This window comes from Pectinophora gossypiella, chromosome 10 (genome assembly GCF_024362695.1).
Source record: "Pectinophora gossypiella chromosome 10, ilPecGoss1.1, whole genome shotgun sequence".
Classification (NCBI taxonomy): domain Eukaryota; kingdom Metazoa; phylum Arthropoda; class Insecta; order Lepidoptera; family Gelechiidae; genus Pectinophora; species Pectinophora gossypiella.
This window is the reverse complement of record NC_065413.1, coordinates 9406473-9513841: the sequence shown is the minus strand read 5'-3', so window position 1 is coordinate 9513841 and position 107369 is coordinate 9406473. Positions and strand designations below refer to the sequence as shown.

At 38.3% G+C, this 107369-nt stretch overlaps 6 protein-coding genes and 1 non-coding gene across 9 annotated transcripts; 3 read left to right on the top strand and 4 right to left on the bottom strand.

Moving 5' to 3' along the window:
• Window positions 1–12680: 12680 nt before the first annotated feature.
• LOC126370035 (uncharacterized) lies at window positions 12681–22158 on the top strand. The gene is made up of 14 exons (XM_050014662.1): window positions 12681–12780; window positions 13176–13368; window positions 14163–14772; window positions 14868–14971; window positions 15359–15515; window positions 15968–16114; window positions 16840–16925; window positions 17190–18462; window positions 18545–18624; window positions 19110–19370; window positions 19556–20097; window positions 20410–20529; window positions 20910–21017; window positions 22016–22158. The coding sequence occupies exons 2-14, from the start codon at window positions 13210–13212 to the stop codon at window positions 22104–22106; spliced, it is 3738 nt and encodes a 1245-aa protein (XP_049870619.1). The 5' UTR covers window positions 12681–12780; window positions 13176–13209; the 3' UTR covers window positions 22107–22158.
• A 9678-nt stretch (window positions 22159–31836) lies between these two features.
• LOC126370151 (E3 ubiquitin-protein ligase RNF181) lies at window positions 31837–35255 on the top strand. Of its 2 annotated transcripts, none has more exons than XM_050014908.1 (4): window positions 31837–32270; window positions 32426–32606; window positions 32902–33076; window positions 33707–35255. In XM_050014908.1, exons 2-4 carry the CDS (start codon window positions 32473–32475, stop codon window positions 33839–33841), a joined length of 444 nt encoding a protein of 147 aa, XP_049870865.1. In that variant the 5' UTR covers window positions 31837–32270; window positions 32426–32472; the 3' UTR covers window positions 33842–35255. The 2 variants fall into 2 exon arrangements, with proteins under 2 accessions (XP_049870865.1, XP_049870864.1); XM_050014907.1 differs by having other exon boundaries at window positions 31838–32252.
• Window positions 35256–35403: 148 nt separating this feature from the next.
• Window positions 35404–57033, top strand: LOC126370394 (uncharacterized). Its single transcript, XM_050015232.1, has 22 exons — window positions 35404–36020; window positions 36316–36424; window positions 41590–41637; window positions 41954–42122; window positions 42596–42696; window positions 42954–43043; window positions 43153–43194; window positions 43268–43306; window positions 43381–43452; window positions 43820–43958; window positions 44293–44431; window positions 44720–44846; window positions 45419–45652; window positions 45725–46649; window positions 46979–47128; window positions 48241–48367; window positions 51125–51261; window positions 51698–51718; window positions 52056–52223; window positions 52833–53282; window positions 54202–54461; window positions 55017–57033. The coding sequence occupies exons 1-22, from the start codon at window positions 35888–35890 to the stop codon at window positions 56824–56826; spliced, it is 5490 nt and encodes a 1829-aa protein (XP_049871189.1). The 5' UTR covers window positions 35404–35887; the 3' UTR covers window positions 56827–57033.
• A 619-nt stretch (window positions 57034–57652) lies between these two features.
• On the bottom strand, window positions 57653–58403 carry LOC126370146 (uncharacterized protein CG16817-like). The gene has a single exon (XM_050014900.1). It carries the CDS (start codon window positions 58256–58258, stop codon window positions 57764–57766), a length of 495 nt encoding a protein of 164 aa, XP_049870857.1. The 5' UTR covers window positions 58259–58403; the 3' UTR covers window positions 57653–57763.
• Window positions 58404–61055: 2652 nt separating this feature from the next.
• On the bottom strand, window positions 61056–69511 carry LOC126370080 (programmed cell death protein 2-like). Its single transcript, XM_050014795.1, has 8 exons — window positions 69177–69511; window positions 68929–69095; window positions 68486–68680; window positions 67819–67931; window positions 67038–67162; window positions 66685–66838; window positions 66283–66430; window positions 61056–63288 (listed from the first exon to the last, which is right to left on the bottom strand). The coding sequence occupies exons 1-8, from the start codon at window positions 69282–69284 to the stop codon at window positions 63000–63002; spliced, it is 1299 nt and encodes a 432-aa protein (XP_049870752.1). The 5' UTR covers window positions 69285–69511; the 3' UTR covers window positions 61056–62999.
• A 237-nt stretch (window positions 69512–69748) lies between these two features.
• Window positions 69749–89965, bottom strand: LOC126370050 (RUN and FYVE domain-containing protein 2). 2 transcript variants are annotated; one of them, XM_050014695.1, is made up of 14 exons: window positions 89719–89965; window positions 86241–86419; window positions 85492–85601; window positions 84598–84805; window positions 83910–84088; window positions 83022–83158; window positions 81065–81123; window positions 80128–80253; window positions 79429–79569; window positions 77140–77237; window positions 73856–73997; window positions 72718–72792; window positions 72073–72306; window positions 69749–71125 (listed from the first exon to the last, which is right to left on the bottom strand). In XM_050014695.1, the coding sequence occupies exons 1-14, from the start codon at window positions 89885–89887 to the stop codon at window positions 71000–71002; spliced, it is 1983 nt and encodes a 660-aa protein (XP_049870652.1). In that variant the 5' UTR covers window positions 89888–89965; the 3' UTR covers window positions 69749–70999. The 2 variants fall into 2 exon arrangements, with proteins under 2 accessions (XP_049870652.1, XP_049870651.1); XM_050014694.1 differs by lacking the exon at window positions 89719–89965 and adding an exon at window positions 86549–87080.
• An 8132-nt stretch (window positions 89966–98097) lies between these two features.
• Window positions 98098–98169, bottom strand: Trnae-cuc (transfer RNA glutamic acid (anticodon CUC)). Its single transcript has one exon. It is a non-coding gene; the product is annotated as a tRNA-Glu (tRNA).
• Window positions 98170–107369: the final 9200 nt, after the last annotated feature.

The following is a 107369-nucleotide window of genomic DNA, read 5'->3' as shown; positions in this document are numbered from 1 at the left end:
CAATAGGCGCCATATTTTTTAATGATGTATGACAATTGTGCTGGCCTATGATTGGTTAGCGGTGACGTCATCTTCCTCCGCCATTTTATCGGTGTCCTATCAAAAATGTGACTGAAACTGTGCGATCGAGTGGAGTGTATTTGTGCTTATTCTGTCCATTTTATCTTGTAATACAAAGCCCAGTGAATCTTTCACATGCCTTTTCTTTCGTATGAAATGTATCACGAGTGCTGTGTTTGCAAAAATTCATGACAGAACGCTGTTTTCTATCATTTTTCATGCACCGAGAAAAAGACAATAAGTGGGTGAAGTGTCTCGAAAACCAAGTTAATTTAAAATGTATACAAAGAAGTGCACTTTCGAAGCTCTTTGTGTGTAAATCCATATTAAAGAGCACGGATTTATCCCGTCTAAATCTAAAGAAGAATTTCCCTCTAATGTTAGAACCATTTCTAGCATCATGAAAAAATATTGTAATTTTTTTAAATAAATTATTTAATAGATAATCTCTCACATTTGTTAACCCTACGAAACAAGCCCTAATTTTAAAAAGAGGTCATTAGGTCTTGTTTCTGGGTTCGGTATTATTTTCTACAGATTTTACGTTTATCTGGTATTTTGAAATAGGTACTTACTTGTTTCAAAGTCGAATTAAAATCTGTAGAATAATACCGATCCCGGTTAAAAGACCTTATCTTTTGAACATCCCGCTCTTGTACTCTAGGCAGCCTAACGCGTAGTCTTTTGCCAAGTAAAATTCGATGATTTAAAAAAATCAACTGTCACGTATGATTAGAACCAATGAAATGAAACAAAAGAAAAAAAAGCGCGGGAAACATCGAATTTGGCGGTCGTGTTTTTTGGCTTTTTGTGTTAATTTTCTAATTTTAGTAGATTTCTGTAAGGTTTGGATCAGTAGGATCAATAAATATTGTGTATAGTGTTCTATAAATTGTTATTTTTGTATATATTTTATTATTTCTTTAGTTTCTGTGTCATATATATACTGGACTCTTGGTAAGTCTTTTACTGTATTTTTCTTATGGATCCCGTGGGGGATCCAGACCCGGGCGGGTCTGGTCACCCACCTTATGTAAGCCACACTGTAACTATATCCCAAAATGACGAGTCTAGCGTGGATACGGGCATGGATACTGATGGCTCCATGACCGTTGACCGCAGTACGTGTAAATCTCGTAAACGTCTTGCTCGTACTTCAGTATGTAGTCACTGCAATAAGCGAAGTCGCAAACATAAACGCAAACACGGAAATACCATGATTAATAGAGATGATGAGTGCCAATGCTCTACTACTTTAGAGTCGACTGAATTTATAGCTCCTCATACAATTCCTCATAGCAGGCCTGTCGTCACCACCACTCAATCTCCTAGTCAACAACCGGAACCATCCCTAAGTAACCCTGAAAAGTCTTTAACAAATCCCATTTCAAGAGGTGAATTTGTACAATCCGATGCAGCTCCTTATATTGTTCACATTCAAAAACAGCAAACTGATCCCAAGGACAGTGTTTCACTGCATCCAGTTACTTTTGGCAAATTCCTTAAGAATCATTCTGTGCCAAGTATCATAAATGGTAGCCTGAAACGCATTGGCCGAAATCGGCTCTCTTTGTCGTTTTCAAAATACATGGATGCCAACCAATTTCTGAATAATCCAGCTTTAGTAGAGCAAAACTACAAAGTTTTCATTCCTTCCTTTTCCGTTACACGGGTTGGTATTGTACGTGGTGTGCCATCGGAGTGGTCAGATGATGAAGTCCAGGCAAACATTAATGTTCCGATTGGTTGCGGCCCAATATTAAAAATTAGAAGAATACGACGCAAAATAATTACTGAAGGTAAAGCTGAATTCAAAGCTACTGAGTCAGTGGTGGTAACTTTTGACGGACAAATTTTGCCCAAGCGCATTTTTATGTGTTATACTTCTTTACCTGTAGAGTTGTACATTTTCCCGACAATACAATGTTTCAATTGTTGCCGCTTTGGTCATGTCAAAGATAACTGTCGTGCACATTCTGGGCCAAGGTGTTACAAATGCGGTCAAGGACATTCAGGAGCAAGTTGTGCAGTGTCAGAAGAACAAGCTTATTGTTGCTTATGTAAAGGTCCTCACTTTGCAAATAGCAAAAAATGTTTAGAATTTGAAAGACAAAGGTCCATAAAAGAATCTATGGCTAAGAACTGCCTGTCGTATCTGGAAGCAGCTAAGCTTCACCCGCCTATATCTCGGTTATCGTATGCGGATGCTTTATTGTCATCTCCGAGCGTGCCACCTTTGGCTTCGGCTTCTCGTAGTACCATAGAAAATGACAGTCAATCTTCCAATACCAGCAATAATCATTTCTCGTACAAGAAAACTGTTTTTACCGAAAGAAAATCTTTACCTAAACCCGGAGTTGGCTACGACAAGGTAGCTCACGCAGCCTTGGTTGCTGATAGGAATATGCCTGCACCCTCCAATGGATGTGCCATCATCCAAAATAATAATACATCTGAAATGTCAATCACAGATTTAATTATGGCTCTTATTAAATTATTGTCCCAATGTAATGTTAATAACAATAATGTACCGTCCAACGCTGCGTCTTTACTTGACACTTTTTCTAAAACACCATCCGTTAATGGACCAGTTGGCCATTGCACTGCAGTGGAATTGTCTAAGCATTAATGCTAGAAAAAATGAACTTGTTCATCTTGTAAATAAATATAAACCTTTTATAATAGGTTTACAGGAAACCTGGCTAAAACCTGAATATACATTTAAGATTTCAGGTTACGCTTGCCTCAGAGAAGATTGTTCGTCATCCTCTTAATTTTTCTCATTTTATTCTTCCTTCTCATAGTACCAATTTGTTTATGATTGCAGCTATTGTAAATAATATTTGTTTTGTATCTATATATATACCTAAACCTTGTTCCGCAGTCTTTCGTGAACTAGATTCTATCATATCTATTTTACCTAAGCCGTTCGTTTTATTAGGCGACTTTAATGCCCAACATCCCTCTTGGGGAAGTACTGCACCAAATGCTTATGGTCTCCATATTTTGGATCTTATAGATTCTCACAATTTATGTATATTAAATAATGGCTCTCAAACCCGTCGAACTTCTCCTGCCCAAGGTTTTAGTGCTCCGGATCTTACTATCTGCTCTCCATCTCTAGCCCCTACAATTAGCTGGAGCCCCTTATCATCTACTTACGGTAGTGATCATTATCCCATATCTCTTACATTTCCATTCCGGTTGACCCCTAGTATTAAGCGTTCTTCCTTTCTAAAACATAATCTCAGTAACGCGGATTGGGTTACTTTTAGTTCTATATTGGAAAGTAGAATTTGCTCTCTTCCCAAAATTGACCAGGACTCTGAAACACAATGTGCTGAAGCACTTGCCAAAGCATTTATTGAAGTCGCCGATGAAATTTTCCCAATAAAAAGCAGACCCTCTGGTTACATCCCATCCCCTCCGTGGTGGGATAGTGATTGCACAGAAGCTATCAGAAGGAGAAAGGAAGCAGAAATAATATACCGTGAATTGTCTACAGATGAAAATTTTAATTCATTATCTATAATTATGAAAGAAACTAGAAAGTTATTTAAGAAAAAGAAGTATGAAAGTTGGAAGGATTTCTGCTTGGCTCTGTCTCCTGATACTCGGCCATCCCTAGTGTGGCAGAGTATCAGAAGATTTAGATCCGCTTTCAGAGATACTAATTCAGGTTTCCTTCCTTCTTCTTTGATTGATCCTTTCTTGGATCGGCTGGCGCCTCCTTTTGTGCCTCAGAACATTATATTACCGGCTATATCTCCGACTACTTTTGGTATCGGCAGTCTTTTTTCTCTTGAAGAGCTCAAGGGTGTTCTATCACAGGTAAAAGATTCTGCCCCGGGCTGCGATGGGATCCCGTATTCCTTCTTGAGTCATTTAAATGATAAGGCCCTTTCATACTTTCTTGAACTCATCAATTCAATTCTAATCACTGGTAATATCCCATCTGCTTGGAAGATCCAAACAATAATCCCCATTCTCAAACCAAATAAAGATCCTTCTGAGGCTACCAATTACCGCCCCATTGCTTTATCTTCAGTTCTGATGAAGATTGCAGAGCATCTGGTTAAGATACGCCTTGAATGGTACATTGAAAATGGGAAGTTGTTGGGTAGCAGTCAGTTTGGTTTTAGAAGGGGTAGAAGCACGATTGACAACATTGCTATATTTGTGACTGACATTAGATTAGCTTTTACGCTTAACCATTCCGTCATAGCGGCTTTCTTAGATGTTAAGTCTGCTTATGATAGTGTTGACTTATCAATCCTTTTGTCTAAACTTAGGACTTTGAATGTCCCAAATATTCTGTCCAATTTTATTTATAATATGTTATCTGAAAGGTGTATTAATTTGCCTCTTGATAACTCTAACTCAGCCACAAGACTAGTATGGAAGGGATTACCACAGGGATCTGTATTGAGTCCTTTATTGTATAACATTTTCACCCACGATTTAGAATCCTCAATCGGGGACAGGGTAAGTATCCTTCAATTCGCTGACGATTTGTTGCTTTATTGCACAGATCGTGATATTCCTGTTGCGTGTTCCTCTTTATCCTCTGCTCTCTCTGGACTTAAAACATGGCTTGATTCAAATGGCCTTGAGATAGCCCCATCTAAGAGTTCCGTTATGGTATTTACCAGAAAGAGAGCTCCTCCTCCTTTCTTTGTCTACTATGATGGCTATTCTATCCCGGTTAGGAATGAAGTTAAGTTTTTAGGTGTTGTTTTGGATACCCACTTAACAGGGAAGGCCCACTGTGATTTCATAGTAGGTAAATGTGAACGTAATCTAAATATTTTAAGATGTTTGTCAGGTGTATGGTGGGGTGCCCATCCATTTACTCTTAAGCTTTTGTATAATGCTATCATTAGAAGTGTAATAGATTATGGCTCTTTTGTACTGGCTCCTGGTAATAGCACTGCATTCGAAAAGCTGGATGCCATTCAGTCTACAGCGTTACGAATAATCTGTGGAGCTATGAAATCTAGCCCCATTAATTGTCTTCAAATTGAATGTAATGATGCTCCTTTATTCTTACGCCGACAGTATCAATCGGATAAATTTATTTTCAGAGCCTTTCAGTTGGTAAATCATCCTCTACGGTCTAAGTTAGAACAACTGTTTGACGATGTCAACTCGACAACATATTGGGCACATAAATCGATCCCTTGTTTAGTCAAAAGTTATCAAAAGTTTATTTACCTTAAAGCACCTACTCATCAAACTGTAGTTTACCCTCTATTTTGTAGCAGCTTTGTTTCCCTAATATTAACCCCTTCCATTCATCTCAATATTGGAATAAGTAAGAATGAACCAGAGGCGAAACATTCTTTCAATTTTGTCAAGGAACGCGATTGGTCTCATTTTCACCACATTTTTACTGATGCCTCGAAACAGTGTCAAAGTGGCTGTGTTGGTGTTGGCGTTTTCCATCAACAATTTAACATAGTCCAAAAGATTAAACTTCCTGCCGAAACTTCAGTATTTACAGGGGAATGTTTTGGTCTGTTTAAAGCCGTGGATTATATTTTGACGGTCAAACTTAAAGAAACGATTATTTTCTCTGATTCACTAAGTGCTCTTCAGGCTTTGGCTAAATTTCCTTTTAAATCAAAAATAGTTTATCCCATCATTATAGAAATCAGAAACCTTCTTCACAGGTGCCATTTATTAGGTTTTTTTAGGTTGAATGTGTTAGACGGAAATTAAACTAATACGATTTTGGAATCACTGTTTACTTTCATGAGGTTCTACATTAGATTTGACAGGATTGGATTAATATTAAAACAACTGAAAACAACCCGGTGAACACAAACACAGATTAACAAGAGAGAAAGAAATATGGCGACACCGGAAAAGGTAGTAGGTAGTGCCAACCAAAAATACATTTAATCATAGAGGCGGGCGGGCGCTCGGATTGGCCGTCCGCTGCGTGTTTGTAAATGTGCGTTATTTAAAAGTAGAGGTGCCACATCCTCCCCCTTCAAGTCTCCAGACCGTCCCGGTCGCGACTTGGGTCTACCCTTCTTACGTGACACCACCGGCGTGGTATCACCCGAGTAAGGAGTGAGAAGACTGGTATGATATTTGCCTCGAAGAGAACCCTCAGCATCCTCCAACTCGTAGGTAGTAGCCGAAACCACTCTACGCACCCGAAAAGGTCCGATACGACGTGGGCTGAACTTCTTCGTGACTCCTTTTGCAGCATCGCTTAGAGCGTGATTAGTGACAAGGACACGATCACCCACCTGGAAACGAATACCCTCTCGACGACTCTGGTCGGCGGTTTCCTTGCGGAGGTCTTGTTGATGCTCTTGCCTAAAACGTACCTCTTTCAAAGTCTCTACAAATCTTCGCAAATATGGAGTGATTTGCGGGACGAAATTTTCCTTCTCCACAATGGAGCGGATATCGTTAATAACATCGTAGGGAGAACGCAGTTCCCTAGCGAAAGTTAAATAAGCGGCCGTATGACCGGTGCATTGATTATATGTAGTGTTAAGTGCGAACCTAACAGCACTTAAATGTTGAGGCCAATCTCGGTGGTCAGAATTCACGATAATCGCCAGCATAGCCTTCAGGTCTCTGTTTTTACGCTCAGCAGGGTTGGCCTGGGGATGGTAAAATGGCGTCAAGTTTTGTGCGATCCCCTAAAGCGAACATGCATTTCTGCATCACGGCGGACACAAATTGAGTCCCGTTATCCGAGATAATACGACGCGGAAGTCCGTATCTTAGGAAAAACTCTTCAATAAGGACGCGTGCACAAGCCTCTGCAGTCGCCTCCTGTAACGCATACAGCTCGACCCAGCGCGTTGATACATCCTCCACCAGAAAGATCCACCTCTCTCCTCGACTTCCCTCCGGAAGTGGACCAAAAAGGTCCATAGCCAATACCTCAAACCGTTGGTGTAACACAGGCGTTTGCAGCAAACCAGCTGGCTTCTGGTTGCTCGGCTTGAATGCCTGGCAAAGGTCACAAGACTTCAAATACTGCATCACATACTGCCGCATCTGGGGAAAGAAATAACGCTCCTTGATCTTTTTAAGAGTCCTATCTACACCCAGATGACCAGCTGTAGGCGCATCGTGGAGTTGCTTCATAAGCTCCTCTCGCATCGACTGCGGAACCACTAACTGCGGCTCCTCTGAGTCACCATCGGGATCCACCCGATATAACACCCCCTGGGAAACATAATAGCCTCTATCAGTCCAGCGCGTAAAACCCTGATCCTCTTCCTCGAAGTCCTTCAAGATTCTCGCGATCTCCGGATCCTCCAACTGAGCAGCACGGATTTCAACAGGCCCGCGGTGAGGTAAGTCTACTGAAACAGGACAAATGGAACAGGTCTCCCGCTCTTCCGAAAACTCTCCGACTGGTCGACTAAGTGTGTCTGCAACGACATTAACACGCCCAGGTGTGTATTCTAGTTTTAAGTTATATGACTGAATTTTCATAGCCCATCGAGCAAGACGTCCACTCGGTGTCTTTATCGACAGAAGCCATTTTAATGGCTGGTGGTCAGTACCAATAATTACAGGCGAACCCTCTACATAACCCCGGAAGCGCTCTAAAGCCCAGATCACGGCTAACGCTTCACGCTCTGTCGTGCTGTAGTTGCGTTCAGCACTTGTGAGTAGCCGACTGGCATATTCTATGGGTCGTTCTGTAGTGGGGCTGTCTCCTTGCATAAGCACTGCTCCGAGTGCATGAGAGCTAGCATCCGTTCGAAGGATAAATGGTTGACTAAAATCAGGTTGTTGAAGAATTGGCGCGGAGGCCAACCGACCTCTGAGTTCCTCAAAAGCTCGAACTTGCGGATCTTCCCATACCCAACACTGATTCTTTCGAGTCAACATCGTCAACGGTTGAGCTATCTTAGAAAACTCTGGAATGAATTTCCGAAACCAAGAGCAACTCTGCAAAAATGTCCTCAACTCCTTGAGATTTCTTGACGGATCCCTACACAACACGGCGGATACCTTGTCGGGGTCAGGTTCAATGCCCTTCGCCGAAACGACATGCCCGAGGTAAATTACCCTCTCTCTCGCAAAGACGCACTTCTCTCTGTTCGCTCGCAAGCCGAACAGGCGAAGTCGATCAAGGACACGTCGAAGATCCTCCAAGTGTGACTGTAGGTCAGATGAGATGACAAGTAAATCGTCCAAATAGGCGAACACGCACACCTGCATACCGGTTCTAAACCTATCAATAAGGCGTTGAAAAGTCGCTGGCGAGTTTTTTAAGCCAAACGGCATCCGACGAAACTGAAACGTTCCAAAGGGAGTCGTAAAAGCCGTTTTATGTCGATCCTCTGCAGCGACAGCCACCTGCCAATAACCTGCACGAAGATCTAGCGTGGACATCACGCAAGCACCTGAAGCAGGCGCTACCACTGACGAAGACAACAACTCGTCAATGAGCGGAAGAGGATATTTATCGGTCCGAGTCACGGCGTTCAACCGGCGATAATCCACGCAGAAACGGATTTCTCCGTTCTTCTTGGGAACCAAGACAACCGGCGAGGCCCACTCTGACTCAGCCTCCTCAATAACTCCTTCTTCCAGCATTTTGTCAAGTTCAGCACGAACGATTTCTTTTTTAGCTGGTGATAGCCTGTACGGCGGCACGGCGACTGGAGCGCTGTCACCCGTATCGATACGGTGTACTGCATACTCAGTAGGCGCTCCCCCTGGAGCGAAGACATCTGCGTACTCATCGAGTACCTTAGAAATCATCTTCCTTTCCGACGTCGTCAACATCGTACCTTCATCCTCACGCAGACTTAAAGATGATACAGCCTCCACGTGGTTAACTTCAAAGCTGAAAGGGAAAGAAACGCCCTTGAGCCTATCCAAAGTATACCTACCATGCTGGAGGTCAAGTATCATACCAGTTCTGTATAGAAAATTGGTCCCTAATAGGGTATCCGTGGCACCAGGCAACACCACAAATTCGGTGGGCACCACTACACCATTTAATTGAACATCAGCTGTAGCAATCTCTACTAACTGGTCAATTATAGCTCCATTAGCTAACTTAATTTCTAAGTTCTTACTACTAAATGTGTGTCCGTTTTCACAAAGAACCTTTTTTAACGATTCACTCGCGACAGATATTTTCGCACCAGTATCGACAAGCACTTTACCAACTGCACCATGCACTTTAATTTCTACCATTGGCCGTGGTTGTGAGTCCAAAGACTTTAAATCCACAGTTTGGAACGATGTTGTCCACGTCGTCGGCGCTGGATGCTGAGCCGTCGCCTTACACGTAGTACAGTTAGCTCTGATGACGCCAGGCGCACCGCACCCAAAGCATACCAAGGCGGGGGATGGTGACTTCACCTCGACGTTGCTCTCGCTGTGCTCTCTAGGAGACCTCTTAGCCAGTTTCGGGCAAGCAGACCGTTCTTGTCCAACTTTCTTACAATATTTACACCGGGGCTGTCCCTTGGCATGACTCATAGAAGTAGATGGAGATGAAGATCCGAAGGTAGATGAGGTAGTTGCACCAGGAGCTGAAGAAGACGCAGTCGGCGCACGTGTATGGGAGCGCACCCGTCCCTCATCAAATAAATCCTCGACAGCGCGAACCTTCTCTAAGAGCTCAGCGAACGAAGAGAACGATGACCTTGGCACTCTTTCCCGTATACGACGACTAAGGATACCGTAGACCATATCAATCTGCACTGGGTTCTCTGGCAGTGTATTCGGAGGCAGCTGTGCTATCAAGGCTCTAGCTTTCGTTATAAAAATATCTGTTGGTTCTTCTCCCTGGACGCGAGCAAAGATTTCTTTATATATCTTATGTGGGGGAAGGCGAACTCCATAAGTTTGTGTCAGTAAGTACAGAGCCTCAGTCCAAGTAGCAACTGAAGATTTCACACCTTTCCACCATGTCGCTGCTAAATCTGTTAAAAGCATTGGTAATCCTCTTAATGCTATGTCGTCGTCCATCAGTACACAGTCTTTGTAAATGCATATAGCATCGATGAATGCACCCACATCAGAATCCCGTTTTCCATCAAATCTGGCGGTACATCCTGCAAAATTACTTGTAGAAGATGGTTTCATCATCGACATCATTCGATTAAACTGTTCATCTGTCATTGCAAACATCGGTTGTGGTACAGGAAACCCTGGAAAACCAGGTATAGGCGGCGACTCCTGTGGAGCAGGCGAAATGTTCTCTGAAGGCGTGGTCACGCCCCCATGCGCATCCTCTGGCTGCTGTGTCACAGTATCAATACGCCCCAAACTATTGGCCCTAGACCGTGTCAACACCATTTTTCTTGTTTATTTTATGAAGTACACAACAACAAAAGTTTATAAACAATCCCGTCTTATCACAAAATACTATACTAGTCTTTATCACTGATAAGATTCCGGATGTAAAAAATATAAAGTTTATAATAATGAGAATCACTCAAATAAAGTTCACAAAATATGGGAATCACCCATCAATTAAAATGTCTCTTCTTATCACAAACCTCTGTTTTCACTGATAAGATTCTATTTGGAAAATAGAACATGTAGAAAGTTATTTAAAATATTCACTAATTAAAGTTTAATATTATTTTTGTTATCACAAAAGTTTGCAACTTTATCACTGATAATTGAGGTTATTTATTTTAAAATGTTCACCAATATTTAATTGTAAATGTTTTAATTGTCCTGATATTATCACAAAAGTATTATCTTTATCACTGATAACAACAGAGCTTTATAATGTTCATTAATAAAAAAGTATTTAAATTGTCCCAATATTATCACAAAAGTATTATCCTTACAACTGATAACAATCTTTATCACTGATAACAACGGAGCGTTATAATGTTCATTAAATAAAAGATTATTTAAATGTCCCAATATTATCACAAAAGTATTATCTTTATCACTGATAACAACGGAGCGTTATAATGTTCATCAATATTATATAGATAATTGAAAATAGTCCTAATATTACCACAAAATATCTAACTTTATCACTGGTAGGTATAGAACTTTATAATGTTCATCAATATTATATTGATTATTGAAAATAGTCCTAATATTACCACAAAATATCTAACTTTATCACTGGTAGGTATAGAACTTTATAATGTTCACCGATGGGTTCAAATGTTCTCAAAATGATTCTACAGTCCAAATTATACAGATATCACTGCAGAACTTTTCCAGAGTTCAGTCTTAGGTAAGATGTCAAATCAATAGTAAAAGTAAGGTCACTTCCCTTGTATGCCGGCTAATGTAAACCACGGGGCGCGCGGCGCTCGGCGCACGCTCAGCCTCGGCCCTTAGCGTTCGCAGGCAAGCGTTACAAATGCTCAGCCTCGGGGAATTCCCGTCAGGCGAACAAATGACAATGACAACCGACGTTCCGCCCGCCAGCCAGCTCTTCAGCCGCGGCGGTCAGGCGAAACCAGGAACGTCTAACACACTCACACACAAAGTACAACGCGGCGGATGCGTGATCAGTTCAGATCACCAGAATCCCAAGCACGTGTTTCACTGTTCAACACTTCATAAAGTTCAACTTTCATTCGAACTCGTTTGTTCGTGCCGAACGTTGGGCAGCCAAATTTAGGTTGAATGTGTTAGACGGAAATTAAACTAATACGATTTTGGAATCACTGTTTACTTTCATGAGGTTCTACATTAGATTTGACAGGATTGGATTAATATTAAAACAACTGAAAACAACCCGGTGAACACAAACACAGATTAACAAGAGAGAAAGAAATATGGCGACACCGGAAAAGGTAGTAGGTAGTGCCAACCAAAAATACATTTAATCATAGAGGCGGGCGGGCGCTCGGATTGGCCGTCCGCTGCGTGTTTGTAAATGTGCGTTATTTAAAAGTAGAGGTGCCACATTTTTCAGTGGTGTTTGCTTGGGTTCCCAGTCACTGTGGCATTGGTGGGAATGATAGAGCTGATCATCTGGCTAAGGATGCAATAGAGTGTGGTGACATGGTGCCCTACAAAAATTATTCCCATGACTTAATGGCACTTCCTGCTTCGTTTCTCCACGATGCCTGGAAAGACGAATGGGAGAAAAGTAGTCAAAGCAAAGGCAAATTTTATGCTTTAATCCAACCTAGCTTACTTTCTAAACCGTGGTTTTTCCGATTTAAATTTAGTAAAAGGGCTACAAGTTGTCTTATCCGTATGCGGTTAGGACACACTAGTAGCCCAGCTCAACTCGCTAAATTTGGTATAATAGACTGTGCTATATGTGACTGCGGGCTGGACGTTGCCGATGTTAACCACATATTTCTTGCTTGTCCTATAAATAACACTAATATTTTATATCGTAATTTACTTTCTATAAATATCCCTTTACCTACTAGTATCCCTATCCTTCTTTCATATAATAACTTTGATATATATAAATTCTTATCCATATTTATCTGTGTTAATGATATAAAATTATAATCCTATCTTATAATATATATCCCCATCCTCTGATCCTTCTTCCTAAATTCCTGTTTCACTAAATTCCTTTTATTTTTATGAAATGTTTCCTCGTTTTGTCGGTGGCAAATACGCAAACCGCGTCATGCCAAAAAAAAAAAAAAAAAATGAAACAAAACGTTAGTATCTTTTATTAGTCTGTGCTTGGTCTGTGCTAGTCTGTGGCATGTAGGAACAAGATTATAGCCGGATTTTTTTCCAAAAATTTGTAAAATACGAATAATAATTGTAAGTACATTAATATTATGTCATATTAGCATATATTTTTTACTTCTTGATCCTAATAACTAAATGTTCTTGATAAATACTCTTTATTATTCCGTTAAGTTGTTACAAACAACAAAATTCTGCTGTTTGATATTATATTGCGTGCAGAACAAAGGGAATTTAATTCACTTAGTCCAGAATGTAGTAAATATATTCTCTTTGGTGTGCAGCATTACCTATACCCCTTCTTATTTCTCGTCTCCTTCGTTCTAAGCTGTATACCGTTACTGCGAAAGCGGTGAAAAAGACATAGCTCTTGTCTCTTTTGCGTTAGGCGATGTATTATATCTCTGTCCTGCTGTCATTCTAATCATGCTAATTTAAAAGGGTATAACATTAGTTATTTTTTTTCTCAGATATACCTTTATGATCTGAACGGTGAACTACACAATGAACGGTGGTCCCAGTGGCGAAGGTGCAAAAATTGAACAAGTTGTGACTTCTGCTGGTAATTCTTGGATAATATGCAGGTCTAAGTCACACTCAGGTCGGATATATTATTTCAACACTTTAACAGGAGAAGCAGCATGGAATTTAAGTGAAGCAGAGGTAAGAATGTTTTTGCTTTTACTTTCACACAGTGTAATTAATTTACTTACATGTTACAACCTTTTTATTGTATTGAACTCTGCTCAAATGGCTGTTGGTTTTGTTACTTCATAACTAATATTTAGTAAATTAATTACATTATATATTTATTTATATCAAGGTATATTTAATTCATCTGAATATTCAGAGCCAGGGGATGTGAGGGTACGAATTGTGGCCATTTTTGGTATTGTATCCAAAGACTGCCAATTTCTGTTACTCCCTCCTGGGAGCATGGCATAAGCAGCAAATTCATTATGATTACTCATCATCACTAATTCAAGAGCCACATTCTTGTTGGTGTAGCATTCTCCATGCTACTTTTCTAGGGAAAATAGCAGTACTCTGTCTGACGCGACTGGGATGGCAGTGCCATCATGCCACCCAGAATAGTCTATTTCTAAGCCTTACTAGGACTCCTGTCCTCCGCCTCTGAATAGTAATACTGCTGCCCTCTGATTTTGATTTTGCTTATGATAACTCATAAGTAACTCAAGCTTCTCGAGTGTTGGGATCAAGTCTGTTCGAGCCTTACATCCCAACAGGGTATAAAAGGATTAGAAGAAAGAGACCCATAAGTAAAATAGTATTATATTATGAATATTAATGATGCAAAGGGAATTTAGTTAGAACAATCCATATTAAAGTTTTAGTATATCTCTAAAAGTAAATAGAATTTTGTTTTTAAAAGATTTTTTTTTATTGTGAATAATTTATAGTGAACAAATAAAGTTTTATTGTTTTGAAAATTTCAGATTGAAAAGGCAAAACACAGGACAAAGGACCTTGCTAGCCATGCAGGTATTGATGGTTGTCCAGAACCTAAAGAACCACCAACAGACAATCCAAATGATCTGCCTGACCTTCACAGGAGACAGATGTCTGAATGTATAAATAATAAGTTCCCTACACAGCAATACCAACAATCTCCTATTATTGTTCCTTCGTATGGTCTTGTTGCAAACCCTATGAATTCATTGCTTCCTTTTGGTATTAATGCACAAAACAATAATTACAACAGCAATGTGTGGGCAGTGCGACCTCAGATTTATATAGCTCCATCCATGTCTTTGTACAATCAACCCGAACCATCATACCATGTAGGCTATAGGAGACAACATATTCCAGCAGCAAGTACCTCTACTTACCATTCAGATCGCTTCCAACACACGAGAAACACAACATTTAAAACACCACATAGACATTTTGAAAGGAACTTTGGACAGAGGAAAGACAATAAGTTTGTACAATGGGACTTGCAGAAGAATTCAAAATCCAACTTGGGCAGTAATGACTTAAGAAAATACTTAAGAGCTAAAAAGCATCAGAAAACCTTAAGCCAATATGAAAATACTGAATTGAAAGGTAACTGTTTGGAGTTTATTTTTTTATTATTTTGAAATACTAATTATGTCGCATAACAAAATCAAATATATCATATGTCAAAAATTATGATGCAGATGGTCACAACAGTCAAAAACCGGAAGCAGTCAGTCAGCGTGACTGTAATGAGAATCAAAATGAGAAGGACGACCATGGCGATGCAGACAATGACTGGTTAGAGGTAAGAAGACAGATGTTTTTTTTCTATTAGGAATAGCTTGTGGCTTTTCTGTTCTGAGCTTGTGGCACACCCCGGACGTTTCATGCAAAACACTTTGCTTTACACAGACACTACACATTGACGTTATTGTACATGCGTATCTGTTTGTGTGATGTCTGACGCCCATACGATTGACAACTAAAGTAAGAGAAAGGGGGTGAGGTAAACCTAGCTCAGCCGCTGGTGGGGAGCGGGGAGTTGCCGTTCTATACATAGTATTGTTCCTTATTCTATGGTTGTGGTGAAAGTGTTTCTTTGGGATGCTTTCACAGATAGCCTGGAGTGCGACAGACGTAAGGTGTGAGCAAAATCTTGCAACATGATTATATATGTATTTGTTTGTTATAGGACAACATTCTCATTGAAGGAGGCCAGTTAAAATTTGATGTGACTAATCTTAAAAAGCTGGCTAAACCAAACACAGATCCCGCCTGTTGGTACATTGCGGCTGATAAGGATATATTACTGAACAACTTAACCTTTCTGAAAATTCTTTGCCAATCAGGTAAACCATCATTCTGCTTAGCTATGTGGAAATTAATTTATAGATTTAGCTTTTCAAAAGGCTTAAATTTAAGCCTTAAAGCATATAGACGGGACGTTTTATTACACTGCAGTAGATATAATGATCAAATTTTAATAGAAGTCAAATATTTAAGTATGTAGGTGAACTTGGGGGGGGGGGGGGGGGGTTTCAAATAGCTTCCGGCCAAGTAATTATTGCCATTGCAACAAAAGCAAAACGCTTAAAAAGGCCACATCGAAACAATTCATTTAAAAAGCAATATTGCTATTTGACATTCGCAAGGGGCACTTATTTTTATATGTGCAAAAATGACAAATTGCAATATTGCTTGTGGCCTTTTAAACCCGCCGTTTTATGTGGAGTTTAAAATTTTGTTTGTTTTTAAAACTCATAAAACTGTACATTTATCTTAAAGTATGCATTTGTTTTAGACGAGGTCTGTCATGTAATGGTGCCTGAAAAGGTTGAGCTGGAGCTTCGTGAAGTCGCACGCGAGGATACTGGCCGGATGGGCAAGCGAGCCCGCCGTGCTTGCGTCTTCCTCTTGCAACACCAGGATGCTGGATTCGCTGTTATAGGTAATTTTATCCGCTGTTTATATAGGCCAGACCATAGACTCACCCCAGACACCCCATGGGGGCGTAGATGACTGTTATAATCATCCTCATAGATTAATCGTCGCCCGCGCTGCTGGGGTGATCTGCATCATATAATGTTTGGTATGAGATAGCTTTAGCTAAGCTAGCATGCTTTCTTCGGTATTGTACCATCGAAACTTTAGTTGGTACTCAAGAAAACACGTGGCATCAGTTGTCGTAATCAAATTATTAAATCAATGTTTTAAAGTTTTTAGAAGTAGTTTTTGAGTCATCTTATAATCTTACATATAAATGGTACTGTGAAAGCAAGATAATAAACATCATCATCATGATTTCCCTAGCTTCCGCCCCGCCTCGGATCCGCTTACCTAACCTGAAGATTTGACAGGTCAGGTTTTTTACAGAAGTGACTGCCTGTCTGACCTTCCAACCCGCGAAGGGAAAACCAGCCCAATACAGGTTAGGTCACATACCTCCGAAAATGCATTTCTCGGGAATGTGGGTTTCCTCACGATGTTTTCCTTCCAAACATGAATTCGAAAACAAATTCGACAATCATTGGTTTAGGCCTGTGCTGGATTCGAACTTGTGACCTCAAAGAGAGAGGCGTTCTACCAACTGGCAATATAATAATAAAGAACGATAAATTATGCTATACACAGCATTACAGGAGTAGTAATAACATTCTAACCATTTGTTTCTAGGCAAAGCAACTTGTGACGCGGACAACACGAGAAGCCAATACCTTATTAACTGCTGCAATAACTTGTCAGAGCAGAATTTCCATGTAGTAAGTTCCCTCTTACATTTATTTATTTCGGCGGAGTATCACGCCATCGTGAAATCGGTGGTGTATTTTTTTTTATAAAATAATATTGACTGGAAATGTAGTGGAGAATAAATCGTTAATAGAATAAATTGTAGAAGACCTTTACGGCCTTTCTTACGCCTATAATTTAAGAATATTCAAGTAATTATTACTAAGTATTTTATATAATCAAAAATAAAATCAGTGCCTATCAAGTATTCCGATTAAAACACATTTTTTTTCTAGATACTACTCTCTAATGAAAATGAACTTAAAAATCTGAAAAATACCTCAAAGGTACCTATTTTTACGATTACTGAAATAAAGGAATTCATGGCGAAGCCTTTCATAGATAACAATGTAACTAAAGTTAAACCACCTGAGAAATTTGCACAGGCACCTATAAGAATAACAATATCTAATGATTTAAACGAAACTGGTACTAAAGACACTAGTTTTACTGACAAAGCAAATCGGAAAACTGAAGCTAAGACTGAAGTTCCTTTGGTAGACACATGCAATAATACTAAAATAGCAGAGCCCGAAAGTGTTAGCAATGTGTCTGATTCTGGATCATCATTGAAATGTATTGCTGAAATAGGAATTCAGACAGACATACCTTTCTCAGCTGCGGAGCTTCCGAAGACGACTGATATTGTGGTGAACTTTTCGAAACCTGATGAGTCTAGACATGTTCCAACAGTTTCTGATCCAAAACAGGCTAATGGCATAAGCACTAAAACTAGACGGCCAATACGACTAAATAGAAGCGTATCTAATAAAAGTTCAGCTGGCAGTGAAGATAATACCGAACAAAATAAACAATTCAAGTGGCGAAAAAGAAGAAATGTGCTAAGCACTCCAACAGATGATTCGAATTTGTCTTCGGTCAAAAGTTGTACCGTTACACAGAGCAGCAAAGAACCTGCGAAAATTAATGATAATACCGATACTGAAAATAAAAATTCAAACCTTGAAACGGTACAACAGTTACCGCACGACAGGTCCAATGACTCTAGCAGTAAACGCACTAACGATGACAACGCAGACGGCAGTGAAACCAGTAGTATAGTAAACAGAAACACGACAAACGATAGAATTATCATCGAAGAAACATCCACATCTGGAGTTATATCAAATACAGTTAGTACTGTCGATTCAGAGAGTGAAAGCGAGAGGAGATGTGTATTAGATCACAGTTGTAATGAAATAAATGAAACAGACACCTACAAAAGTGTGATGTTTGAGGTAAAGGATAAGAAAATGGAGGATTATTTGAAAATCAAGTATGATGAATGGATTTCGCGCTTTATTCAAATAATGGAAGAAGTTCTAACGCAAGTGTTGCGGCAAAATAAGAGTTTTCTTTGTAAAGTTGTATACAAGTTGTACGGCGGCGGGCCGTGGACGGTTCGTGATGCTGCAGCGTGTATTAAAATCAGGTTCCGTTGCGACAGTAACGTCGTGGAAGCTGCCAATAAATTAATAAACATTTTTGTAACAATAAGTGACGATACAGGTACGTTCGGTATTATCTTTGAAAGTTGTATGTTTACGAAACTGGTGGTTAATTTATTTAAACATGCAATTCATAATTTCAGGCAGAATTACTACGAATTTATGCCCCTCGAAGTATATGCAGATGTACAGTTATGGTGTGAATATAGTCAACGCACTGCAGGTTCGTTAGAACATTTTTTTATTATGGAATTTACAACAACACGTGTTTGTACTGAATTTACACAGAACCGTAAAGGAACAGAGATGTACAGGAATCAACTAGTCAAAAGGAGAGAAAGGGAGAAAGTGTCTTGCCTCTCCCTTTCTCTTCGAGAAAATTCTTTTGTTCGCTGTGATTAGTCAATTCCACACGTCTTCGATCCAGAAGTGGGAGCGCACCTTAAGCACCATTATGTCGATGGCAGACCGCGAACCAAGTTTTGCTTAGCGCGCATAGCCGACGCAGTTTTCCATGATGTTTGCTTAGCTAACAGTCTGTACACAGCTATGGAATGTAAAGAGAGTCTCGATGTTAATGAAACGTGCTAGGAGCGTCAGCTATACGAGCCAAGCTTAAACTAACTTATGGTTTTGGGTTAGAATATTAAGATACTTAGATCTTATTTATTATATTTAGATTGAAAGAACTTTTTGTTTTCTTTTTAGTCGGTGATGTATGATTGTGAAGATTTAGAAATTGCATCTCAGTCGTTGGCGAAGCTATTGAATGATATTCAGAATCCTCATTTGGATTCCAGTCATAATGACACATTTGCTGACAACATCCATGAATCCACTGGCGAAGTTGATGAAGTACCTCGCTTGACAGAAAATGTTATACATGATAACTTTGAGCCTGATTGTGTAGAAAAGTCGCCTGAAGGTCCCAAGAAATACAATTTAAGGTCGAAGAGTAGGCTATCGCAGGTAACAACATACATTTCAAGTTTCTTTTTCATTAAGCATATAGTAGAAAATGAAGCTTTATCCGTAATGTTAGGAATACCGTCGACGTCGCGTGGATTATGTAGTTAATTTTTTTTGTAGTTTTTATTTTAATATATTTTTTTAAATTATTCTCTGAACTGTTCAAGCATTTATTACACCCACAGAGTCAAGATAACTCACCTGTTAAATTACTCCAGACCGCAGATAAACAAGACTCATTTTTCATGAGTCTGAATCTTAAAAAGAAATCAGACGAAATTAATAATCCTAATGTAGACAAAGGGTTATCGCTGAATTCTGAAAATGTAACTGATCATACTGAAGAATCTGTTAAAGAACTTGAAAAGTGTAGAGATAAATCCACAGCTAGCTCCAGTTACGTAAATAATAAGAATAATGCTGTAAGAGAACCGTTAGATTTGGACGAGTTGGATTATTCGGCGTATTATGAGAAGGTTGATAATTCTGATAAATTAAGCGAGGTTTCTGACGAATACTACAAAAAAGAATACACTGAAACACTACAAGGAACTGTAGGAAATGAAAATAATTCTCGAGATGACCGGGAATGTGATATCGGTGGTAGAACCGATGTAAAGGATGATATGAAACCAAGTGAGGATGACACAAATAAAGCTTTAAAAGTCCTTTTTAGTAAGATAATAAGAGAGGTTAAGCAAGCTTTGGTAACCGTACACACATTCTGGTACGTATTATTCCCTTTATCGTATTTTTAAACATGTTTTTCTGTTTCTTATCACTAATTTAAAACACATGACTTCCCACATGGAATCCGTCTCATGTTATTATTTATTATTTATTAAAAATAAGTACAGTACTTAATACATTTTTTTACAATTGACGGTGCAACAAAAACCAACTTTGGTTTATCCGTACACCGACATTCACCATCGTCGCTTCCAATTTGCAATATAATATCATGCTCGAACAAATAGTACAATAAATAAAGAACATGTAGTCCTTAGAATTGGTTTTTACAATATTTTTTTCATTTTAGTGTAAATACTCATAAAGAACTGCGTGACACTGAAATTGTAAACGGAAGAAAAATTGAGATGCTTAAGGAGACTGAGGAAGCACAAATGGTTATCGATAAACTATGCAGGTCACTTACCAGGTAACACAGATGTTTATTTACTGTCATTGTCTTTCACGTATCGTAAGTTTGAACGGCATTAGTTTTAGAACTGACTAAAGTAAGATTTAAGTTTTATGTCTAATAGAATGGGCACCAGTTCCACATACCGTTTACAGACACTACACATTGACGTTATCATAGTGACGTCTGACGCCATACGATTGAAGACTAAAGTAAGACCGAGGGGGTATGGGGGGGGGGGGGGTATGAGGTAAACCTAGCTTAGCCGCTGGTGGGGAGCGGAGAGTTGCCGTTGTATACGTAGTATTCCTTATTCTATGCTTATAATCCAGTTGATTTGTCAACATTATACATGATAATATTTATGTTTGTTACATCTATAAATCTCGCTGTTTCAGCGTGTTCCACCGAGAAAACTACACGCCTGAAAATAACATACGGTCTATTCTGAAACGAGCAGGGATTATCGATTCCGGCATCGACTGCGCTCAGTTGTGTGAATACAGGTATGTACGTGATGTAATGTACCTGTCTGTCTGTGTCTGTGGTGTCCGGGAGTAATAAATGTTTCTTTCTTTCTTTCGATACTAAACTCACGCCTATTTTCCACCGGGGTAAGCAGAGACTATTGAAATCCATGTGCTTCGATCCTGACGCACTTCTCTTGCTTCCTCCACATTCATCAACCGTTTCATACACGCACGCCGGTTCAGAGTATATCGTACTAACCTTTTCTAAGGACATATCCAATTTGGTCAATAATAATACTCTTGTTTAATATAATCTATTTCATAATTTACACAAACCACCGACCAATTACGAACAATTCGGCCCAAAAGGGGCGGGGCTTACGTCGTGACATAATGGTCTACTATGTACTCACGTCTTTTCCGCACCCTTCCGCCCCTTTCCTTTAGCGAAATAAACTATTGCTAACTCTTTCTTATTGCTTTAATTCTTTTTTATTTAGAATATTATTTTTTATTCATAGTATTTTTTGAGTCGTGGTCGCCCAGTTGGTAGAACGCTTGGCTCTGACTTTGAGGTCACAGGTTCGAATCCAGCACAGGCCGAACCAATGATTGTCGAATTTGTTTTCGAATTCATGTTTGAATCATAAATTACTCTCATGTGCTCAACGGTGAAGGAAAACATCGTGAGGAAACCCACATTCCCGAGAAATGCATTTTCGGTAGTATGTAACCTAACCTGTATTGGGCTGGTTTTCCCTTCACGGGTGGTAAGGTCAGACAGGCAGTCGCTTCTGTAGAAAACCGGACCTGTCAAATCTTCAGATTAGGTAAGCGGGTCCTGCGTATGTGTAATAACGGGATAATGCTAGGGAGATGAGTATTTTTTGTACATATCAACTCAAGCCTATTTCCCATCGGGGTAAGCAGAGATTATAAATGGAGTTGAGTTGATTTCTGTCAGAATTGGGACCAACACAACAGTTTTTGTATTTTGTCAGAAAACAGATATAATCCTAATTCTCTTTTTTCAGGGATGCTATAGGTAAATGTTTAGATCAGGCTAAACTGCTTCAAACGTCTGTGAGCCTTATACAAACTGCTATCAAGAATGTACCCATGTAATAGAACAGCAATAAATACTGCGATAGATAAATTAAGATAATAAAAAAGTAATGCCCGTAATTTTAAATTATGAAAGTAAGAACATCAGTATGGCTACCTGTATGTACTTGTACGGGGTGTTAGTGACATCGTAACGAATACTGAGGGGGATGATTCAGACCATGATTCTGAGTTAATATCAAGTGGAATTTTCCGCCGCAAAATTCATGATTTTTTAGTTTTATTTTCAATTCTATACTTTTGCGATCGAAAATTCTACTTGATATTAACTTAGAATAATGAGCTGAATCAGCCCCCTCAGTATTCGTTACGATGTCACTTACACCCCGTACAAGCACATACAGGTAGCCATACAATTAGGTATGGGTGTTAGTGACACCGTAACGAATACTGAGGGGGATGATTCAGACCATGATTCTGAGTTGATATCAAGTGGATTGCTTTTTATTTATTTTCCGTTCCATACTTTTGCGACGGAAAATTCCACTTGATATAAACTCAGAATCATGGCCTGAACCATCCCTCAAAGTTTTCGTTACGATGTCACGAGTTGATATCAAGTGGAATTGTCTGTCGCAAAAGTATGGAGAAAGTAATTAAAAGAAACACTAAAATTTTAATGATTTTTCTGACAGGAAATTCAGCGTAATATCTACTCAGAATCATTGTCTGAATCATCCCCGTCAGTATTTGCTACGGTGTCACTAACACCCTGTACTTTCTAGAGTTTAATTTTAAACACCTGAAAGATATGAAATTTAGAATCGATGTTTTTTTTTTCAGTTAAATATAAGTAGTAATCGCAATTCTAACGCAAACTTCTAAGATGTTCTTATAAAGGTTGTTTGAATGATAGATGCATGAAAAAACTATGTACATTACTTTCATTTACTATTACAGCATTGTGCAGCATTCTGGTTGTACAAGTATTTTAATATTGTTTTATGTTATATTTTAAGATTTTAACACTGTATGAACTGTATGTAAAATAAATGAGTGGTTGAATTACTTATATATTTAACACGTTCACTGTGTAACTGAAAATTAGATATAAACCCCACACAGGCCATGTATTTTTTTGACAAACACATTCATGTACGTAGACACTATGCAAGAAAAGATGTGCCCCACATGTGGGCCATGCACGTATGATATTTCAAATTTATTGCATCACAGGTGGTTCATACGCAGTGAATGTGTTAAGAAATACAGTATTTTATATAATTGCTTAGTAGGTATCTACTAGATATCCTCGGTTTATAGTGAAAACGGCGTAAGCGCCTTTTTAGAAAACGCAATAGGCTAGTTTCAATTTAAATAAATAATTGTAGTCTCAATGGAATTAATTGGAAGAAATCACAGTTTTGATGAAAATTACATTAAAATGTGAATTTTAAAAAAGGCGCTTGCGTGGTTTTCACAATAAGCCAACGATATTGTGGCTTCGAATCGTCTGGAAAATTAAAGTACTCTGCTTTATGGAATAATCGTTTTATTTAAATGTTAATTATATCCGTATTGATTGTACAAAATAAATAGTTTATATCTTTAATCAACATTCAATACATAAAAAGGCATTCATACAATTAAATTACAAATGCTCCCGTTTATGAATATGACATACGTGGCACATATTTGCAATGCAGTGTTATACTTGACTAGACACACTAATTAAATCCCTTCCCCTCCACCATTGCCTGTGCGCAGTATCTGGGGAACTGTATAACTGACAGCAGGAAGTCCGTTAGACCCTGAAATGTAAACAAGTATCTATTAGAAACACGGCTTTTAATTTATATTTAGTTAGGATTTACGCTGAAAAAGGTATAAAAAGAAAGGGTATCGCTTAGTGTTTTAATCCTATATTTTGATTATTAAAGAAGTAAGCAAACAACAGCGAATATTTATACCACCTGTATATTATATTATGAACAAAAAAGGACAAAAGCCGGTCTCCCTCGTGGTCCCACTAATAGGATAAATAAGTAGGACCATGAAAAAACGAGGGTTTTACCAGGAAATGACTGGTTGTTTAGCGCCTATGCGCTTCATAGAGCACGAAAAATTACGGTTCCGGTTACGGCTTTGCGTTAGCCGTCAGTGCTAATTACAAAACGTATGCATCATTTAATTATGGTAGCTATGCGACTTATTCTTTCCATGGTTATTTATAAATCATAATACAGGTAGGTATTAAGCTCTACGGCATCCCACCTCTCTACATTATTCTCGTCTTAGTGAAATCCCGGAAAACGCCTTTATAAAATATCACAGCGATTTTTACTAACGAAACCTCGCAACAGACAATGTTTAATTTAAATTCAAGTAAACATTTTTGGCCTCATTTTTTACATTAATTCGACATTAAAATTAATAATTGAAATAAATCGAGTTTTGTCGAAGTAAATACGTGGTTTTCACTATAAGACAAATCACGTGATAATTTTAATCCTAGTTTATAACGTTCAACTAGCGTTAAGTTTTTACGAGTATGGTAGGTACCTAGTAGGATCTATTCATAAACCGGGTATAAACTCTGCCCTTTTGCATGTCTCACGTTCAGATGACGTAAGTATTAGCATTATATAAGGTGATAAGTAGGTACTTACTTCTAATAATTTGAATACTTAGAGTTAACTATGTCATTTTGAAATACAATTCTGGCCTTCAAGTGTCCATTTCTTGCCAAGAGAATAAGCTAGCTTTAAGAACTAGATTTACAACGCCCTTAGGTAGTAGGCGAAGTTATACTATTGCAAAAAAACACGAGAGAAGTTAATTATGACAGTTACGAGTATTAGAATTGTCTTGTGCAAGTTATACTAACCGTTAACGGTTCTATGCAGACTGTGAAGGGAATTAGGAGAATGTAGAATCCGGCCGCAAATGTTGCCACCCAGAATCCCACGAATATCAGAATGATCAGCCATACTATGGAAAACACTATGTTGCCCATCTTCTGAAAACAATAAAACACGTGAGGCATGAATAAGTGTACATTGTATCTTTTTAACGTTTCGCTGTCCTAAAACGGAACTTGCATAAATATCTACGTACTTACCTATTACATAAACAGTCTATATATCCATGATCCGCTGCTGGACACAGGCCTCCCCTCATTCAACCGAAGGGGATATAGAGCATACTCCACCACGTTGGTTCACCTATTGAACCACCTGATTCAATAGGTGAAGCAGCGTGGTGACTTATTGATACATGAAAGTCAAGCCTCTATCTTTATTCGGGTGGGTAGAGCCACAAGTCATCAATAAGACAACGCGCAGTGACTCCTGATAATAACTTATTGCCAGAGAAGGGACTGCCAACGGACAAATCACCATGCAATATACGTAAACTAACGGCAAGACGGTCTCACAGTGTCCCAGGATCACGAACTAGGACCTCTAGATCGAAAGCCGATTGCATAGCTCGATACACCATGGAGATCGTTGGATTTGAATACGTACAAAACTAAGCAGGTCAATGGTCAAATCTTCATAGTGCTACTATAGGCTAAGTAATCAACCATGTTATCAGAATCTGGGATACCCGAAAACCTCCGATATTTGTCAATGATAAAGGTGCTCGAAATGAAAACATTCTACACAATATATGATATACATCGGTCGAGATTGTCTAGCCTAGCTATTGATCGGTTGCAAGCAATTAGTTCAGGATATGAAATTCTTATTTAAAGCATGCTGGATTCCGATTCGGTTACAAATTTTATTTCCTTTTGTAAATAACTAGGTTGTTATCGGCCAAAATTATCTTATCGCGTTTCACAGTACCTAACTTGCCCGGTGTAATGGTGCTCAAATATGTTAAACCACAAAACACCGATAGATTACAAATAAATTATCATTTTACTTTATAATACTTAGAAAAGTACTAATCGGTTTTTATTATGAAATATACCTATCAAAGAGTACAATTAGGCGAAGAATCTAAGCACGTTGTTTGTATCTTGTCGAACACGTCTCATTTACAGTAGGTAGGTCTTTTTAAATAATAATAATAAGTAAAACATGAAAGTTTAAATATAGATAATAATGTAAGCATCAAATTGTGCCACGCTTGTTTTGAAATACGATAAACGAGTTGTCAGTGAAAGTTTATCTATTTAAGTACTCATAGGATCTGGGGTCAACGAATCTCTGATTTAAGTTCGGTTCCTTTGCAGCGGATGTAACTGTTTGGATGCTCCCACTGAGAATGTAAATAAGCGTAGGTACCAGATACCGTTCAGCGTGGGCTCTGTTATTCCGATAGTTACGTGTAGGTCGTCGTAACTTTACGTCTATTTCGGATACTTATCGAAGAAATGTGCAGTATGATTGATGATCGTTAACAGTCTCAAACTATTCACGTGCTAATCCACTTTATCGGGTTACTGACTGAAATAGAACCTTGTTGGAAAGTTTTTAAAACAATTATAAAGGCCTGACGCATATTTTATAGCATGATATCATCATAGTAAGTAGTGTAAATGAGTAAACGCCACAATACAAATCACGGGTGTAAAGTACTTGTGACGGTCGCTCTAAACAAGCGTTTTAGATGCATGTTTCTCTTATTAAATTTAAAAATAGAAGGTGTAAACAAAGCGTACCGGTTTCCGTTGGTCCTTGCGTACGCGCACAACACAAACACTGATACGGCCAACCTGTTCTAAAGCTACTACGGGACTGCGACGCGTCGCATCGTAGTGGAACTACTTCTTACCTCATACATACCCTTATCTGGGTGACGGAATGTTGACGGTTCCGCCGCCGCGCCGTGTGCCTTATACGTAGGTACCTCCTACTCTACTACAAACACTCAATACAGAGCGGACGAGTTTCAATTTGACTAATTAAGACAATTTGAAAATTGCACTTTTCATGGCTCGCACATTAGTATTTAGGCATACTTATTTTACGTCTTTACACAAGTTTAAACTAGTACGTAATAGGTAGGCAAGGACTAACATTCTTTATCATTTCGAATAGTGCGCAAATGTAAATGATACCAAACCAAAGTATTATACCTAACTTACCTATCTCAGAGCAGGTTGTTGTAGGTAGCATTGGCGTAGGATAGGTAGGTACCTAACCCAGTGCAGGATATAAGAGGTAGGTAGGTAGAGATATATGTAAAACTATCGTCAAAAATAGATTAATAGAGATTAACGATTTTTCGCCATTCGAATTCAATGAAAAATATACCTATAACAGAATTCCGCAGATAGATATACCATACCGCACATAATATAAGCTCACGACTATTTCCCAATGAGGGACTTTCCAGGCCACGTTCCTCAAAAACAATATAGATGGCGCTGTTCGGTTTTTCTTTCGTGTTTAACCTTTTAATTTCATATTTAGATATAAGTAAGTAAGCATCTTTCATCTTTGTTTTTGGGTATACGTATAAATAATGACCCTTTTTATTACACCCAGGCACAATGACATCTTCCAGCCATTATTATTCCGATCTAAATAAAGAAAAACAATATAGGTAGCCATGTCAGGGGCTTTTGGCGGCTCAATAATAACCCTGACACTAGGGTTGATGAGGTTGGTAATTCACCTCACAGCCCACACGATATATTTTTTTTTTGACGTGACTTATTGTAGATTTGCCGCAGATGGCATTAACTACTTGGCCGGACAAATGGGGAGCGCTGAAGGCTCTCACCCGGTACAACGTTTAAGACAACAGGCCTGAGGGTGCCCAGTTGGGCGCGAACCTCGGCTCAGGGTGTCGTCTGAGAGGAAAAATATTTGAAAGAATTAATCGACCCTAGTGGGTCGATAGCGATAAGCGCTGAATGAGGGAAATCGTCGACCACGCCGGCGGGGTCGGTATCGGGGACCCACACGATAGAAGAAGAGAAGAATATAGGTAGTAACATATCATATATATATATGTAGTATCAATCACATGATGGACTAAGTAACCCCACCTCACCGAGCTTTCTGTTAGCCAGACGTGTGGGTGGTATACCATCATCTTCCTAGCATTATCCCGTGTTTCACAGGGTCCGCTTACCTAACCTGGAGATTTGACAGATCCGGTTTTTTACAGAAGTGAGGCAGTCGCTTCTGACCTTCCAACTTTCAACCCGCGAAGGGAAAACCAGGGTGTGGTGTGGGTGGGTGGTATACCGCTGTATTCTATTAAGTAGGTCTACTTGTAAACTGTTAATCTAAACTGCCGGCTGCCCAGGCGCCACTCAATCTATTTGCGTAGCACGTAGGTATAATACTAGATACCTATCTAGATATACCGTCGTAAACCTAGAAGTTAACCGCATCATGTATGTATGATTGTACCGTTAACTCGGAAAGTTGTTTTTTTTGACGTGACTTATTGTAGATTTGCCGCAGATGGCATTAGCCACTTGGCCGGACAAATGAGGAGCGCTGAAGGCTCTTACCCGGTACAACGTTTAAGACAACAGGCCTGAGGGTGCCCAGGTGGGAGCGAACCTCGGCTCAGGACGTCGTCAGAGAGTAAGAGGAAAAATATTTGAAAGAATTAATCGACCCTAGTGGGTCGATAGCGATAAGCGCTGATTGAGGGCAATAGTCGACCTAGCCGGAGGGGTCGGTATAGGGGTCCTGTAGTGTTTGGTGTCGCGAGCTGATTGGCTGCCTCTATGGCTAGTAATCGGGTCGTCGGGATCACGGAAAGTTGTACATACGAGTATCTATTTGATAAAGAGCGTCTTTTGTTTTTTTATTTCCGATCCACTATCACAGGGGTTGTGAAATTTTTATGATATATATCGGAACACACAACAAATATATTTTCGGTCAGAACTCTCGCTAGCTATCTACGTACCTACTTACATAACTGTATCACATAGTTTCCGCTATTTCGAAATAATATTTGTTCCTAACTGTAAGCAGTATTATAGGTATGTCAATCATCGCTGCATTTTTTATGTTTTGAGAATAGACTGCCGTAATGGGTTATATAGGTATATAGATTCACGTTTGTAATCCTTATCGGTTTAGCCACAACTACTCAGTAATTAAGTAGTAGCACTTACGGTAAACCGCAACCGTAAGTGTAAGGTTTGGTAAACTAAAGTTTTGTATCTAAAATCTTATCATAAAGAGAATAGTAAAATAAAAAAAATAATAATAATAAATAACAAAATAATAAATAAAAATAAATAAAATAAAATAGTCGTGTTGTTGTTATCATAGATATCATGTGCATTATTCACTTAGTTTGAGATTTAACTTTTCCCATCGCTTGTACTGAGAGCCGGTTCCGTAAGAAGTCATTCATTGCGCTCATTCAGCGCACGCGTCGGGCGGGCCAGTTGCAGCAAGATAAGCTAGGTCAACATTATTATATTAATCAAATCATCGTATTGTATCATTGCTACCTATTAGAGTCGCTAGTGTGAACGCGGTCTACGGAAGAATTTTACAAGGGTAAAAGATAATTTTCAAAGTAGGTAATTCAGGCCTGCCTGCCTTCAACCAACGGGAGGCGTATGGAGCATTCTTCATCACGCTCTATTAACCAAAAATCCAATGAAGATTTTTAATGTACTTATATTTTTTTTTAATCCATGACCATGACCAAGTTTTCATAATACATACGTGTACGCGTGTACCTAAACTCATTCTGAAAACTAGAACATTTTTAAAAGTAAGTAAGTACCTACCTACATTATGATTAGTTGAAAGCGAAAACGAATTCAGTGGTAAGTAAGACACGTCGAGATTAGATCCTACGGCTATCGGACGGAATAGATGTGGCCGCTGGTGGTTGTCGTACACAGGAAGGGTGTCGTCAACGAGGAATAACCACTACGCCATAGAATAAGGAATAATACTAACTACGTTTAGGTGTTGTCGTAGCTAGGTAGGCACAGACCAAGTAGAGATCTAGATAGGTACTTAACCAAAATAAAGTTGGAACTTGGAACCTTGTCGCCGCGATAGTGTCGCCCCTTAAAACTCACTTATATCTCTGAATCTGTCAACTGGTAACACTGAAAAATTAACAATAATATTTTTTTCGAGTATTTTCGAGCGATGCAAGGATGCAATCTTTAATGATCTGACGATGACAGTTTACAAGTTATTAGAACCCACGAGACACCACGAGACGTAAATACAAAGGCTCGGCCAAGGGTCTACCACTACATCTAGATGTTCACATTTATTATTGATTCCCTATATACTAGGTATATAGATAATATGAGGAGCTCGGTGGCGCAGCGGTAAACGCGCTCGGTCTGCGATTGTTGAAGTTAAGCAACTTTCGCAAAGGCCGGTCATAGGATGGGTGACCACAAAAAAAAAAAGTTTTCATCTCGAGCTCCTCCGTGCTTCGGAAGGCACGTTAAGCCGTTGGTCCCGGCTGCATTAGCAGTCGTTAATAACCATCAATCCGCACTGGGCCCGCGTGATGGTTTAAGGTCCGATCTCCCTATCCATCCATAGGGAAGGCCCGTGCCCCAGCAGTGGGGACGTTATGGGCTGATGATGATAATGATATATAGATAAATATTTTATAATACTTACTCTATACACGAATCTTGTCAATTTGAAGAGTAATAATTAAGTAGTATCTCGACAGTTTATTCACATAGTTTCGTCATAGCCATCGTGACTAAACATATTATACAATATATTATGATGATATCATCAATTCAACCTGTGTGTGTCTGTTATACACACATGGCTGTATAACTAATTTTCTTTGCTGTTAATTTTTGCGTAATGTTTTAAAATGAAAATATTTTCATAAATTGTGTTGCCAATTTGTAGGAAATTCCCCGAAGTACGGAGAATCTTAAGTGTATTGAGGGAAAATGCGAAAATTTTGTCATTTCACCTTTAAGGACGTTTATGCAGTAATCACGAATTAAATGATATTTATAAGATTTCCTCTTATTGACAATTTGTAATTTTTTAACTATTTAAATAAGTTATTTTTGACATGGCTTTGGTTGGACTGGACCTAGAATCTGAAGTCTTGAGTTTGTTTCCCGATGGGGACATTATCAAAATCACTTTGTGAATCTGGCCTTTGTTTGTAGAGCAAATCGTCTAATTGACCGAAAAAGGAGATTCCGTGCTTTTGGAAAGGACATTGAGCCGTTGGTTCCGGCCAAGCCGTAAAACACGTTCACCAACCTGTGGAGCAGCGTGGTGGAGTTATACTTCATACACCCTACGGTTGATTGAAGGGGCGCATATAGTTTGTTTATGTATTAATTATAAAATAAGCAATATTTATTATTTGAAAAGTTGCAATGAAACTTGTTTCATTTCTATAATTTTTTAGGATTTTTTGATTATTATTTGAGGGGAATATGGACATAGATTATTGGGGATTATGATAAATTGCTATTGGCAACCCTGTGAATGACAGTCAAGTTTTTTATTTTTCTTACAAGTAAATTGAGTAAAATAAAAAGTGGCTCTAACTCTATAGTCCGTTCAAGAATGATCTTCATAAAAGGTAAACAAATATGGCTGCCGATATTTTTTATCTGTGTCAAACTGCATACTAGTGAAGTGCTGAATTGATTTTAGCTCAAGTTATTTTATCAAAATGAACTGACTCTCTTGGGCTGTTTGAATATTTTGTATGATAATATTAAAATATATATTGTATGTTTCTTTGTGGTTACACTAACTCACTTTGAAAGTCATTTTTTCTGCGCATTTCGGCTTATTAACTCACTTAAGTTATTCACGGAACTGACTCGTTTTCCTGACCTGAATGAAATGTCTCATCACTAATAGTCAAATTGACAGCTAGCCACAGATTAACAAGAATTTATGATGTCAACTTTTTTGTGTGAGGTTTTGTTTGATTTTTGTTTTTACATGAAAAAATGTGTTTTTAATCATTATTTTACGTTAATTTCACATTGAGCTAAGAAATCATACATCTATTGAGTGCTACGGATGTTATTAGAAGAATACTTTGCGTAGTTTAGGTGAAATTCGAACATTCTTTGTAGTAACAGGTTTGTTTACCTTTTATGAAGATCATTTTTGAACGGACTATAAAATAATGAATCAAATACATTACATTTACAAGTTTTTACAGTGAACGTCTTAATCTCTAAACTTGTACAGTATAAATAAAATTAAATTTATAAGACCATAAAAATTGTTTTAGGTGAGTCTAGAACTCAACGTAAGGATAACTTTTTTATTTATATTTTGCTAGTTAATATAATCTTAGATAAGCTGTAGTTTAAGAATGTATTGAGTTACTTACTCAACAACATAGTCTACATATGTGCGGTAAAGTAATTAATAAAATAAATAAAATATTATTGCGCTTTTCAGATTGAGGAAAACTTTTTATCATCTGAAAAAAGTAGAAAATTCTAATAATGGCTGGTTATTTCGAAGAAATGGGTTGGCGAGAGCTAGAAGACGGAGAGCAGCCTAACCACCTCCTCCATATGGCAAGGTTCCTCCTAGATTTCGGCATGTATGATGACAACTTTAGTGGAGAATGGCCAAGGTACAATATACAATTTACCTACTGAATTTTTACTTTAACAACAGAGATGTGTGTCACCAATCTTCGGACACCAGCTATTTTAACCCTTTTTTTTAAATAAAATATATTACCTTTATTATATCAAAAGAGACAAAAGAGTTCAAGATTCATCCTAAATCACTCTTTAAAGGTTTACTAGAAAATAATATCTGTAAAAAAGTTACTTGTACAAAGGTTTGTTAGCTCCCTTTTCACAAATTCCAACAAACACAATGCACTTTTATGATTAAACAATCTTTGTCTATTTTATTTGCAGGTTACCACCTCCAGCGTCTAAAGAAGCAGTCAGTGCTTTACCAGATGTTGAGATGGACACTGATAAAAAGAGCTGTCCTATATGCCTGAAGAACTTCAAAGTAGGAGAGAAGGCCAAGCAGATGCCGTGCAACCATGCTTTCCATGCTACTTGCATCCTCACTTGGCTAGACAGGGTAATACATTTAGTTACCTTAGTAGTTGTTGGAGAAGAATTTGAAAATATATATATATCGTCCACCTTGTCGTGTCCGACAACGGCGACCTCAGTCTCTTCTCTTGTGTACTCAAATGTGACTGGTAAAGCCTAACTTTGTTTTGAACACCTGCTCACATTGCAGGCAGAATAGCTGTACATCCGAGTTGAAAATGTAGCAATATATGGGCTTGAAAATATGTAACAGTATCAAACAGTATGTAATTTAAAACATGTCAAAAACATGCTATTTGCTGGATCCTGTTCCTTTTTTTTATTTTATGTTTATCATCAATTTAATGTGATGGAGGAGATGCATTGTGAAATAACAACAACCAACCAACCAAGTGGCACATTCTTGTTTATTATATAAATTTATTTTCTATTTTTAATTTTCATGTCTAATTTTTAATTTTAATAAAAAAGTTTAATAATATTGTAATACAAGTAATCTTCTTCTTCTTATCGTGTGGGTTGTGAGGTGGAATACCAGCCTCATCAACCCTGGTGTACATGTAATAAATATATTGTATTGTATTGCTTTTTTAGATGAATTGTTTCTATGTGGCCTTTTTAACCACCTGATGTATGTATTGTAATTCATTTACAGACAAACAGTTGCCCATTCTGTCGACATGAGCTGCCTACTGATGACGAAAATTACGAAGCTTTCAAGAAGGAGAAGAAACGTGCTGTGCAGAGAAAAGATGACATTGAAACCCTGCATAATTCCATGTTCAGTTGATTACGTTATCTGTTGTAATAATATTTTTCTTGCGTGATATAGACTGCATTTTTGCTGGTTGTTTCAGGCATGTAGTGAAATCTGTAAACATATTTCAGGCAATTGGGTTTGACATTTGTGATAAAAATGCACTACAAATTTGTACTTTGAAGACTTGAGGCATTGCCTATTCCGGTATTTGTTTAGGTTATTGTACACATATTATATTAGTGTTTGTGGTGTATGGGAATTAATTTAATAATGAATTTCAAAAATAGGTAATATTACCAGTTGATATTTGTATATAACTAATAGTGTATGTACAGCACAGTTGGATTTTTTTATCTTTATATCTATACCTTAAAGTTACCTGTATTAGGCTGGTTTTCTCTTCGCGGAATGGAAGGTCAGACAGGTAGTCGCTTCTGTAAAAAACCGGACCTGTCAAATGTTCAGGTTAGGTAAGCGGGTCCTGCGAAAAACAAGGGAGATGAGGATGATGATATCTATACCTTAAAATATATATCATCATATTTATCGGGTAGTTTCGTCGCAATTCCAATTCTGTTACCTATTATTATTTATTATTTATTAAAAATAAGCACAGTACTTAATACATTTTTTTACAATTGACGGTGCAACAAAAACCACCTGTTGCATGTTAGTATGCAACAAGATATTTATTTCTAAATGTTTTTCTTTTTAAATTATTTTTTAATGGGGAATGTTCTAGGCTACCTTTTAACCTTCTAATTTCATGGATAACAGACATCCATCTTTTATCTTTGTTGGGATCCTTGTTATTATACCGAGGCACAACACATCTTCCACCCATTATTATCAAAATAAAGAGAAGCAATATAGGTAATTAGGTAGCAACTAGCAACGTAATTCTATACCTTATCTGATCCAAATATCAAGTATCAAATATTCATAATATTTTGAAATGATTATGTACCTTAAAAGAAAGGGTAATTATAACGTTAAATCAACAACTCCATCTATATTTTTTTGGGGAAGGTAGCCTGGAAAGTCCTTCATTGTAGGTGTTTATGAAACTATTATACCACTTATAATGTAGCATGATTAAAATAACAGTAGGACAGAGATAGTATCGCCTAGTGCGAAAGTGACGAGAGATGTCTCTTTCGCACTAACGGTATACAGCTTAGTATAAATAGACGTGAGATGTTACTAGTCATGCTGCTTTATAAGGGGTACCATAGCCTCTTCCATTATGAAAGGGTATTTGGTTAGTGCAGGCGGTCTTCTAGGGAGACCTAATTATTTTGCGTTTACATTTCGATTGATGTGCGATCGAAGCCGTTTTTGTGGTTGCATTGCTTATGAATTTATTAGCATTCCACCCTATGTTTGTTTTTATTTACAATAAAATGATAAGTAAAAAATATATTTTATTTAAATTGTGAAATGATTTGTTAGTTTTGTATTCTGTCAGTTAAGGTGTGCTTATTATACACATACCGTTTAGCGCGCGTGTGGTCTGCTTCATTAGGAAAATAGTTGCCAATACTTGTTGACATTGATCTACAATATATTGCTCAATAACAACCTAAACCAACATGTCTCAAAATTGGCAAATACTTGAAAAAAAAATTGAGGCGATATTAGCTGAGAAGATGAAAATGAACCTAAAAACTATGTGAGTTAGGAAGATGTTAGGTATACTCAAACGTATACTAATACTTCCATGGTCGACACCAATGTATTCTTTGCTATCGAATGTAGTACCTTTACATCAATAGACCTCATTGATTTATAGACAACTTAAATTTAGAATATTATTGGCATTCCTGCCATCAATATGCCAAATTATTGTCAAAATATGATCTAAACTATAATGTCATATTTTATTTGTTTGGTATAAATTATTCTTAATTAAATGAAAAAAATATCGTTAAATTCTTAGTATAATTGAAAGTTTACATCCACCATGCCTCCGAAACGGCCGTAAGTACTTGTTTCAAGGTTCAGTTTACTATGAAATGGTGAAGTGTACTAAATTATAAATTGTATAAAATAAGTGTATAAAGCTTGCAATCATTTATGAATAATGTTGATTTCAGAATTTGCAAATGTCCAGCGGACTTGCAGAAAATATGCAAAAATATCAGGTTCAACAAAAACAGCAACAAAGATGTTGATGACATCATAGCTGCTCTGACATTCGAGGCAGAAAGTGAGTATAATTTCTTATGACCGATAAGGAAGCTGATAAGCATATTTCAGTACATACAAGCATATGTACGTACACACTAGCGTTTCTTATTATAGCTACATTAGATAATCTATGAAGTTCCATATCACCTAAAGGCTATTCTAGATAGTAATATAAAAATGGATACCTACTTAGAAAAGATATTGGACAAGATTAATTTCTACCCTAAATCAACTAGATGGGATATGGAGCATAGTTGTCGCCGGATTGGTGCAAATGAGGATGAGGATTATATTCATTTCTTTTTAAATTTCAGTGAAAAAAAGAATGAATAAATCCAAGGCTCCTAAGTTGAAGATAAAGAAGTATAAGCCGCCTCATTTTAAGGACACCTGTGTGCCTATGGTCCCTTCCATGCATATGAGGTAAATCAACTTTAACTTTTCATGTTGGATATTTTGTGTATGTGATTGAGGGTAAACGGTAATCTTTTAATAAAACTCAGTGTGACTGTAACCGTGGTATCATTCGCATATGACCCGCTCCTTGTCTATTTAAGTCTTATTTAAATACATAATAACTGGCGACGATTGAGCCTAACGCGTGTAAATAATGTCTACAGGAGTGTCGTTTGGAATTTTATCAAATTTCGACCATTTAGTGCATCATTGGCATAGCTACAAAGCTCGGTTATCACAATGGTTCATCGCAAACGACGTCACCGATACAACGGACAAAGCCAAGGTCAAACGGAGGGCAATACTGTTGAGTGCGCTTGCGGAAACCACATACCAGCTAGCAAACGACCTAGCATTGCCAAGAAATGTCGAAGAGTTGGACTATGACAAAATAGTGCAGTTGTTGGATGAACACTTCACGCCGAAACGAATCGGATTTGCAGAGAAATCGCGTTTTTATTCAGCAATGCAGCAACCCGGTGAAGGTCACACTCAATGGGCGGCTAGACTTCGAGGATTATCTGCCCACTGCGAGTTCAAGTGCTTGGAGGAAGCCTTATTAGATAGATTTCTAATGGGCATGGCTGCGGGCCCTGAGCGCGATAAACTGTTCGCGCAGGATCAGCGCGAGTTAACTTTATCAAAGGCGGTAGACATGGCGGAGAGCGTACGGTGCGCGCGCCGCGCTGCCACGGCGGGCCCGGCCGGCGCCGGCGCCCCCGCGGCCGCTGCTCCTACTCTGGATCCTGTGTTCGCGATCAATAACAAAGAAAAATGCAGTGTGTGCGGTTATTCAAACCACAAGTCAAATCAGTGCCGTTTCAAAAATTACACATGTAAAAAATGTAACCGGAAAGGTCATTTGCGTAAAATGTGCTCGCGTAATGAAAAGGAGGTGAAGTGTATTGAGGAAGATCAGAAGGATGTGGGGGATGATGGTGAGTGCATATTAAATATTCGCTGTATGAAGGGTAGGCCGATGACGGAGCAGGTCACTGTCGGTGGACTGTGTTTAGAATTCCAAATAGATAGTGGGTCGGCAGTCAGCTTAATTCCAGAGAAATTGTACAAATGTCACTTTTCAAAATTACTTTTAACAAACGCAAGGAAAAAGTTAGTGAGTTTTACAGGTGAAAGCATAAAAACAAGCGGAGTACTACATGTACCGATATCTTATAAAAATACCACTAAAGAAATGGATTTGTACGTAGTACGCGACAACTGTGTTTCGCTTTTAGGCCGCGATTTTATTCATCTTTTCGATTTGGAATTGGTGTCAGTCAAAAATGTCACAGTACGCTCACCGGTAAATACACTTCATGAACTAATTAAGAAATACCCCAAGGTTTTTTCGGGCAGTCTAGGGGAATTTAATAAATATGAAATAGAATTGCAATTAAAACCGGATTCAAAACCAGTTTTTTTTAAAGCTCGACCAGTAGCATTTGCGCTAAAAGAAAAAATTGACAAGGAGTTAGATAGATTAGTCAGGTTAGGCATATTGAAACCGGTTCAACATTCCGAATATGCATCCCCGGTTGTGCCGGCCTTAAAGAAAAATGGCGATATCCGGTTATGCGCAGATTATTCAGTCACCATAAATAAACAATTAAAAGTAGAAAAATATCCACTTCCGACTGTGAATGAATTATTTTCTAAGTTGAATGGCGGAATACAGTTCAGTAAAATTGATTTATCAATGGCCTATAATCAGTTTAGGCTTTCAAAAGCGTCACAACACCTTACAGTCATAAATACACATCGAGGCCTCTTTAAATATACCCGTTTAGTATTTGGGTTATCCTCGGCGCCGGCTATTTTCCAGCGCGCCATGGAATGTGTACTAGGCGGTTTAGAAGGGGTAGTATTATTTTTAGACGATGTTTTGGTGACTGGTAGGGACAATGACGAACATAAACAGCGGTTACATTCCGTTTTGCAACGTTTAGAAGACGCAGGGCTAACTGTACAAGAAAGTAAATGCGAATTTTATAAAAACGAAATCTCATATTTAGGACACGTAATAAATCGAAACGGCATACAGAAATCAGCTGATAAGGTAAAAGCGATTGTAAGCGCGGCGAGACCACAAAGCGTTTCACAATTGCAATCGTTTTTGGGATTAGTTAATTACTATCGAAATTTTGTACAAAATGCATCATCTGTCTTAAGCCCATTGTACAACCTGTTGCATAAAAAAGCAAAATGGGAGTGGACGACACAGCACGAGCAAAGTTTTAATCAGATAAAGAACCTGTTAGCATCGGATACTGTATTAGCACATTTTGACCCGGACGCAACATTAATTTTAACCGTGGACGCGTCACCCACGGGGTTAGGAGCAATATTATCGCAAATCGATAGTGACAACCTTGAAAGGCCAATTGCATATGCATCCCGAACGTTATCGGCAGCAGAAAAAAATTATGCACAAATCCAAAGGGAGGCGACTGCCATCATATTTGGGGTGCGACGGTTCCACCAATACTTATACGGCCGATCAGTACCCTTCGTGCTACGCACTGATCATAAACCGTTACTGACGATTTTAGGGCCCCATCGCGGCATTCCCGAAGTCACCGCAAATAGGCTCCAACGATATGCAATATTTCTGTCAGCTTATAATTATACGATCGAATACATAAGCAGTAAAAACAACAGCGCAGATTTCTTATCGCGATCGTCCTTATCAGTAGTCAGCTGTGACTCGTCGCAGGAGCGCGCGATGGCAGCGGCGGGAGGTGCGGGCGCGGAGGCTCAGTTACATCAGTGCGGTTTAGATGAGAGCGCGGCTTACGTTAATTTTGTTATCGAAGGTGATTGGCCCGTAACACAAGTCGACCTGCGTCGTGAAACGGCGGCAGACCCAGTGCTCAGTAAAGTTATGCATTACGTAATTAATGGTTGGCCGAAGAAAACGACCGATTTGGAATTAATTCCTTATCATAGATGTCGATCTCAATTGGCAATAGAGAACGGGTTCCTAATGCGCGGGCATAAGGTCGTAATTCCAACTTCACTACGAGCTCCTATTTGCAAGGAGTTACACAGTTCGCATTTCGGTGTAATTAAAATGAAAGCGGACGCGCGTAAGAGATTGTGGTTCCCCGGTATTGACGCCACCCTGGAAAACATCGCGGGCGCGTGCGGCGTGTGTAGTAGCCTGCGCCCTGCCCCGCCGCGCGTCCCGCTGGCGCCGTGGCCGCATCCACCTAACCCGTTCCATCGCATACACGTAGATTTTCTAGGCCCATTCAACAATCAAATGTTTTTTATTATTGTTGACGCTTATAGCAAATGGGTGGAATGTTATATAATGGCTACTACGTACAACTCAAAAGCAGTGATTAATAAACTGTGCGATTTTATGTCAAGGGTAGGGATACCAAACACGCTAGTTAGTGATAACGGTACATCTTTTACTTCACTGGAATTTGAAAATTTCTGTAGATTAAACGGAATAAAGCACATACTGACCCCTACCTATCATGCGGCTAGTAACGGCCAAGCGGAAATTATGGTAAAGATGGTTAAAAAAGGGTTAAAATCGATTATACAAAGTAATATAAATAAAAAAAACATACATGAGCAATTAGCAAAATTTTTATTCGATTACAGGAATTCTAAAAACAGTACCACGGGTATGTCGCCCGCCGAGTTAGTGTTCGGTAGACCATTACGCACGAGACTAGACCTGTTACATCCTACAGCAACATCCCGTCAACCTTCTGATCTTTCTCAATCCGTCGAACGTAACCAGTGCTCACAGGCTAGATATTACAAAGGCAAACCCAGGCCAGGCTTCGCGGTAGACGAAACAGTATGGATAACGAGACACAAAGGAAACAAAAAATATCAGTGGCAGGAAGGAGTAATAATTAAGAGAATAGGTACAGTACTCTACACAGTGTACGTGCCAAGTATGAACTGTGAAGTAACCAGACACATAGACCAGATCCGAAGAAGAAAAACAACAACAACAGAAGGGAACTCTTATCACAGTAATTGGAGTCCAGACGTCATACCAGATATAGAACCCGCTGACAGCGACACGGCAGTGAGTCGTGACGCAACACCCTGTCCGTCACCGTCGCTTGCGGGTGAATCACAGCAAGAGGAAGAGGGAGAGCCGGAGAGAGAAACTTCTTGTTGTCCAGAGTCGCCACCCCCGGCTGCCGTCAACCCCCGACGGCGAGAACTAACGCCAATAGTCAATTCGCCGCCTGCCGCTGACACTTCCAGTCCGAGCCCTGAGCCTAGCCTAGATCCGTCTGTAGGAACTTCACGTTCGTTTTTCAATTTCAGTGATCTTTTTAGTTAAACAAACAATAATTTTGTAATTAATTGTAAACTATGTGGGGGAGGGATTGTTGGATATTTTGTGTATGTGATTGAGGGTAAACGGTAATCTTTTAATAAAACTCAGTGTGACTGTAACCGTGGTATCATTCGCATATGACCCGCTCCTTGTCTATTTAAGTCTTATTTAAATACATAATAGTGCACCACACCCAAAGTTACAAGAGAATGTGTTGCAGCTATATTGTCTATCGACAACAATAGTTACTCTGTCATTTTGTCCTACTACTTCGATACCAACAGCGTCCGTATACCTATATACTCCTTAAAACGTAGTATGTTTCTCGTAGCATATCTCTCGTCTCTTTCGTACTAATTTGTATGCCGATAATGCGAAAGAGACATTTTTGTCCACCTAATTGTCCGAAAATAAGATTGTGCTTCGGATAGTCAGTACCAGTTATTATTTAAATAATAAGTTTTAATAACACGAGTCTGGTGCCTCTGGCATTTCAATAATAACCTTAATAACAGGGTAGGTGTGGTCAATCGACCATATCCGAAAAGTTGCAATGTTTTATGATTAGATTGTATTATTGGGGAAAGGGACGTTTAGGAACACAGGAAAATGATTAGAATCCCATACAAACAATGTATTGGTACAGGGTGCCTTCTTAGCCCCGTCCGCCCGACGCTCAATTGGCGAATGAGGCCCTACCCTAGTTTTGGATTAGGATATTACGTAATGTAATGAAGGGTCCACCGAAAAAGTGTAGTGGTGTCCACACCACTACACTTTTTCGATGCACACTTGAACGTGTTTTTTTTTCCAGGTTACGATACATCGGGCACTGCGATCCGACGCCGGCTAAACCAACCAGGTTTGTGCTTTTATATTACTTGTCTAATCTTACCCAAACGTATTGATTACAGAGATTAGTTATTCATTGATCGGATCCGAAAACATCGGTAATTGGGACGATAACAGAAGGACGAAAGCAGTTATAAAATGGTGGCTTAGAGCTGGTTTTACCACTAAGGGGCCGACCACCACATTGTGAAGTATGCTGGAAAATAATGGGTGAAACTTGCACAGGCCCAGAAAGAGCGTGAATGCAAGAAGGCCATATGCCTAGGAGGCCTAATTGAGAGTTGCAATGTTTTGAAAGTTCAATTTATATTCTCTTTAATGCGCAGAATGTCACGTCGTGCGATGCGGGACCTGGACTTCAGTTCAGATATCACGAAGAAAACGGACAGGCAGAGGTCCACGATAAGGTTCCGGGACCAACAGCCGAATAAAATAACGATGACAACACCAATGCCTTTCGTCAAGCACACTGATTCGGACAAATCCATTTTTAATGTGAGTTTTGCATTGGTTTTGCATAGACATAACATATCCGAAGAAAGCTGTCAAACTTGCGTTCGAGAATAGTACCTACTGCTGGGTACCTACCTACTGGGAAGGGTATATCATATATGATACCGCAAAAAAGTCTTATGACTGGACTAACGTATACTGGAACCACAGATCGCGGCGAAAAAGTCGCTGTCCTTTCTCATTTTGCAGATGTCCTGTTAGAACTTACATTAATTGGTAAAATATCATCATCATGTTATAAGTCTAACCGGATTTTTGCAATAAGATAAAACATTCTTCAATATTCTTGTGGTGGCACGAATGATATTGACATCCGTGGTTCTAAAATGCACTCTGTTGTAGTAAATCCCGGGCAAAATAACGTAAATGTTTCTTAAGGGACTTATGTCTTATGTTTCATCAGAATATGACTGGCTAGAGTTATAAAGAGTTACAACGTCGATATTGCTGTTCAGGTGCCGAGTCCTAAGCTAAGTGGTGAGAATATAATGGCGCAACGAGCGAGTGTTAAGGCTGCCGAGTTAAACCCGCCGCTACCCGCCAAATCTGGCCATGAGTGAGTCATTATACTATTTTAATCATTATTATCATCTCGTATTAGTAGATTATCGACTGTCGCCGTAGTCCGGTTTAACGTGCCTTTTGAATCTCTGAATCGTCTTAGTTTTCAGGTCGATTGTGTTAATCCAGCCTGTATTGTCCTGTATCCCCTTCTGGAAACGACTCAGGATCTCCAGGTCTTGAGCCGAACGCTCTACCAAGACCAATAATAACGGAATACATTTTTCTAATCTGTTGTTATCATTGTTTCAGTTTATTCCAGCCACACAGCGGAATTATACTGAACCCAGATGGCGAGTTCGTGCCAGATGTGGCTATCGTTCCTGGACCCTACACCGCACCGTAATTTTAGCAAATTTAATCTTCATTATTTTTTACATACATATGCTAAATGCCAGGCGAAAATGCGTTTTGTAAAGTATCTGTATAAATGAATAAATCTTATTTGCAGGAAACCTAAAAAGAAGAAACTTAGTCGATGTGCCAAAGGAGGGTAAGATTCTTTTAAATCGCCTTTTACTATTTTGTAGAAGCCTAATTAGAACTAACTGTGACTTTGTTTGCAGAGTTTGCATGGACAAGAAGTGCAAGAGGAAGAAGTGTCGGTGGGTACAATATGTTTGATCATGTTCGTTTCTCTTCTTATAATAGATTAAGAGCTAGTTACTGTTGTTTCCAGGAAATATGCAGCGATGAGACGGAGGCAGCAAGCTATAGCTGCTCGAGCAGCTCGAAGCAAACGTGGTTCTAAGCAAGTACTCTTATGTCATCCTACTACTGCGCAAACGTCTCCCTTTGAGCTTTAGTAGCTTTCACTTCTCCTCTGCGCTTCAGAGTGTATATAAAATCGACGTTCTTGGGTATTTGAATGTGTTAGTCATCCAGACGTCAAGTCGGAGGCACCCGGGTCTCATCTTGAACTCTCTGGCGAATGGATTGGCTACTAGCCCATCAATCCTCTGTCGAGCAGCTTGATCGAGTAGAATCCATATTCCCTCCATTTGATTAAGGGGAAGTCTGTGCCTAGTTACGAGAAATACATTACAGGATGTTTGTTTATTTTGCTGGGGATTTTAGCTAGCCTGTCACAAAATTAACATCACTATTATGTTTTCCAGGGGTGAACCTTGCTGGAGTCTGTCGACGGGTCGTTCAGCGGGCGCGAGAGACGGCAAGCCGCGGACGAGGAAGCAGAAGAGTTTTATACCGGATGACGAGGCTGTCTGCGGCCTCGACGACTACCAGAGGCCGGAACATGTGAGGGAGGATGATATATTACATAATACATAACATAAGCTCACGACAATACCCTAATTGGGGTCGTCAGAGGCACATCCATCGCAAGATGATCTGCCCACACCTCACCGAGCTTTCTGTTAGACCAACGTGACAGGTGTTGAGCCGTATCGCCATCTGTAATGGTCGACCAAACTAGGGCTCTCAAAGTATAGTAGTATTTGTGATATGTCCCCACCGGGTTTCGAACTCGGGACCTCCGGATCGTGAGCCCAAAGCTGAACCACTGGACCATGGAATCCGTTGTTTCGGTAATCGACTTTACAACTCACACAAAATGACGATGATATTTCAGCCACATATACCGCCGGGGATGAAGAAGGGATCGTTCAAGACACATTCGTTGACTGTGCTACCGTGTACCAAGGAGAAGAGACCAGATGTCCACTATGGAATACTGATGGGATCCTTCAATATGTATAATGAAAAATTCGGTGAGTCTACTTACTTTGTTCTGTGTGTAAATTCACACCTATAATCCCTATTGCTCTTGACTGAGCTCCAAGTTGAAAATGTACTTTAGTGACCCTGAAATAGTTAGCCACGCAGACATTGGTCTGTTTCAGATTCCATAATGTTTGCCTAAAGTGTGTTGAGGGATTGTCCTTATGAATCAAAAGGGGTTTCTATCTGATGTTTATTCTTTTTTCGCCTCCTCTTTAACTTATCCCACACCTCCTAGCCTCCGTTCCATTTTCTAGTAATAATATTATAATTGGTAGGTGGAAGATCTAAAGGCAGGCAAGCATTGACGATGAGTGTGATGGCGTACTGCTTAGCTTTTCATTACCACCCCAAGCAGTGGACGATGAAGCTTGTCGACAACCTGCTGGATGCCGGCGATCAATGGTAACTTTTATTTCAAAGGTTTTTGGATTGGACGCAAGTCCTTTGAGCCAAATCATTCAAGAAATTCCCTTTAATATTGTTACCAGTTTTAACTACTAAAACATACAATAATCTACAACCAAGATTATTTAAAGTTATCAGAATTATCGCGTCATAGTAAATAGCGCCATCCTTTATATCTGTCTATTCTGTCTAGCTGCCTATGTTTTGCTGCTTAACTGATATTGCATTATGTCATCACTAATTTAAGATCCAGGCTCTCGTGGGTGTAGTATTCTCCATGCTACTTTTTTTAGGAAAAATAGGGCAGTGGTTTCCCTCTTGCCTTCCGCCCCCAAACATTAAACATTGCATTATGTGAGCAAACATAAATCGTGCTTGTTAGAGTAGTCTGTGTAATCTTGTTGCGATTCGTTAGTTTATATTACCACTTTCTTCATTCGATTTTTGTTTATTGTTATCTGAACATATTTATATGTGTTCCTATTTATTTCTGTAACTGTATTCTTAATGGGGTTAGTACATAGGTACGGCCTCGAAACTTTACTTGATTTTTATGTGTTTGTTCATAGGTACCAACAGTGCGCAGACAAAGTTCACGATCACGCCCCCTTCCAGGGGATGTGTGAGGTGCTGCCATTTGGTAAAAAGCAGGTGTTACTCCTTAATGGAAAGAAAATGCAAGTGCTCCTATGTGAGCCCGACATAGTCGGCTACACAATGTCCTTGGACCCCACAGTTTATAATCTGTGCAGGGGGTTGAAGGCGTTCTTCCTCGACAACCGAGCTGGGATTTTACTGACAAGGTGAGTTTACTGCTTAAAGCTCTCGAACAAAACTATATATCGAAAATTCACCGAAACTGCCTTGTTTTTCAGGATTTTAAAAGTTGTAATTTGGAAGGACAAGATTTGTTACTACATATTCGACCCCGCCGGTAGAAACGCAAAGGCTTTCTCAAATTACGCAAACGGTACTGCTGCGTTAATAAATGTTAAAGATTTAGACTCAGTCGCAGAGATTCTCTTAAGTCGCAGCGTTCTGGAGGACCAGAAATTTGTTCTAGCACCCGTGAAGGTTCTTAAAATGGTCGACGAGAAATGTGATGAAGACTTGGAATCCGAAAGAGAACCAACTCAAACGGAGAAAGCTAGTATGAGCTACAGAATAATGTCGGAGAAATGCGCTATAGTCAATGCAAATATGCATTTAGGTGATAAATGTTTCGAAGAAGCAAAGTTCCGGCAAGCGTTGACTATTGCTATAGCAGCGATGACATACGCTAAAATATCCCCGCCCAATACGTGGTACTCGAAGACTTTGGACAAGATACTGCGGTTTGGTAATAAACTGTACGTAGAGTGTGCCCATCCGAAAGTCTTAGTCGATCTGACGGTCGACAACATTCCGAACCAAATAGTAATTGGCCCTTACGTTTGCGAGATAATCATCTATAGAGAGCGAGTGAGAGGTCAACTGTTTACCACTAAAGAATGTATATTGAATATCAGAACTGGTTTAGAAGAATTCTTTAATCGTGAATATAACAGTGGTATTATAGACTTTAATAACTATAAGCTGGCCGTGTGGCGTCAAAAGGATATGTATTACTTATTTGACCCCTACCCTCGAACTATGGATGGCTCGCGTTCTATGAAGACTGGCAAGTCTTGTTGTCTGATGCTGCTAAATACGGACACTATTGCTAATGCTTTTACGAAAAATTGGGACTTTTTGCCCGTTACAACACAGTTTTACATACACGCCTTCAAAGTCCTAAAGTTGAAGAAAAAGAAGCCAAAGGTACGTCTTCTTTGCAATCAAAAATTTGGTGTAATGGGAGAGTTTCCAGTTCAATCGACCCAGTAGAATTTCATTCACCATACTAATTTAACACCGGTCGCGTCAGTTAATAGGGAAAAAAGAAATCCCATTGGACCGACTGACCGGTAGATCAATCGAACGAACGGGAAATTCTCATCGTTGCGTTTGGTGTTGTACCTGAACTATAATAACTAGTCAATTCGTTTGGTGCTGTACATACTAAGGCCCTACACAGAGGAGACAGGAGAACCTGTAATCTATAATGTTTGACCATTTCTGCTAAAATTACTAGTAACCTATAATTTCAGACGCAAATAGTGTGCACGCTAAGCGACGACAAGCTGCCGGGTGCGTTGGTCAAGCGTAAGATATTGAAGGCAGCCACGCCCTCCGCGCAGGGAGACGGCAAGAGCGTCACCAGTGTCATGCCGGTTGAGGTGCTAATGGACAACAAGCAGGTAAGTTAGGTACTTCCTTTGTCAGTTGTCAGTCAAGCAGGAAGCGGGCCATATACGAGGAGTGTACATCTACATGGCACAGGACCGGACACAGTGGAGGAAAATGACGATGATGATGTGAATTGATTTGATTGATTGGCATACAAGGTGTTAGTGACATCGTAACGAATACTAAGGGGGGTTAATATCAAGTGGAATTATTCGTCGCAAAAGTATGGAACTGAAAATAATTAAAAAAAAACACTAAAATTGTCATGAATTTTCCGACAGGAAATTCCACTTGATGTCAACTCAGAATCATGGTCTGAACTATCCCCCTCTGAACGAACATTAGCAGCGAGGAGGAACAATGAAAAAACTTGCTAACCTCAATTATTCTGACTGTGAGTTCTGTACCTTCGGGAAGATACAGACGTAAGAGGGGATGGGAAAGCTGAAACATGCTTACCTACATGCGTACATAAAGTCACTCACGTAGCCCCTAATGTGGTGGGTGGATCCATAAGTAATCAGAAGACAACTTGCAGTTTGATGCGAAGTCCTAAAATGGATATTTTGAACTGTATCCCTATACAGTTCACGCAGTTTAGTTGACTCCGCATGGTCACGTTTTCACGAAATGCTCCAGAAGATAAGCAGGACATGTTGTATGTGTTTATTCGCTCTCAGTCCAGCATAGAAATGTCAATTGCTCCCATTGACGCGGTTTTTAGGCTTAAGATATTGCACGGGACAGTTTTCCTTCGTGCTATAATATCTGATACATAACATTTTTATATGTAGTTAATTTTTTATATGTAGTTATAGAGGAGCTCGATGGCGCAGCGTTTAACGCGCTTAAGCAACTTTCGCAAAGGCCGGTCATAGGATGGGTGACCACAAAAAGAAGTTTTCATCTCGAGTTCCTCCGTGCTTCGGAAGGCACGTTAAGCCGTTGGTCCCGGCTGCATTAGCAGTCGTTAATAACCGTCAATCCGCACTGGGCCCGCGTGGTGGTTTAAGGCCCGATCTCCTTATCCATCCAAAGGGAAGGCCCGTGCCCCAGCAGTGGGGACGTTAATGAGCTGATGATGATGATTATGATGATATAGTTAAATAGGTATTTGGTTTAGCAGCCGTTTGACGAGGAGCACATGGGGGAGATCATATCGCTGGTGGACAGCATACAGGAGGAGTATCTGCCGCCCATACCGCTCAAGTACAAGAACATGCCGCCCGAGCCCGTGGAGCCGAGAGTCGGTGAGTCAGGCCTAAGAACGACTTGTCAGGGTATTTGATTGGCTCAAAGATAAATAATAAAATGCTAATCTAGAAATAGCAGCCAGTCTAGTGTTCGTAAAAGAGTAGAGGTTCCGCACTTTTTTCTCATTGCTTGATTACATACTACATCTCTAAGCTGACGGTGGCGCGACCTCTTTTAACATTCATCGTCTCCCTAGCATTATCCCGTTTTCACGGGGTCCGCTTGCCTAACCCGAAAATTTGACAGGTCCGGTTTTTGACAAAAGCGACTGCATGTCTGACCTTGCAGCCCGCCAAGGTAAAACCAATCCAATACAGTTTAATTCACATACCTCCAAAAATGTATTTCTCGGGAATGTGGGTTTCCTCACGATATGTTTCAATTCACCGTTGAGCCCATGATAATCATTCCAAACATGATTTCGAAAACAGATTCTACAACCATTGGTTTAGGCGTGTGCTGGATTCGAATCTGCTACCTCAAAGTGTGAAGCAAGCGTTCTACTAACTGGGCTACCACTATTTTTTTCTTGGTGTACGGTCACGAGTACTAATATGTATACACTTTGAAACCATGTCACTTTTTTGACAAATTAAACCGTAAGTCTCATTAAATGACAAATATGATAGTGCGACTCTAAAGTGAGTACATGATATTGCTCATGACTCTACACGTGAAGGTAGAGATTACGTAGATTTTATTGAGCCGGCCAGGCAGCATCACACGTATTATTATTTGTTATACTTATTGCGTAGATGGCTTTAGCTTGCAATGTCGTAAGCGAACTGGGAACTTACAAAGTGATTTTTGTTTGACATATCCCTACCGGGAAACGAATACAGGCCCTGGTCGTGAGCCCAACCTCTGAGAGCCCAACGCTCCAACTTTTTTCCGTGGTATTACAACCTTACTGACAAAATACTAACTTCTTGCAAAAAATCTGCGACAAATAAGACATCAACATAAGACAACTTAAATGACAACTTCAATCAATTGTTCAGTTTTCAAACCCCACAAACACAAAACATAGTAAATATTAGATATTTGCTTACTTGTTTATAACAAAAACGCATATCTAACTCGAGCATTGCATTTCTTAAATTATTATTAAAAAATAGAATATGGATAAGGAAGCTAAAAAAAACATATAGGCTCAGGAGACCATCCCATCCGTATCGCCAATCTTTCTTTGTGTCCTCGGTTATGCTTTCAAGAACATTCCTATATTATACCTACGTGCAAGTAAATGTTACGCTACAGTAACGGGATTAAGCTTATTTCGCTTTGAGGCTTTACTTACATGTCCTCAAACATAAGTATTTGAGTTCTACTAAGCATGCAGATTCCCTTACGTAGTTTGCCATCACCTGGTAGTATAGTATTCTAGTCGCAATGCTCGAGTTAGTATATCCATGATTTCCCTTACTATAACGTCGCCTCAGAGTGAAAACCACCTAAAGAAACGTCTTTTTCAAAAAATCACATACGAAACATAACCGCGCTTGAAAATTGAAGCTTAGGCTTGTCTACACAAGCCAGTTTCAATCCAGGTAAAAAATTGTCATGGCGTAAAGAGCCTATATAGGTCCCACTGCTTGGCGCACTGGGCCCGCGTGGTGGTTTAAGGCCCGTTCTCCCTATCCATCCATAGGGAAGGCCCGTGCCCCAGCAGTGGGGATGTTAATGGGCTGGTGATGATGATGAATAGAAAACCGGGACCAACGGCTTAACGTGCAGTCCGAGGCAAAATTTGAGGCCTTTTTACCGGAGGGTTTGTTTAAGAAAATCACAAAGAATGTGATTATTCAAAAAGGCGCTTACGTAGTTTTCACTATAGGGCGACGATAAGTACCATTCCTTGCCATCACAGATCACATGAAATGCAAAAAAAAAACATGATATAAAACTGAAAAAAAGACATACCAATACCGGAATAAACTAAACAAACAAAGACTACGACAATAAGTAAACTGTAAGAAAATAATAAAATTGTAAAATCAAACATACAAAATGATGCTAACAAGAAATTTCATGCTTACAAAAGGCCCTATGGCCGCTGGTAAGAGTGTCATGCATTTAAATAAGAAATCATCCACAGAACAGAAAGAGCACAGTAAGTTTTCTTATTAATTTACTTTTCTATTTATTTTATTTCATAATATAACATTACGGCTGTATCCCCGACGGAGTAGGCAGTAGTGTATAGTACCTATATACACCTACTCCTCAGCTGTTAAAGCGGTTAGCGGTTACTAACACCTGTTTCATGCACGATGTCACTAGACATCGTAACGAAAACTTAGGGATGATTCAGACCATGACCATGGTGGTCATCTTCGTCCATGGACATTTGCAACACCACAGGCTGTCCAGGTGTATTCAGTATGAGAGCCGTGTCTTTTCGCTTTCAGAAGAATCCCATGTCATAGCTCAGCCACTGGTGGGGAGCGGAGAGTTGCCGTACTATACGTAGTATTATACCTTATTCTATACCTATACCTATGTGCCTATGCACGCGCCATGTACGGTCATAAGAAATATAATGTACCCACTTTAGGACTCTGTCGCACTATTTGACATTTAGTGAGACTTACAGTTCAATTTGTCAAAAAAGTTAATGTGACATGGTACCAAAGTGTATGTATGTATTAATGCTCGTGACTCGTGACCGTACACGTCTAACCACAACCAAAGGCCGACTGTCTACTGTTGAGGATGTACGGTGTATTTCTGAAGCAAGCGTATGTTTGCAGTCAACCTGGACTCGCCGACGGTGTCGGTGACGCAGGTGGTGCCGCCCTGGCCGAAGCCCCGTGACAAGACCAACGAGCCGCCCGAGCCTGACCCCGACCCTGAGCCAACGCCGCCACCCACGCCTCCGCCCCTACCCGTGAGTTAGCTTTGGCTCCTCCACGGTCATGACATAATAGTTTATAATCTTTCATATAAACTCACGCCTATTTCCCACCAGGGTAAGCAGAGACTACGGACTTCCATTTACTTTGATCCTTAGACAGTTCTCTTGCTTACTTCACATTCTTCAATCGTTTCATACACGCATGCCGGCATAAAATATAACATAACTTAAGCACACGACTATATCCAATTGGGGTAGTCAGAGGTACATCCATCGCAAGAGTTCAGAATAAATCGTACTAAACCTTTTCTAAGGACATCTCCAATTTGGTTATAATCTTAAAACGACAAGGTACCGATTTCCTATTGGTCAGTGAAACGGTAGTCTAACCATCACAACTTAAGCTGATAGAAGTACCTAGGGTGACAATCCGAATATATTATAATGTTATTTTTATTTCTTTTTACAGCCACCGGAAGGAGCTGAAGAGGTAAGGTTTTTCCAATCTCGATCAAATAGTGTTAACACTCATCACCATCACTGATTTAAGAGCCACGCTCTTGTCGGTGTAGCATCCTCCATGCTACTTTTTAGGGAAAAATAGAGCAGTGGTTTCCCTCTTGCCTTCTGCCCCGCAGGACTCTGGTCTGACAACACTAACATTTAAAAAAAAGTCTGAATTACTTATTTACATAGTTCTTAACAGAATGTAGGCAAATCATTCCCGACACAAGTCCTTGAAGACTTATTCACAAATTGTCATGTTGATTTGAAAAGTGAACTATTTTTTTAATGTGATGTACAAAATATTCCGTAACAAAATGCAGGAAGAAGAGATGGGCGAGGAGGAGTTGGACGAAGAAGCTCTGAAGAAGAAGAAGGAAGAAGCGAAGCGTAAGAAAGAGGAGGAAGAGGAGGCGCGGCGCAAGGCGGAGGAATTGCCGCCGCCAATGCCGCCGCCGCCGCCCTCACCGCAGGGCGAGCTCGAAGTGCCGGTAACGTCAAATTAAACCAATATTTTTTATTCTTTTTTTTGACGTGACTTATTGTAGATTTGCCGCAGATGGCATTAACTACTTGGCCGGACAAATGAGGAGCGCTGAAGGCTCTCACCCGGTTAAAGCAATATTCCATTACTAATAAGTATGTAGTCGTTACATGAGTCATGAGCCCTCTGGCGGCTCAAAAATAACCCTGAGACTAGGGTTGATGAGGTTGGGAATCCACCTCATAACTCATAACCCACACGATAGAAGAATATTATATTGTTCAGACTTAGTTCAGTGTAGTTTAGTTAAGATTCAGACGCAGACGGCTCGCCGGGAGAAGTTTTAGAGATTGTTTTGGAAGAAATAGAGGATGGCCTTTGCCCAACAGTGTTATTTATTAGTGTAATGCACTAATGGTTAATGTAAAATAAGTTATATGTATTTATGGAGGTCTAAAATAATAAATGGCACCTTTTCGTGTGGGATACTTAAAGCCAGACAAAACAAGTGTTTAAGACTACATATTATACCTACACTGTTTTACAGAGATTGGTTGTCTATTTGTTATACGAGGTCAATGTATATAGGAGTTTAATTTGATACTGTTGCTTTCAGCTGGCGGCCAGGCCGGGCGGCCGTCCAGAGGAGACCGAAGTAGAGACGATAGAGCCGGTACAGGTCGAACGATACGTGTTGCTCACAGAAGACGCGCGCAAACGGTTTAAGTTGCGACAAATACGCAAGAAGATGACCACCCCGCTCACAGAGGCACTGGGCGACACTCCATCAGAAGAGATGTTGAAACCACACAATTTCAAAGAGTTACCCGACACAACACAGATAATTAGAGGAAGTACCTGTATACCTGAATCTGAAGCAATGAATATGCTTCCGTTCGCGGCCATAATGGCTATCGTGACGTCATACAAGTACGCTATCAACACGTGGACACCCGGCATCGTCGACTTCGTTATCGACACGGCGAAGAAACTCTACAATAATAAAAAGGAGAAGTTTCAACTTGCACCCCTGCACATTATACCCAAAATTGGTATTGGACATCAGGTAACTATCAACAGTTTTAGAGTACATACTCGCGCACGTACGCGAAGTAATCATAGACAACATCCAGCCGCTGTTGATACAAAGTCCTGAAATGGATATTTATTTATTTATTTAAATATGATGAAGATTATGATGACAAGGGATCAGTCAAATTGTCCATCATGTTAGACAGGGCACAATCGCTCTGTCGGTTTTTCGACAAGCCCAGGAAGACAAGCAGCAGCTGAACGTGTTCTATGATTTTATCTACTCCCAGTCTAGTATAGACAATATGTATACATATACATACATAAACTCACGCGTATTTTCCGGGGTAAGCAGAGACTAGAATTCTATTTGCTTCCTGACATACTTCTCTTGTTTCCTCCACATTAATTAATCGTTTCATACACGCACGCCGGTTCAGAGTAGAAAAAGAAGAAGACTGAATGTTTTTTAAGGACATCTCCAATGTAGTCTATGTGCGTCCTTCTATGTCTTCGTCTGCCAGCCCTACCATTAAACTTTGCTTTATGTGCTGCGTTCGTAATCCTATTATCCTTCATCCGCTCTATGTGTCCAAACAACCTTAACAGCCGCAGCAGTCTAGCATAGAAGCTCACAAAAACATGCAAATATATAATAACACTAAACCCTAGACTATATCCTAGTTGTCAAATCAAAGTCAAATACACTACATCCCTAATTAAGTACCCACATCTGACCCAGCTTACTGTTAGACCAAGGTGATAGACGGTGAGCCGTATCGCCGTCTATAATGGTCGAGTCAACTTGCGTTTGTAAACACTGCACTTAAGAGAAATTAAAAACTCATTGGTACAAATACCGGGGTTGGAACCGGTGCTCTCCGTTTGAGAAGCAAGCTGGTATTGGTATACCAGCACAATACAGTGACAAATAATCATGTGTACAATTTCAGGCTTACAACGCAAACATAGACGTAGTAGGCGAAGGGGCTACGTGGCAGCTAGAAGAAGTACTGACGAAGAAATTCTTGCCCAAGTTCGACCGTGGGATGATCACCACTACCAACTACAGTTGCGCGTTCTTCCATAGAAACGGCCTGTACTACCTGTTCGATGGAAGCGTTTGCAACCCGATGGGCCTCAGGGATGCCAAGGAGGCTAAAGCTACCGCATGCTTTATGCGGTTTCGCTCGTTGCATGACCTCGTTTGCAGGTAAATCTATGTTATAGGTACAAAAAATAAAAACGAATTTGCACTTTGTGGTCTGATAACGGACGTAACTAAATATCACCATTTGGGACCATCGTCTAAGACCAAATAAAATGAGGCCAAAGAATCTAGGCGAACTAAAGGAGGGAGTATTCCCTTGCATGCCTGTCGAATCATAAACGCACGGAACGAAAGCTACAAGGCGGTCACCTACCTAATGACACTGGTCCGCTTCGCACTCTTAAGTGCTTAGCTCTCGACACACCCCAGACACTTCATACAACCTCGTTTTACACAGACACTACACATTGACATAATCGTACACGCGCATCCGTGTGTGTGACGTTTAACACTATACGATTCAAGTATAAACCACGAGGAGGAGGGGAGCGGGGGGGGGGGGGGGAGACGACGACCTAGCTCAGCCGCTGCCGCGAGGGTTGCCTGTCTGTACGTAGCATTATTTCTTGTAATATGCTCTCGACCTCGACCACCGGTCATAAATTATTTAATTCATAATTATGCACATTAATTAACGATTAATATGTTTCATTCCAGAGTTTTATACAATAAAGACGGCGACACAGAGGACCAGCAGTTCATTTTGAGCAGAATTCTAGTGAGAAGGCTATTGCCTGAAGCTCGGTACAAGTTGCCGGAGGACTACGACTACGCCACAGCCATGCCCACCGGCAAGAAGTCCAAGATGGAGATCGTCAAAGACACCCCCGCCTCCAAGGCCATCGCCACTGCCATCACCAAAATTAAAGAAACCGACGAAGATAGTGTTGGCTACAAAAACATCGACGGTATTTACAGAATAGAGGGCACCACATCTATATCAGACAAAAAAGAAAGCTCAACAGACGTGAAAAGTTGCCACTTCGTCTGCCTAATCGCCATGCTAATGGCTGCGATGCACCCACTCAGAACATGGAACCAGATCATGGTCGACACCTGCATCGAAAAAGGACTAGAGATAGCCGAGAAAGCCACTAATATGGCTACTTGTGAAAAACGAGTCATAAAAAACATAATTTTAGATGGAAAGTTTATTAACATTAATATCAAGAAAATTATAGTGGTCAACGAAAATCCAGAAAAGACTTTAGAACAATATTTGAAAGCCGTATTGAGCAGGCTGCGTTATGTGATTATAAGGTTTCCACAGTGCAGCATGGTTATATGTCAGACAGATGGGTTCTACCATCTCTTTGATCCTTACGCGCCCCCGCCTGAAGATCCTAAGGCGCAAGCGAAATTGGATAAAGCTGCACAAATGACTGATGATGAGTCAAAGAGTCAAAAGAGTGACACTGATTCGAAGGCTGCCAAAGGTAAATCAAAAAAGAAAATTAACATGATCACTCCCGTTGGGCCCGTGGCCGGATGGACGCTGTACCGGTCAGCCGAGTCATTGACTGATCGAATAAAGAGAACTGTCAAGAATGGCGTTAATTCGCCTGAATTTTACACGTTTGAGTTGACTTCGGTTAAAACTGCTCCTCGCTACTCTGCGCTGAACTACAAACTCAGCCCGCTATTCAAACCTGACGAAAATCCAAACCATCCATTCCTGAAACAGAAAAAACCACGCCCTCTTGTAGATGAGAAAATGTATTGGTTAAATATCGATAACATACCGTGGTCTAGAATGAACGCCTTGAATGACCTAGGATTCCCTCGGAACACCCCGAAAACAATGTGGAAGGACTGGCATATCGAATTTCCAGGTGACTTGTACTCTCTGTGGGGCAGTCTACCTCCTACCGCGGAGAGATTCGGCGCAACTCGCGGTAAACAGCACTTAGCCAACTGTATTCTAGCTTTAGTTATGACGAAAGCTTGCGATTTCACTGCGTGGACTGGAACTTTCCTAGACGGAATAGTCATCCAAGGTGATAAATATTTCCAAAAGGTAGCTGCAAAAATTGGAGAGACACCTAACTATGAACTTCAAGTAGAAGATTTTGATGGTGTTTCTGAAGAAATCTATCCGTATAACTTTACTGTTAAGTTTGAAAAAGTCATATTTGGTTTTGTATACAATTTAAGTCCAGATAGATTCAATTTGAGCAAAGCATTATCGTACTTTTTCCAAAAACACACTATTGGAATACTGGCCTGTTTCGAAAAAAATTTAGCTTTTGGGAAGATCGATGCGTCATATTTCATGTTCGATTGCACGACCTTCGGTGCTCCGGTGTGGAATCCAGGACAAGGAGGAGCCTACATGTTGAAATGTGAGAGCTTAAATAGACTCGTATATGTTATGACGATTACGTTGGGTGTGCGTGGCCACAATCAACTTTTCCATTTGTATAGTGCAACAGTGAACTTGGAAGGAAAAGGTGGAAAAGGTAAATAAATGTATGTTGGGATTAAGTATTATTTTTAATGCGAGTAGTAACTGTCCCTGCTGTAAATCTGAACCACTCACTTCCATTCAAAATTGTGCCGAGAGTAGTGTCTGGTGGTTTTATAGAAATGTGAAAATAATTGCAACAAAATCTGTCTTACAATTAGATGATTGTATTGTGAAGCTTAATTTACTAAATAAAAATATGTTCTTAATTATATTTGTTTTAGTAGTGTTTCTTTTCAGATTACAATAATAAAACCAGGAGGGAGATGTGTTTTAAATAACACATAGATCTATGTAAATAATTGTTTTAGTTACTTAACACACATCTCCACTTTGGTGGAGTACAGGACAGTCTGAGAACTCCAACAATGTGTTTTAAATAACAGATGATGAATTTCATATGTTTGCATTGATGGTGTATGGACATCTAATTCTAATGCATCATGTTGTGTAGGATTTATGTTTGATATGGACTTTTTTTATATTTCTTTAAAACTTTTTTTTGCATTATTGATATAAATGTCAAGGTTGTGCATGATAGTACGTCTAGGAGTGAGAGATACAACTCATTAACTGATAACCCGCATGGTGAAAGGTTATTGCCCAAATCTCTCATTTCATGATTTTGGGAAGGACATTTACAGCCATAATGATAAGGTCATCATTTTCTGAACTTGCATAGGCTCTGAAGGGGATACCCCCTCAGCTGGACAGGATATTGCAAAAGATATCCAAACATGAAACCAGGGAGATGGGGTTCTTGTTTATATATTATGATGGCTGTTTCCAAGATCCAACTTGGATTAACTTCTATAAATGAAAAGATTCATAAGTTTGTGAAGTAATTTTATTATAACTGTAAAAACCTTAAAATATACAAGTCATAATGTACTGTTGTCAAGTTAATTAATAAGGTATATTATTGCTATGACTGGGGGTTTCATTCGAGATCTGGTAAGTTTTCATCATCTGAGTCATCTTCCAGATCATCGAAGGAGGGTTTGTCGGCTTTGTCACCGGCGCCGCCACCCATCGTCCGCAGCATCTCTTCGATGTCGTAGTTGTTGCCGCCTCCGTCTTCATCTTCGTCATCCTCATCTTTCCATTTGTTAAAGTCTACCTTTAGGTAGTGTGGTTTTTTCTTGTCTTTAGTGAGTGATGGCCAATAGGGCGCATCTTTTTTCTCTTTACGAAGCACCATTTCTATGCACCTGCCTTTATTTACGAAACCACTATTTTCGGGAACCACTGCATTGTACAAAGGTATAGTTACCTCGTGGGCTCTGTTGTCCTGCGCATTGACGCCTTTAAAATACACTGAGTCTTTTTCTATTTTAATAATGGGATCTTTGGCCTCAACGTTAAACGTAAGAAGAACGTCTTCTTTGCGTTGTGCCCATAAAACTGGCGGAGGAACTGGAGTTTCATTAGACATTATTATGCAGGTGCAAAAGAAACTCGGTTAAGTCTAACGTGTGAAATAATTGATCAAACACAATTCTAATGCGGTATGCAACAAATCAAAACCACGATGATCAAAATTCTATTCACCGACTCGCCGTATCATTTATGGAAAGAAGTGTGGCTAGAATAAAGGAATACAATTTTACTATTATATGTGCGTGGTATTTTTAACTGTTAAATAAATGATTTCCATATCTTAAATTATATAACTATATATAGAACTGATTATTATTCATATTAAAATTATAATTTACCTTAATGTTTGATGCTCCAGAAATTAAATGTCTTCCAAAAAATCTTTATTACTGTTCTACCATATAGTATATTTTACCTTTACTGACAACACTTTAAATGTCACGCATTTTCTCGTTCTTTCCGAAAGCATTTGGATACACGTACAATGATTTTCTTAATTCGGATACACTAGTAATATAGAACTTCTAGATTTTTCTAGAATGGGTTATTTTTAAATGCGAAAATGTGTTTTCTAAAGTGCTGTCTGGAAAATGTAGATTTATATTCACGTGTAAGTACAATCATTGATGTATAATAATTTTATTACATTAACTACACTTCTCATCAAAAAAATCGAAACACCTTGCAAGTTTACGTTTTGTCAGGATTATCAGAAAAATGTGTACATTTAGGAATAAATGTTAAATGTCGTTTAATAGTGAGTAATATGAGCTTATCAAATCTTAATGTTAATGTTCTAAATTTAAATGAATTTTTCATAGGTTTCGTATTTTGTTAAATGAGTCATTTTTATTCCGTATGGAGTATAAAGGAAATGGATAAAACAACACACGTAAATGAAAAAAAAAGCTAAAAAACGTTTATTTATTAACTTGTATTCCCTCCCCGAGCTCTAATTACTGCTTCCATACGGTTCTTCATCGATCGGATGAGAGTCACGATCACATGCTGTGGTATATTGTCCCATTCCTCTTGGATTGCATCTTGCAGCTGGCTAAGTGTTTCTGGGGCAGGATCTCTTGCTCGAATTCGTCTCTTTAATTCATCCCACAGATGTTCAATGGGATTCATGTCCGGGCTTCTTGCTGGCCATTCCATAATAGAGATATCGACTTCGTTAAGATAATCTCGTACGACGCCCGCGGTGTGAGCCCTAGCATTGTCGTGCATGAATATGAAGCCGTTGCCAATAAAATGTGCATAGGGCATCACATGAGGCTCGAGACACTCTTCGACGTACCGATGACAGTTTAGTGCAGGCAGACGTGGCCCAGACACGAAAGCAAGCTCTGTCTTACCGTCGGCGCTGATTCCTCCCCAAACCGTCCACGAACCGCCACCATAGCTGACCTTTTCTTCAATGCAGCATTGTGCATAGCGTTCTCCGTCTCTTCTGTAGACCTTGTTCCTTCCGTCGTTACCATACAGCATAATTTTACACTCATCAGAAAAGAGAACTTTGCTCCACTGTAGGTATGACCAATTTAGGTGCTCACGTGCAAAGTTAAGGCGCGCTCTTCGATGGTCTGCAGTTAATTTCGGCCCATTTGCTGGCTTATGCGGTACCAGTCCACGATCCTTCAACCTTCTTCTAATTGTAGAGTCACTTACAGCCACCCTTCGTACAACACGAAGCCGCTGCTGCAGTTGAAAAGCGTTAAGGCGTCGATTTCTTAAAGAAGATGTTACAATAAATCGATCATCTCGCTCAGAAGTGACCCGATTCCTGCCAGATCCTGAACGGCGCGTGAACAAACCAGTCTCCCGATAACGTTTATAGACTCTATGAACAGATGACAGGCTTAGATGCAGTCTTGCAGCCACAACACGCTGACTAAGGCCAGAATCCAGCAATGCCACAACTTGGGCGGCTTCTGTGGGCGAAGTATCCATACGTTTTAGAAAAAAAACCTTTTTTCAGACGTCCCAAAGTCACAGTATTGAAATAAAAAACAAAAAGTTTAAGGATAGGCGCCAATTTTTAGTTTTTAAACGCTAAATGTACTCCAACCCTAAACACACATTTGTCTCAAAACAGTGATTCATTTCGTTTATAAGATAAACAAATGAAATTCTAATTTTGAATTTAGAATTTTCGCTTATTACTGTAATGGCCAAACTGCCAGCTATACATTTATGTATTTTTTTTCATCGTATGAATTCTTTTTTGTGTTAAATTCGGACAGAAACAATGAAAACGGAAGTGTTTCGATTTTTTTGATGAGAAGTGTATAACCGTAAATATATTGCGTGACTTGGAAATAAAACTAAGGGTCCAGTATTTATTACGCTTTATTGGTGGGTGCTACAGTGGGAGCGATTATACAATCGGAACATTCTCGGGAACGCCACGTTATCTTAAAACTTTATATCAGCAGTGACTGAAAGTTGTCATTGATTACTTATGGCTCTGCCCACCCCATTAGGGATTATGGGCGTGAGTTTGGTTTATTTGTGATTTGTTTAATGAACCTTGATGTCATTTTGAATTTTGTGTGAACTCCAACTCTCATGAGAAGGGGAACTATGATGGCGGTCTCCCCCCCCCCCCCATAACGTAGCATGAGTAGACAGAGGTAAATCCCCTAACGCGAAATAGATGGGTGTGATTTTTTCGCACTACAAGACAGAACTATTTAAAAAAAAATACTTCCAAAAAAACAAATGGTAAATATCTGAGGTAAATATAGAATGGACGGATGAAATAGTTATGTCTTTAAAGAAGAACATCCTCCTAGCTATTCAATAACATACCTAACGCAAGAGGTGGAACGAAAAATAAAGAGAACAAATATTTTTGCTTATCTATTTTAATCAGAAGACGGATAATATATAATAGAACATGATTTGGGGGGGTTAAAAAGGCCACATCAAAGCAATTCATATTGCTATTTGACATTTACTTTTATATGTGCAAATGTCAAATTGCACTATTGCTTTCTTTGGAGTAATAAATATAGGTATGGATCGGCACTAGTATACATTTCAATAATTAAATCACAGTTACTAATTACTTCCTTATATTTGCTATATATCTACAATGTGCTTACACAACAATAAAACAAGTAATTAATGAAAGAAATATTTAAAATGTGCCGAATAAAATTGATTGTAATTATAATGTTCGCAGACAAAGAGAAAATACAAGATTTAATATTTTAAAATATAGTTATATATATTTGGGGCGGAGAGTTCAGTTCAATACATATTTGCATTCTCATATTTGAAGGCATTTATTAAGCACATATCGCCATTAGCCTTTTAAATCTACTTAGATAAAACCGAAAACAAATGGTCGCTACGTAATTAGCTGGCACTGAAGAAATAAGCCTAGTCCGCAATGGTCTACTGACTAGACTAGATATACTGTAAACCAACACACGTCTTATCACGTTAGTATAACAGGAAGCTCGGTAAGGTGTGTACAGTCATAAGCAATATCATGTACCCACTTTAGAACCTTGTCGCACTATCATATTTGACATTTAATGAGACTTACAGTTTAATTTGTCAAAAATGTTAATGTGACATGGTTTCAAAGTGTATACATATTAGTACTCGTGACCGAACCTCTGACTACCCTAATTGCCAACATAGTCGTGAGCTTATGTTACGTGTTATTCCTATACATTAAATTTATTTTCCCCCGTAAAACTTCAAGTCCTTCAAAGTTTTATCTTATTTGGCAGTTCATAAAATGGCGTCTTTGAAAGTCTTAATTCTATACAACAATAATCGAGATCGTCTTCAATTAACAATCTACACTTCTGATTTATGGTAGATTACTACTTGCAAAGCGAACTAGGTGCACTTAATAATAAATAATCTATATAAATTTACCATTACTACTCAAATTTATGGTAATGGAAATTACATCACAGACAATTTATTTTAACTTTCAGTTTTTCTCAATATTACATAAATAAACAGGGGGGTTAAAAAGGCCACATCGAAACAATTCATCTAAAAAAGCAATATTGCTATTTGACATTTGTTTGCATTGCGCACTTACTTTTTATGCGCAAATGTCAAATTGCAATATTGCTTTTCGATGTGGCCTTATTAACCCTCAGAACAAAATTTCAAAAAATAATTTTAATGGAAAATAATTGTTGTACAATTATAACGTCATGAATTCCAAAGGAAACTTTCCATTTGTTGCCATAATAACTTTCGACTACCTAGAGTTCCTTACATACAAAATAGTTAATTAAATAAATAATTACACATAATTGGTTACAGCTAAGAAATGATCGAAAAATACTACATTTTATAGGTATTGGAAAGAGAACAAGTACCTATTTATTTTTATAATGTGAACCGATAAGCTTCAGGTTTTTGAAACATTAGTTTACCCGTGTGGAGGAATTATAGAATTCGTGTAAGAATAGGAAATAGCGCAATTTTGCGACAAATCTGTCTCAGGTTGAAATGAGAAGTATAGATATTTCGATGCTACACTTTATCTCTTAAATCAATAAAAAAAAAATAAAGTGGACTATGGTAAGGGACACATTATTAGCAAAATAGACAATTTCATTTTAAGATTATTGTTAGGATTATTGGTTTTTAGCATTATTGTTATTTGAAGTGACAAACGTGACCTACAATGAACGTAGATTCTCAGCCCCGGGATGGCACCCAGCTGTTACCGCAGCCAATAAACTATACACTAAATCTCTAATTCTTTTAACATCGGTTTCAAAGACAGGGTGTAGAACTTGTCGACAGTGCCTTTAAACAACCTCTTGTTGGAAGACGACGGTTTCTTGGACGAGAGTGTCGTTCGGTTGCCAACAGCTTTGAGAGCAGGTGAATATGAGGACTGAGAGGAAGTGCAGGTGTGAGAGGGCGATGTTAGTCGGGGCTACGCGCAGGGTTTCGGCGAACTCTGGGACCAGTTGCAGCTCGCAGGCGAGGCGGGCGCCGCAGCGGGCGCAGGCCGAGGGCGCGGCCGCGGCGCCGGGGGAGCCCGCCGCCGACGGCAGCGGGGCGCCCAGCAGCGGCGGCTGCTCGCGGCTGTACCTGCAGTTTATGACGATGTTAGTGTTGCCCGATAATCGACTGTATATCGAATAATAATTGATTATTTTCTAAGCCCCTGAATAATATAGATACTATCGATTGAATCGATACTATCGATACTGGAAATTCTACAATTATATCGATTATAATATAACAATTGTTAGATATAATCGATTATTGTGATATAATCGATTATTCGGTAACGCTAAACCTCAGAACAATAACTAAAGCATAGAAGGAAGGCTAAAATAAGAATTCAGAAACTATAAACCGGCTCTCTTCTAGCTTACGACACAAACTATGAGTGAGAAAAGGACAAATGATTCGCTCTTTGCTTCATTTTTTCCGAGGTTGTCACAACATGAAATGTCATTTGGACCTATTGGACTCATTTTAACTCGGCCAAATACATAGTAACATACATAAGAAGATTTTACTTATATTTACCGAACTATTTGACACGGTCGCGTCAACTGTGTTTACGAGTGTCTTGTGTTCAGATTGTTTTAAGTGATAATTTAACAATATTTTTTCCAAATAAATGGAAAGAAACTTTTATTTATATCAAATAATTGAGTGTCTCGACTGTGTGACATTATGTCTTGTGTGGTATGGGGCTGCAGCTCACATTCAGGAAGAAAAGAAAATAGCCAACAACTTCTGTCGTTTCATCGGTAAGTTTTTTGTAATTTTCTAGTGAAATGTGAACTGCTGAACAATTTTAGGAAAGTAATATGTTTTGCTGAATAGATTTGTAGCATAAAATATTTGAGATATCCATTATATTATACGTTTCATCGATGAATACGGAATTGATTTGAGGTTATGTTAATTGTCCATAGTGATGTACTAAAATTATCGATACTTTTAATTTTTAGATTTCCTGTAGACGATAACAAAGAGAAAGAATGGATAATTCGCATTAATAGACGAAATTGGATTCCAAATAAGTACAGCCGTATTTGCTCGAAACATTTTACTGCGGATTCATTTATGTGTGTTCCTAATTCAAAGTGGAGGCGTCTTCGAGACGATGCTATTCCTACATTGAACATTATAGATCAGACAGATGAAATGGTGTTTAAATTTAAATTTCAGCCTAGCCTGCATCATCTCACTGCTGGATAGATAGATAAGATATTTGTATCATGTTATCACAACACGTTTATACTATCTATCATTCAACTACATATTATTATGTACTTAATAAACTTAGTATATACTAAGTCTGTAGTTGTTTTATGCCTAAACAATTATGAGTTGTACACGTTTTATATAAGTAAATTATTATTATCTTTGATTTCAGATATTAAATCCAAAAGTGTCGACTGGATTTACATGAAAAGGTATATCAAATAATTTTCTTTTTTTATATTTTTAACATGATATACATATATAGAGTGTATAATTCAACCAGCTGCACAATGCACTTAAATCAGATATATTTTACTTTTATTTTTATAGATTATTTTGTACATATACTATTTTAACATTATTATTAAACTTTATTTCAGTCAGTTCAAGAAGACGAGATGAAAAATTTAAAAGAAAAGCTGAACAAGTCCCGCCTCAAGATCAAACGACTTAATGAAAAAAAAAAAAACAATGTGACAGGGTGTCACAAAGACAGTTTCTAAGCAAATTGACACTGTTTAGAAATTAATACATTTGTATTTATTGTAAATATAATGTACATAATTAATAACGTGTGAAATAAATACTTGCTAATGAAAATGAACAGATTTACGATCTAATTTATATTTCATTTTACCTCCTGTTCTTATTTACTCCTACTCCAACACTCCAGGTTGATACGAACTGCGCCCAATAAAGAATGTAATGAATGTTATAGATTTGTGTAAGCGACTTAGATAAATCTTGACTAAACCTTCCTTTACAAATACAAATATACTTTATTGCACACAACATACAATACTTACAAGTTTTACACGAAAGATACAGTACACCACCTACCTACCTTTTACTTTCCCTTTCTGTTCTCTTATGAATACTTGTATGCCGTATTTTTTTAAGTATAATGCTATATCTAGTAGGTACGAGTATGGTAATCCTAGTATTGAAACAGCTTGTAGCCCTAGTAAAGACCGCCATTTTATGTTTACAGAGTGGCACGTTTTTTCTGTAGGTATTTCCAGTCCATACTCTTTTCTATGTCTATGGCGTGACCCCATCGGGCCTCTTACCGTCTGTGCGGCTTAGACCCGGCGGCGGCGGTTCCAATTTGCACGGCACGTCGATCGACACCAGTGCACGGCGGATGACATCATAAATAAATTCGAATATTACAAAATACTTACCGATGAAACGATAACAGTTGGCTATTTTCTTTCCTTCCTGAATGTGAGCTGCAGCTCCAAACTAATATAAACCAGACAATATAATCCAAAAATGGTTAGATACTTACCTATCAGAGACAGAGTCTCCTTTCATCAAGAAGAAGATAATTGCATCCTACAAAAAGAAATTTTGTAAAAAAAATTTATCGACATTAATTGTAAGTAAATTTAATTTTATCGACATATTACTAAAGTGAAACCCAACACTAGGCAATGAAAAACTTGTGACAACCTACGAAATTACGAAACAATTTTTGTATATGCGTCTTTGTCTAACATTACGCCGGTTCCGTAAGATAAAGTAGAGCAGAATTATAGAGTTCTGTTGCTATTTTAGCCTTCCTTCTATGCTTTAGTTATTGTTCTGAGCGCTAAACGATGATTAGTCCCGATTTTAGCGGACAAAAATGTACTTTATTTTATTATGACAAAGCGCCCTTATTCATTTATGATAGGCACAAAAGTTCTTTTTAAAAACTCTTTTATTTCTTCAGTGCCAGCTTTGCCTTCGGTTTTATCTAACTAGATAAATCAAGGGCTTCAGTGAATACTAAAATTATAAACTATTTGGGCGATATACTATACCTATTGGGCGTATACGCGTAAATTAGAGAAACAAGTTGTAGGACGAACTAACCTAAGTATCTGCCCAGGGTTATTGCGCAGGCGCGTGAGGAACGCGTGGAACAGCTTGTCCCCGTGCAGCGGCGCCGCGTCCTCGTACGGCTCGTCCTCGGAGCCCCCGCCCCCTGCGCGGTCGCCGCCGCCGCATGCTTCGATCTCCGCTGAAATATCAAATAAGTTACTACACTTATACTAGTACTCAAATTCCGTACAAGCCCCATACAAACTGTCAGTTTATGTGTATTTTGCAACTATAACCAAATCGTATTTTTGATATTTGACAACTACCCATTAGGTCTACACAAACAGTGTGTTCACCCCAGGTGAGAGCCTTAAGCGCTCCCCATTTGTCCGGCCAAGTAGTTAATGACATTTTTGGCAAATTTACAATAAGTCATGTCAAGAAATTAGTCACCATTTTCCCTCTTATATTTATTGAGCAGCTCAGTAACTCGGTCGTCGTTGTTGGAGTGCTTCCTCCATTCCTCTTCCACGTATATGAATTTGGGCAGGAACTGCAGGGGCGCACACATTAGCCGACTTCGCAAGTCCGGTGGTAGCTCTGCCGTCTGAAATTATAAACGTTGATGTTTATAATAATACTTAATGTATAGGGGGGTTCATGACTGTTCGAAAAACCATGACTTTTTTAAAAAAAAAAAACAAATTTTCTATTATCTAAAGCTTTTCGAGAAAATAAAATATTTTAAGAGGTATAAAATAAGCGTTTGTATTTTTTATGTAAAATATCCGAAAACTATCATGTACCTGCTGCAGCAGCGCCTCGACGTCATTGCCGGGCGCGGTGGGCGTGTCCACGGTGACTAACCCAGGCTCGTCGCCGCCCTCCAGCTCCGCGGCGGCTACCGGCGCACCGATAGCGCCTACTGCACCTACATTCGGGAATTAATGTTATAACTATCACTAGCCTATATGAATTCAACTTCAAAACTTTTTATTTAACTAAGCATATAGAACAGATGTACAATGGTAAAATAAATAAATTAAATATCATTCTTAGTATCTTAATGTAAAAACTCTGAATACACACATAAATAACCTATATACGTCCCACTGCAGGGCACAAGCCTCCTCTCAATCAACCGGAGAGGGTATGGAGCATACTCCACCACTCTCTCTGAATATAAAATGATTTCATGCTTAGGAAGGCAAAAATATAGGGCAGTGGTTTCCCTCTTGTCTTCCGCCCTGCAGTACTCTGTCTGACGCGAATAGGATGGCGCCCAGAGTCGTCTATTTCAAAGCTGGACTCCTGTCCTGTCTCCGAACAGAACTGACAGTTAGATATATTTTTGTGCCCAAACATGCGATCGGTTAACTGACCATAACCAGTTATTATGACTTGGTTTTAAGTGGCACGCAGACAGGCCCCCTCATTAGAAAGAGAGAGAGAGAGAGAAAATTAGAGGGCTGCCTTCAACTGACAGTAACTGCTGGCACTGATTACTGACAGTTGTTACTGATTGGATGCTAATAAATAACTAACTACCTATCCTTAATCATAAATGTACCATTAAAATGATGTTACCTTGGACAGGAGACATGTTAGCGTTGTGGGCATCAAACACTTGAAGGTTTCCCAGCGCTTGTTCTACAGTCTCCAGTTCAAATGAATTGCTCTCTTCATCTTCATCTGAATTCCTAATCAACAGTAATATAATTCAATATTATTTTAATTGTATGTCAGTTCTGCTAATCTATCCTACAGGCAAACAACTTAAGGCATTCCTTGTTAGGTTATCCTTTGTCATAAGATAAATTAGTCTTGAACTAACTGAACTAACACAGTGATACAATGAATTACTAACAAAATATGTTTATTCTGAAATATTTATTTTTACCAGGAGCCATTTTACAGTTTACGGTTTAAGAAATTTATTTTTCCAAAAGAATACAATTCATTTAACTAAAGAAATACAAAATACCTTAAATTAAAATTAACTTAGTGAGTGACGGATGGATGCGTAAATGCTATTAGTGGTAAATAATTATTAAGGTTTCAATAACTCAGAAAATCACTATGAGACAAACAAAATCTATCTATGCTACAATAAACCTAGTGTACTAATATTTTATCTTATTATAAAGTTTTTAATTAATTTAATGTTGGTAGTTCCTAAACACTAATCACTATAAATTTTGCTATTTTATATCATTTTAGAGGAGGATTACAGGCTGTCTGAATAATAGCTTACCTCTGCATACCATTTTTAGGGCTGGCATTATCCACATTCATAACATTGCCATTGGCTGTATCTCCATTATCATTTTCATCCCATTCATCTGCTCCATTGCACCACATCATATTACTCTCAGTACTCGGCATCACTACAGTGGTACTAGACTGACTGCTCGAGTTATCTTGGAATTGACTTCGTACACATAACCAGCTGGAAACATTGTTAAAATAACATATTGATAAAACAAATAAGTCTTTAACCTCTGGTATGAAAAATAAACTTGTTAATTGCAAAACATTGGGGATTATTATTCATGAATTGTCAAATTTAAGTTCTATTAGAAGCAATAGACTACATACTTCACCCAAGTACTGTATCAATACCTAATTCATAGCTTTCCTTATCCCAGTATGCATTATATTCATGTACGTATTAGCAATGGTTATTTTCGTATTCACCTTTCTGACTGGATCCAGCAGTTTGGACTTATGCACGCGAAAACATAAAGGGTGCGATGGTAAACAGAATTCTCCAGAGGTGCATAGCATTGCACCACTAACAACCTGTGTAAACCACACAATGGACATTTCGACGAAAGCTGCAAGTTCTCGACAGGCGGCCAATCCTAAAAAATCACGCAAATTAAAACAAAACGTGATAGTAAAACGTGATAACAGCTACAATAAAAAATACAACCAAAACTTACAGGAAAACCACCGATTTTATTCACTGTATAGTTGAGTAGCGTCTGGTTTTTATCCCCAATCACTTCTTCTTCGTATCCCAGATAAACTTTGCCTTGTTGTTTTGCCATTTTAATTCATGAAAACCTATTTTAAAATCTCGCACGATCGATGAAATCCGCGAATCCGTGACCGTGAATGACGTTTGATTTTTTTTGCAGGTTTTGGCTTGGTTCCCACGATCAAATGTTTATATATATTTTTTTTCAGATTATGATAAAACTTTTCACCGAAAGTTGTAATGTTTTTATAAATGTAACTGTTTGATTATCTTTCTGATATAGCGCCTGACGCCACGCGTCAGAGCAATGTAAGGGAACTGTAGTGGGCATGCCGCATGCATGATATATAGTGGAGTACGTAACAAAGGAGGATAAAATTTCCTCACGGTTATAGTCTGGCTACGGGGTTTAAGTGTTGATCAGTTACTGGGTGTATTTGTAGGACTTCGAACATGGACTAATAGTTGCTGTCAATAGTTCCTGTTTGGTTTATTATTATTACTAAGGAGTTCACGAGTAATAAAAATAACACATAATTTTCAAGTGTATAATATAATTATATTCAGTAATATAATTAACAAATTCGTTATTTAATAATATTATATACACAAATTCATATAACAATATTACATTGATTTTGTTCAAGCACCACACTAAAACAAATATTCCCTACATTTCAAATAGCATTTTTTTAATTCGGTCGATTTAATTTCCGTAAAATATAATTTATGGCGAAAAATTTTAAACACATAATGGCATATTTGGCAATCACTTTGAATCGATCAATTGTATTACATTTAATTAATTAGGTCATTTAAATATAGAACACATTTCAACAAGCATAATCTCTTGTTTCGTTAATATTTTACAGTTTACATAATAAATAATATCGCTGCAAAATATACGTAAAGATTAATGAACACTTCTTGAAATATAATTATTTATAATATTCCAATATTATAAAATTGAAACTAACATCAATTCCTTTATTTTCTACTTGTTCGTTATAGTTTCTTGAGAAGGAGTATATGAGGGCATTATCATAATTATTCTTCCAGCTCCTGTTGAATATTATGGTATCGCGCGCGATGCAACAAATAATACGGTTTTCGACGAATAGACGCAGCGAATGCTCTCTACGTATATTAAACGTACGTCTACTGGTCCAAGGCCACTATATTTACCGCGTCGTGCACGATTCGTACCCCGTATCGCAGGGGTAGGCGGTACATTTCACACGTGAACATTACATTATAGCTATGATTGTTTATACATTAATAAAGTTCATAGCTTACAAACTAATTTACATATCCGTTTGAATTCATAAAAATAAACAGTTCTTTATTACAGTATTTTTCTAGCTAAGTATTTTATATCTAGATTTAATTCTGTTGGAATTGAACAATTGGAATTGAACATTAGGTATGTAGAGTTAAATTATTTGGTGCAGTTATTATTTTCCATTTACCATATCATGAATTATTTAATTCTTCTATTAGGTATACTTCTATTAGAGCAAAATTACTTAATATTTGAATTAGGCCAAATGCCCTATTTACTCGGCAGTCGGGCCATGGCCAGAGACCTCTACTGCTAAATAATAAAATTTTCTCCACCTACCCGCAGTGGAGCGGCGTGGCAGAATCTGAGGCAGCGTGGTGGAGTTTGCTCCCTCCTCCTTGAGTTGAGGTCTCTGGGACTGTATAATAGGCTGTTTATGTTTTACGTTATGAACATTCTCATTTTGCAGGTACTAAGTATGAATTCTATAACTGTTCTAACTACTACGTTAGTCGTACTTCGGCGAAGCAAGCGTCGCACACTCGAACGGGTTTGGTGTTGCCAGTGAGCGCTACAGTCTTCTCGCTGCATGCTCCGCAGAATATGTGTCCGCATCGTCGACAGTGGTGCTGCAATAATTCGTCAATCTTGGTTATATTGTTCATTTGGGTAGATCTTCTTCTATCGTGTGGGTTGTGAGGTGAATTACCAACCCCATCAACCCTGGTGTCAGGGTTATTACTGAGCCGCCATAGGCCCCTGACATGACTCATGTAACGACTACGTACTTACATCGGTAAGTAATAACAGGCCCAGCGGCTGAAAGTGCCTTCCGAAGCACGGATCTTTTTACTTTTTAGACAATCAGGTGATCAGCCTGTAACGTCCTAACCAAACTAGGGATCACAAAGTGATTTTTGTGATTTGTCCCTACTGGGATTCGAACCCGGGACCTCCGGATCATGAGCACAACGCTCAACCACTGGACCACGGAGGCCGTTTGGGTAGATGACTGAATCAAAGATAAATAATGTGCTTTCTTTCTTTCAAATACATGCCAGTCAAAAATGATCAAAAATCAAAATAAAAAAGAATTACGTAACTGTAGTGTATTGATATTGCTATCCTTGTCTCGGGCGCATACGTCTTCTGAATACAGAGCAAGACAAACAGTCAGTCAATGCGGGACGGGCTGTCTGTACAGAGTGATGGTGTGTTGGCTTCTCTACAGTAACAATTACTACAACGTTTGACCACATTTGTTGGTGATATTTAATCTTTAATTCCTCTTGACGATTTGTAGAAATAAAAATGAGTTATCATTTGACTAGATTGTCATCTAGCTAATTATCAATTTGCTAGCAAGAGGAACTGAGCTGGACACAATGCATCTGTTGTCGTAAGGCAAAAAAAGCATTACAACACCAACAACAACAAACTAACTGTAATTTACTAATGCTCTTTTTGCCAACAGTCGACCTGAGTCCAACAGTCAACAACAGAGTGTGTGTTGAACAGTCTTCTGAAATCTACCTTAGTGCTGGAAGATAATCGATTAGACTTTTATAAGTTTTACCTTTCGTCTGGCGATAGTGAACTCCTTAGTACAAGCAGTGCAGGCCGTGGCGTCTTTATCACTCGTCCACGTCGGCGTGTCGTCGGCCACCGCTTGCGCCGCTTCTTTCTCCAGTAGTTCTTGCAGTTGCAACTTGTTCTCACTCAGTGTAGCGCCAACTTCTTCTAGCGTCTTCTGTGCCTCGCTGTATTGTGTCTTGAGTACGTGCTGCTCCTCTTGTAACGCGAGGTATTTCTGGAATAGACGTAATATTTGTACGTTGTTATTATTAAGTAGATTAGGTAGTTTCTTGGCGAAATCTTTTTACGAGACTGTCCTTTGTTTTATAAGAAAGGACATTGCAGGCGTGAATGACCTGACTGTCCGAAAAAATGTGAGAAAGACACAGCCCCTCTGTAGGATTTTACGACATACCCGTTACGACAGGCAGCTGAATGTGTTCTGTTTTTTATTCGCCCCCAGTCCAGCAGAAGCTTTTAATATTGATATATGAAATTATAACCTGTGTGAGTTGAATAGATACTCTGGGTTGTATGCAATCCCCTTGTCCTACGGGATGTTGGGATATTTTAGTACTATCCAAAATATGACTTTGGATTTACGTATGGTTCACACGTCGAAACGAAATGGTACGAATATGTTTACCTGTCCAATAGATTTTAGGGATTCAACTTCTTGCGTCAGCATTGATATTTTGTCTCGATCTCGAACCATTGATTCCTGTAATAATTATTAAAGTAAATATTGAATTACTTAGTAATTTTTATATATAAGATATCTTATGGCCTCTCTTAGAGTCTAGAATCTAAAATTGGCTTTGCCAATCCCTTGCAGTCTTCAAAAATATCTTTATTCAGTAGATAACATAGTTACACTTTGAATCGTAAATTTTTACATAACGAACGTCTCATCCGCCGTAAAACTACTGCAGCTTCTCACAACCTGTATAGCCGGGGAAAAGAAGCTGCAAGAAAAACCTCGGCACAGGGCCACAAGACGTTCTTTAAAAAAAAAACATAAGATATTGTTATACAATCGAGTAATTTAGCTGCCTAATATCAGTTCTCAGACAGTTAATCCCATGCATTCATACCTTCTAAATAATCAATGACCATATAAGACCTTTTTTGCAAAGTTTCTGTTTAACTACTGTCTTAAAACAGTTGAAAAGCAAATTCTGAATGTCAATAGGAATCTTATTGTAAAAAGTATTATAGCTTTTTTCCGTTTGTATTCGGCACACAGGCGAGTTTTATGACATATACATACATAATAAGACCCCGCCTATTTCGCATGGTAGGTAGAGCCCACGGAATTGACTACTTGACAGTTTTCAGATAAGTATTTTAAAAAATTACAAACGCTTATTTTATACCTCTAATAATATTTTATTTTCTCAAAAAAGCTTTATATAATAGAAAGAAACATGTTTTTATTCAATTATTTTAAATTTCGTGCGAAAACGGTTGGTCACGTGACATTTTTCCCAGCGACGTCACATTTCAACAAACAAATAAACTGTCAAACAGTAGAACCTGAAACCTGATAGTTTTTGTTTATTTTGTGAAATGTGACGTCACACGAAGCCCAATCATGGCCGCCCGTGTTTCGGGTCTTGTAATACACAGATAAAAAAATCGCATTTTTATTTTGTAAAAATAAAATATTGAGAAGTGATAAACAACCATATCCGACATATTTTATTGTTACAACTGTCAAGTCACTTATCTACTACTATCCTGATACGCCAGTTTCGCTTCTTAAACCCTCATGAGGCATTTACCTGTAAAGATATTCTCCACTCGCGTTCTATTCGGAGGTCTCCCTCCGCTGCCACAGCTCTGCTCTCCGCCGTCGCCGCCTTCTGCCCCAGCGACCGGGCAGTCTCCTCCAAATCTTTCCTAGCTGCTTTGTCATCCTGTAACCTACGCGACGAGTGTTTTATACTATGTGTGTTTTTTTGGTGCCTAGTCGGGCGGACACACACTTAACCTAACTTTAGTTTGACGGCTTTTAAACTAGTGCTGTCCTTCACTTACAATAAGAGCAAGAAAGAGATGGAGCTAGATTTAGTCCTGTAAAATTAAGTTGATGGTTGCCCGAATTGACACCAATTGCGTGCGCTAGTGTTTATGTTGGTCCACTTGCACTTTTGTGATTAAGTGACCGTCCGTCCCACAAAATCTTTGTAATAGTCAGTTAATTATACTGAAGCATTTTTTGAATAAATAATTATTTATTTATTTACTATGTACAGGTAGCCACTTAGAACTGAGGGTTAAAAAGGGCACATGAAAGCAATTTATGAGAAAAGCAATATTGCTATTTGACATTCGTTTGCATTGCGCATTTACTTTTATATGCGCAAATGTCAAATTACAATATCGCTTTTTAGATGAATTGCTTCGATGTGGCTCTTTTAAATCCTCTGGATTTCTGATCAACAATTTTGGAAAGTGTCGCCTAAGTTTTCCTGTCTTGAATTGATGATGTTTTGCGTGAGAGATTTCAAATTAAAAATGGCACAACGGATACGGACGCTTACATAATCTTTGAATGTTATTTCCAGGGGCGTTACGGAGCACCGTAACTGAATCCGAAACTATCGGATAACCGACATCCTCGCCCTGGCATGAATTGGCTGGCTATTAGACTGCGATCGAAACTCAGTAATCAAAACAGATATAAAAGTAATTCAGATAATTTCGGATAGGGGCGGAGTCTACATGACATTATGACAGGTTTTTTGTCTGCCCGGCCAACCGACACGGTCCTCTGCATTGTTTATGACTAAGTAATTAGTCAATCATTGTGGGATTGCTATTACAGAACAATTTTACATTTACGACTAATAAATAAAGCCAGATCATATTGTATTTTACTCTTAAAATTCCTTAAAAGTCTAATAGCCTTAACCGAAACAATCTAAAACTGAAGGATAATTCGAAACCGGTAAAAAAAGTACCTATGTCCGTATCTGAAACTTCATATCCGTAACAACCCTGGATATATTATGTTATAGAATAAACAATAATAAGTACTATGTAGATATGTGATGTGTCGTAGTTATGAGGAATGATGAGCAAAACTTACACACAGTGACTTTTACGTCTCTGGTCGACGGCAGTGAGGATTATAGCAAACATTTCAATGTTCTATGTGCGTAAATGTGTACCTACGATTTTGATTAGAGCCAAGGAAAACTCAGTAACCGCTTTTAGTATGACTTACAGATATATGTCCAGTAGGCTCTGCACAGCAACCTCGCCAACGCGGCGCGAATTATATCGAGGTCTTCGACCAATAGCCGTTTGACGTCCATCTACGTAGATAGCATTCGTATCGTTTATTGGTCGAAGCGTTAAATATAATTCGCGCCATAAAATATAAGAAGCTCAAATGTAGCCGGCAGTACTGTTGAGTGTTCCTAAATATTGACAGTTCTCCATAACTGTCCAGTTAAAATTGATAAATCGCTAAATAATGTAGAGCAACGTGGAGTGAATCCCATATGAAAGACGAGTTACGAAAATGAAAAGTCGTCAGTTGAAAAAAGGCAGTTTTGATTGAAAATAACTTTTTCGAAATTAACTTCTTTCTAATCTTTAGAGAATAAATATAACGCTGACTTCGCAGTTAAACGCTGTGCAAAGGGTTATAGTCTACTCAAATAGTGGTTTATTCAAATAGTTTGAGGAACTGTCAAAATTTAAGAACATTCAGCAGTAGCAACACCTGATGGGAGAAATAGGCATTTTGCCATACATTTTAAACCTACAGCTTGACGCATCGGGTGCGTTGGATTGGCAAGTGTAATAAATTTTGTCACTATACAAATCAATGTGTGTTGATTGAAATGTTATGAATGTAAGTAATTTCTTATACTACAGCAAACAAAAATATCTGACGAAAGAAAGTTTCAAATAATAGTTTTTATAGTAATAGATAGTAATTTTGTAAGTATATTTACGTAACTATGTCAGCATTTTAATGTATTAGTCAACTTGTATAGAAATTAGGTAAATGGCATTTACCTAAGTACTCTGTAATTACCAGGAAGTTAATCACACAAGAGCATGCAAACATAAGTGAGTTGATAATGGCAAACCTACACAATCAACACAAATCAAAACAAGCATAACTGTTTCGTGTACAATAAAATACGGTATGCGACTGAATATGCTTTATTATAAATAAGGCTTTACATCACTAGGGCCTCGGATTACAAAACTATGTAAAGTATAAAGTATTTCCAGTATACTAACAGATATACTAGAAGTCAACAAGCGGAACATTTCAAAATACAATAGAAAAAACGTTAATTTTAAAATTCGAGTAGCTAGTAACATCAATGAGATCAAACAATGATTTTAAAGCAATACAAGATTCCTTCATTCAATACACCAGTAATACTTCTTTTCCACTAAACATGATCTGCGATTATTCGATTATACAAGTCAATAATATCTATAAATCTATTTTTGCCTTCGTCCCTTAATGGGAGTTGGTTAATTTAGATTCTAAATCATAGTATCCCTATATAAATTCATAAAATAAATTCAATTTGCACGAAACTAAACAAATGTAAACAGTCTTAATCTAAATTAATATATTAATTTGTGGTCAACAGATTAAGTCTTAATGTTAAACAAATAAACCTAAGGTCAAACATAACAGGTCTCAATATAAATCGCACTTGATGGTCACCACAGCAATGTTTAAGCCAAAGCAACAGTAGCATTACCATCGTAACAATAATTACCTACGATAAAATCCAATATTCATACCAAAAATATTGTTATGATTAATTTATTAAAAATACTGTTATCGAATTGCGATCACTACCACAAGTTCATTGTGAGGGTTTGCCAATATCGAGCGAAGTGAAAGAGTTACCTCTATATGTATCATAGGTAATAGAATTGACGCAAGCTGTGCACTGCTCACACCTAGGTGCGGTCTGATAATTGATATGTGAAGCGGTACGATACTCTAGACAGCACTAACTCCAGGCACTCTTTCCTCGCGGCTGGGATGATGTTATAGTAAAAATAGTGCAAAACCTACTTCTCATCGAGCTGATGGATCGTGCTTCCCATTGACTCAGTCTTTGCTTCCAATTTGGCTATTAGCTCTGTTTTATGTTTCAAAGAACTTTCACATTCCTAAAACAAGGCCAATAACAGTTTAGCTGAATTAAAATGACAACTCACATGATAAGACAATTTCAGTTGGTAGGCGATAGTGTGTGCCCAAGACCCATATACATCGATATCAAGCATTTTGTTGTTAATGGTTAATATATTATAGAAGTTAATGCTGTGGTAACGTATGAAGAGGAGATAAAGTGATGTATTATATTATAATAGTTCAAAACCACGGCATTAGCCTCACGTTATAGCATGAGTATTGATACATTATAATAATATAGACGTTAGTAACACGTAAGGTTTGCTAAGAGGAAATACCACCTGATGCAACAATTGTACGTAACATTGGAACAATTTTTATATACAATATTAGTATACTAATAATAGATAGTAAATATAAAGCTAGTCTCCGAGATGGGCGACAGTTTTGTGATCATTGCTAGAGTTCTTCCGGAAGGGTGGTATTTCCTGGAGGTTTAGTCTTTTGTTTGGAGGTCCCTCGTCCTTCGACTTGCCGCCTTTTTGCGAGCTCTCCGCTTTGAGTTTCTCTAACTTTTCGCCTAGATTGTTTTCGTTAGTGGTGGGAGACCTTAGGGCTTTCATTAGATCATTATCTGGTCCTAGGAAGTGGTTATATTTCTCAAGGTTGGTGAGTATTTTGCCAATTTGCTCGGCTTTCACTTGAAGTCTGGAGACCATTTCGCCTTTCTGCGTGAGTTCCATCTCGCATTCCTTCCGTGCAAGCGCGGCAGATGAATACAGCATTGCATTAGTATTGGATACATAAATAATGTTAGGCCGTTGTTAGTTTGTTAGGGAAGCATATATTGATGCATAAATAGAAATATACATTAAATAAAGATTATAAGATATGTGAAGCTCACAATGTATACATCTAGATGAACAAATGAATATAAGTTAAACAGTGGGAGTAAGAAACACGGAGCGCCAATTAGTTAACGACTGAGGTAAAGAGGTTGTATGGGCGGAATGAACCAAGTTATTTGACACCCACGCTTGTACGTATATTCTCAGTGATTCGTCTGTACTTGTACCATCCTATTGTTGACTAAAAGCTTTGTATAGTAATGTGCATTCTATGTACTACGTCGAATCTATGATTCTGGGATTTCCCTTTGGAAAATGATGACTCAGCGGTCAGTCTTCGTGAGTTTGTATTGATCGAGCTATTTGTTTTCTTTGACACGTGCGTTTTAAGTATCATCGCACGAGGACTGCCATATCCCAAAAAATACTTTTTTTATTTTTTATTATTATAAAATGTTTCATGTCTGACCATCATCTTGATAGTAAGTGTAGATGTGGTTTAAGAAGATTTTGGTGGTAATTACAATTCTGTGCAAATGACGAGATATGAACACAAAAATAGAAATGTCACGTATTATAATGATAATTTTAAGTGAAAGTTACCGAGAGAGTTCGCGACGTAATTCATAGGATACACCTCTGATGTAATAGTTTTATCTACGTTTTAGTAGGGTTGCAACGAATGCAGTTTTAGCGAGGTGAAATATATATATTTTTAATTAAATTTTCAGGTCTTGTTATTTAATTTATTTTTTGAAATACGATTTCAATTTCTGCCAAAATTTACTTTACTAGCCGTACAACGGCGAAGTAGGTAAATAAAATACATAATTAATTATCTTTGAGCGGTACAATACAATACTTATGGGTTATCGACCGCATTCGATATAAAGTTGCAAAACTAGAAGCGAATTTTAAGTTTGGAATGGTTTCCAAATTCGAAGGCTAATATTCGTTACAACCCTAGCAGTTAGAGGTCGCGTCAAAGTGAAGGCGTCTAATGACTTGAACTTGTATTGGTGAACAACGGACCATGATGTTGCAAAACATTGTAAGTACGAGTAACAGGCGAAAAACTATTACAGACAATTAGTAGCTTTACAAATGAACAGTTATTTAAAGAATTCAAGGCCAATTTGAAATTACTTATTTCAAAAATAAGTCGTTCTATAAAACACTTATAATGAAGTTTATGATAAAATTAATTAAAATAAATTAGGTATCTAAGCGTGATTTTTGAATTTGTTGATAAAATTATACCACAGACTTTAAAAAAATATGTTAATTTGTACGGCTAAGTTTATCATAGTGAATAATAATGTTATTTGCACATAATATGAGCCACAGCACCACATACTTAGTAAATTAAGTGTCTTACCTGCAATTTTTTGTACATTTCCAAGTTGATTAATTTTATGTCATCTAGCTGCCTCCTAAGGGATATTATAGTGTCTTGTTTATCATGTATGTCCTTCTCTAAAAGTTTCATGGCTACTTCCATTTCTGCTTTGAGCGAAATCTGAAATAAAATTAAACAGATAAAATACTTTAGTGAGCACAACAGACACAAGATACAGAAATAATTCGCGCATTCAGGACCGATCGTCGTGGAGATCCTTGGGGGAGGCCTATGCCCAGCAGTGGGCGTCGTACTGCTGATAATGATGATGATGACAGAAATAATTACAACAGATATAGAAAGGTACAACAGGCGGCCTTATTGCTTATGCAGCAATTTCTTCCAGGCAACCTTTACAGGGGTACAGGAAACACCCAAATAAATACAATTTTAAAAAGCCTATAATACCGTCCCAGTACTGGCCACCGACCTCCCTTCATTGGAGATACTACTAAGAGATTAGAAAGAGAGAAAAAATAATTTCTCCACTACTGAACTTCTAATATCAGATACCATACCTATATAAAACAGCCAGTAGGATTCGAACCTACGGGCTTTGCATTCAAACTGCCATTATCATTGGGTCACCACGGCAAGGTCATTGACTGCAGATTATAATGATGTCATTTAATGTGTGTGATTATCTATGCGTAGGTTAAATACGGTTTTCCATGTTACCTGCAAATCCAACTCTTTTTGTAATTCATTATTCTTCTTTCTCTCTTCCTCCAATTGCTTTCCAGATTCGCTGTCCTTTTCATTCTTAGATTTATCTGATGTTGTACTTTTGACGCTACGTTTTTCCTGTAATTTTTTGAGGGTTATTTTAATATGTTGATTCACAATTTACCTGTTTTGCGATTTCTTGCGCAATACATTTGAATTTGTATTGATAATGCGAAGATATAAATAGATATCATCGTAAGATTACAGGTATATAGTGTGCGTGAGAGATTGTTTTGTATTGTTTACAAACATTAGACGTTACTTTCTACATGGTATTGTATTGCGTATCTATAGCCATCGGAAAGTACCTCTTAAATCCACGTATACTAAATGTATTGAATTATTAAGAAATAAATTTTATAAAAATAAGGAATGAATTACCAATTCATTTAAAAATGTAAATTTTGGTGAAAGGAGCCACAACAATGATTATCTATGTGGTTGAATAATATCCAAGTAGACGCGACAGACAATATATCAGCAAGTTCTGCTCACTCCGCGAAATATACAGCGCGTGAGTAAAAAGGAAGTGCTAGTAAGAGTAAGGGAAAAGAGACAAATACTGAGAATTATTGAGGACAGAAGAGGCAAGATGATTGGACACCTAATAAGACACGACGAATTCATTAAAAACATCATAGAAGGAAAGCTAGAAGGAAAGAGAGGAAGGGGAAGACCAAGAAGAGCTTACATGGAACAGATTAAAGAAAAGGTTAACGTCGTGTCTTATAGGGAAGTCAAGGAATTGGCCTTTGATAGACTGGAATGGAAAATGCTACACCGACAAGAGCGTGGCTCTTAAATTGATGATGATGAGTAAAAGTAAGCACTTGGTAACAATAAGAAACACATTAAAAAAAGTATACAAGCAATAGATAATTATTCTCACCTCTTCGTCGGACTGCAATTCCGTCACTTTCATCCTACTGTCTTTGGTTAAATCTTGACCTGAACAAAAAAACAAACGTCAGTCGTAAATAAACACAATGCTAAATAAATCACCTTGCCACTTCTACGACTCTAGAAATAACTCACAGGCTTTCATCCAAAACGGTGGTCTTTGGCTGTTTTTTGTTGTTGTATTGCCCATTACTGAATGTACCATAACGGTCGGAGTGCCTAATATAAATGAAGTGAGGTAGCGCTAACGTGCGACGTCGCTGGCATACTAATGCCTACTAATGCTAAGCCGTCGTTTCGCCGGCTGACTCATCAACCGAGTGTCTTATCTGTGCACTTGATTGTCTTTATGTTATTATTCGCCACTTGACGCCGATAGTGAAATTGCTTAGTTCGGGGTTTTTTTTTAACTTAACATCTATTAAATATTTCTAAGTCTGCGTTCCGCGATTATGCTTAGTACCGATTACTGAAGGAGGAACTGATAGTAGCGAAGTCGAAAACACCATGTGACAATGTTACACAAGGGTACACTTAAATTTATAAAGTGTATACAAAAATGCATTGATGTATAATATATTTAAATAATAAATATAATAAAATACATAATTATAATATTACAATATTATTAGTGACATCGTAACGAATACTTAGGGGGTGATTTAGACCACGATTCTGAGTAATATCAAGTGGAATTTTCCGTCGCCAAAGTATGAAACTAAATATAATTTAAAAAAAATGCTAAAATTTTCAAGAATTTCCTGACAGGAAATAAATATCAACTCAGAATCAGGAGAGTTTTGAAACTGACAAACGTCCACCTTTTGTACCTATTTTTATTTTTGCCATTATTAACTATATTAATGTGTACAATAAAGAGTATAATAGTAATAAATGTAGTTCAACAGGAAAGTTCAAAATGTTGTGTGGACAGTGACCAACTATTTTAAACTAGGGCAACGCGTGAGTTTTAAAGTAAATATTGAGTCACATTTAAGCGAATTTTTTATCAATTCATTGCTTTCTGATTGTCTGAAAGTAAGATGATCCGTGCTTCGGAAGGCACGTTAAGCCATTGGTCCTGGTTACTACTTACTGATATAAGTACGTAGTCGTTACATGGGCCATGTCAGTGGCCGTTGGCGGTTCAGTAATAACCCTGACACCAGGGTTAATGAGGTTGGTATTCCACCTCACAACCCACACGATAAGAAGAGATTGCTCATAATAATATATGTTTTATATACTTTTATATTATCAGGGTCAGGAACCACATACACGTGGGTCTTAAACATAGCTGGTGAGGAAACGGTGTCTAGTATATAATATAAACACTGTCTACCGCTTCGGGGATGCAGAAATGATGCTATGTTATGTTAGGTCAGGAAAGGAATGAAAAATTTTGAATATTCAAGAGATTCAATTGGACTAAAGGTGCATATTCTCTTGTGCGGAATCGGAGCTGATGGGCCTTACGCAACGAGCGTCGGCATGTATGCGTTGTCATAGCAACATAGCAATATAAAGCTAGAACTCCTGGGGGTTGAAAAGGCAAGACCTAAGCAATTCATCTGAAAAAGCAATATTGCAATTTGACATTTGCGCATATAAAAATGCGCAATGCAAACAACTGTCAAATAGCAATATTGTTTTTTTAGATGAATAGCTTTGATGTGGCCTTTTTAATCCCCCTGGTATGCTTGCTACTTGTGGAAATTTAGTTACTGCTCATAAATATCACGACGGCAAGAGAATATTACTGCAGATTTTCCTATTGACGAAAACACCAATGACTGCTTAAAATCAATGATTGAACGTAAAACATGTAAATCTATTCTTTTATCGTGTGGGTGTGAGGCAGATGCCCAACATCAACAATCTTGACACATAAAAAAAAAACACAACATAACATGTAAATGTTAAAACAAAAAAAGGGAACTACTCACCTAAAGCATGTTTGAGTTGGTTGTTTTCCTCGACCAGCTGAATCATGCTGTTTTTGGCTATGGCCAGGTCTTCCTTCATGAGAGCGTTGGTTGTCGTCAGACCCTCTACTTTGGCTTGAAGATTCGCTACTGTTGCACTGCAAAACGTAACTAGTTTTAGAAGGCAGATTTTTTTTAAATTACCTCTATCTATGCATAATGTTTGCAATTTTTTTTTAAATGTTTGCTACAAATAAAAATATTAAAGTTTAAAATCTAAAACCCGATTAAAAATAATCGAGCTTTAAAAATGATGAAACTAGAAAATATTTCTCTATAATTCTTCTAAATAGTAATGTTTAGGAGATAGCCGTGGTCGATCAATTTGTCCTTTTCTTGTTTCATACTTTTTAGAACGCGATTTTTCCGTAGTTGGGTTTTAGTTTTTAACCTTACATTCCACAATAAATGTAACATTTTATGTTGTCCCTATATTAAAGTTACACTGTGAAAGAAAATAGGTAAAAATACTATTATTATTATCTGTGTACAAATGATTAATTTACGAAAGACGAATGTGATAAATGATGTTACCGAAATGACGAGTCAGACACTGTAAATTTAAACACCTTTGTCTAAAAATAACCTCTGTTTCCTGTTGTAGTTCTAAAATACCATTTCAAAGATTCTTAAGCTATTTTTTACGAAGGCAATACCAGAAATACTGGAAAGATTTATAGCATTCGTTGGCGATTATTATTTATAACAATTATTATTACAAATAACGGCATTGAACCTTATTAGAATTGAATAGATGCGAATATTTGAATGATTTTTTCCAGGAACCAGAATTAGCTTTGAATAACCCAATTGGGATACAGTCGTCAGCTTATGTGTATAAAGACTTACTTGAGGTGTCTATTCAGTTCTTCGATGTAGTTCTTCTGATCGAGCATGGTGTTGATGTGGCGTTGTTTGGGCTCGGTGTTGGCGTTGTTTCCGCTGCTAGCTAAGTCGTGAGACGAGTTACTGCCTCGCAAGTACAGTGAGAAGTCTATCACGCCCTGTTGACTGTCCAGGTCTTCTTCCTACGAGGAAGATTATTATACAATGCTCGAAACTTTATTTGAAATAGGTTCGCGTTGAAGAAACATTTAAGTGACGATGCGATGTGGCCTAAGGTTGAACACGCTTACATAGAAAACTGGGTAGTTTCCTATCTGATTACTAAATAAAGACAGATCTAAAAGTGACAAAAAACGTTTTTTTTTTCTATTTAACTTATTTATGAATTTTAAAAAAGAAAATTGTAATAATAGGTGCGACATTTTGTCACGTTTTTCTATGACGTCTAAGGTTGCTTTTTCATACAAATTCCACAGTGATTTCGTGTTTTGACGTTAAGTAAAAAGTAACTGATTGGAAACTACCCTATTGAGAAGATGCATAATGACTTCGGCACTGTAAAAATTCTAATTATTACGCAAGTCAAATGTGTAGGTGTGTGTTTGAGTTGAACGTTTAGTGGCGTGGTATAGTATTGATTCCTTCAGAACTGCATATACTCTTGGTAATAATGATGTAAAATCTCTATTACCTTCACACATAAGTTGCAATCCACGACATTAAGGCCAACCAGTAGACCGGTGATGATAACAGCTTCTTCGTTTAACATTAGGGCATGCGGCTCGAAGTATTCCTCTAAGGTTTCCTCGCGATGTTCCAATAGGATCCTCAAGTAATCAGCCAGACGTTTCTGCATCAGCGCCAACCTTAACCAGGCTCTGGCGCGGCCCATAGCCGTCCTAAAACAATTGGAAATTCATAATAACCTTTGTATTTTTTCTGACGCTCACACTCGCAAATATTAGCTCGAATTTTTGAGAATGATGATATGAAGGCATTTTAAAGAACGTTTAGGGCAGGTTATTCTTGTAGCTACTTTTTCTCGGCTATACAGGTTTAGAAGCTGCAATAGTTTTACGAGGACAAAATTATATTTGTTTTATACAAATATATTTGTAATGTCCAGAAATGTACAAATATTTGCAAATACGAATACATAATATTATATATTCGTTACATCACTAGCGTATAGCATAACCAATGCATATAGTATAATATATACTTGGACCTGGAAGCTGTTTATCCCTGCTTCTCACAGAGCCGAGAAAGCCACACGCGGGATTTTATATCAAACTGTAAATAAGAACTTGTACCCCGATCCTTGCTTTCCCAGCTCTGTGTGCATTATTGCACCTAGACGCGTCGCAGGAGTCGGCACGCGTCGATGTCATCGCATTTTACGGCAAAATGCGGGTCGTAAGGCACGGACAGGTGCGCGACGTTGCATTCGCTTGCATACAAAGATTTATAAAATGCTATTACTACGGCGCGTGCGGCTCCTGCGGCGCATTAATTTGCGCATTCACATAGGAACGAAAAGCATTCTTTTCCATTTATTATGGAAGGTTGGTAAGTCTTTACTTACTTGACAGTGGGCAAGTCTCTGACGCTGGCGGTGATGTCAGCCGCCTCTGGGGAATACTTCTCCACCATTTGGAGTATATCCCACAGCTCTTTCTTGGGGCCAAGTAATCCCTGAAATACGCATGTTCATTACAATTTTGCTCACAAATTGTTGGCATTATCTCCTGTACTTCAAGGTTGCTTGGAAGGCATTGCTACTTAGCAATAAGGCCGCCCATTTTACTCTTTTTATTTCTCTTTTGTTTTGTATTTCCTGTTTGTGCAATAAAGTATTTGTTATGTTATGTATTTCAGTCTATTACGTCGAGGTACTAGCATTATGGCTTCTGAGTAGTAATAGCTCCGTGTCTTGTTAGTAAACAAACTAAACTATTCTTTTTTTTTTCCTCAAAGGTGACCTGGAAGAACCTACCTCTAATCTAGTAATTTCTGTTTTGTTCCTGTTATCTTTCTGCATTTGAATTTCACAACAAAAAAGATTATGTAGCTTTAATACGTAAACGTAAGTGTCAGGAAAAACGAATAGTGCAATATTTAAATTTAAGGATTGGTATAAGTTGCGGCCAATATTTTAGAAATAACGACTACTCATTACTTATTCCTCTAGCTTCTGGTGACGAACAACTTCACAAAGAAATATCTATACACGCAAGTAGGTAAGTATTTCGTTGCTATATGACTTTGGAGTGACGATAATGCAGGTGAATTATAATTGCTGTGATTGCATTAAAAGTACGAAGGTAAACTTACCTTTTTAGGTTTGAGGCCATGACGCATAACGTGTTCGAGGACGATGAAGAAGTGATGCAGCGGCAAGTGATCGCTGTCGAGCATCCTTCCATAGCGCAGCGATTGTTCAATCAGCTCCTTCACGATCAACTTTGAGATGTTCACTAGATTACTGCGTTCAATGACCACCGGATCTCGAGCTACAAACAAAGGGCCGGGTACAATACTTGCTACACTGTATCATTTTTAGGAGTTCTTGATAAATGCACGCACAATGGGCCATTTTCACAGTGTAAATGCGGAAAATAAAGCCCACTTTAAAAATTTACCCATTAAGGAATGCATGGGATCGTCTGGCGATGTAATTGCGGTGGACTCAGGGCGAATGTAGGAGTCCTGCATTTCCATATCGTGTAGTTCCTTTAGGCACAGCCATTCGCCGTCTACAGAGACGCGGAAGTTGCACAGGTAGATGGTGTCTTGTGCGCCCGCCATGTCGTCTGGGTTGCCGTCCCCCTGGTGTTGGATGCTCGACGGCAGCCCTAGCTCCGGCAAGGGATCGGCCCCGTGCACCGCAGCGAGAGAACGCATAATAATTCAGCAAATAAAACCAGCAAGCGATATAACCAACACGTTTCCGTGAATCTTGATCACCCCTAAACCATTTCCAGACGCAATTTGAAGGTCAAATATAAACGTCGGAAAACGCACTGCAATGTTTATAATACTAATAATTCAAATACTACTTCATGTTATAAGTCACAACAAGGAAGTTAGACAAAAATATTGTTGTAGTAACTCAAGGACGTGTACTTTACGAGAAAATAGTGCGAGGAAACGGCTTTTCCAGTACTTTCAGAACTAATATTGATTTTCCAGTGTTGTGAGTTATGTGCATGTGAGGGAACAATCAATACTTTCGTGTCGGTGGCGCCGTCTGTCGGAAGGTGCGAGAAGCGCCTCGGGAGGGGAAAACGACTCTTCTTTGTTGTATAGAAGTTCCGGCTTCTGGTCATAGATGTAGTTGTTTAATTAATAAGTTGAATTATAATTTATTTCTTAAAAAAAAACTACAAATACTTATTTTTTTTTGTTTATGTGTGTGAAAACCTTTGCCTCTTATGAGGTTTTAATTTTATTTTAATAGGTATATATTGATTTGGTCATTATTATTCATTAAGAAATGATTTTACGTAATCATTATTAAACATTAACTAGTTTTGCTATAACAGGTTTTCTAAATAATATAAGGAAAGAATGAAGAAAATGCAATGGTATTGGTGCTGATTCATTCAGACACAAACTTAATTTATTTTACTGTGACAATTTGAAAACTATCTCTACCTCTTTCTTAAACTTATCATATGTCTTCATAAGTGAAGGACAGCAAAAATATTTTTAGTCATGTCAAAAATAAGAATACATTTTGTTTACCAGAATTAGCACCATTTTAATCATTATTTTCTTTAGTTTATGGCTCTAACATAATGCTTTACAGAAAACAGTTGTACAAATAATAAAGTTTATAAGAAATCATTTACTCTATTTTGCATATATTTAACCAAACCATACTGAAAACTGAAAATTGAGTTCAGTGTGAATTGTAGTAAGGTATAGACTAAGGCTAAGTAAGACTAAGTATAGTAAGAGTAAGTAAGGTAACTTAGTCTAACATGAATTAGTCTATACCTTACTACAATTCACACTGAACTCAATTTAGTATGTTTTGGTTAACTAAGTATATACTAAGTATAGTATAGACTAAGTAAGGTATCTATACTTAATCTATACTTAGTTACCTTACTTAGTCTATACTTAGTATAGACTAAGTATAGATACTAAGTATAGTATAGACTAAGTAAGGTATCTATACTTAATCTATACTTAGTTAAGGTATAGACTCATAAAACATGTTATATTCATTTTTATCTGTTATAATCTTAAATTGTATAGCATTGTAGAGTGTAGAGAGAATAACTACTTGTAATGAGGGACTTTCCAGGCGAAATAAAAATAAAACTAAATAAAAAGGCCCAAATAAAAAAGATGGAGCTCTACAGATTTAACATGATAATTAATTAATTATCTATTTTCTCATTGCTTGGGTACATAGCCACTCACTCCCACTCATGGAAAAAGGTGATAATTTATTACAGTGTATTTGTATTTCCTAGTCATTAGCAATATCATGTACTCACTTTAGAACCCTGTCGCACAATCATATTTGACATTTAATGAGGATTCTGGTTTAATTTGTCAAAAAAGTTAATGTGACATGGTTGCAAAGTGTATACATATTAGTACTCGTGACCGTACATCATTTATGTAAATTACAATGAGTCTCATTGACTATACACATAATAGTGGTCATCTGTACGTCATGTCACATTATCTTTTGCTTACTTATCTTTCATTCGGATGGTAACTCTAATCTACATATACATAAGTAAACTCATGCCTATTTCTCATCGGGTAAGCAGATTCTATGGATAATATTCCATTTGCTTCAATCCTGACATACTTTTTAGTCTAATCTAATTGCTACAAAAATTATCATGAAACCAATACCTTGTAACATCCTAATATTCATTATACTTGTAGTACTAGTGTGTTTATAAAAAAGAATAATATAACAACATTAAATAACAAATAAATTGCTCTTGGTTTTGTGGGCAATTTGTGTTGTATTGTAATATTTTATTTCAATAACAAGAGCAGCAAACTTACTTCTAGCTCAATGCATTAAAATAGTGGTTATGAATGTGTAACCCTAAGGTTGTCTGGAAGAAATTGTGCTTCTCTTCTCATTTTGTAAAATACTTATACTACACTAATGTATTCAATGGTTTGAAAATAGCAGCAACCAAAAGGATAGAATTATAGTATTGAATGAAGGACTTTTCAGGCTATATTCACCATAAACAATATAGATGGTGCTGTTCAGATTTAACATGATAATTACCTATATTCTCATTGCTCAAGTACATAATTAATATAAATAATATAATGTAATGGTAGAGGCATATATAAAAATAGTTGTTGCTTGATATTTGGATCAGATATGCATAGAATTATGTTGCTACCTATATTACTTCTCTTTATTTAAATCAGAATGATAATGGGTGGAAGATGTGTTGTGCCTGGGCGTAATAACAAGGGCATTTATAACGTTTATACCCAAAAACAAAGATAAAAGATGCATATATGTCTGTTATCCATGAAATTAGTAGGTTAAACAAAGGCAAATTTAGACAGCACTATCAATATTTTTTTAGCCTGAATAAGTGGCTCATTACATTTTTACTTGCCGTTGAATGTATAGTTGCGAACGTACTGAAGTATGCAAATACATCGGAAAACAATTAAGTAGGAGGTGGGCGCTATCTGCTAGTGAACAATAAGCTAATAACCCCAATGGTTATCAAATTCAGCGCAGCATTTGAACCACCACTATGAAATGTTCAGTTATATTAAATTACAGTAAAGTATGATGACTTACTTTTGGCACTGTAGTAATATGATTTATCCGGTTTGGACAACAGAAGTTCCGGCCATTTGTCCTCTTTGTTGGAAGAAGTAGACGGCGACCTCTCAAACAGACTAGACTTCACAGACGTCGTCGACGTTGCCGGCGACACTTGCACATCTCTCTCGTTATTTGATGCCATAATTATCTAAAAATGATTATTAACATTTCGCAAAAAATCAACAACACAGATCGAGAACAGAGGACGCGTCAATATTATGTCAATGTCAAACTGACAGCTACGTTTTTTCCTTCGCCCATATTGGTCAGACTAAGATGATAAGACCATTCTGCCTAAAACTGATAGAGGTCCGCACTTTTTTAGGTTTTGGCTTGACTAAGCATGGATTTTGGCCTGATTTGAACATAGTGAAGAAACGGTAGAGTGTTGTAAAAAATAATAAAATACATGACACAATTTGGCACAAAGATTGCGAACAAGAAAATAATAATAATTTTCATTTTAATGTTGTAATAATTAGTTACCAGCATGAATTTTGTATATGAACATCCATCAATACCTCTACGAGTTTTTTTGGTTAATGCTGTGGATGATGTGATGGCTATGATAGCTATAAAATTCTTACGAGGTGTAATGTTTGGGAAAGATCAATTGATTGACTTGGTTCTATTAATTTATTATGATGATCTAGCCAAAGCCGAAGAGTTGAAATGGAATTTGGAAGCAGCTGCGTTTCCTTGCAACAATAGTATTACGATTACATCTAAACTACCTAGGTAGAAACTATTTTCTTACCTGCGAATGTTAGGTGCTCTAAGACATGATGATGGATCACCCGAGTATGGGGCTTTTTGGCAGCTCAATAATAATCCTGACGAGGGAACCTCTGCAAAAGTTGGTCATCCGCCTCAGAACCTACGCGGTAGAAGAAGACTTGTGTACCTATGTAGGCGATGGGCGTTTCGTTTGTTTTCAGATGAATCGTGGCTCAGTTCACTCCGCTAGATATAGCGGGCGTGAGTTTGAGCCCCTTACTAGTCCAAACAGTTCAACTATAATCAGTTACCATAACGCATTTTATTTCTTTTAGAATTACAGATGGTGATGTGTTCGTAGTAGAAAGCAAGTTTTTAAATCCCAATTCTTTTGACATTAAGAAAGCGCATTCAGAAAAGTACTTCGACTCTTTGTACTTGATTTTGAAGTTTGCTCTTAACCTGGGGGACCCCGCTGGAGAGCAACCACCTACCGAAAATACATCGTTGAAGAAGAACATCAGACATGAGATAAATATGCCTCCTAGACGTCCTGTGATTCTTACTGATGGTCTAGTAACTTTAGATATTATAAAAACTTTTGCAAAGAATGTACCTGAAGATATATTTTTCTGTCCTACCCCAATGTCCGCGATATCTAGATCTGTTTTGGCCGAACATTTGAAGGTGAGTATTTATTATGATCGGGTTATTTTGGGAAGTCGACTTTTATATTAAATACTGCCTAACTTTATTATTTTACCTCGTAAACATGGCCTCTGACTTGAGCACTCCACACACTTAATGACATCGCAGAAAGGACTGATTTGATATATTTTTTGTAGCGTACGCATCAAAACGCCACCTTATATGTTACATGCTATGTATTACTATTTGCTCTTCTACATGCTATGATTAGAATGCATGGGATTTTCTGTCTGGAAACTGATATTAGGCAGCCAAATTACTAAATTGTATAACAATATTTTATGTTTATTTTTAAAGAAACGTGTAGGGCCCTGTGCCGAGGTTTTTCTTGCCTTGCAGTTTCTTTTCCTCGACTATAAAGGTGTTGAGAAGTTGCAGTAATTTTTTCAGTTCGTTATATAAAAAAAATGACGTCAAAATGTTACGTACAGAATAAAGATATTTTTGAATTTGAATAATAAATTAACTGGTCTTATTTTAAGAATAGTATAGGTATATTTCTAGTGTACTATTTATTGTACCTATTAGGATAGTTCTTTAAATATAGTTCTAGAACATTGATAAATAAATATTTTTTTAGGTGCTATGTAGCGAGATTAATACTATTTATGTATGGGGCGCTAACGACATTGTTTTCCACGTGGACATCCAAATACCTGTGTATCTTCCCCAAAAGTCAACTCGCAGACGTCCGTGCGAATGGGACTTGATGGCGAACAGAGATTTAGCAGATTTGAATATGGATTCTTCGCAGTTCAATGCTGCCTGGCTGAAAAAGGACTTCATTGAAAAGGTTCTTCAGTTGTATGTCTTATATTTTACGTTAGAAGTCGGTATGATAATTTAAAGCTCAATGTACATGCAAGCTCTGATAAAGTGGACAAATTCATGAAATCACGACTATATCTCAATTGGGGTAGACATCCATCGCAGGATTGATCTAAGTACCCACACCTCACCGAGCTTTTTAAAAAACTTTCTCTCTTCTTTTTTCTTTCTCTTTAACTTTTTTTTTAATGGACATACAGCATTATAAAATGAATTTCATATTGTTTGTCCAAGGTCGCTACGAAGTTAGCCCAACATTCACGCGGAAGTATTTCTAGTGGTCTTAAGGTAGCAAATTCCTTGAAACAGATTTGGAGGACACGTTCTATGAAACCTGTGCCAATCCACAAATGCAATCTTGGTATTATTAGCGATGGTTCGCTGGGCACTATCAAGGGTAAGTACATAGCGTACCTAGTGCTCCGTCGTGATAGAGACAGATAGAGCCGTGGTGGCCTCAGTTGGAAGAACGTTTGACCCTCACTGTGAGAATCAGAATCAGAAGTCATTTATTTCTCTAGTTATTATTAGTACATATCACTTAAGTAAAACTCATTTTACAGTGTGTCTATGGGTTACATTTTGTCCGCGAAGTGGGAACTTTAAACCTATCCTAGTCGTGTTCTCGTATTGTAAGTGTTTATAATATAATTGAGGATAACGATAAAGCAGTGGGGACTAGCCCCAGCGGCTAGCCGCTTGTCACTCAATATGTGACTCTACAGTCAGAGCCTGTGTGCTGTCGAAAGGGGGCCAGTTGTTTGAAGAGTGGCTTTTCCCTCTCCTTTTTATTGATGTATTCAATGTCACCTACTCTCGCAGCGAATAGGAAGGGATTCAAATGCCTCACTGTGAGGTCGTAGGTTCAGGCACGGGCCTAAACCAACGATATTCGAATTATGTTAAGAAGGAAAACATCTTGAGGAAATCCACATTCCCGAGAAATGCGTCTCGGACAGGCAGTCGCTACTGTAGAAAACTGGACCTTTCAAATCTTTGTTAGATAAGCGGACCCTGTGAAAACGGGATAACGCCTAAGGAGATGATGCCCTAGCGTACCTATCTACGTGTTACAGACATTTTCTACTTCTTTTTTACTAAGTTACAATCAATCATCATCAATCAAATAACTTAATATAATATAGATCCAATTATAAGGTATTCAAGTAAGTCTGTCCTTTGTATTTTCGAGGCTTTGTATAATCTGAAGATCCATGAAACGAATTTGCACGTGTTTTATACTGTTATCTGGTTTGGGAGAGAGAGAGAGAGGTGGGGGGGGGGGGGAGAAAGGCCTGTGCTCAGCAGTAGGACGTGGTCGTAAGACGTATAGGTATAGACTGTTTATGTGTGTGTGTGTTGTTTGTGTTAATGACGATACATATGTAGAGTACACCTTTTGTATACTGCCATGATTTGGCTCGCCAACACACCATCACTCTGTACAGGCAGACCGTCCTGCATTGACTGACTGTTTGTCTTGCTCTGTATTCAGATGACGTATGCGCCCGAGACAAGGATAGCAATATCAATACACTACACATAGATCGAAAGAATTTCGCATGGACAGGAGGAGGACCCGGTGGTGTAATGGTTACCATGCTCGTCCCGGCTTGACAAGAGCTGCGGGTTCAATTCCCGTCAGATATTTTTTCGATAAAATTTTCTCTTTGTGAGTTTCCCTTCTTCTGTCGTGTGGATTGTGAGGTGAATTACTAACCCCATCAACCCTGGTGTCAGGGTTATTACTGAGCCGCCATAGGCCCCTGACATGACTCATGTAACGACTACGTACTTACATCAGTAAGTAATAACGTGCTTAACGTGCCTTCTGAAGCACGGGTCTTTTTACTTTTTGTTTTCTTTTTAGTTTCCCTAAGCACGGGTAAGTGCTATAAAAACAAAAATCATTAGTTTATGTTATGTTGTGTTTTTACTATTATGATCTGTATTTCCAAGAGGACTAGGGTAAAAATTGTACCCATAAGTAAATCTGTCGAGTTAATAGTTTTAAATTGCAAAAATGTAGTTCGTTAAAAAATAGCATTGATAAATAATTGCAGGACTGCCATACTTTTTACCGGTGATTTTCACTGGTGATAGCCATCATATCAATGAACATCAAAAGGAGGACATATACCTAAAAGAGGAAATTAAAAGGATAAATAAAGTAGCATTGGAGTCACATCGGAAGGTTTTTATTTTAAAATTAATTCTTTATTTAAAGAAATTCTTATCTGGTTCGGGCGGGGAATTACTATTCAGCCGCCAAAATCCCCTGACATGGCTTATAGAACGACTACTTACCTATATAATTAATTACTAAATAGTAGCGTAGACCGACATCTTTACGTGTCCTCCGAAACACGGATTATCTTTCGGACAATCGTATGATCAGCCTCCAATATCTTAACCAAACTAGGGATTATAAAGCGATTTTTGTGATGTGTCTCCTCCGGGATTCGAATCCGGGACCTTCAGGTCGTGAGCTCAACGCTCGATCACTGGACCCCGGAAATCGTCCATCAAAGAAGTTAAAAAGAAGTTTATAATAATTGTCGAAATGGAAGCAAAATGCAGTGAGACTTGAAAATATTTGGGTTATTCCAGCGTTCGTGGTAGGTATTTAATATTAACCCTTTTAAAAAGCAATGATGTTGATCAAATAGACGTTAATCGCAAAGGTCTTAAGCTTAGGTACGTGTTCAATTTAATGGGGGACTTTCCAATGGACGTTCCCCAAACACACGATAGATGGCGTTGTTCACTTTTAACGTGATAATTATCTGATTTCTCATTGCTGGGGCATAGAAATAAGAAATAAAGTACATAATTATTCAAAAATGTAATGTAATGGCAGAAGCATAAAACTAAGTTGCTTGATATTTGGATCACATTATGTAAGTATAGAATGATGTTGCTACCTATATTGCTTCTCTTTATTTTGATCAGAATAATAATGGGTGGAAGTTGTCTAATAAAAAGACATGAAGTCATCATTAAAAAAAATACAAAGATAAATGATGCATATGTCTGTTATCCATGAAATTAGAAGTTTAAACGAAGAAAATCTTAACAACGCCATCTGTGGTTTTGGGGAAAGCCGATTGGAAAGTCCCTCAATCTGTTGTAAACTCTTGCAGCTGAAGAATTATTGCATGAAATTCCTACAGAAGTATGTGATCAGACAAGATTTCACGCTGTCCTTGGAGGATGTTACTGACACTACAGATACTGTTAATGGATCCCTGTTTCCAGACGCTCGAGCTGATGACAATGGTAAATTATTATAATAGACCTGTAATATACATACCTACGTATCCAGAAAGAAAGAAAGTTATACACATTGGGAAATATTTCTTACATTAATAGGATCTCTAAGTAATCGTCAACGTTATAATATTGATACATAAACATAACGTAAACAGCCTATACCCACTGCGGGTTGGTGGAGGTGTTTGGGCTAGTAGCCCGGGACCAACGGCTTAGCGTGCCTTCCGAAGCACGGAATAATCTTACTTTTTCGGACCATCAGGTGATTCAAGCCTGCAATGTTCTTACCAAACAAAGGACAGTCTCACAAAGTGATTTCGACAATGTGCCATTGGTAATCGAACCCGGACCTCCAATTCATAAGCCCAACGTTCTAACCACTAGACCACGCAGATCGGGGATTTGGGGGACGCAAGGGCTGGTAGTTATTTTTACCCGACTGCGGCGAAACAAAAAGGGAGGTTATGTGTTTTGTCAATGAATAAGTCTCGCAATTCCGAAAGGCAACGCTGCCAGCTTGTTGGGCACCTTGCCTCGATGTGACGCATTGGAGGGGGTGTATTATTTATGAGTCTCATCACCAGCCCATTAACGTCCCCACTGCAGGTGGCACGGGCCTTCCCTATGGATGGATAGGGAGATCGGGCCTTAAACCACCACGCGGGCCCAGTGCGGATTGGTGGTTATTAACGACTGCTAATGCAGCCGGGACCAACGGCTTAACGTGCCTTCCGAAGCACGGAGGAGCTCGAGATGAAAACTTTTTTTGTGGTCACCCATCCTTTGACCGAACTTTGCGAAAGTTGCTTAACTTTAACAATCGCAGACCGAGCGCGTTTACCGCTGCGCCACCGAGCTCTTCTATGATATTATTTATGAGTTATGTGTTTGTATTGTTTTTAAATAATATTGTGTTAATTTTTACACATTCTTATTGTATTGTATTGTTGCAGTTTTTCAACATGGCCCAAGTTTTGAAGGAGATTTCTGGTAATTCTCTCCCTCTTTTATTGATCTGCTATTTGAAGATTTTACAAAACCAAGGATGCGCTGGCGCCTATTTTTTGGCTGATTATTCGCTTTGGTTTTGTTATTTTTAAGTCAGAGCGTTTTATTTTGTGATTTATTAAGTTCAATTTAATTGTGTCAGCCGTTGACTTTCTAACGGCTGTAGAACAGCGAGATGAAGTGTGTATGTCTCACATTCTCCCATGACAATGAGAGAAGATAGTAGAAACGTGGGTTGCTGGTATATAGGACGTTTTATTTATGATTTTGTTTTATGGAAGGACAAAATATCATATACCTAAGCAATATTTAATTTAAGGCGTTTTTATTTTATGTTAAGTTTATTGGATTCGTCTTAAAGACTACTAAGCATTTATTTATTCGCTGGTTACTGAAGTGACCATTAAGTACTTAGATGTATGTAAAACTAGGTATATTATCTCGATTATGTCCTAAGAATTTTGTTATGTTTTGTTTGTGGTTTTGTGTATTACATTAAGAATTACATTGTTATGATTCAATCGATTTCTTATTTAAAGCAATGTTGACGCCTTCGGTTTAAAGATACTTTATTCTCAAAAAAGACATAGGGTGGTATTAATAAACTAATCTCAGCTGAGACTGCCCTCAAGATCGCGCTCAAGTCTCTGTTTTAATATAAGAACTGTCACATTGACATAATCTTGAGGGCAGTCTCGAAGATGAGATTAGTTTATTAATACCACCCATACAGTCACTTACATGAGAAGAGAACTTATAATTTAACTTAATAACTAACTTATGCAGTATCGTACACACCGCCATACTTAATAGGTATCGCTCAATATAACTGCTTAGATCAGAAACCTACGCGCGAAAAACATCACAAAAACCACATAGTCATTTACTTATTTTGTGAAATATGCTGAGCTAGTATGTGTTTGAATATGTTGAAAGAATTACTATTTTTATAAGTGAGGGTAAATTATTGTACAGTTTAGCTCCATCATATGTACACCTTACCCGACTTGAGCCGCGAATTCTGCAAGGCTCAAATACTCGCCATCTGTTGTTCTTATTACTTATAGGGATTTCCGAAGACATCTGCTTCTATCATGTGGGATGTGATTGTATTTTATGACTTACTAGACGTGACCATCAGGAATCGAACTCGTAACATCCAGCCAAATCGTGAAACGAACCCTTTAGTAGTTATGGTCTACGAAAGCTGTTTTTAACACGTTGGCAGTCCCCATACAAAATGTTTTGACTTCCTTGTAAGTCCTCATATTACTACAACCTATGTTAAGCTACCCGGGATCCAAGTGGAGCACCCGCCCTTGGTGCGTACCTGGTCGTTTCTTAGTGACCCATGTATGGGTCACTGACGTATGGAGCTAGTCCGTCATGTCATGATCCGTATAATACACTTCTCATCAAAAAAATCGAAACACTTCCGTTTTCATTGTTTCTGTCCGAATTTAACACAAAAAATAATTCATACGATGAAAAAAAATACATAAATGTATAGCTGGCAGTTTGGCCATTACAGTAATAAGCGAAAATTCTAAATTCAAAATTAGAATTTCATTTGTTTATCTTATAAACGAAATGAATCACTGTTTGGACTGTTAACGTGTTCTTCTTCTATCGTGTGGGTTGTGAGGCGGAATACCATCCTCATCAACCCTGGTGTCAGTACTCACATCAGTAAGTAGTAATCGGGACGAACGGTTTAACGTGCCTTCCGAAGCACGGATCATCTTGCTTTCGGGCAATCAGGTGATCAGCCTGTAATGTCCTAACCAAACATGGGACCACAAAGTAATTTTTGTGATATGTCCCCACCGGGAATCGAACCCAGGACCTCCGGATCGAGAGCCCAACGCTCAACCACTGAACCACGGAGGTCGTTACGACGTTAATGTGTTAAGACTGAGTGAATCTTATTAGTTTAAATATTCCTTCCTTATTCAATTGTTTTTTTAAATAAAAATTAAACATTCTGTCATATTTATGTCACTTACACACATTTTTCGAAGGTTAATGTAACAGTTGTTACGTTTATTTACTTACTAAAAATTTATAATCAGAGAATATTCTGTTGTACCTAAGTTTTTAGAATTATTTAGTTTTAGAATAAATATTTCGACTTTTAGACGTTAACATGAATTTAGTGTACGAACATCCATGTGTACCTCTTCGGGTCCTTTTAGTTAATCCTACACAAGATGTGATGGTCATGATAGCTATAAAAGCGTTGCGAGGAGTATTTTTTGGACCGTATCAATTAGTAGATTTGATTCTTTTAGTTTACGAAAATGAGAAAGAAAAAGCGGAGGAGTTGAAATGGAATCTTGATGCAGCCGCCTTCCCGTGTAATAATAGTATCACAATCACGTCTGAGATACCTAGGTATGAACGGATATTATTCGGTTATTTTCAGTTTTTTAGTTGGGTAAAATATTGAGTATAAACATTTTTTCCAGGATTACTGACGCCGACGTATTTATTTTTATAAGTAATTTTTCCAGTCTTAACAGTTTTGAAATAGAACGATTTAGCGATGACGAGCATTTCGACTCTTTGTACCTGTTTCTGAAAATAGCTAGCAATCTGGAGATGCCCCCACAAGAACTCGAGACGGTAGAAAAGTTTAAACCGTTTAGAGAAGCCAAAGCTTTAAGCCTACTGAGTGTCCGACGGCCTGTGATCATCGCTGATGGCTTGGTCACGATGGATATAATCAAAACGTTTTCAAAGAATTTGCCAAATGATATATTTTTCTGTCCCACGACGATGTCTTCAATATCCAAGACCATTTTGGGTGAACATTTGAAGGTGAGCTTTCAACAATTGCACGATGGAAGTGATGAATATTTACATACATACATACATAAACTCACGCCCGTAATCCCAAATGGGGTGGGCAGAGCCACAAGTAATCAAAGACAACTTGCAGCCACTGTTGATACGAAGTCCTAAGATGGATATGATGAACATTATGGTGATAAGGGATCAGCCTATCGCCCATAACATTAGTCCATCATGTTAGAGGACGCAATCCCTCTGTCGGTTTTTACGACATGCCCGGGAAGACAAGCAGCTGAACGTGTTCTATGTTGTTGTGTATGAATATTTAGGGTTTAGTCAATTGTTATCATTTGTAGTAATTGTACGTATTATGTTGTAGGTGCACATTCCTGAACTGAATCATGTGTACGTGTGGGCAGCCAACGATGATGTGTTTCACGTAGACGTCGAGAAACCTATCTATCGCCTTCAAAAGAAGCAGACAAATCGCCCTTGTGAATGGGACATTATGTCGGATAGAGGTTTCCAAGCTCTGCACATGGACTTCACGCAGTTCAACGCCATGTGGTTGAAAAAGGACTTCCTTCAAAAGGTGCTTGGCGTTTTTAGTAGTTCGTGAATCAAATATTAGTCTTAAATTTTAAAGGGTTAACCACTGATGCTGCAACTCTTTTATTTATTTCACCATTAAAATTTTGTTTACGGTGCATCAGACAATGTGTGATTGATGACTATATAAATTAAATTAGTAATGTAGTTGAAAATATTTTATTGTAGTCTTACCTGAACCATCCTTTAAAATCTTGTAAAGAAACCGCAACAGACATTATATGAGTATTTACTTAAAGCTCACAGCAGCTTCATAGGTTTATGTTCTGTGTACATTTCGCTGTTTGACCCTATTGAAATTGTATTCAAAGGTTTTAGCAAATTCATCATGCCACCCCCACGGATGTATTTATAAAGCCGCTAAGATCACTAATGCGATTCAACATATTTGGAGAACACGTTCATTGACACCTGAGCCAGAAAGCAAGGGCAATTTGGGTGTTATTAGCGATGGATCTTTAGACACCTTTAAAGGTAATATTATTCAAAATAGTCTTGTAGTCTACAATAGTACGTAGTAGTTACATGAGTCACGTCAGGGGCCTTTCGCGGCTCAAAAATAACCCTGACAGAAGGGTTGAAAAAGTGGTAATCCACCTTCTAACCCAAATGGAACCCAAACGATAGAAGATCTAAAATGAATTAATGTGTTTGGTAGTGGTTGCCTGGAAGAAATTTCTTCCGAGCAATAAGGCCGCCTATTTGTACTGTTGCTAACGTAACATTTTGTTGCTAACACAAAGCCTACCCTGTACAGTAGGGTTGTAACTGTGCCTTACGTCACGTCGATACAGACGCGAAGCGGTCGCTAGCTGTGTGCTCTCGCCCACAGGACCGGAATCAGTCGCGATGCAAACGCGATTCATTTGCCATGCAGTTACGACACGAAAATACCTTGCGGATTAGTTCAGTGTCAAATGACTCCATTTTGCGCATGTGAGAACAGCCCTCTAGACCCATCTGTTCTCTCTCCAATATCGTCAGACGCGGTCGTGCGTTTGTATCGATACAATCGCGATGCAGTAGCGTATTAGTAGCGCGATGCAAATGCGACTAACACGCGTTAGAAGAGATACTGTAGCGCATTTGCTAAACGCGCGACTGCATCGCTAAAATTAATAATAATCTTCAGGACTACCATACGTGCTGCCAGTTGTGTTTAAAAGAGACACATATACTGTCAATGAATATCTAAAGGAGGATATCCACCTCAGACAAGAGATTAAAAGAATGAACAAAGTGGCGTGGGAGAACCATGTAACAGTATGTATTAATTTTATGCATTTTCTAACGAGTTGGTTCAGTTATGGTGCTTGCTATATTTGTTTTTGATAATAGAGTACCGATACTGTCTAAGTCAGGACAACTTTAGTAAGTAATGAACGTCTAAATCACTAGACGTCGCAAAATAAAAAGGGAGAATATGGATAGAGAGGAGGAATATGCCTTTCCTCTTTAATGTATCCTCCAGATATAAAGCCTGATAAAAACTTGGCGCTAAGGGGTGACAGGCAAAGACATTGATGATGGTAAAGGACAATTGGGTCCTGAGTCCTGTACTAGGTTCAAGATAAATTATAAAATTCTGATTACTAAACAAAGACTGATCTAAAACTAATGAAGTTTTTCTTTTTTATATTTTATTTACTTACGAATTTTAATCAAGAAAAACGTAAAAATGAATCCGACATTTTATCATGTTTTTCTATGACGTCACAGTGTCCTTTTTCATTCAAAGTCCATAGTAATTTCGTGTTTTGACGTTTAGTAAAAAGTAACTGATTTGACTAGTTGGAAAAAAGTCTACCCCCAAATGTAAGGTAGGGCGAAAAAAATACGATCAAATATAATTTAAAGACCTCCCTAATAACAACTGTTCGTCACTGCTAATGGAATTAAGTACTTATTATATTCTTACATTGTGTTGCTTTGTATTTTTTTGCAGCTAAAACGTTATTGCAAGGCATTTATGCGGAAGAATGTGATCAGACGAGAATTCATACCAGTTGAGGAAGCCAGCCTCACGAACTTCACAGCTGTCGGAGATGCTACCTCAAGCAGTGTCTCTGACAAGAGAACGTAATTCATGTATTGGTATTAAGTGTTTTCCCTTACGTGACCGGTAAACTTTTGAAAAGGTTTTTTTTAAGAGAACGGTTCTTTGTGGTGGGCGTATAATGTATCCACTACTTAGTCGTTAAGCGATTAAGACGTATAATACTGCAAAATGCAAAAACGTGCAGTGCAATGCCGTGTGAACCTAGCCTCACAGTTATAGAGTAAGAAATAGGAATTCATTCGTTTATAGGCTTTATTTTTGTACTCCTTTCCCGATAACGTGCTTAATGGCAATACACTGAAGGGGTATTATTGTATATTCGGTGTAGCTAGCTGTATTTTATATTTTACTATTTAGTTTGCGTGTTATTTTGTATAATATAGTTTACTTAACGATGTTTTAGAAAATATGTTTAGAAAGGTTTAGAATTAAATATATATTATCGTATCAATGTGTTTTCCTTTTTACTATACTCAAGAGCCGTAAGTAATCAGAAGACTACTTCAGTCATGTGATAAAGTCCATCTACTGGGTGAAGTGGTATAGCGGGCGATCAGCGATTAAAGTTTCGCTACACCAAAAGCAGGCTAGAAGAAGCGCAGTTTGAGTGTTGGTCCGCGCATGTTGTAACACAAACTACTATGAAGTGCATCATATTTGAACGTGGATCCGCGCTCAAACTAGCGACTACGCAGTGTGACCGTTCTTGTATTATGGACTCGTATTGTGTGCCGATGCCATATAGCAACACAGGTCCACCACGTGCCGGAGCGCAGGTCCGGCAGGTCCAAACCCATAGAGCAACACGGACTTCCGCGATATTATATTGAAAATGTTCAATCTCTTCGAAAGCTATGGTTCATACAGCCAGTTATGTTTGATGACGATGTATTATGTCAAGCTTGTGTCAGTTCAACACATCTTACGAAAGTTGTTACCTGTTTAGAATTTATAATTCCGAGAGTTATGATTATTTAGAGTTATTTAGATTTATATTAATTTAGACGTTAGATAATTTAGTGCAATTTAACATGAATTTAGTATATGAGAACCCATCTGTACCTCTTCGAGTCCTGTTAGTTAATGCCACACAAGATGTGATGGTTATGATATCAATTAAAGCTTTGCGAGGCGTACTTTTTGGACAACGGCAATTAGTAGACTTGATCCTTTTGGTTTACGATAATGAAACGGACAAAGCGGAGGAGTTGAAATGGAATCTTGAAGGAGGCGCGTTCCCATGTTATAATAGTATCACAATCACGTCTGAGATACCTAGGTACTTAAAAACATTTCTGTTATTTACTTACTAAGTACTCTCAGCATAGGGGGCTAGCCAAGTTAAGTACAAATATTTGTATTTGATTTCAAATGTTTATTTGTTTACATTATTACATTTACAACAGCCTCCGTGGTCTAGTGGTTAGAGCGTTAGGCTCACGATCTGGAGGTCCGGGTTCGATTCCCGATGGGGACATTGTCGAAATCACTTTGTGAGACTGTCCTTTGTTTGGTAAGGACTTTTCAGGCTTGAATCACCTGATTGTTCGAAAAAGTAAGATGATTCCGTGCTTCGGAAGGCACGTTAAGCCGTTGGTCCCGGCTATTAGCCGTAAAAACACCTCCACCAACCCGCAGTGGAGCAGCGTGGTGGAGTATGCTCCATACCCCCTCCGGTTGATCGAGGGGAGGCCTGTGCCCAGCAGTGGGACGTATATAGGCAGTTTATGTTATATTTGTTTACATTAGGAGTCGTGTGAGAATAGCATGATCATCCCCCTCAGTATTCCCTTGCAGGTAGGTACGTGGTACTGTGTGTATGTTTGCAAAGGTAGTATTTGGTGATATTCAATGAAATATAACAGCTGTTTGTAACCTAAATACCATGCATTAATAAATAAATAAACGTTACCGATTATACACAATCTAAACGTTCGTAATTTGGCTAGTCATTCTCATTATTAATTTAGTAATCTAGTCATTAATTTAGTAATAAATAATCCTTCTCCTTCCAGGATTACAGACGCCCACGTATTTATTTTTATAAGTAATTTTGACAATCCCAATAATTTTGAGGTCGATAAGATGTGTAAAGATGCACATTTCGATACTTTGTATTTGTTTTTAAAAGTAGCTAACAACCTGGAGATGGATCCTCCAGACCCTCAGGAGACGTCGAAGGTGGAAAAGTTTCAGCCTTTCAAGGAAGCCAAAGCTTTGACAAATACACAACGACGTCCCTTAATCATCACCGATGGTGTGGTCGCCCTGGATATAATCAAAACGTTTTCAAGGAATTTGCCTGATGACATATTTTTCTGTCCCTCATCAATGTCTTCAATATCAAAGACAATTTTGGGTGATCATTTAAAGGTGAGATTTATTGATTAAGTTCAATGTGGGGAAGACCGGCATACTGTTTTAAAATATGAGTTTAACTAGATTTATTGAAAAAGATATTATTTGTAGATCAAGTCATATGATCGGGTATGATACTTGGCTGTGTTTACAAGTCTAAATATAAGAGAAAACGCCATAATCTTTTGATATACAAGTTTTTTAAAAACTTGGTAAGTAGACGGTCTTTCAGTGCAGTGTGGGGCAAGTCCGTCTACAAAAGAAAAAACGTATTATTAGTTACAAATCGTAGGCCTAGACGTATGAAAATAGTTTCAGCGGTGAACCAACAATGCCATTCTGATACTTTACATGATGAAAATGTTATCTAGTGTTCGTTATATTTATTTTATTACCCAAGTATATTATCTCATGAGTATGAGGGTTATTGTGTTTTTGGTCTAACAGAAAGCTCGGTGAGGCGTGGGTACTTAGAGTATTATTCGTTATTCTATTACTCAGTTAATCTTGCGATGGATGTACCTATGACTACCCCTTTTGGGGCAATGATCATTAGCTTCTTCTTCTTCTGTCATGTGGGTGGTCAGATGGATTACCACCCCATCAACCCTGGTGTCAGGGTTACTATTGAGCCGTCAAAGGCCCCTGACATGGCCGATGTAGGTAACAATTTCTAACTTACATCAGTAAGTAGTAACCGGGACCACCGGCATAACGTGCCTTCCGATCATCTTACTTTCGGACAATCAGGTGATCAGCCTGTAATGTCCTAACCAAACTAGGGATCACAAAGTGATTTTCATGAAGTCATGAGCCTATGTTATGTTACGCATATTTTGTTTTAGGTACAAGTTAATGAACTAAATCATGTGTACGTGTGGGCAGCCAACGACGATGTCTTCCACGTGGACATTCAGACTCCTATATACCTTCATCAAAAGGCACATAAAAGAGCTCGCTGCGAATGGGACGTAATGGCGAATAGAGATATCGAAGACCTGAACATAGATTTTACACAGTTTAATGCAGCCTGGTTGAAAAAGGACTTTATTGCTAAGGTGCTTCATCTTCTTTTCTCGTATGGGTTGTGATGTAAATGACCGACCTCATCAGCCCTGGAGTCAGGGTTACAACTGAACCGCCATACTTAAGCTGCTGACATGCCTCGCGTAACGATTACGTAATCGGCTTGTAAGTACATACTTACTTAAGTAAATAGAAGCTGGATCCCATTACTTAATGTGTCTTATTCCGAAGATGATTCAGGCTTTTATTTTTTGTAATGTTTAATAAATTTATTGGTGTGATCATCAATAAAGTGATATCATGTTAGGCGAAGAATCAAATTAGGTAAAAATTAAGTTTTGTTGGTAGATAATAATTATACCTCTAGTTGATAATACATTTTTAACTTGTATCCATAGATTTTAGCAAATACATCTTGCCATCCTCATGGTAATATTTACAAGAGCGCTAAGATTACTACTTTGTTACAAAATATATGGAAGACGCGATCAATGAAGCCTGATCCTGAAAACAAGTACAATTGTGGAGTCATTAGTGATGGCTCTCTTGAAACAATTAAAGGTACGTAATTTGAAAACCAGCGTGTTAAGTAGGCCTTATATGCGCAGTGTGATAAAATTTTGTCACGGTTGTTTATTCAGTATTCAGACGAAAAGCTTGTAGTGAGTAAATGTTGTTAAGTTTTCATTTCCCATTCAAGAATAGAATAGAATATAAATATTGTCATTGTAATGCAAAGCAAGGAAATTCGATCAAGCAGGCTAATAATACCTGTAAGCATGGCTACAAGTAATTATTTCTTAAGTTTTAATGATGCTAATATATTTTTTATAACCTACAGGACTTCCATACTTTCTTCCCGTCATTTTTAGTGGCACGTCATTTACGATCAATGAATATCTAAAGGAGGACATCCACCTCAAACAGGAGATTAAAAGGATCAATAAAGCGGCGTGGGAGAATCATATAAAGGTAAGTACCTAAATCATCCGTATATTGATGATTCATTGCAGTGCCGTGTCGAGCCGTGGCAACCCACTTGGTAGAACGTTGTCTCACACTTTGAGGTCGCAGGTTGGATTCTAGCACAGGCCTAAAACAATGATAGTCGAATTTGTTTTCGACTTCATGTTTGGATCATAAATTATTATCACGTGCTCAGCGATGAAGGAAAACATTGTGAGGAAACCCACATTCCCAAGAAATGCATTTTCTGAGGTATGTGAACAAATCTGTACTGGGCTAGTTTTCCCTTCGCGGGTTGGAAGGTCGGACAGGCAGTCGCTTCTGTAAAAAACCGGACCTGTTAAAATCTTAGGTTAGGTAAGCCAACTCTGTGAAAAACGGGATAATGCTAGGGAGGGAGATGATGATGATGGAGAAGTCATAATCTAGTTTTTTTATGCTAATCGCTTGTTGAGTTTTTTCCCCGTAGTTTCGGAGGTAGGTATGTGACCTTGGTTTGAAGGTTAGATTGGTAGTCGCTTCTGTGAAAAACTTTTGATATGTCAATTCCTCAGCATAGGTACGCCCTTTGAAAACGGGATAAGGTTAGGGATGACGATGTGTTTTATAGTTTCCTCTCATTACTCTCATCATCGTAATTTTTGCAGTTAAAACGTTATTGTAAGGCGTTCCTGAAGAAGAATATTTTGAGACAAGAGTTCTTGCGGGCCGATCAAAGCGTCGCCACGGATTTCACTTCGGGATTTACGATTGGCCCAGGTGGAGATTTTCCAGACGCACGAGCGAACGACTAAGAATAGGTAAATTATTATATCATAATGTTGTAAAAGACTTACTCAAACTTCCCTCTTCTTCTTATCGTGTGGGTTGTGAGGTGGAAAACCAACCTCATCAATCTTAGTGTCAGGGTTATTACTGAGCCGCCACAGGTTCCTTGCATGGCTCATGTAACGACTACATAATTACATCAGTAAGTAAGTAGTAACCGGGACCAACGGCTTAGCGTGCTACTCAAACTCAAAATTATCTTTATTCATTAGGTAACATATTATTATGTATGTACATAGTTACACTTTAAATCGTCAACTTTTACATAATAAATATATTTTTGTGTAACGTCTCATCCGCAAAAAAATACTACAGCTTCTCGCAACCTGTAAAGCCGAAGAAAAGTAGATGCAAGAAAAACCTCTGCACAGGGCCCTAGACGTTCTCAAAAAAAAAAAAAAAAAAAATGCCATTACCCCTCAATTTTTACTATATGCTCGAGAATATAAGT

Bases quoted from the DNA above. Each gene is read 5' to 3' on its own strand.
- LOC126370035 (XM_050014662.1), top strand. From the start codon at position 13,210: ATGAACGGTGGTCCCAGTGGCGAAGGTGCAAAAATTGAACAAGTTGTG. The intron at 20,098-20,409 runs GTACGTATTATT...TTTTCATTTTAG, and splicing joins GTAACCGTACACACATTCTG to TGTAAATACTCATAAAGAAC. The intron at 20,530-20,909 runs GTAACACAGATG...TCGCTGTTTCAG, and splicing joins CTATGCAGGTCACTTACCAG to CGTGTTCCACCGAGAAAACT.
- LOC126370151 (XM_050014908.1), top strand. From the start codon at position 32,473: ATGGCTGGTTATTTCGAAGAAATGGGTTGGCGAGAGCTAGAAGACGGA. The intron at 32,607-32,901 runs GTACAATATACA...TTTTATTTGCAG, and splicing joins TTTAGTGGAGAATGGCCAAG to GTTACCACCTCCAGCGTCTA. The intron at 33,077-33,706 runs GTAATACATTTA...ATTCATTTACAG, and splicing joins TCCTCACTTGGCTAGACAGG to ACAAACAGTTGCCCATTCTG.
- LOC126370394 (XM_050015232.1), top strand. From the start codon at position 35,888: ATGAATAATGTTGATTTCAGAATTTGCAAATGTCCAGCGGACTTGCAG. The intron at 36,021-36,315 runs GTGAGTATAATT...TTTAAATTTCAG, and splicing joins TCTGACATTCGAGGCAGAAA to TGAAAAAAAGAATGAATAAA. The intron at 44,847-45,418 runs GTAACTTTTATT...GTTTGTTCATAG, and splicing joins CTGGATGCCGGCGATCAATG to GTACCAACAGTGCGCAGACA.
- LOC126370146 (XM_050014900.1), bottom strand. From the start codon at position 58,258: ATGTCTAATGAAACTCCAGTTCCTCCGCCAGTTTTATGGGCACAACGC.
- LOC126370080 (XM_050014795.1), bottom strand. From the start codon at position 69,284: ATGGCAAAACAACAAGGCAAAGTTTATCTGGGATACGAAGAAGAAGTG. The intron at 68,681-68,928 runs GTGAATACGAAA...CAATGTTTCCAG, and splicing joins TGCTGGATCCAGTCAGAAAG to CTGGTTATGTGTACGAAGTC. The intron at 66,839-67,037 runs GTACATGATAGT...TTATAATTTCAG, and splicing joins TCGAGGCGCTGCTGCAGCAG to ACGGCAGAGCTACCACCGGA.
- LOC126370050 (XM_050014694.1), bottom strand. From the start codon at position 86,810: ATGCGTTCTCTCGCTGCGGTGCACGGGGCCGATCCCTTGCCGGAGCTA. The intron at 86,420-86,548 runs GTAAATTTTTAA...CTTTGTTTGTAG, and splicing joins TCCCATGCATTCCTTAATGG to CTCGAGATCCGGTGGTCATT. The intron at 81,124-83,021 runs GTGAGTAGTTCC...TTTTTTGTTCAG, and splicing joins CCAACTCAAACATGCTTTAG to GTCAAGATTTAACCAAAGAC.